The 121,896-nt window shown below is 50.6% G+C and overlaps 2 protein-coding genes across 3 annotated transcripts; both read right to left on the bottom strand.

The window, feature by feature from the left end:
* Positions 1 to 1,540: 1,540 nt before the first annotated feature.
* PADI3 (peptidyl arginine deiminase 3) lies at positions 1,541 to 39,524 on the bottom strand. 2 transcript variants are annotated; one of them, XM_010373029.2, is made up of 16 exons: positions 39,399 to 39,524; positions 29,164 to 29,344; positions 26,632 to 26,704; positions 23,146 to 23,207; positions 22,030 to 22,147; positions 20,906 to 21,031; positions 18,411 to 18,589; positions 17,841 to 17,944; positions 17,645 to 17,756; positions 14,868 to 14,975; positions 13,523 to 13,674; positions 11,705 to 11,849; positions 11,492 to 11,594; positions 7,974 to 8,053; positions 4,975 to 5,100; positions 1,541 to 2,921 (listed from the first exon to the last, which is right to left on the bottom strand). In XM_010373029.2, the coding sequence occupies exons 1-16, from the start codon at positions 39,488 to 39,490 to the stop codon at positions 2,688 to 2,690; spliced, it is 1,995 nt and encodes a 664-aa protein (XP_010371331.1). In that variant the 5' UTR covers positions 39,491 to 39,524; the 3' UTR covers positions 1,541 to 2,687. The 2 variants fall into 2 exon arrangements, with proteins under 2 accessions (XP_010371331.1, XP_030768790.1); XM_030912930.1 differs by having other exon boundaries at positions 11,705 to 11,797; positions 13,597 to 13,674.
* A 2,776-nt stretch (positions 39,525 to 42,300) lies between these two features.
* PADI1 (peptidyl arginine deiminase 1) lies at positions 42,301 to 74,212 on the bottom strand. Its single transcript, XM_010373028.1, has 16 exons — positions 74,035 to 74,212; positions 66,065 to 66,245; positions 64,911 to 64,983; positions 64,171 to 64,232; positions 62,683 to 62,800; positions 62,452 to 62,577; positions 59,255 to 59,427; positions 59,002 to 59,105; positions 57,837 to 57,960; positions 57,342 to 57,449; positions 55,207 to 55,358; positions 50,414 to 50,558; positions 49,157 to 49,250; positions 48,096 to 48,175; positions 47,083 to 47,208; positions 42,301 to 44,317 (listed from the first exon to the last, which is right to left on the bottom strand). The coding sequence occupies exons 1-16, from the start codon at positions 74,124 to 74,126 to the stop codon at positions 44,084 to 44,086; spliced, it is 1,992 nt and encodes a 663-aa protein (XP_010371330.1). The 5' UTR covers positions 74,127 to 74,212; the 3' UTR covers positions 42,301 to 44,083.
* Positions 74,213 to 121,896: the final 47,684 nt, after the last annotated feature.

The following is a 121,896-nucleotide window of genomic DNA, read 5'->3' as shown; positions in this document are numbered from 1 at the left end:
CCTGGCTAATTTTTGTATTTTTAGTAGAGACGGGGTTTCACCATCTTGGCCAGGCTGGTCTCGAACTCCTGACCTCGTGATCCACCCGCCTTGGCCTCCCAAACTGCTGGGATTATAGGCGTGAGTCACTGTGCCTGGCCAACTGCATGCTTTTTACAAGCAGAGGTGGTTCTCCTGTCCAGCCCACCACCACTGGATTGCCCTGTACATAAGTCCCCTCAATAAACTTTGTCTTGGTCACTGGCTCCAGGTCTCTTCTTTGGTCTCTCAAACATGGTGCCATCCCTATCTTTTTTTTTTTTTTTGAGATAGAGTCTCACTCTGTCACTCAGGTTGGAGTGCAGTGGTGTGATTTTCGCTCACTGTAACCTCAAACTCCTAGTCGCAAGCAATTTTCCTTCCTCAACCTCCCGAATAGCTAGGACTACAGGCATGTACCACCATGCCCAGCTTCTACTGAAGTCAGTAGAGGTCCAGCATGACACCGTGTCAGACTTCTGACCTCCAGAACCATAAGATGATACATTCGTGTTGTTTTAAGCCACTTCGTTTATGGTAATTTGTTATAGCAGCCTTCGAAAAGTAATGCACTGACCCTGTCCTTTGCTGTGCGGACAGGTGGATGCTGTGTTCAACTGTTTTGCTTCTCGTCCGCCTTTGGGTTAGGTTTTTCACTGCTCAGTTGCCCCACCCACACCAACCTAGAGCACAGGCAGCAACTTTGAGAGGCAAGAAGTTTCCAGGGCTTTATGCTGGGTTCATCCAGAGTCCTGTGTCTAGTCTTGGGGGTAAGAAAAGCCTGTTGGAAACTCATCCCTCTTCTCCGAATTTTAGGCATTTGCCTTCTGGAGAGTCACATTTCCCTCCCCAAACCCTTTTGGAAAATAAGATGTTCTCAGCCTCTTCATCTGTCTCAGCTTCCCCTGCTGGGGGAAATGGGGGAGGGAGCTTATTTTGTCAAAATCCGGGCATGTGAGGGGACACCGGGAATCTGTTCAGAGAACCTAAGTAATCTATGGCAAGGAGGCAGCACTGGAGAAACGTACACAGCTCTAGCCACCCAGCCCGGGGTGAGCTTGAGTGTGTTTCTGTGTTTTGCACCTTGAGGGAGAATAAGGGGGTTGGGAGGGTGGAGGGCAGAGGGACAGTGCCCGAGTGCTCTGAAGTAAGGCTTCCTGCAGCCTCTTGCAGGCGGAAGGAGGATGCTGCTAAGGACACGCAAAAGGCTTCCACATGCTCCCCACTGCCCCTCCTTCCACAGTGCAACCTCCGGCCACAGCCCGGCCACGCTCACTCGTCCTGGTAGCCTAGCATTTTACCCCCAGGCTTGCTTTTATGTGTCCATATCATCACAACTGTCCATGGCAGCCCTAACCCATCTTCTGGCCAAGACAAGGCAATCTTGAGTCTTATCAAAATTTGGGATGTCAGCCCCAAATTCTTGGGGGTCAAGAAAGCAAATGCTCCAGCTGCAAGAAAGTCCTCTTTCTTTGCTGTCTCATTCTAAGCTCAAAGAAGGGTCAACATGAGAGCCAAGCCATTTGTGTTTCTGTTGATTTATTAGCGAGTGATGGAAACGCAGCTGGACCCATACAGAATACACGTGTAGCTGGCACACATCTCGAGAACCGCCCCCCCAACCGCCATCCCCTGAATTCAGTGGTTCATTCCCAGTTTTCCCGCTGTGAGCTGTCTTGGTGGATCCAGCCCCTTTAGCCCCCTCTTCTGCAGCTATGTGGAAACGCTGACCAAAGGCCAATAGAGAGCCTGGGACCATTCCAGAGGAGAGGCAGGGGTCTCTCCTCCTGCAGAGAGAGGTCCCAGGGCCAATGAAACATCCTTCTCCAGACACCTAATATTAACCATCACAAGGTGGATCACCATAGTCAACCATGTGTATTATGGGAGATATTTTTCACCCTTGTACCCAGTCTTCCCAGTACCCAACAATCCCCCAGATAATTTCATCTCCAAGAAATTCCAGGAGGATTCTGGACAAAGCTGGATTTCTGCATGTCAGATGACGGGGAGTTTATAAGGCTAAGGGACAATTCTCATTGCTTCCACACGCATCTAGAAGCTCATACTATGTGACAGCTCATGCTGGGTGAGGGTCAACATCTGGGCAGGAACTTGGCAGGGTGAAAGATGGTCCCGCCCTGATCTAAGTGGATCCACAGCTCCCTTTTTATGGGGGAGGCTTTAGGAAGAATCTCTCCTGCCTGTCCTGTGTGGAGTGATCTGGTTTTAGGGTTGTTCCTCTGCAGAGAGGAAGCAATTGGACCAAAGCAGAATCATGGATCCTTCCTCTGTTAGGATAAACAGGACAAGATGGCTGATGAGATACATGGATGTTTCTAGACCCCAATGTGGATTTGTCCCCAAATGGATGATTTCAGAGTGAGGAGGGGACATCTCCATGGGTTGTGTTGAATCACAGGAGAGGCTGTAAGAAATGAGGTACTTCTTTTTGTGGGGCCAAGAAGATTCAAGTCTGAGAACCACATGGGTTACAGGTGAGGCATGGACACTTCCAGGGAAAAGGCTTCTGAGAGGGACGGTCACCCTCAGTGTTCCATCTGGAGCCTTGGGGTCTCTTGGTGCTTATCGTTCAGGGGCCTGTCTCTGTCTCCACCACCTGGGCCAGTGCCCGCCCCAGGGGGACAGGATGGTGAGTGGGAGCTGTCTCAGGGCACCATGTTCCACCACTTGAAGGAGAAGGGCTTTCTGCGCACATTGGTGCCACAGTGCACCTCCCCATGCAGCATGTGGTATGGAGTGAAGTCATCAATGAAGGTGCAGTGGAGGCCTAGCGGCTCCAGCAGGGATCGCACCTGCTCCTCCAGGCAGCAGCGGCCGTTAATGATGGGCCCGAAGGGCTTGGGGATGCCCAGGTGCTTCCCCAGCACCAGCATATTCACCTGCAGTCCGAAGGGGAGACAGAACTTCATCACTGGGCTCCCACCTCACACCTCTACTCTATCTGCAGGACCTGGATTTGTGTTTTAGCCAGTCTTATCAATAGCTGCTCACCCTTTCCTGTGCAATGAGAGGGTAACTGGCTAAAGGGGCTGGGAAGAACACTTTAGCCAGGTACCTTTGGGAGCATCTACAGAGCTCACTCTGGCAACGTCCTCTGCCCTAATGTGAATTTGGAATTGTGGATTGTGGCAGCTGCCATGTTTGTGCTACAGAATCCCAACCTTCTAGGCCATAGCTGATTGGGCCAGGGAAGACAGCTGGTCCAAGATGGACCAATCAGAGTCCCTCTCCCAGGAATTTGAAACTGACAATGGGAGAGTTTAGTCATCTCTGCCCGTGTCAGTGTTTCTGTGCATGGCCATACTCATCTTTGTCCCCAGGAACAGAGAAGCAAAGGAAGCCAAGCTGGAAGAAGAGGGAGGGGAAGTAGGAGGTGGAGAGGGTGAGAGAAAAAGAGAGAATGAATGATGTAGACACAGAAACAGAGAGGATTCCAGGCTCTGCTGCAGCTATCCTGCCCTCAGGTTTCTGGTGTCCTTATATTAAGACTCCCTCTGGCTGAAGCTGGCTTGAGTAGGACTCTCTCTTGTGAACACAAGAACCTGAATCATTGCACAAGCTTCTTGGGGCACATATATAATTACAAGATAACCTCGAACAGGAAGGAAGGGGAGTGGCAAGAGGCTTTGCGAGTGGAGGGCAAAAAGTTGCCTGAAAAGAGGAAGGAAAAAGGGGGGCATGAAGCAACAGTGGTGTGGACAGGTTCCCCACAAGGCTCTGACAATGGGCAAATTGAGTTCTTCTAGGGGATGGAGGTGGGGAGGCGTGCGGAGGGGAGCTGGGTGGCCTATAGCAGTGCTGCTCAAACTGTGTTCCTCTAAAACGCAGCATCAGCACCATCTGGGTGCTTGTTAGTGAGGCAGCAGTGCCAGGCCCAGCTCCCTGCCTTAGACCTGCTGAATCAGGACCATGGGGTGGGGCCCCACCTGTCCAGGTGTTTCAAATGCAACCTCAAGATTTAGAAGCAGGCCGGGCACGGTGGCTCCTGCCTGTAATCCCAGCACGTTGGGAGGCTGAGGCGGGTGGGTCATTGGAGGTCAGGAGTTCAAGACCAGCCTGGCCAACATGGCAAAACCCCATCTCTAATAAAAATGCAGAAATTAGCCAGGTGTGGTGGTGCACACCTGTAATCCCAGCTACTCAGGAGGCTGAGGTAGGAGAATTGCTTGAACCCTGGAGGCGGAGGTTGCAGTGAGCAAGATCGCGCCATTGCACTCCAGCCTGAGCGACAGAGCAAGACTCCAGCTCAAAAAAAAAAAAAAAAAAAAAAAAAAAAAGATTTAGAAGCATCAGAGGCAAAGCATCAGAGGCAAAACCCTCCAGGCTCAGTCAAAGGCCACTTCTTCCATGAAGCCTCTTGGATCTCCAGTTCTACCTCTTAGGCTGGAAGTGCTTTGTCTAACCTCCAAACTGCCACATCGCCTTATCCTACAAAACAGATCACTGGGACATGTCCTCAGAGAGGGGGAGAATTTCCCTCTCAACAGATTAGACTGAAAGTCCCTTGAGAGCAGGGGGCATTCTTAATCATCTCTGCATCTGCCACAGGAAACCCTAAATACATGTGGGATGGATGAACAGCTGCAAGCTGGGAGGAAGAGAGCAGAATGAGCATCGGGGTTCCCAGCTGATGCCATGTGCTTTGCACACGCGACCTCATGCAATCATTCATTCACTCCACAAATGTCAAGTGGTCCCCTTCCCTGATGCCCCTTGGGCCAGGGCTTGGCCAGCAAGCATTCCACAGGGACCATGGTGGTCAGCCAGCTAGAAGCCCTTCTGAGGAGCACCATAGGACCCCTGATTCTCCCTGCCATCCCCACTGGCCACCACAATCCTAAATATGACTGTGACCAAACAATTTTCCCCTCTAGGGCTTAGAGGCTTGCAGCCTGATTTGACATAGTCTGGAGTCATGGGTGGTGGCCTCACCAAGTCAGGGAAGAAGGCCATTGCTTTTTTCCTCTCGGTCTTGAAGAGCTGCGGGATGTCGATGATGTCACACTCTGCCAGGCCCAGCTCCCTCTTCAGCACCTCACGGTTCCAGTCGATGCAGCTCTGGGGGCAGGGGAGGGCTAGAGTTGGGGACACCTTGCCAGTGTGTTTTGGGGGCACTCAAGGCATCATGTCTAGTTGAGGAGAGGCAGGATACCCAAGTGCCCATAGGTCAATTGTCCACACAGACCTTATCTGCATGCCCCTTTGTCAAAATATACCTATCCCGTGTCCACCCCTCACAGTCCTACCCCATAAGGTTAAAAATGAGTGTTTCAGAGTGCTCCGTCCTTGGCCCTCTTCTTCAAATCCCTCATGCCTTAGAGGATCTCACTCTGTCTCATGTTTTGTTGTTGTTGTTGTTGTTTGTTTGTTTGTTTTGAGATGGAGTCTTGCTCTGTCTCCCAGGCTGGAGTGCAGTGGTGTGATCTCGGCTCACTGCAACCTCCACCTCTTGGGTTCAAGCAATTCTCCTGCCTCAGACTCCCAAGTAGCTGGGATTACAGGTGCCCACCATAACACACCCAGCTAATTTTTGTATTTTTAGTAGAGACAGGCTTTCACCACATTGGCCAGGTTGGTCTCAAACTCCTGGCCTCAGGTGATCTGCCTGTCTCAGCCTCCTAAAGTGCTAGGATTAGAGGCATGTGCCACAGCCCCCAGCCTGTCTCATGGTTTAAAACACCTCTATACAGTGACAACTCCCAAATGTGCATCTCCCCACCTCTTTGTTTTTTGAGACAGGGTCTCGCTCTGTCATCCAGGCCAGAGTGCACTGGCACAATCTTGGCTCACTGCAACCTCTGCCTCCTGGGCTCAAGTGATTCTCCTGCCTCAGCCTCCTGAGTAGCTGGGATTACAGGCACCCAGCACCATGCCCAGCTAATCCCAACCTCTTTAGAAAGCCCATCTCTTTCCTAAGCTCAGACATGTGAGTGTAGCTGCCTACTTAGCATCTTCACGTGGGTGTCTAACAGGCTTATCAAGTATGATGCGTCCAAAGAGAAATGCTTAATTTCTACCCCACTACCCTGCTTCTTCCCCCAGGGTTCTTCAGCTTAGTACGTGTCACCGCTGTTCACCCAGCTGTTAGGGCCACAAGTCTTGCTGTTATTCTTGATGTCTCCTGTCCCCTCCTCCAAATCCAATTCATCAGCAAGTCCTGTGGGTGCTACCTTTGCCATCTGTTCCCAATCTGCCCCCTTCCCACCTGGTCTGAAGGCCACCCACTCCAGCCTGGTGGACCGCGATGGCTTCCTATGGGGTCTCTGCCCTTGCCCCACGTGGCAGCCATGATAACTCCTCTTGCACACCTCCAACTTGGGAGTGTAACTGACCAAGGGTGCTTGCTGCTCAGCTCTGAAGCCCTTCCTGGGTTTAAGGTCACACCTCACTGACTGCTCCTAACTAATGGCTGAGAGTGATAGTGCACTCAGACAGACCCATTTCTGAGAGATGAGGGACTCCTCTGGTGGGCGACTGTGGCTGGTGGGATCCCCCACGGCTTTGCTGAAGGTTCCCCAGGCTGTATGCAGTATAGGGTGCGTGCACCTCACCTTCCTTCTCTCTTTCACTCGGGGTCTCCCAGTCTTCTCTGGCTCCCAGTCTATTTCCTCACACAGGCATTTTCACTAATAAAACCCTGACATGTTTAACCCCATCTTGACATTCCTGGAGGATTTCGACTCATGCAATCCCTATGTGAGAAATTCTGTTTGCCCTTCAGGAACACTGTACGCCCATCTCTGCTCTGTGCATGGGGAGGCTGATCCCTAGGAATCAAGGACTCCAGTGCCCTCTGGCTCCTGATTGGGCTGAGCCAACGGGGGCAAAGAAGGAGGAGAATACAGCTGAGGTATTTGTCCCTGCAGCTCCCTCCCTCCAGTTCACTGTGGGTTGGCTGTCACATCTGTCTCGCAGCCTCTTATCCTGGTGGCCTCTCCAGGTTCCAGGAACAGTTCCCTTCCCTCATTCCTTCAGGTGTAGGGGTGGTAACACTTCCCGCTCATCCTAGCCTGGGATACTGAACAGTCCTTTGCTAGTTTCCTTGAGCCTGCCTGTACCTTTGTAAATATGTCCTTTATCAACCTCTTCTGCAGTTATACAGCCCCAGGTGCCATGTATTTCCCGTTGGAATCTACTGTCACCCCTTACCTCCACAGAATATATGTTTTCAACACAGCAACAGAGAGATTTTTTTTTTTTCCGAGATGGAGTCTTGCTCTGTTGCCCAGGCTGGAGTGCAGTGGCGCAATCTTGGCTCACTGCAGCCTCTGCCTCCCAGGTTCAAGTAATTCTCCTGCCTTAACCTCCTGAGTAGCTAGGATTACAAGCGCATGCCACCACACCTGGCTAATTTTCGCAGTTTTAGTAAAGAAGGGGTTTCACCATGTTGACCAGGCTGGTCTCAAACTGGCTGGTCTCAAACTCCTGACCTTGTGATCTGCCTGCCTCGGCCTCCCAAAGTGCTGACATTACAGGCATGAGCCACCACGCCCGGCCAAGGGATCTTTTAAAGCATAAGTCAGACTGGTCTGTCCTCTGCTCATATCCCCTAATGGCCTCAAATCTCACTCAGAGTCACAGCCAAAGTTCCAGCGATGCCCTACGAGGCCTCACGTGATGTGACCTGGCCTCTTCTGGCTCCACATCAGCCTCCTGGCTTGTCCTAAAATACTCCAGGCCTGTTCGTTCCACCTCAGGGCCATCGCCTGTGCTGTTCCCTCTGCCTGGAACGCCTGTCTTCTTCCCATATACATGCCTCGCTCCCCTCATTTCTCCTGGGTCAAAGGAGGGTGTGGGGACCCCTCTATCTGGGCCTGTTCTAACCTGAGCTTTCACTGAACGGTGAGCCTTAGGTGTCCCGTATCCCATCCTTGCCTCCAGGCCGGCCTGCTCCCAAATCACAGCCCACAGGTACACCACAGCCCTTATACCTGAACAAACTTATTGTAGTTGATGAGGTCTTTATTGGAGAGCACCTGGTTGATGGAGATGGTCTTGACCCGCTCATCATCTGTGAAGGAGAGAGATGAAAGGGAAGGACAGGGACAGCACCAACATGAGGACCCCCTGTTTAGGGAAGCGGACAGGCAGGAGCCAAGTTCACAGCTACTGGTCTTACCAAGTCAGCAGTCTCTGACTTTCCCGGGTCTTGGGTGGGCACCACCTATCTGAGCTTGTCTTGGCCACTGTGCACATCTGGGTGTGTAAGGAGTGGGAGGGTCTGGTTCCCATAGCGGGATGAACTTTAGACCTTTATTTGAGTTCACCGGAAGTGGTAACGCCTTTCACTGGAAATTTACCACCGCCCGAGGGCACTGCATGAGGACTCCTCTTGCTTTGGCTTAGCTGGGAGCTGGGTCAGTGGCTGCCCACCCACCCACCATCAGAAAGTCAGGTTTTATAGTTTCACTGAGCAGCGAACCAGCCAGTCCCGGGATTTGGACACCATCAGGCCCCAACCCTGCCCTCCAGGAGTGACTGCATGAAATGGGGACCTCCCAGGGGCCCAGATTTTCTCAGCCTGATGGGGTGCCCATGCAGATGAGACTGGACAGGGAAGGGGAGGCTAGAGTCAATGGCACACAATCCTCATGGCTGCCACTCAGTAAGCGCTTACCATGAGCAGGCCCCGAGGGCAGTGCCCACGTTCAGCATCTCATTTAACCCTCATGGTGACCCCCACAAGGTATGCATTATGATGTCCACTTTACAGATGAGAAAACTGAGGCTCAGAGAGGTCAGAAGACTTGCCCAGGGTCACACAGGTAGGATATGTGGGGCCTTGTGATTCAAACCCAAGCCCAAGGTTCGCACAGGGCCTCAAGCCTTGACCAAGGGAAAGGAGAGGGTTGCCCGGACCCATCTGCAGGCCCAACACCCGCTTCACCCCAGTTTAAGGCAGGCAGCTGGGGTCCAGTCCCAGCTCCACTGCAATCTTGCTGAGACCTCTGAGCCAATGACGTCCCCTCTCTGAGCCTCACATTCTTGGGTATAAAGGTGGGTGATGATCATCCCACAGGCTCTCGTGAGATCAAATGAGATAACACGTGTGATGCACGCAGTGTGAGGCCTGGCGCACTGAGGTGCCTAATAAGCGCTCTGGCCTCTGTGTCTGTATAATTAGTCACCACAGTCACTGCCTGAGTGTCGGCCCTCGAGGGTGGGGTGGCTGCTTGTGGCCTGCCATCTGTGACTTCTCCCACCCTCCCTCCCAGCTGGGCAGGTTGGAATAACTTTGTTCAACCCATTCCTGGGTCTTGCTCACCATAAACATGGTTCTCCCAGGAAAGATGGAAGGTGGCATTTCTCCCTGCCTGGTACATAATTTGGATTTAAGGATTTCTAAGACTTACTCTAGGTTCACCAGAGCCTAGTCAGGGTCCCTTTGGCAGCAACAGGATCAAGAAAGACTATTTCTCTTCCATTTGATTGCTAGGTCTCCAGGGTTGTGTTGGAAGAAGTTAACGCTAGCAAACAGAGAGCGAGGGGACTTTGGAAGTTATTATATCTGGGAGCATCTAAGTTCTAAAGGAGTTTTTTTTCTCTCTGAGCTGTGTTTGGTCTAGGATGCTATACACCTCCCCTGAGGCCATGGGACCAAGAAAACCTACGATTCTGCCTGCCAAAGGGTCTTTGCCCTGTGACCTCTGGGGTCACTGAGAAAGGGAGGATCCTCTGGGATTCCTGCAGTCTCATTGGGCCTGGAAAGGGAGTGAATTTGAGAACCGTTCCAGCAAGTTTGCCAGATGATGACTCCAGTCCAGCCATCTCTCTCTCTCAAAATTCCTCCAGTGCACAAAAAAAAAAAAAGTGGGCCCTCACCAGACACAATGGTTCACACCTGTAATCCTGCACTTTGGGAGGCCAAGACAGACAGATCACTTGAGCTCAGGAGTTCAAGACCAGCCTGGGCAACATGGTGAGACTCCATCTCTACAAAAAATACAAAAAGTTAGCCAGGCATGGTGGTGCATGCCTGTGGTCCCAGCTACTCGTGAGACTGCGGTGGGAGAATCGCTTAAGTCTGGGAAGTTGAGGCTGCAGTGAGCTGAGATCATGTCACTGCACTCCAGCCTGGCTGATAGACCCTGTCTCAAAAAAGAAAAAGAAAATGCCAGCTCCTTGCTTAAAGAGCAGAGAAAAGAGTACCATTAAAGGTACTATCGTATAAAGCGCTTTCTTTCTCCCCGAATCTCTCTCCTGACTTCTCAGGTGGTTTTTATTTGCTATTTCACATTGCTGGGGACACGCCTGGGGCTGGGCAGACCCTTGCTGGTGTCAGGGCCTGGCCTGTGGGCCTCATAGTGGAGGCCTAGCTCCCAGTGGGCTGTGCCTGGGCATGCCTCTGCTGTGAGACCCACATACTGTGCCCTGGAATGGGGCCAGCAGGTCCAGCCTGGCATCTCTCCTTCCCACAGGCCCGCCACCCCAAGCCAAGGCAAATGGGCGACCTCCAGAGTATTGTGGCCTCTGGGTATGTGCTGGGTACCTGAGCAAGGCTGGGAGGGACACTTACCCCTCCCAAGTTGCCCACCAAATGCCCTTACAGGGCAGGGACAACTGATACCATGAAGATGCTGAGTGGCACATGTGCCATGCCCAGGCTCCTGCTGGGGGCACAGTGCTGCAGCATCTCAGGACAGTGACAGAGATGGGGAGGCCTGGCACTGGGGCTCCAGGGAGCACAGGAGTAGGCAGCAGATAATCTGTGCCAGGGAGGCAGGGAGGCTAGGAGACAGGAATGTGCCTGAGCAGAGGCTGCAAGCCCCATAGACGCTCCATTGATCCATCAGACCTCACAAAACAGAATTAAGATTTCAGGACAGCCAGGTGCGGTGGCTCACGCCTGTAATCCCAGCACTTTGGGAGGCCGAGGCAGGCAGATCACCTGAGGTCAGGAGTTCAAGACCAGCCTGACCAACATGAAGAAACCCCATCTCTACTAAAAACACAAAACTAGCCGGGCGTGGTGGCGCATGCCTGTAATCCCAGCTACTCAGGAGGCTGAGGGAGGAGAATCACTTGAACTCGGGAGGCAGGGGTTACGGTGAGTGGAGATCACACCATTGCATTCCAGCCTGGGCAACAAGAGCGAAAATCCGTCTCAAAAAGAAAAAAACAAAAAGAAATAAAAGGGGATTTCAGGACAGTGACTGCAGAACATTAAAGCTCCACAGCATGACTGCATTGGTCGCCTGCCTGGGAAGCCACTATATCCCTGCTCAGTCCATGCCCACCTTCTATCACCCCGCTCCCCGCCTCAGCTTGGCCCCAGCCGTGGGCAGTGGTATCTGGTGAAGCAAAGTGTGCTGGGGCAGGAGTGAGAAGCCCTGATTTTGGGGACACACCCCTGCTTTAAAACTTGCCCTCCCCATCTCAAGCCATAATGTGTCTTAATTTGGGTGAGGGGCAGGCAAGCTGCAAGGAGGGACATGGCGCTGTTACCCACCAACAACCCCCTGGAACAGGAGGGCCCTCCCGTGGCCACACTTCCGCTTTTCCTGGAAGAGCTTGAAGCAGGCCCCAGGGCTGGCCAGGAGCATCCGGAAGCCCTGTGTGCAGAGAACAGATTCGGCTGAGCCTCCTGCCTTGGTGTGGTGCCCTGGAGCTCAGTTCTTGCCCCAGATGCCAGGGAGAGACACGTCATGCACCACGTTCTTACCTTCCCATCGGGGGCAGGGACGAAGCTCAGAAACTCATCCACGTGGCCCACTGCCAACCAGTCCACAAAGAGCTCCACGGGGGGCTGCACCTTCTGGGCATGGAGGAAGTCCCGCACCACCTGGGTGACCCTGCGGCCACTTGACCTGGGACCCACGAGGTTAAAAAAAAGTTGCTTAACTAAAAAGACTCCATGCAGAAATAAAATGACAAGAATTTAGCCTTCCTGCAATATCTGATTTTTTTAAAAACAAAAAATATGCATTACTTTTATAAATAGGAAAGATAATAAATATGTATATTTTATTTTATATATATATTTATTTATTTTTGAGATGGAAACTCACTCTGTCACCTAGGCTGGAGTGCAGTGGCACCATCTTGCCTCACTGCAACTTCCGCCTCCCAGGTTCAAGGGGTTCTCCTGCCTCAGCCTCCCACGCAACTGGGATTACAGGAGTGCACCACTAGGCCAGGCTAATTTTTCTGTATTTTTACTAGAGATGGAGTTTCACCATGTTAGCTGGCTGGTCTTCAACTCCTGACCTCAAGTGATCTGGTCGCCTCGGCCTCCCAAAGTGCTGGGATTACAGGCATGAGCCACTGTGCCCAGTCAGATATGTATATTTTAAAATTCCACTCAGGGTGAGTTCTGCATGAGGCAGACTCAGGACAGGTCGCTCATACCAGGGCAATGACCCACCAGGTCCCACCATCCAGGAAAATCTTCAGAACCACCCTCACACCAGGTTCTCATTCTCCAAGAGACAGATTTCACCCCCATGTTCAATCTTTAGGAAAATGTATCTAAGGGCATGGTCCAGCTTCCTCTTTTAATGGGATTATGTATTTGAGGGCAGTGAGTCCCCTGCAAAGCTTGACTCTGGATTCATTCGTTATTTGATCCCAAGTCTGTTCTAACAGCTTTGTTGCGTTTGGTTAGCTCAATGTCTTGGTCTAGGGCACAGCAAGTAACCAATATGATAGGATTCCTTTTCCATCAGCACCCCTGTGTCACTACTGAACAACATATCATTTGTTTTGGTAAAAAATGATATTGCCATTTACATGGTAGTATGAACAAGCTTTGACCTAAAGGTATGTTCTCCCAGGACTGTTGGGAATGGAAACTTTTTCTTTTGTTACTTTTTTTCTTTTTGAGACAGAGTCTCCTTCTCTCGCCCATGCTGGAGTGCAGTGGTATGATCTCGGCTCACTGCAAGCTCCACCTCCCAGGTTCACGCCATTCTCCTGCCTCAGTCTCCCAAGTAGCTGGGACTACAGGTGCCCGCCACGACACTCAACTTTTTTTTTTTTTTTTTTTTGTATTTTTAGTAGAGATGAGGTTTCACTGTGTTAGCCAGGATGGTCTCGATCTCCTGACCTCGTGATCCGCCCACCTCGGCCTCCCAAAGTGCTGGTATTACAGGCATGAGCCACTATGCCTGGTCTTCTTCTGTTACTATTAATTGACTATTACTAGTATCATCTATTTATTTTCAGAATCAGAAAACCTGAGTCTAGTTATAACTTTGCTTTCTATGTGACTCACTTACCCTCTCTGGGCCCACTTGTAAAATAAAAGTGTTGGACCGAATGATCTCTTAGGTCTCTGCTCTCTCTGGTTTCAAAGTCCCTGAGGTAAGTGTGGACCGTGTCTGGTGAACACCCACCACCCTCATCACATCCAGGAGTATAATTTCATCACTCCTTGCTTCTGGTTCTCTTCAAGGAGTGGAATGGCCCCTGCTCCAACATCATCACCACCCCCAACCCTCAGCCTCCACCCCAGGAACTCTACTCCCTGTCACTCTCTCACCCAGGCAGGTTGCCCCCAATGAGGATCCTCCCCAGGGGGTACTCTTTCCCATTGGCCACCACTGGGGGGCTGACCTCCAGGTTCCCGAAGGAGTCCAGGCCACTCACAGACCTGTCGCGTGGTTCCCGAGTCACGTAACCAAAATCTGGACCCTGGAGAGGGAAACCAAGTTAGGCGGGGGTGGAGGGTACCAGGAAGAGCCTGAATCAACTTGCTGGGCTCTGAGCTCCTTCAAGACAGGGTGGGAAAGGCCATCCATTCTTCAGATGGAAATACAGAGTAATTGGCGGTGGGTGGGGGATCTGAGCCAGCCAAAATTTCATGCACGCATAGCAGGCAAAGTTGGGAAGTGCTCGGACTCTCTGGCCTTGCTGCCTTATCACGGCAAGACAGCAGGGGGCCCTCTGGTCGCTCCACCACTCCGCATCAGACGTGCAGCCTGAGGCTATGGCCACCCCACCCCCTTACCTACACAGCCTTCCTGCCAAGTTCAGACCAAGGGCAAGTGGCAGCCCAAGTGGCCAGTTGTGGGAACCAAGAGGCTGCTGATGGCCCTCTGGGCCTCTGTCTTTGAACTCTACAGAAGGGGAGACCTCCCCAGGGTCATCTCTCAGAAGGAACTTCGACAACATCAAGGGTCAGGAGAGCGAGCTCCTAGCATCTGTGTAATCAGTGAGGGGGTTGGAGGGGTCTTCTGTTCTTTATGGCACCAAGCAAGTCACTCCTCTTTTCTCAGGAGGTCCTAGTTAGCAACCATCGCCTTCCCTGTTATCCTTTTTAATTACAATAATGATACCAGCTAACAGTGGTGTGTGCGCACACACACTCCCTCCATGCAGGTACTGTGATGATGAGACGCTTCACAAACACCTGTGAGGCCAGGGCCTAAATATCATTGTTACTGATGAGGAAAATAAGGCTCAGAGAGTGGTAGTAACTCACGCAACATCACACAGCATGTAAGTAATGGAGCAGGGTTGTTCTGACTCTAAAGTTTGTGTTCTGAACATGTGCACCATCCTGCTTCCCCTATTTAGTGCTACCAGATTTAGTAAATAAAAATACAGGATGTCCAATTAACTTTGAATTTTAGATAAACAACAACTTTTTTTAGTGTAAGTATATCCCATGCAATATTTGGGACATACTTACACCAAAAAGTTAACCTGTTGCTGGTCTGAAATTCACATTTGACTGGGCATCTCCTGCATTTTATCTGGCAACCCTACCCTCATCCCTAAAGAGCACAGTTCCCACTGCTGCCCTCTGTACCCCACACCCCAGTGTGGCCCTTGGGGTAAGGCCTCTCAGCTCTCAGGGTGGGCTGCAGCCGGGGACCACTCACCAGGATTCTTTTGTAAGGGAAATCCTGCAGTTCCCCATTCCTCGGGGAGTCAAAGACCACCGGGAAGGTCTTGTGTGGTGCCTGAACGTAGCCCAGCTCCATCTCATCCTGCAAGTGAGGAGAGGCGAGAGACGCACAGCTGTGACAGTCAACAGCTGCCCCTGCTGGCTCGGCTCTGAGCCCTGTGTGCAGACTGCTCACCAAGACCCCTGTCCCAAGCATGTTTTGCGCTTAGACATGGAGAGGACCGAAGTCAGGGTGCCTGCTGACTGGAGGAGGGGCTGGAGGCTCAAAGAGGGGGTGGACTTGTCTAAGGTCACACAGCAAGACAGAGGCCGGAGGTGAACAAGAACATGGACATGACCTTGGGGGTGTCCCCATGAGTGCTGGGCCAGGGCAGGTGAACACAGAGAAGCTCCCATGGTGGCCTGAGTTGGACAGGGCTGAGGGGCCCTGTGGGGATACAAATATGCCTCCTTCTCAGACCCATAAATGTGCCCAGGTCAGTCCTGATCCCTCAGATTCTGGAGGAAAAGATGGCCCAGTGTGAATGAACTACACATCCAGGTCCTGCCCTAAACTCTTTATAAACATTAACTCCATTCATCCTCATGACACGCTTGATGTGGGTGCCATAATTACCCCATGTGACAGATGAGGAAAATGAGGAACTAAGAGGTCTAATTATTTATCCAGTCCGGGTGTGGTGGCTCACATCTATAATCCCAGCACTTTGGGAGGATGAGGTAGAGGATTGCTTGAGGCCCGGAGTTTGAGACAACCCTGGGCAACATGGCAAGACCCCATCCCTACAAAAAATTAGCTGAGCCTGATGGCTGCACCTGTAGTCTCAGCTACTCAGGAGACTGAGGCAGGAGGATCACTTGAACCCGGGACTTCGAGGCTGCCAGTGAGCTGTGATCACGCCATGGCACTCCAGTCAGGGTGACAGAGAGACACTGTCTCCAAAAAGAAAAATAAATTTAAAATATATTAATTAAAAAAATAAAAATTAAAAAATATTTGTCCCAAAGCTCACAGCTAGTCAGTTGGTGGCACAGCCAGGCTCTAAACCCAGCCCATCTTGCCCCAGAGTCCTGCCCCAAACCCTCTCACTGGACTGACCTCCAGCCAAGAGGAAAGCTCCTTAACTTGGCGTTCAAGGTCTCCCACCTCAACCCTTGCCTTTCTCAGAACCAGTGCCCTGACAGAGGAGAACACACAGCGTTCTCTCTCCTGCCAGGATGGTCTCGATCTCCTGACCTCGTGATCCGCCCACCTCGGCCTCCCAAAGTGCTGGTATTACAGGCATGAGCCACTATGCCTGGTCTTCTTCTTCTTCTTCCCACCCCGGGCCTTTGCACATGCTTGGTTTCTGCCAGGATCACCACCCTGTACAGCCTGGTACTTGGCAGCCTGAGTCCCAGCACTGCCTGTACCAGCTCTGTGGCCCAGTCATGCTCCCCTAAGAGCTCCTGAATTATGGTGGACTTATAGGAGGTTATCAAGAAATGATGCTATGCCTGGCCTGCAGAAAATGCTGTGTAAATGGCAGAAGTCATGTGCACCCATCTGCCAAGTCTGGTCCAGCTCAGACGCTCTCCTTCCCAGAGGTCTTCACTGATTCCCTGGGCAGAGGTGATGCTGCATCCCCCAAACCCTGCTGGTGCCTTGCTGGTACAGCCTCTGCACCCTGGATCTTTTTTTTTTTTTTTCCTTCCTTCCTTCCTTCCTTCCCTCCCTCTTCCTTTCCTTTCCTTTCCATTCTGTTCCTTTCCTTTTCCTTTCTTTTCTTTCTTTTTTTTTTTTTTTTTTTTGAGACGGAGTCTCGCTCTATTGCCCGGGCTGGAGCGCAGTGGCCAGTTCTCAGCTCACTGCAAGCTCCGCCTCCCGGGTTCCCGCCATTCTCCTGCCTCAGCCTCCCGAGTAGCTGGGACTACAGGCGCCCACCACTGCGCCCGGCTAATTTTTTGTATTTTTTTAGTAGAGACGGGGTTTCACCGTGTTAGCCAGGATGGTCTTGATCTCCTGACCTCGTGATCCGCCCGTCTCGGCCTCCCAAAGTGCTGGGATTACAGGCTTGAGCCACCGCGCCCGGCCTCCTTTCTTTTCTTTTCTTTTTTGAGACAAGGTCTCATTCTATTGCCGAGACTGGAGTACAGTGGCACAACCACAGCTCACTGCAGCCTTGACCTTCCTAAACTCAGGTGCTCCTCTGACCTCAGCCTCCAGAGTAGCTGGGACTACAGACACACGCCACCATGCCGTGCTAATTTTTTAACTTTCTTGTAGAGACAGGGTTTCACCATGTTGCCCGAGCTACACCCTAGATGGTAGGAGTAGGTATTTTTGTAGCCATCATTCTGCACACCAGGGTTTCTCAGCTTCGATGCTACTGATGCGTGGGACTGGATGATGTTATTGTGGGGGCTTGTCCTGCGCGCTGTCTGCAGGTACTGCCAAACGTCTCCTGGGGACAAATCGCCTCTTGATGAGAACCACTGGCCTCAGCTGTTGAGGGCAGGGAGTGTGTGTCTCACACCTGTGCCACCCCTATGGGCCTAGCCCAGTGTCTAGCCCAGATCCGGTGGGTGAATGGGTGTGTCTGGGTCTCCAGAAAGTTCTGGAGAGAGGCCTCTAGGTCTCACATTAGAAAGGGCAGCAAGTTCCCTGGGGAGCACCCAGGTCCTCCTGGATGTTTCTCAGTGGCCTCCAGATGAAGGCCTCTCCCTCCAGGATGGTGTCCTGGCCGGGCCCTGCCCAGCGGGCGTGGTTACCTGGATCCAGCGGTCGTTGCGGTTCTCGGCCTGTGGGCAGATGGTCAGCTTGCAGCCGGCCTTCCTGGCCAGCTCTGCCACCGCATCCACAAAACACGTGTTGTTCCTCACACTACGGAGAAGCCCAGGGAGGAGGGGCTCAGGATGGAGCTGGGGCCTGGGGGCCAGAGGGGCTACCCACTGCCCCAAGACTCACCGGCACACGTACACCTCTAGGGGCGGCAGGGTGCTGGGTGTCATGATCCAGGGTGCCACTCGGAACACCACAGTGTCAGTGAAGATAGGGGATGCCGAGAAATCCTGCAGGGGCAGACCAGGGGAGAAAGAGCACTGGACTTGGAGTCCAGAGGCCTAGGGGGACTCTGAGTCCACCACTGTGGTCTGTAAGAAAGCCCCTTGCTTCTCTGCAAGACGGAAATGAACCAGAGCGGGGACCAAGAAGTCTGGGGTCTTTCACACCAGTGGTGCCTGGTAGACTTACTAGGAATGCAGCCCTCCCCACCACCCTTTATTATTATTATTTTTTGGAGACAGGGTCTTACTTTGTTGCCCAGGCTATAGAGCGCAGTGAGGTAATCATGGCTCACTGCAACCTCAACACCCCTGGGTTCAGGTGATCCTCCTACCTCAGCCTCCCAAGTAGCTGGTACTCTAGGTGCACACCAGCATGCCTTGCTAATTTTTTTTTTTTTGTAAAGATGGGGTTTCACCATGTTGCCCACGCTGGTCCTGAGTGGACCCCCTCTTGAACCCCCTCTGTCCCTACCTCGTTGGAGTCGTCCAGCAGAGTGACATGGAAGGAGATGAGTCCTGTGAAGTCGGCATCAGGGAAGGACAGGCCTTCCACGAAGAAGCGCTCCTCGTCCCCATGGAAGCGGGGTACCTCATAGGACACCTTGTCTTGGCCCAGCACATGCCTATAGGCCTCACACACATCCTCAGGACCTGGAAGGGGAGAGAAGGGGTGGCTGTGACTCCCTGTGGGCCCAGGGAACATGAGTATGAGGGACACAGGAAGAGGTCTGCAGTTTCACCAAAAATTCCAAGTCCTTCCAAGAACTCCATCCTTTCACCTCCTCTAGCAAAGGAGAGGACAGGTAATAGACAGTGGGGGCGCGGCTGGGGGAAAGGATCTTCCTTTCTAAGACTGGCGCTCATGTCTTTTTGCAGTGCAATTTGGCAGCATCCAACAAAGTAATGTTTACCCTAGCCCAGCAATTTCACTACTAGGTATCTTTCCTACAAAAATACATCTACAGGCTGGGCACGGTGGCTGATGACTATAATCACAGCACTTTGGGAGGCCGAGGGTGGTGGATCACCTGAAGTTAGGAGTTCAAGACCAGCCTGGCTAACATGGTGAAACCTTGTCTCTACTAAAAATACAAAAATTAGCCGGGCGGTGGTGGTGCACACCTATAATCCCAGCTACTCAGGAGGCTTAGGCAGGAGGATCACTCGAACCCGGGGGCGGAGGTTGCAGTGAGCCGAGATCACACCACTGCACTCCAGCCTGGGCACGGAGCGAGACTCCATCTAAAAAAAAAACAAAAAACAAAACAAACAAACAATAAAAGGTACAAATTCACATAATATTTCTGTACAAGAGTGCTCGATATTCATTAATTCATCAAATATTTACTGTGCAACTACAGTGCACCCATGGGGCATGGTTCTGGCCTTGAACAAAGCCCCTGACCTCAAGCAACCTGCACTGTTATAAAATCAAAACACTGCAAACCACTATGATGTTCAGAGAACTGTCACAGCACCTCTATGCTTAGGAATATTATACAGCAGTGGAAAAGAATGAAGTGGAGCTCAATAAATACCAGGAAAGACATGTGGGATTATTACTCAGTGAAAGAAGCCGGTTGGAAAGCAGCATATGGACACATGCTGGAGAGCATGTATGATAAAGTGGGGAAGTGCACAACCCAACTCGTTAACAGTGAGAGTCAGATTTAGGCCAGGTGTGGCATCTCACGCCTATAATCCTAGCACTTTGGGAGGCCAAAGCGGGTGGACTACTTGAGCCCAGGAGTTCAGGACCAGCCTAGGCAGCAAGGTGAAACCTTGTCTTTACAAAAAAAAAAAAAATACAAAAATTAGCAGGGTGTGGTGGTACATGCCTGTAGTCCCAGCTAGTTGGGAGGCTAAGGTGGAAGGACTGCTTGAGCCTGAAAGGTGAAGGCTGCAGTGAGCTGAGATCACTGCACTCCAGCCTGGGCAACAGAGCAAGACCTTGACTCAAAAATAAATAAATAAATAAATAAATAAATAAATAAATAAAATAAAAAAGTCAGATTTAGAGACGGGGTAGAGAACTCTCAGGTTTCATTTTCTATACTTCCATATTGTCTTTATTTTAAAAATTGTCATTAGTTTAAAAATGTCATTGTCATTATTTAAAAAATAAGCGGCTGGGCGTGGTCGCTCACGCCTGTAATGCCAGCACTTTGGGAGGCTAAGGCAGGTGGATCACGAGGTCAGGAGATAGAGACCATCCTGGCTAAGACAATGAAACCCCGTCTCTACTAAAAATACAAAAATTTAGCTGGGGGTGGTGGCACATGCCTGTAGTCACAGCCACTTGGGAGGCTGAGGCAGGAAAATCACCTGAACCTGGGAGGTGGAGGTTGCAGTGAGCCAAGATCACACCACTGCACTCCAGCCAGAGCGACAGAGCGAGACTCTGTCAAAAAAAAAAACAAAAAAAAACCATCTTATTACTTGTATACAGTTTTACTTTCTCAAAGGCATTTAGATTCTTACTTTATTTCTTGTGATTTGGCACTGTGACTATGTAAAACAGCAGCCATCTATATCTGGGGGGAATACAAACTGAATTAATTAGGGGTGAAATTTACGGTGTTTGGGGTTGGTTTTACAATACTTCAGCGAGACAGACAAAACAGTGATAATTGTTTAATCTGAGTGACAGGCGTGTGGGAATTCATCAGCCTGCTTTTTGTGTATGTTTGACATTTTTGATAAGAATTTCTACATATGCTTAAAATGTATTTGAAAAGTTCATTCATCCAATAAAATGACATCAGGCCAGGTGCTGTGCTGGGGGCACCAGTTCGTCAGTTCCAAAGCCCCCACTTCTGACTAGTCTTACTGCGACCCGCCACCCACCAAGGCATCTCCCAGAGTGTGAGCAGGACCTGCCCATGGCCCAAGGCAGGAAGACGAGGTTCCCTGGCAGGCAACCTGGCAACAGGGCACAGACAGCAAGGGGGAGTGGCACAAACTCACCGCAGACATGGAAGACCTGTGCCCGTTCGGCACCATAGCTGGAGGTGTGGAGGACAAGTTTGTGGTCGTCAAAGAGGGCTGCAGGGCCCTGCGTCCGCAGGACCATGACAGACATGTCTTCCAGGTCTGTGAAGCCAGACAGAGTGGTAGTGACTCAGGGGAGTCCTGGCCACTGGCCCCTTCCTCTGCTGCCTGGCTCCCTCCCCTGGTCAGTGGGTATCAAGACCTGGGTCTCCCAGCCCCAGCTTTGTGAAAACCCTGGAAGCTATCAAAAACAAACCACAAAGACATCTGTGCTCTCCTAGACTCATGTTTCCTCAATTGCCCAGAGAAACATGAAGTGTGGCATAGCTATCCGGTGTCTGACACACAACAGGGGCTCCAGAGAAGCGAGGAGGGTAAGGCCGTGGGGGCATTTCGCAGGTGAGGGTTCTGGTTTCCGTCCCAGCATCCCTCCCTGTGACACCGTACAAGCCCCTCCCTTCTGGAGCCTGAGCATCCCCATCTCCAACGGTGCCCACTTCAGAAGGCAGCCATGGGCTTCTTCCATGGACAGCACCTAGCACACCCTGGAATATTGCAGCTCATTCTCCATGGGGCTGGAATTTAGGACAGATGGACTTAGCAAGAGGTGGGGTGTCACAGAAATGCAGGCCAGAGGTGCAGAAGGAGGAGGCCCAGATTTGGGTTTGAGAGGGGAGGCCCTGGATCAGACACCGTCTTCAGGGAGTCTCCTGGCTCTGAGTCTCAGCATCCTCATCTCTAAATTGGGGTGATGATACCGTCCCACTTGGATGATTCAACGAGAATTTGGGGAAAGGGCCTGGCACACAGTGGGTGCTCAAACAATGCTAGCATCCTCTGCTCCTCTGGAGGAAGAGAATAGCTAAGTGGCTCATTTCCAGAGCTTCTGCCCTGGCATGTGAGTGCCTGCTGACACTAGAGACACTAGGGAGGGGCAGCTGCCAGCCTGTGATGGGTTTTGAGGAGCACTGAGGAGTTTCTGGAGGCTGGCGCTCTCCCCTGGACTCTGGCCTCAGAGTCCCACAGGTGGGTTGGAACTCCCAAGGGGTAACTGAGCAGTGACCCTGGACACCCAGGGACTCAGGCTGCCCCGGCCTCACCTTGCAGGCAGTGCACGTGCTTGTCACAGTTGTCCTGGACACCACAGCTTGGATCATCACGGTCACAGTTCACCAGCAAGATGCCACCATACCCACTGGGCCCCCAGACCCACTGCCGCTGTCAATGGCAAAACATAGCCAGTGATGAGGGCTCAGATGAGACCTGTGCCTCCCTGCCCAGGAACCCCAGCCTGGCCTATAACCACCCCACCCTGTGAGGCTAGGTCCATGTTCTCGAAACACCTTCTCAAGACATGGCAATGGCAATGGCTCTCTGTTGCCCACACTATCCAGTCCAAAGCGCAGAGCTGTCTTTCATGGCTGTCTGTGATGGGCCTTCAGCCAACACCCTCTTTCTCAATAGGCAACCTCCTGATTATAGGACCACATGCCTTATCTGTGCTCATTCCTCCATTAAACCCTCCTTAGTTTTGCTCCTGCCGTTCCCTGCACCTGGAATGCCATCCCTCCTGCATCCCTTCAGAGCCCAGCTCAAGGGTACGTCCCTCCAGGAAGCCTCCCTCTCCTGCCCAGCCCACCTCGACTTTCTCCTTTAACTCCCAGGGCACCAAGTTCCAACACAATTGAGTCCCAAGTTCTTCAACAGTTTCATATTTGGTTTTTCTTCTCGCCTAGGTCAGGATCAGCACATTATGAACTGTGGGCCAAATCAGGCCCACTGCCTGTTTGTATAAATAAAGTTTTATTGGCACACAGTCACATCTGTTTGTGTATTAACTGTGACTGCTTTCGCACTATCATGGCAGAATTGAGACCATATGGCCCACAAAGCCTAAAATACTTGCTATGTGACTTTTCATGGAAAAAGTTTGCCCACTCCTGACCTAGATTATGAGTCCAGAAGGTCTTGATCCCACAAACCAAGGCCTAGCTCAGGGCTGGGTACCTCCATGCCTGATAATTCCTGGTGATGATTTTTCTTCTGGTGAAAGAAGATCCCCAGCCAGCCATGCCTGCTTTCTGTTTTTGGCTCCCTTGGCCTCAGCATCATCTGGGAGGCAGGGGGATACCTGTAATGGCCTCACCCTTCTTAACCCAACCTAGAGCAAGCTCCAAATGCACTCCTGCTTCCTGGGCCCAGGCACAGATGCTTACCTTGTCTACAAAGGTCCTGTCCTGCCTTCCCTCACAGTTCAGGTCGCAATCCAGAGAGATGTCTGTAAGAGGAAGCAGAGGGCAAGTCACTACAAGGTTCCCAGGAGCCCAGGGCAGGTCTTGATCTCAGGGCTTGTCTGGGGCTGGGCAAAGGCAAGTCATTTCCAAGGAGACACCATCCAAGAGGTGAGGGCATCTGCACCCTCTGGGCTGGGGAAAGGGGCCTGAGGCAAGAAGCAGGGTCACAGCAAAAGCCCAGGACAAATGGTGCCCCCTCTAGGAAGCCTTCCCTGACCACTTCCTATCTGCATCCTTGCAGCCCTTGCAGTCCCAGGCACGCCCTGAACTGAGCCCAGGTGTCCAGGATCATTCTTGTCTATATAAAGCCGCCTCATCTCCTTGGAATGGGGTGTCATTCCAACCTGGACTTCGGTGTCAAACAGATGTGAACACGAACCCAGGTTCTGCCACCTACTGACTGTGTGTCCTCTCTGAGCCACTCACTAGTCCCCAAATCCCACCCCCATCCCACCTTAACATTTATCCCTAGACACTGGGGGAGATTTCACAACGCAAATGGAGCATTCAAGAGGTCAGATCAATCTTCCTGCTCTGAAAAAAAAGTAGTCTTCTTAGTTCTTAAAGAAGAAGCAGTCAGGAGCACAGAGGGAGAGAAGAAAGAATAAATTGGATAGGATTTTTTTTTTTTTTTTTTTTTTTTTGAGACAAGACAGGGTCTCTGTTGCCCAGGCTGGAGTGCAGTGGCATGATCATGGCTCACTGCAACCTCTGCCTCCTGGGTTCAAGTAATCCTCCCACTTCAGCCTCCTGAGTGCTGGGACTACTGGCGCATGCTACCATGCCCAACTAATTTTTGTATCTTTCATACAGACAGGATTTCACCATGTTGCCTAGGCTGGTCTTGAACTCCTGGGCTCAAGTGATCCACCCACTCCAGCCTCCCAAAGTGCTGGGATTACAAGCATGAGTCACCACGCGTGGCCTGAAATGATTTTTAAACTTGTGAAAAGATACTCAACCACCATGCAACAAGTGGATAAATCTCACAAACATAACATGGGGCAAAAGATGCCCAACACAAAAGAATATACATGATATGACTGCATCCATAGAAAATCAGATGGTAAAATGAGACCATGTTATTCGGGTATGCATATTCAGGAGATAAAACCATAAGGAAAAGCAAGAAAATACTTATCACAAGATAGTAGTTGCCTGTAGGGGAAGGAGGGAGTTATGATCAGAGAGGGACATTGAGGGGGACTTTGGGGTGCTGGTAGTGTTTTATTTCTTGGGCTACTCTTGGGTTTATTTCCTGGGCTATTCTTCAGTTTGCTTTGCAATTATTCGTGTGTGTGTGTACATATGTTTTATACACATATGTATGTAAAATAAAGCTTTATGTACTTTTCTGTCTATGTTATTTTCCAATGATCACGTGTGTATGTATTTGGGCTGCAGATGGGGAATGCCCAACTTCACTCCTAACTAAAGAAAGGCAAAGTAAAACAACAGTGAGATGCCAACTGATTGGCAAAAAGGGAAAAAGTTGATAATGCAGTATTGGCAAAGCATATATGCAGTTGGCAGACATGTATACAGTGTTTTTGGAGAGCAATTTGGCAATATCTATCAAGTTAAAAATTATAGATTCTCTATAACCTAGAAGTTTGGCTTCTAAAAAATGCCTCCTACAGATAAAGCATTTTCAACTTCTTTGCTAATTGCTTCTCAAGTGTGTGAGCCAAAGCAAACTCCCACCCACTCCTTTGTAAGGAGTTTCCCAGCGTCACCACCTTGGCAGTGCTCAGTTAGGCATCTTTTAATTTGGATTTTGATCACTGGGGCTTTCTCTTCTGTGAATTGCTTATTCACGTTTTTGCCCATTTCTATTATTTTCGTCCTTTTCTTATTTATTGGAGTTCTTCATATTCTATATGCACTAAGTCAGCATTGAAGATTTCTTCTCCTAGTTCATAGTTTGGCTTTTTACTTGTCGTCTGTTGCATATAAATTTTTAATTTTAATGCAGTCTAATTTAGCAATCTTTCCCCTTATGGTCTTTGCACTTTTGTTTTGCCTTGTTAAAGAAAATCTTTACTATCTTGAGGGTACAAAGATATTCTTTTCTAAAAGCTTTACAATTTTGATTTTCACCTTAAGATTTTTAACTGACTTGAAATTTATTTTTGAGCATGGTGTGAGGTAGGGCTCCAAGTTCATTTATTGCCACACAAGCATGGGTCTGTCTCTGGGTTCTCTATTTGTTCCATTGCTCTATACCAATTTCACAATGCCTCAAGTACTATAGCTTGAAAAAAAAGTCTTGATATTTGGAATTGTGAATCCCTCCACCTTGTTCTTCATCAAAATCATCTTATTATTATCTATTCTTGACCTTTGCTCTTCCATACAAGTTTTAGGATCAGCTCTGTAAAGTTAAAGTAAAAAGCCATGTTGGGGCTGGGCACAGTGGCTCACGCCTGTAATCCCAGCACTTGGGAGGCCTAGGCAGGCAGATCACCTGAGGTCAAGAGTTCAAGACCAGCCTGGCCAACACAGTGAAACCCTGTCTCTACTAAAAATACAAAAGTAGCTGGGCATGAAGGCATGCATCTGTAATCACAGTTACTCAGGAGGCTGAGGTAGGAGAATTGTTTGAACCTGGGAGCCGGAGGTTGCGGTGAGCTGGTATTGTGCCATTGCACTCCAGCCTGCGCAACAAGAGTGAAACTCCATCAAAAAAAAAAAAAAAAAAAAAAAAAAAAAAGCCATGTTGGAATTTCTATGGGAATTGCATTGAATTTAGACTGTTTGATACTGTCACAGAGCTCTTAGATCTCTTATGTTTTTTCATTTGTTTGTTTTATTCTTTTTTCTCTTTGGGTTTCAGTTTGGGTAACTTTTATTCACTTATCTTCAAGTTCACTGATTCTTAGCTGTGTCAGGTCTACTGGTGAAACCTTCAAAAGCATTTTTTAAATCTCCATTATTATGGTTTTATTTCTAGCATTTCTATTTGACTCTTTCTTAACAATTTTCTTCTCTGTTGGAATTCCCCATCTGTTCATGCATGTTGTCCACCTTTACTACTAGAACTCTTAACATATTAATCACAATTACTTTGCATGCCCTGTCTGATAACTCTAACATCTGAGTCATCTTGCATGGAGTTTATGTATTCATTTGTGGAGGCTTAGCAGAAAAACTTTCAGCTGGCAAAAGCAAGGTCCAGTTTCATGTCTATAGTATGCTTCAATTTGCTTACAAAATAGTGGGGATATACAGGTATGTATGTGCCTTCATATATAAGCACAGCAGATCTCTAGGAAAATGCTGGGTTTGGGGAACTAGAAGTCTTGAGTTGGAGGGAAGGAGGTTTAATTTTCAATGTATACTCTTTTGTACTGCTTGAATTTTTAAAATGTGCCCTTGGCCACACCATCAACATGGCCCCCAACTTACCAACACAGGTGAGGTAGAGCACTGCGTAGGCCAGGGGCAGAGGCTTGTGGCTGGAGTGGTAGGAAATCTGAACCTGTGGAGAGTTGGGCACAGAGTGATACCAGCAGAAGCCAAGAGCTCCTGCCCCAAAAGATAGTTCTTGGGGATCCGGTAAGGAGGGGAAGGTGGGGATCCAGTAAGGAGGGGAAGGTGGGGATCCGGTAAGGAGGGGAAGGGCCCCAGGAACCCTGCTCTTTCTTTAACCCCCTCTGTGCCATTTATTTTTCTGTGTCTTGGTTGGCACATCTGTAAAATGGGAGCTACTTGTAAGAGCTTCTCTAGAGACCTGGGTCCCAGTCTCTCCAATAACCTACTCCGTGATTTTTGACAAGCTCTTGCTCCCCTTTGGGTCTCAGTTTTGTCATTTGTAAAATAAAGGGTTTGGACTGGGCAGGGTTTAGGGACACTCTCCAAGCCAACATTCTTGTCTGTGGGACTCAGGCCTGGGCTTGAGCCTGGAACCTCTGGGCACTCTATGACCTTGGCCAAGGCCTCTCACCTCTCTGAGCCACCTCAGTTTTCTCATCTGCAAAATGGGAAAAGGTCTCTACCTCTACAGGTCTCTACCTCAGAGGCTTGCAGTGCAGCTTGGAAATGATAAATGTAAAAGACTGAGTCCATAGGAAGTGCCCAAGAAATACCAGCTACTGTTATCAGTGGGCAGATGGCATCTGGTAGGGTGGGGGGTGGTTAAATGCAGGGCTCTGGGGTCAGATGGCCTGGGCCCAGATTCTGGATCCTCCACTTTTGAATATCCCAGGAAAAGTTACTGATCTTCTCTGAGCCTCAATTTCCTCAACTGTAAAGTGGGGATAATAATAGTTCCTACCCCTTAGGACTAATTAGAGGCTGTGAAGATGAAAGGAGTCATGCATGGGGCATGTGCAGCTTGATGCCCGGCCCACAGTGAGCACCCAAGAACTGTTACAGGGTAAGGATGAAGATGGCGAGGATGATATTTGGTTGGAGGCAGACGAATCCAAGGCATCCAAGTTCCCTTTAAAGCATAACCCTCCTGTTGGGGTGTTCCCTCCTGATGTGGGTCTCTCAACTCTCTGCTTCTGATGTTTGAATTTCAGCCAGAGGGGAGGATCTTGCAGGGGCCACTCACCTCCTTAGTCCTGGGAGCCCCTAAATCCTGCAATTACTGACCCCCACGTGTCAATCACCAGCAGTAATGCTTGCCTCAAACATACAGTTACTAGGATCCTGGCCAAAGGCTGGATTGGGAGCAGGGGCATGTGGCGGGCAGGGGGAAGAGTGGGAGAGACTCTGAACTTCCTCCATCCCACCAGCCATCATGGCCAAGGAATTCAAGGCGGTGGGTACCCACACCATCCCCAGTTCAACCGGCACTAAGGTGAGGCCCCTCACAGGCTGGCCGGTCCTCTTGCACTGCCCCTGGGACTCTGTCCTGACTCTCACCAACTCTGCCACTCGCTAGATCATGTGACTTCAGGAAAGCCACGCCCCTTCTCCATCTTAGTTTTCTTGCCTGTTAAATGGGTTCATTGGGTCCTGCACCATGTGCCTCACGGAGCTCAGTGGAGAGGCTCAATTCAGATGCATAGCTGGGAACAGAGGTGGGGGTGGTGGAGGGAGACTGCCCCCAGGGGTCAGGCAGGTCTGCACTGAATTCTAGCTCTCCTGACCATTAGTATGTGGTCCAGGGACAGTTACTCTGAACCTCAGTTGTCAGTTGTCCCATCTGTGAAATGGGCATCAGTTCCCTGCCTCTCTGGGCTGCTGTGAGGGCCGGATGCAGTCATGGCTACCCAGTGCCTGGCACGTGGTCAGTGCTCCTTAAAGGGTCAGTTTCTGAAACATCGCTTCTGACATGGAGTAGATCCCACTACTCCCACCCTCCAAGTCCTGGTCCCCATCAGCCCTTGAAGTGAACATCACTTGTGCCAAGTTTAAAGGCCACCCATTTCTCCCATGTGTTAAATGTCCCCTACTCTGCAAAAAGGGTCAGGAAGAGAGTGGCTTAAGGACAGCAAGGCACCTTGGGGAAATGTCACGTAGGAAGGGGGTCTCCCCAGGCGCCAGTGTCCCTCTCCTGTCCCTGCCTTCTTCATTTCATTCAAAGTGGCAGAGATCCCCTAATCAACCCTCAGCCTACATATGGGGAAACTGAGACCCAACTCCACAGAACTGAGACAACTCCTTCTCCACGGGGTCTTGGGAAGCACGAGAAGGAGCAACACTGGCTCCTGTGGCACTCCGCAGCAATGATAGGACGCAGGGGTTCTGATTACTCCATTTTACAGATGGCAGACAGAGGCCCAGAGGGGTGATACGGCTTTCCAAGGACACATGGTATGTGTCTGTAACTTGCAGAGCTGGGATTCAAAACCAGCAGCATGGCTCCAAGGCCAGGCACTTACCCACTGTGCTGCCCTGCGCTCTAGAGAAAGAGAATGTTGGGCCCTCCTAGAGCTAGACAGCTGCCTCCCCCACAACCTCTCCCCTCCCCACCAGGGACCAGCTCACATGGCTGTCGTTGAGGTCATTGCTGGGGGAATTCATGACCACGATGATCTCCAAAGTCGCATCAAAGCGCCATCGCCTGGTGTCTGCACGCTCCCGGCCCCTCTCCATGTTGGGAGAGATGTAGATGTCCACTCCAGGCGTCCCATAGACCTCGAACATCTCTGTGCCCTCAGGCACTGACCTGGGCAGGACAGACAGCCATGGGCGGTGCTGAAGGAGGTGTGTTTTGCTCAGATGTTTGAACTCTGGCTCAAGCCCTGCTTCCTCTAGGAAGCCTTCCTTGGCCACCCAGGGCCCTCAGATCCTCACAGCAAGTTCCCAGGAGTCAAGCCTGGACCCCACACAAACATATACACAGTCGGCCAGGTGTGGTGACTCACTCCTTTAATCCTAGCACTTTGGGAAGCTGAGGCGGATAGATCACTTGAGGTCAGGCACTTTGGGAAGCCAAGGCAGGCAGATCACTTGAGGTCGAGACCAGCCTGGCCAACATGGTAAAACCCCGTCTCTACTAAAAATACAAAAAATTATCCGGGTGTAGTGGCATGTGCCTGTAATCCCAGCTACTGGGGAGGCTGAGGTAGGAGAATCGCTTGAACCCAGGAAGCAGAGGTTGCAGTGAGCCAAGATTGCACCACTGTACTCCAGCCTGGGGAACAGAGCAAGACCCTGTTTCAAAACAAAACAAAAAACATACACACAGTCTGACGTTCTAAGCCCCTGTGTTAATGTCATTAACATTTCCCTTGTGAGTTTCTTTACCACCCACCAGAATGGTGAGCTCCTCAGAAGTCAGAACCCAGCCGTGAGCTGGATAAATCCCCAGGGCAGGGCTGGGCACGAAGAGCTCGGTGAACACCAGCCAGTGGTGGGTGGAGCCCCTTACAGTTCTGAGAGCTTTAAAAAGAGCAATTCTCACCCCAGATCCCATCACATGTCTCCTTAGTGGGTGGGAAGATATCCTTGGATTCTTCCCTGGGAAGGGAATTCAATCTGGTTGAGTGCCCGCTGCATGGCAGGCACCTGGCACACACAGCTCCCTCCACTCTTACAAGCTGTAAGGTGAGCAACATCATCCCCATTTGACATATTAGCAACTGAGGCTCAAGGAGGCCTAGTGACAAGCCTGAGGTTGCATCAAATGGCAGAGCCAGGTGTGCACCAGGTCTGACTCCGAGCCCCTGCTGTTCCACAGCTCTGCAGTGTCACCCGGGAAACTTGGCCAGATTTGGTCAGACAACGAGGCACTAATTGTAGGTTTAAAATATCTGTGATGTCACCTGGCCCTGAGATTGCATTTCCCTCGTTCCTGCTAGTCTGGGGTTCCTCGTTGGAAACCAGCCTGTGCATCCTTTGACTGTGGAGTGCCCACTGTGCACTCAGGTACTGCCTGGCTGGACCGATCCACCCACTGCTCTCCGCACTGCCTCAGAGCTGTTGATCCCGCTGGGGAGCTGAGGACCAACATTGTCCAGGGGAGCCAGATAGGGCTCAGGGCCACAGGATCACAGCTTAGTGGGAACCCATGTAGGGAGAGGCCACTGTGAGTTGGAGGGCTTCCTGGAGGAAGCAGCACACACCCCCCTGGGGGATAACAGTGACTGACACTTGTTGAGCTCATGCTCTGTGCCAGCCCATTATGCAATCCTCTCAATAACCCTAGAAGGGAGGCACCATCTATTACTGTCTCTCATTATACAGATGGGAAAGCCGAGGTTAAGTAACTTGCCCAAGGTCTGTGGTGGGGCTGGGATCCAAACCCAGCCATGTGGCTCCTCAGTCCACAGTCTTGCCCACCACCTCCCCAGGAGTAGTAATAACAACAATACAATAAGACAAAAAGCCCCCAGCCTCTGCGCCCTTACCACAGCAGGCCTGGCCAAGCCTTTTTGTACATTAGCTCATCTGATCCTCACTGCAGTCCCAGCATGAGATAATCACTCCTGTTTACACATGGGGAAACGAGGCTTGGGATACGTACAGGACTCCCCGAGTTTTCACAGCTGGCCACTCCCCCCGTTTCCCATTTTCCCTCAGAGTAAGGCAGACCTCCCCAAAAACACCCTCTTCACTCTTCCACCAGCATGATTCTGATACATCTTACAGCAGCTCTTTTATAAAAAGGGAAATAAACCAAGCCCAAGCTTCTCTCCATCAGGCGGGTCCCACTTTGGTGTCCAGGTCCCTGTCAGGTGTCCTCACCAGGTGGGAGGGACAGACACACCTGTTTCTCCTCCTAAGCGGGGCTACCAGACTTAGCAAATAAAAATACAGAATGCTCAGTTGGACTTGGATTTCAAATAAACAGTCAATCATTGTTTGGAACTCCCATGAAATATTTGGGATACACTTATACTAGAAAATTACTAATTATTTATCTGAAATTCAATTTTAACTAGACATCTTTTATTTTTTCTGGCAACCCTACTCCCAAAGGCTGTAATTTCCAGGGCTGGTGGAGCCCTCTGGCCCGTTCTGCCCTGGGCAGCGCCCCACAGGGGAAATGGCAGAACCAGGTAGAGAGGCATGAAGACACAGAGACAGAGAGATAGGGACAGAGAGACTTGGAGAGACACAGCGAGATGGAGAGTCAGAGACAGGGAGTCAGAAAGACAGACACAGGAAGACAAACCCAGGTAGGAAGAGCAGCCTCTTATACCCTCGGGAACACCCTCGGCCCCACTCCTGAGGCACCTGACTTCCACCTCCCAAGTAAGCCTTTTTTTTTTTTTTTGAGACAGAGTCTCGCTCTGTCGCCCAGGCTAGAGTGCAGTGGCCAGGCTGGAGTGCAGTGGTGCAATCTCGGCTCACTGCCACCTCCACCTCCCAGGTTCAAGCAATTCTCATGCCTTAGGCTCCCAAGCAGCTGGGACAACAGAGCCCACCTCCGTGCCAGGCTAATTTTTGTATTTTCAGTAGAGACAGGGTTTCACCATATTGCCAGACTGGTCTTGAACTCCTGACCTCAAGTGATCCGTCTGCCTCAGCCTCCCAGCTGGGATTACAGGCATGAGCCACCACGCCTGGCTGAAGCCTATAAACTTTTTATGGAACTCCCTCAACCCCAAAGCTGTTCCCTGGGCCCCGAGCGTCCATGGGCAAGGGCTGAGCACCCTTGATGGTCCTTCTGGTATGAAAATCCCACTCAGTCCCCAGGCTCCAGCCCCTGGGTGTGGGGTACTTCAGCCCAGCACCCTTGCCCCTCCATGTGCCAGGCTCTGTGTGAGATGCTGGGGGATTCCTAGTGAAGACCCTCCTGTCCAGGAGGGTCCCCAGGGCCACGGTCTGAACAAGGGCTTCGCACAGAAGGTGAACAAGCTACATCTGAGGTTGGGGAAGGGAGGGTCCACAGAAGTCGAGGGCTCAGGTGATGCTGGGACCAGAGTCAAGAATTAGGTTCAAGACCAGGCTCGTTCACACATCAGCCAGCTGAGCTTGACTAAATCACTTAGTCTCTCTGGGCCCATTAACCTCACCTATAAAGTGGGATAATGACACTTGGCCAACCTCATGGGCAATCATGAAACTCAAGTGTGATAATAGATGGGAAAGGCTTGGAACACCATTGGCCCAGGACAGGGAAGAGGTTATTAAAGTAAATGAGGGTGCAGGAAACGGGTCTGGAGGTAGGATGAGACAGTGGGCTGGGCAGCTGGGGCAGGTTCCCCAGGGAAGGCACCAAGAGGAGACACAAGTGAGGGGAAGGTGTTTTCACCATGGAACCTTAAGAGGTCTAGTTTAGACTCAGGCTATAATGAGCTTGTTTTCATTTCATCCCTATGTAATGGGGAGCCAGCGACGGCTCTTGATCAGGAGGGGCAACATGATGGAACCATGGTGAGGTACTTGAGCCTGTGGTCCCTGGGGCCAGGCAACTGGGTTCAAATCCCAGTCCCACCTCTCATTAGGTGTGTGACTTTGAGTGAGTGACTGCCTCCCTCAGCCACAGCATCTACATCTATCTGGTGGGGATGAGGAGCAGATGAAAGGAACCAGTGTGGGTAAAGCACTCAGGATGAGCAAAAGTCATGCCTTCATTTCACTGCTGGGGAAACTGAGGCCCAAAAGAGGAGCAACTAGAAGGTAGGGCTGCTGACTCCCAGTCCAGTGCTCATGCCTGTCATGAAAGCTGTGTGTTAAGAAAATGAAAGGGGCAGCTGCTGGGAGGAGATCCTGCATCAGGTACGGGAGGATCTAGCTTCCCATTTCCTAGAGAACAGGGGAAGTACATGGAGCCTCACCTGGACAAAGTTCTTCCTCTCCAGGCCACCTTGAGCTGCCAGCATGGCTGAGTCACCACATGCTGGCTTCTGGGTTTTCTAGGCAGTGCTTCTGGTCTAGCCCTGGGCTCAGGGCCTTGGGCCCTCCCCTGCTGAGGCTTCCATACACAGGCCTGTCCAGGGCTCTCCCAGCCCCACACCCTCCCAGCCAGCCCGAGAACTCAACTGCTCCCATGGCACAGCCAGCCTAAGATGGTGAGTGGGAGGGTAAAACGTGGTAGGGTGGCCGACAGCATCGGTTTGCTGGGACTAAGGCTGTCTCTGGATACAGAATTTGCTGTGCTAAAACCTGCCAGGTTCCAGACAAACAGGAACAGTTGGCCTCCCTAAAAGTAGCCAACCTCAGATCCACCTTATTGAAAATGTAGATTCTTACAGTGCTGCAGGCAGGGCCCTGGAACCTCATTTTAAGCCATTCTGATGTTCACTGACATCTGAGAATCACGGCTTAGAGTAGGTTGTCTTAGAAATGCTGGAGCCTGGTCCCTCCAGTGCGTGTAGAGTTGACTCAGTGTGAGCCCATCCCCTCGTGTATCACCCTCTTCAATGGTGAGGAGGAGGATGGGGCATTGGTGATGAAGGTATCCCCCACAGCCATATGACATGTGTGCTATTATCCCCACTTTTCAGATGAGAATACTGAGCCTTGGAGACGGCAGGTGATTTGCCCAAAGTCACACAGCTAGTAAATGACAGAGCCAGGACTCACTGCCAGCTCTGTCCCCACTCCCCTGCAAACCCAAACCCACCCTCTCCCTTCATGGACTCAGGGCCTGGACTCTTCTGGGAGAACAAAACCAGATATTTCGGGAGCTGAGAAACCGATGGGAAAGGTCCCCATGGCTGAACACAGAAAGGCTGACAAGATGACCAACAAGGTCTCCACCGAGCTGGACTGTGGGAGCAGAGGAGACCAAGACCCAGGCAGCTGGGTTTCTGGGTGGCAGTTCCAGCTGCCCCTCCCCAGTCAGCAAGGATCCCAGATCCACCGACCCTGCCGGCCTCATCAACAAAACCAGGTTCAGGAAATCACAGTCCCACTGTAATCCTGGATGGCCCTGCCCCACCCCACCCCCAGAAAGTGGCAGCCACATGCACCCTTTTTCCAAATCCCCCATATTTAAAAGGGTAGAAATGCACCAGCTCCCCCAGGGCCCAGCTCTCTGCACAGGCAGGTCAGAGCTCTCACATCAAACAAAATCCGATGTTGACAGAATGGAAGCTGCTTTGTCAAATCAGCGAGGGGATTCAGAGGCCTCCATGAGTGGAACTTGAAACCCACTGTTCTATGCCAACCCCTTCAGGGTCCATATGGAGAAACTGAGGCCCAGGGTTGAGTAGAAAGTTGCTCAAGATGACATAGTGAGTGGCGACAGAACTAGGACCAGAACCCAGGGTCCTGGCTCCATTAGGCAGCCTCTGCAGAGAGAGGGTGACATGAGCTGTTTGTCCTCCCAACGAGGGCAGCGGTTCTTAGCCCCAGATGCACATTCATCCCCAGTGGATCCTGGAAAATCTAAGGTGCTGGGACCCTTCAGAGATGAGTTGAATCAGGTTTCGCAAGGTGGGGCCTGGGCATCCATTTTTTTATGGGTCCCCAGGTGATTGAAACATGCTGCCAGGGTTGAGAACCTCTGAGCTGGAGAAAAGAGGAGCTTGATGGCTCATCACCAGGTGTGGTCCCTTAGGAGACACCTGCCTGGGGTACCTTAGTGGTGGACTCTCTGCCTTCTGTCTTTTCCATGTGCTGCTACTTGAGGTCATTCTCAGGCACGGGAGCTGTGCACCTGCTTAGGTCGAGGTGGCCCCCTCTTAGGGGTGTCTGGGCTGCCATGAGAACAGACTCAGCTGCCCTCCAGGCTGCTATGTGTGCTGGGCCCCTCTGCAGCCATGTAGATGGGACCTGACCCTTCTGGGACCTTCTGACTGTGGGGCCTACACAGATGTGCATCTGAGAATACCTGGAGCTCTGGGGTCCTTAGAGCCAAGTGTGCCAGCACAGAAGTGCCACAAGCCCCACCAGGACCTCCAATCCAGGTGAGTCTCAGCACCTCTGTGACTCAGTTTCCTCTTCACCAATAGTCAGAGATCCTTCGTTTGAACTGGGAGATCTGGTTTCTAGTTTTAGCTCTGTCCCTAACTCGCTATGTAACTCGCTATGGCCTCAGTTTCCCCAAGTGAAAAATGAAGGGGTGGGTAAGACTCCAGAGATGTCTCACTGAACCAGCCTGGGGACTGCTCTCCAAGGCCACCTGTGATGAATCCCAAAGGTGACCAGCTTCATGGGCCCCTCAGCCTCAGGCGCAGCCACAACCCAACAGACTCCAGGAAGCATCTCCACATGTTGCGGGAGAGCCCAGTGGGAGTGGGTCCAGTCCATCCTTACTACTGGAGACCAATGACAGAGGCCCTGAGGATGGCCCTCTCCACCAGAGGTTGTCCTGGGATTTTGATTTTGCCCATTAAGAAGGAAACCAGGCCAGACATGGTGGCTCTCACCTGTAATCCCAGCACTTTGGGAGGCTCAGGCAGGCGGATCACTTGAGCCCAGGGGTTCAAGACCAGCCTGGGCAACATGGCAAAACCCCATCTCTACAAAAAATACAAAAATTAGTCAGGGATGGTGGTGCACGCTTGTAGTCCCAGCTACTTGGGAGGCTGAGGCGGGAGGATCGCTTGAGCCTGGGGAGGTCCAGGCTGCAGTGAGCCAAGATTGCACCACTATGTTCTAACCTGGGCAACAGAATGAGCCCCTGTCTCCAGAAAAAGAAAGAAAGAAAGAAAGAAAGCAGCTTTCTTCCTGCACCAAGGCTTTGTGCTAAGGTTTGCGCTGATGCTTGAACCTTGAGAAAGAGCTGTGTGGAACCAAGCAAACCACCTGGGCTGTGGAACTTGATGGGATCTGGGTTCAAGCCCTACAGCCCAGTGGGATAGCACTTGTCAGACCACCATCCCTCTGAGCCTGCCTCCAGTTGCATGGAGGAGTTAATGAGCCACCAGACGCCCAGTGCATGGCTCAGTGCACCAGGGTACCCTTCCTTCCCTTTCCCCATTCTAAGACTCACTGCTCAGGAAAGAAAAGCCCCCATATCATGCCTGGGTCATCTTCAACTCATGGAAAGGCAAGAAGATAAAGTTGAATCCACTGCCACAGATAGAGAGGCCCAACAGACTTGCTTGTCCTCGTCCTTCAAGGCTTTGATTGGTGCCCCTCCTCCAGGAAGCCTGCCCTGACTCAGCTATGCTAATTTATCTTTTTTCAACTCCTTCTCCCAATATGGTCCAGAGGCTGCTCCCCAGACATCTTGCATATGGCAGGTTTGGGGATGCTTGAGGCTGTCCACAGGCCCAGGACAAAGCCTTAAACCGATGATGATGATAATGGTGACAGCTAACATAACTGAATGTTCACCACAAATCAGTATTAGTTACATGCTTTGCACACACAATCTCATTCAATCCCCCCAACTGCCCTTTGAAATAAGGCCAAACTGGGTTACATCCTGGCTCTGCCACTCACTGGCTGTGTGACCTTGGGAAAGTTGTTTAACCTCTCTGTGCCTCTGTTTTCTCATCTATAAGATGATGATGATGACAGTACCCACTTTAGAATTGTGTGAGAATTAGTTAACATATGGAAAGTGCTTAGGACCAGCACTGCTGGGGAGTGGCATTAAGTGTCATTGCTGGTATTATTATCATCCCCAGGCGACAGGTGAGGAAACAGAGACTCAGAGAAGTTAAAGGAGTTTCCCACAGTCGGAGAGCTGGGAAGTTGCAGAGCCAGGACTGAGCCACCACACCTACTGCCCTTTCTCTTGTTGGCCCGCAGGCTGAGCACCCAGGATTGTTACATCATAGCACCTCCAAGCCAGGAGGGACCTCAGAGCTAACTCAGTCCAGCTCCCTTTCCCAGAAAGGAGTCCTTTCTCCAGCACCCCTGTAAGAAGGTTGTCCGGCCTCTGCTGGCCTCTCAGAGGGGAGGGGCTGCTTCTGCACCCTTGTGTGTGTCCCCAGAGCCTGTGCTCATCCTTCAAGGCTTTGACTGGTACACACACTAGACTCAAAAGAAATACTTGAAGAATGTGTGAATGAACGAACTAGGAGCTCTCCACTCCCACCCCTGGGGGGTTCGGCCATCAGGGCCCAATAATCCCTCATTTGAAGGTATCAGAGCTTCCATCCCCCACCCTGTGACTGTCCCACCCACGGCCTTCTCTGCAAACCTCCAGTGTGGCTCAGGTGACTCCAGGAAGCTATGGCCTTTGTCTCTTATCACCCCAATCCATCCTCTATCCTCTAAGGAAGCTCTGCTGAGGAGGAGCCAGCCCCAGGCTTCCTGGGGCAGGTCAAACCGGAGACACATCTGCCCAACAGGCACGAGGTAGCAGGGGCAGGTGCGTCACCCCATGGCACGCAGCCCAGTCACCCCATGGCAGGCAGACAGTGGTGCCAAGTGGCAGCTACCCCTCCTTCCTCATTACCCCTGTGGCATAGCCTCCGTGGCTTCCCCTTCCTTCAAGAACCACTGAATTCCCTTCCTCCTCCTCACTGCCCATCCACCCACCCAATACCAGGATTTATTTCCTGGTCTGGCTCTGCTCCAGACTTGGTTCCCTCCCATGACCAGCTCCTCACCCCTCTCATCCAATGTCCTGGAACAACCCCATCGCTGCTCCCAAGTTTACCCCGATTTTTCGAGTCTTAGTCTCGGAGACTCGTTCTTAATGGGTGGGCTATTTTGCTCCCCACCCCAGGGCACATTTGGCAATGTCTGGGGACATTTTTGGTTGTCACAACTCGGGAGTGTGCTGCTGGTATCTAGCAAGGAGGCCCGGAATGCTGCTCTCCATCCTACAGTGCACAGGGTGGCCCCCATGACAAAGAGGTACCATGACAGTAGTGCTGAGGTTGAGAAACCTGGCCCGAGGAGAGGGCTGGGAGACTTGGGAGGCGGGAGCTGTCCCACAGTTCTGCACCCTCCTCTCCCAATATCCCGATTACCTCAAAGCCAGGTACCTGGAGACTCCCCAAAAGCCTAAGAAGCCAGCTCCCTGGTGGTCCCCAGAGCCCAGCTCCTAAAACCCTACCTTAACCCTCTTTTCTTCCTAAGAGAGAGAAGACAGGGCCTTACTTCCCTCCACCACGGACCTTAAATGCGTGACCTGGCACACAGTAGGGACATAATGCATGGCCATTGAGTGTCTGGAGGAAATCAGGTTGGAAATCTCTATTTTCCAAGTATCAGAGCAGCTAAAACCATAAGACTCTTGAGTAAGACCACAAGCTTGTTTAAACCTTGGCTTTGCCACTTAGTAACTGCGTGACTTGAGCAAATGGCTTGCCCTCTCTGCCTCGGTTTTCTCATTTGTCTGATGAGATGATGCTAATAATAAACTTAGTTCACAGGGTTGTTGTAAGGGTTAAATTCAAGATTAAAGTTCGAAAGTTAACTCAAGAGGCTTGTGAAGCTCTTAGAACAGTGCCCGACACATGGTAAGTGCTATGTATTAACCCCTATTTTTTAAAAATGATTCACGCTCTGTTTCTAGGCTCATAGGCTCAGGATGGGGCTGAGGATATCTGCCTGTTCCTATTCTTGCGTGCCCCAGACAGATCCTCACCCTAACCTGCAGGATCCCTTGGACACAGAAAAGTGCCATCTCTTCGTAGTACCAGCCCCCTCCAAGCCCCTGGTCTGGAGCTCAGCCACTGAAGCCTCTTCTACCCCGCTCAGCCTCCCAAACTTCAAATTCCCTGACTGAGGTCTTCAGGAAACTCAGCTGACCAAGAGGAGGACCCAGGCTTCCCTGATTGGCTGCTGTTCCGAGGCCAAGGCTGGGGAGTGGGCCCTGAAGAAGCCCTGCCTGGCCTGGAGGGAGGAAGGTCCAAGGGAGGAAGGTTCAAGGGCGTAAGCACCAAGGGCCTGCAAACCACTAGACTTCTGACTCTTACCCATAAATGTCCACGACGGTCTCCACGCCAGCCACACACACCGCGCTGGTGGGATGCTCCAGGGACACACGCACGATTCTCTGCAGCGACATGCTGGTCTTGGACTTAGTTGTGGCCGCCAACCCCAACACTGCCCCCGAGGCCCCTTAGGATGAGGTTTAAAAGCCCCTGGCCCCACCCCTCCAGCCCAGGGTGCCGATTCATTGGCTCCAGTCATGAAAGCCCAGCCCCTTCCCAAAACTGAGAGCTCAGGATAGGCTGGAAGGGACCCAGTATTTGTATATGAACCTGTTGTCCCGACCCGGGCACCCAGGAAGTTAATTTCTTGGGAAGCAAGTCCTCACAGGTACCTGGCTAGGCACCAGGAACTGTTGGGGGCAGGTGCTGTTGAAGGGGTGCAGAGATATATGATACCGGTCTCGGACGCTTCTTTCCCCCTCACCTCCATTTTCTGCATTTTCAGAGACAAGATAATTTAATGGGGAGCTTTCTTACTCTGCTGGGGAGCTGGTGAAAATGCGGATTCCCAGGTCTGTTGTCCACTCTGATCCAGCAGGTTAGGGGTGCAGCCTGGCCTCTGGATTTTTTTTTTTTTTTTTTTTTTTTTTTTTTGAGACGGAGTTTCACTCTTGTTGCCCAGGCTGGAGTGCAATGGTGCGATCTCAGCTCACCGCAACCTTCGCCTCCTGGCTTCAAGTGATTCTCCTGCCTCAGCTTCCTGAGTAGCTGGGATTACAGACGTGTGCCACCACTCTCAGCTAATTTTGTATTTTTAGTAGAGATGGGGTTTTTCCATGTTGGTCAGGCTGGTTTCGAACTCCAGACCTCAGGTGGTCCACCTGCCTCGGCCTCCCAAAGTGCTGGGATTACAGGGCATGAGCCACCGCACCCGGCCCTCTCCTCTGGAGTTTTTAATAAGCTCCCCAACGCATTTTGATGTCCTTTGAGAAACACCAGCTTTTTTTTTTTTTTGGCATGGATTTTAGAGCCAGGCCTGGGTTTCAGCCCTGCCTCAGCCACTTCCTGGATGGGTGACCTTGGGCAAGTTTCTTAATTGTTCGCGCCTCACTTCTCTCATCTGAAAAATGGTTGCTGTGAGGCCTCATGGGCAGCGTTGGTAGAGCTCTGGAATGGAGCCTGGCGTTACTGTATTACTGTTGTTGTCATTAGATCTCAAAAACCTCTGAAAGGGGTAAATGATGAGGGCGAGAACTCTCTCCAGCCAGGGAGAGCTTGACATGTCAGAGTAGGAAGGCTCAGTCGTCAGGCGGGAAAACTGAAGTCAGAGGGGGCATTTGGGCTCCTGGAAGAGCAGGAGCAAGGGCTCTGGGGAGAGAAGTCTTGGGTTCAGATGCAGACTCCACGGTGTACCCACAATAGGGCCTTGGGTGCCAGTGTCCCCCCCTCTTGGAGACTCGGTTTCCTCATCTGTAGAAAATGCAGCTAATCACTGGCGCTGGCGGAGATAATAGTGAAGACGCACCCTGCCTGGGGGAGGTTCAGGAGGTACTGAATACAGGTTTCCTCCCTTCTCCCTGGCAGTGCTGACAGCCTGAGGCAGGATGGGCTCCAGGACCCGCTCCCCAGCACCTCCAGCTGGGACATCTGCACCAGTTCGAGGACCTCAGCAGGACCCTAAGATTGTCATTTCCATATCTCAGTTTCTGGAAAGGATGTTCTTTTCAAGGAGAGCTGCTGGGCTGCTAAGAGGCAGCTTCACTGTTTTCAGCTGTGGAACGGCTTGATGGCTGTGTCAGCCCTGGGTGAGAGTTAGCGCTCAGGAGGAAGCCTTAGTCTCCCGAGCCTGCTTGTGAGCACAGATGGGGAATAGATGCAGAAAGTAGGGGCTTTCCCTGGGGTGCTGGCCCACTACCTGCCTCCTTCTCAGAGAACTGTATGTGCCTTTGGAAGGAGACTCATGCCTTCACTTCTCCCCCGTTAATACCAACTTTTAGAAACAGGTTTGTGGTTAACTCAGACTAAAGTGTCAATGACTAACAGGCAGCAACTTTTTGCCCTCTTAATCCACAACAAAAGCTAAAATAAAGTGAGTATCAAAGGGTATAATTTGAGGCAGCAGTACATGTGTAGGATGAGAGGGTGACATTTTTAGGCATCCAAAATCAGACCACTGAAGCCGGGTAACTTAGAAGCTTCGGAGGCAAAAATGGAAGGGAATTGGGCCAGGCACAGTAGCTCACACCTGTAATCCCAGCACTTTGGGAGGCCAAGATGGGAGGATAGCTTGAGCCCAGGAGTTTGAGACCAGCCTGGGTAACACAGCAAAACCCCAGCTCTGTAAAAAATAAATTAGCACTTTGCTGGGCATGGTGGCCTGTGCCTGTATTCCCAGCTACTCAGGAGGCTGAGGTGGGAGGATCACTTGAGCACAAGAATTCAAGGCTGTAATGAGCTGTGATCGCACCACTGCACTCCAGCCTGGGTGACAGAGCAAGACTCAACCTCAAACAAAACAAAACTAAACAAAAACCAGAAAGGGAACTGTAGTGGCCTGTGGCCCTGGGAACTAGCCCTGCTGGGGAACTCTCACCTCTATTAATAGGACCCAGGCTGCCTCCCCGACCTGTCCTCCCTGAGAGATGGAGGAGATGCTGAAGGAAGAGAGGAGAGAGGAAGAGGCAGGACCCATCCCTCCCCCGATCTGATCTCCATCTCAGCAGGGCCATCAGCCCCAGAGCAAGAGGCATGTGCCAGTCATCCTGCTGAATCAGCCTGCCTGGCACTGGCCATGGCACTGTGAGGCTCTCCCAGCTGAGCAGGGTCTGCCTGTGGCAGCAGAAGTTGAGCCAAGCAGCTGCATAGTGGGTGGAACTGGAAGCAGGCTTCTCCGCTTTCCTCCCCTCCTCCCCAACCCAACAAACAGGCTGGGGAGACAGCCCTGTAAGAAATGCATGTCGACATTTTTATTGATCAGAAAGGAGATGACTGGTTACCCAGAACATTCTCAGAGCCAACACCAGGGCCCCTCGATGGCCCAGCAGCAACTCCAGAGCTTCTCATACCCAGGGTGGCCCTGACCCCCAGCCCTATCTCTGCAATGCCCACTCCCCTCCTACCCACAGCTCTTTCTTGGGGGAATCCCAACCCCAGCTCACACCCCCGGCCCGTTCAGAGCCTCCTTCTCCTTCTTGACTCAGTGCAGCCTGGGGTATGATCCTGAGCAGAGGGTGCTCAGGTTAAAGCAGGAGCTTGCAAATGCGGTTCTGTAGAACCTTCCAGAAGGGGATTTTCAGGTTCCTGCTCATCCACTTAACCATAGCACTGCTTAACCATAGCAGTTCCAGGCTAGCTTTTGTTGCTTAAAAGAGTGACAGTAGTTGGCTCAGTGTGAGGTCTCCCCAGGGGCCACCAGAAACCTAGATGGGCAGAGGCTCTAGGGCTGACTGCCCTGCAATGACCACACTGGGGGTGGGGGAAGAGGGTAGGCTGGCTTTCTCCTGCCCGTGCCCTGCAGCCCAGCTGAACCAGACTGCCTGTGCCTGTCTCAGTGACCGCACTCAGGCCTATGAACCTCCCGTGGCAGCTGTCTTCCCTACTGTGGGAGGGAACACGGGCCTCCCACAGCGGTTTATTCAGGGGTGAAACCCATGCTATGTGCAGGGTCCCTGGGTTGCCGAGAGAGACCGGGTAAGCCTTCCCCTCCCACTGCCTGCAGAATGAAGGGGAATAATTAAAGACTATTAAAGGAAATTAAACTCCACCTTCAGAGAGAACCTAATTTCCTCCCAACACACACACCCTCTTCTAACATCTGGGCCCCCACCCCTGCTACATCTGGAAGCGCCAGCTCCCTTCAAATCCAGAGTTCAAAATCCCAGCCCAGGAGCCATGGACACCTCTAGGCCCCCAAATCCATCATCACACACTCTGCCATCCTGACCTCGTCCCCTCCTGCCCCATCTTCCTTCGTGTGTCCTCAGGCCTCACATTGGCCTCTCAGCATTTCTGAGGAGGGAGAAGTCGGCTCTGGTAATTAAAGTCTTTCCAGAAAGGTAACAATCACTCTTCTGAGGTTGGAGGCAGTTATTAAAATTTTGTTGTCTTTTTTTTTTTTCTATTGAAATCGGCCCTTGGACACTGGGTTTTTCTGTCCTTGTTTGTCCACACACAGCTGAAGAGTGCTGGATGGGGGTGGAGGTAAGTGTCACAGCCTTGGACCCCCTTTGGGAGAAGAAATCTGGATGGGGCAGAGGATGTTTCTGATCTCCTTTCCTAGCTTTCCAAGAGCAGAGGCAGCCTGGTGCCTGGCACACCAGACCCCGGGTCCTCTGGGCCCCATTCCTGGTGCAGACACAAAGTTATTGTCCTTGTTCCCCAGGGAGGCATCAGAATGAAGGGGGAGCAATTCAAAGTGGGGCCCATCTCCCTAGGCCACCCACAGCCATTCTCGAACATGCTAACATTGTTGGTCCGGAGCCTCTGGGGGCTGTGGGTGGGGAAGAGGCGAGGGAAGAATGATGTACGTTCTTCTCGGGTTGGGTAGGCCAGTCCAGAGGCGAGGGTGGGTGGTATCCATCCCTGTGTCATGGTGCCCACGGGGGCCAGGATGTTTGCAAAGTGCCAAGGCTCCCCCAAGAGAATGGAGGCCAGGTGGTTGTTCCTTGCCCTCACCCTGGCGGGGTTCCCCAGCAAGAGGGCAGAGAGAATGGCGGGTGGGGGCAGGCTCAGGGCACCATGTTCCACCATTTGAAGGGAGAGGGTTTCCTGCGCACGTTGGTGCCACAGTGGATCTCGCCCTGCAGCTCGTGGTAGGACGAGTAGTCATCAATGAAGATGCAGTGCAGGCCCAGAGGCTCCAGCAGGGACTGCACCTTCTCCTCCAGGCAGCAGCGGCCATTGATGATGGGCCCGTAGGGCTTGGGGATGCCCAGGTACTTGTCTAAGACCACCATGTTAACCTGCAAGAGAGAAAAGGCAAGAGGGAGGCTGTCTGGCTGCAAGCACTGTGCTTCTGGCACCCCTTCCTTGCCAGAATAAGACAGGCCCTGCGGAATGGGTTGGCCTTCGCTAGAGCCCACAAAGGGCTCTAGGACTGGGGTTTGCTCAAGAGTTAGGGTCTATGAAAGCAGAGGAGAAACAGATTCAGGGTTGGAAATAAGGTTGAACAACAGCCAGGGCTACCAGCAATTTTGTACATTAAAAAAAAAAAAAAAAGAACCACTTCTCCAACACTTTCTTCCATCTATGAGAAAACTGTCATATTATAGCAACTTTGTTAGAACAAGAGATTTTCGTGTCATCTGCCAGAAACTTGTACAACAAATATACACATCTAGAAGGTCTGTGGTGTGAATGTCTTCCAAAGTGTGGTGTGCTTTTGCAGTATACAGCTTGCTTAACTGTCTGTCTTGGCAGCCCTGATCATTGTTAGCATTTATTGAGCATTTTCTATGTGCCAGGTATATTATCACTAAATCTCACAGCCTGCCTCTGAAGCTGTGGCTCAGACAGGTTAAGTCACATAATCATACAGCCAGAGAATGATGAGACTGACATTTGGACTTGGATCTGACCGATGCCAAAACCCATGCTCTTTGTATCTGGCCACCTGCGGGACTGAGGAGTTGGGGGAAGAGGCTGAAAGCCTTTGGGGAGACTTGAGTTTAACTCTGGGGGCACCCCTCCTTCCCTTGGTTGTGGACCTGGCTTGGGGCCCTAATCCTAGGGATGGGAATTCTCCCCCATGCAGTGGTATGGGGGTTTCTTAGAGGAAATATCTGCCCAGGTTGATGGCAAGAGGTCAAAAAGGGCAACCCTTGGTGTTCAAAGGGGACTCCGGACCTTCTCTCTAGAGGGCAGCTCTGGGCTGTCTTGGGTTCTTGGTGAGCCTGTCCTGGACTCTGCCCTCAAATTCTCCATGCTCTGCCCCCAACCCTCAAGTCCGCCCCACCCTCATCCATGTCAGGGACCAACATAAAGCTGGAAGGTCCCATGAGGTCAGTCCCCTGGCCTTGACCCTGAACTACCTCTTTGCCTACTAATGGGCCAGAACATGCTGGGGTGGGAGTGGGGGTGGGGCATGTAGGGGGCAAAAGGCAGAAAGAGGAGAAAAGAGCCAGGACCAGGACCAGGACCAGGGCCAGGGTCAGAGCCAGCCGGGCATCTGCTTCCTCCTAAATGAGGAGTCATGGGATTGGGGGCTGGTCCCAACTCCGCCACTCGCTCACTGTGTGACCTCAGACACATGACCCACGCTGCTTCTAAGCCTCAGTTTCCCCATCTGACAAACCAAGGGTTTAACTGGGTGTTCCCTATGGGACTCTCCAGTGAAGACAAGCTGGGCTCCTTCAGCAGAGCCTGGAATGAAGCTAGGGAATCCCCACAGGATGGCCCACAGGCAGGGGGCTTCCAGCAGACAGAGGCCAGGCCACAGTCACACACGCTCCAGCCTAGGCCCTCCCCGCACCTTCAGCCAGAACCAGAGCTTAGTAGTCCCTTAGAGCTCTGCTGTCCACCACAGTAGCCACTGCCACATGCAGTTGTTTAAATTAAAATTAAACTTACATAAAGTTACAATTTCTGTTCTTCATCGACACTAGCCACATTTCAGGTGGTAGCTGAGTGGCTACTGGACTGTATTGTGCAGATATGGAACATTGTCATCAGCACAGAATGTTCTAACAGACAATACTGCCTGACTTCAAGCAGTGGTTCTCAATCAGGGATGATTTTGTCCACTAAGGCATTTTCGGTTGTCACAACTAGGAGAGTGCTATTGGCATCTAGTGGGTAGAGACCAGGGAGGCCACTAAACATCCTGCGAGGCACAGTACAGCATCTACAACAAAGGCTTATCCAGCCTAAAACAGCAATAGAGCTACAGAGTCGAGAAATCCTGCTTGGAGGTCTCTGCCAGGACCTACAGGCTGGAATCTTCCCAGGGGGAGTCAGGAAAGCACACGGGTCCTCCCCACCTCCCACAACCTGCATCCTGATTCCAACATCCACTTTCAACCCCCGGCTTGTCCCAAAAGAGGGATTCAAGCTAAAGACCGCAGTGTAAAGAAAGAGGGTCTATCCCCATCCTGGGGGACCATCCCTCCCAGCTGCCAACACCCCAACATCCTTTCCCAAGAGGTTAATGGGCACTCGGGCCAGGTCCATCCCGATAGCATCGCTCAGGCGAGATCACATCTCTCCCAGGTGAGATCACATCTGCCCATCTCCTTGTCAGCTGCCCGGTTAATGAGAGTCAGTGAGGCGACCGCCCGCCCCCGCCTGCCTGCCTGCGTGACACAGGACCCCCACTGGGGAGCAGCAAGTGAGGGACTGTGGTGGGAACACAGCAGGCAGTTCAGACCCAGAGAGAGAAGCCTGAAACACTTGGAACCAAACCACGTTTTCTTTTTCCGTCTGGGTGAGAAAAAAAAAAGTGCTTTGTGGCGGGGCATCCTATGCCCTGTAGGATGTTTAGTGAAATCCCTGGCTTCTACCCACCAGATGCCAGGGGCACGCACCTCCCTGTGGCAACAAAAAATCCCCTGGGGGCAAAATTGCCCCGGTTGAGAGTCACTGATGGGAATGTTCTCTATATTCACAAAAACAGACCCTGGAGAGGTCCGCAGGGCCCTCCAGCCTCTGCACCAGCCTGCCCTGGGCCAGGGAGTGCTTCTTCTGGTAGCCCTGCAGATCCCCCAGCAGGACCCTGCCCAAGGGCTCTCACCATGTCTGGGAAGAAGGCTTCTGCATAGAAGTTTTTCAGGAAGAAGAGCTGAGGAATGTCCACGATGTCACTCTCTGCCAGGCCCAGCTCCTGCTTCAGTACATTACGGTTCCAGTCAATGCATTTCTGGGGAAGGAGGCAGCTGGGTAGCCCGGGACCAGGAAGAACATCATACTAGCCAAGCACCTACTGTGTGCCAGGCCCGTGTGGAGCCCTCTGGGCCCGTTAGCTCCTTGAAGCCTCACAACAGCTTTGTGCCATAGAAACCATTGCTGTCTGGGGGAAACTGAGGCTCAAGCAACCTGCTCAAGTGCACACGGCTAGGAAGTGCCAGAGCTGGGCTCTGAACCCACACAGTTTCTGGATGCAAATATTCTTGTCAGTACAACACACTGTCTCAGCCCCAGCCACAGCGTGGCTGGTGCTGCTGTCTCTTCTCAGCGGCTTAGGAGAAAGTGCTGGGCACCACCGGGGAGGGGTAAGGGGCCTCCTCCCGTTCACTGAGCACCGACTCTGCACTAGCCCCTTCACCTTGCACAGGGCAGGCACTTTTTATCTTGGGTTGAGCCCTGCCCCTTCCTGACACCTTGCTTTACCTGTTCTCACAGAATCCCCCTGACTCTTACCCGCCCCACCTCTGGGCCCCGCAAGGTCCTCTTTCCCCGCCATGTCTCTCGTCTCGCATTTCACCAGACTTCTTGGATGAGAGGCTCAGGTTTGCCTCTGTGGAAATAGGTCATTGCCCCAGAGTGGGGCCAGGTCTCCCTCATTAGGCTGGGAGCTCCCTGAGGGCATGGCTCTGTCTCTTCCATCAGACTGTGGGTTCCTGAAGGCAGAGGCTCTATCCTACCCACAGGCCCCAGCAGCCCCCAGGACCGTCAGAGCTCCAGCGCCGAATCCCTGACAACGTCCCCCCCGCCCCCCCGCCGCCCGTCCCTGCCAGCAGTTCCTGGGGCTGCTTCTCCCTGGAAGGGAAAGGATCTCTTAGAGCAGCTGGTGGTCCTGCCTCTCACCTGTGCATGAAGATTGTCTCTCTGGAGGTGTCTGTCTGCCAGCATCTCATTAATGCTTATTTTTGCCTGGTGTTTTAACCCTGCAAGAAGAGAAAGACAATGCATAGCTCAGGGAGCACTGCCTGGAGGCCCTCTTTGGCCTGGGGCTACATAATCCAGGCCAGGATTTCTCTCCTACCTCAGTGCCAGGGTCAGAAGCCAGGATAGAGAAAGTCCAGACTGAGAACCCTGATGGGACCAGGCCCTGGCTGCAAGGATAACCTGGTGATGGATGAGGAACCTCTCAGAAAGTGACTCAGGACTCGGAGCCTAATAATTATGGCACAGGTACCATTATTGAATGTCTGCCATGCTCTGGACATCCCACTTAATGTATTATTAATATTTAAAGCAACTATAAGAGGGATTAATTATCACCTACAACTCAGAGAAGAGGAAACTGAGGCACTGAGAGGTTCAGAACACACCCTTGATACCAGAGCCAGCAAATGCCAAGACCAGGATTTAAACCCAGGACTATCTTTGTGGACAGCGGCACCACATCCATTCCAATGCTCTATTCGCCAGATGAGAACACTGAGGCTGTGACAAGGAGGGGAGGTGGGCCAAGCAAGCCCTTGGAGGGTCTGTTAGCTCCTCCAGGAAGCTCTGCAGAGGGGCCCTGACCAAGCCTGGTTTCTCCTCCTTCCTCTCTCGAGCCCCCAGCCCTGCTGCTCCCTGGCTGCACAGCCCTGGCCAAGCCACTTCTCCTCTCTGAGCCTCAGTTTCCACTTCTGTGAACAGGGATAAGGAAGAGGGAGGAGAGATCACACGGGAGCGAGAACAAGAACGTGCCTGGCATTGACTGGCACCAGGGGCACTCATGGTTTCCTGTGCCTTTCCTCTGCTGGGGTGTGGCCCAGGAACTTCCTCACCCATCAGAGGACCTGGAGGCCCAAGACATGGAGAGTGGGTGTTGGGTTCTGAGCCCAGCTGAGAGCCCTGCAGGTGCAGGGACTGTAACCAAGGATGGTGAGGAAAGGGCAGGGCTCCCCAGGGGTGGCCGGGTCATTGGCACTCACCATCAAACTGGGCCGCCTCGCCATAGCCCTCTTCTTTCTTCTCTTGGAAGAGTTTGAGGCAAGCGCTAGGGCTAGCCAGGAGCAGCCGGAAGCCCTGGCACAGAGGGAGGGAGAATGACTCAGTGGACAGGGTCCCCCTAGACACAGGAGACCCCAGACTCAGGAGGGGCCTGACAGTGCTTGGGACTCCCCTCTCCCGCTCAGTCTGCACCCCAGCCACAAAGCACTGTCTGCAGCTCTCCCGGTCCTCCAAGCAGGACCGGGGACCAAGCAGGTTCCCACCTCCAGAACTTTGTCTGTGCCGTTCTCCCTCCCTGGAAGCCCTTTGCATTTTGCCCACCACGGCATTCTGACTTCTTCCTTCAAGGCCCAATTCAGGGCTGGGCGTGGTGGCTCACGCCTGTCATCCCAGCACTTTGGGAGGCCAAGGTGGGCGGATCACCTGCAGTCAGGAGTTTGAGACCAGCCTGGCCAACAGGGTGAAACCCCATCTCTACTAAAGAGACAAAAACTTAGCTGGACATGGTGGCGTAATCCCAGCTACTTGGGAGGCTGAGGCAAGAGAATCACTTGAACCCAGCAGGTGGAGTTGTCGTGAGCCGAGATCGCGCTATTTCTCTCCAGCCTGGGCGACAGAGCAAGACTCTGTCTCAAAAACAAACAAACAACAAAAACAAAATACCCAATTCAAATGTCTCCTCCCTCACTGTCAGAGCTGTCCCTAGCAGAGCTGTAACCACTGGTCACTGGTAAGCCTCTTCTCCCAGGCTGCTGGCTCCCTGGCCATGCCTTCCCCAGCCACCTCTGCAAGGCTTACCGTAGAGGCCCAGAACCAGGATTTGAATCATATCCTGACACCTGCAGGCTGGGTGAGCTGGGATGGGTTAATGGCCCTTCTGAGCCTCAATTTCCTCACTTGTAAAATGGGGCAATAATAATTGCACCCACCTGATGGGCTTGTTGGAGGATTAAATGAATTAAAACATGTGAGTATTTGGCACATAGTAGGTGCTCAGTAAATATTACCAATTATTATCAATATCATTCCTGACCGTTGGCTAAGGGATTTGAGTTCAAGCACAAATACCCAGGAAGTGTGAGGATGAGCGTGTCGGGGTGCCCTGACCCAGAGAATGCCCCAGTCCAGAGCTTACTCGGGGCACAGGGTTGAGCTGGTTCTAGATGGCTTTGCCCTAACTTATCCCATCAGGTCAGACAGGGGCAGAGGTGGCTCAAGCAGGGAGGGAGGGGACGCACCTTTTGGTCAGAGGTAGGCACAAAGGTCAGGAACTCGTCCACATGGCCCACAGAGAGCCAGTCCGAGTAGAGCTCCACGGGTGCCTGCACCTGCTGGGCCTTCAGGAAGTTCCGCACCACCCTGGCCATCTGCCGCCCGCCGGACCTGGCCAGGAGGGAGAGGGCGGGCAGTCAGTCACCTTGTGCCTGGGAGGCATCAGGTCTTGCCTCTGAGTCATCATCAGATCTGCCACCAGGGGGCGGGATTGCTCAAAGAACGCTTTAAATGTGGGGCGTAGAGGGTGGAGGGGCCAAGACAACAGAAAATGGACTGTGGATTTGTGTGGGCATGTGAGCACCTACTGTGTGCTGTCCTTAGGGTACTCTCACTAAGTGTCTTGTTTAATCCTCCTGATGACCCTATGATACACATACAAATACCAACTCAAAGTTACATCTGAAGCATGTTCGGCCAAGCTGTCTGGCCTCACTCCCCACTGCGCACCTCTTTGGTCACTTGGCTCCAGGTCCACTGGCCTCCCTGCTGGTCTGCTGTCTCCAGCCTGCTCCTGCCTCAGGGCCTTTGGATGGCTGTTTCTACACCCTGGAATATTCTCCTAAGTAGCCACATCTTTAACTGCCTCTTCTTTCTTTCTTTCCTTCTTTTCTCTTTCTTCGTTTTTCTTTGCCTTCTCCCTCCTTCCTTCCTTTCATTCTTTCTTTCTCTTTCTTTCTTTCTTTCTTTCTTTCTTTCTTTCTTTCTTTCTTTCTTTCTTTCTTTCTTTCTTTCTTTCTTTTTTCTCTTCTTTCTTCTTTCTTTCTCTCTCTCCTTTTTTTTTTTTTTTTTGAGACAGGGTCTCACTCACTCTGTCACCCATGCTGGAGTGCAGTGTTGTGATCATGGCTCACTGCAGCCTCAACTTCCTATGCTCAAGCGATCCTCCCACCTCAGCCTCCCAAGTAGCTTGGACTACAGGTATGTGCCACCACGCAGGGCTAATTTTTGTATTTTTTGTGGAGGTGGAGTTTCACCATGCCACCCAGGCTAGTCTTAAACCCCTGGATTCAAGCGAGCCCCCCACCTCGGCCTCCCACAGCACTGGGACTGCAAGTGAGGGCCACTGTGTCTGGCCTAACTGCCTCTTTTCCTTCAAGGCTTTATTTAAACATCAGACTCTCAGCAAACCTGAGACAAACATTTACTGACATGTGCCACACACATGCTTTACCCAGGCTACCTCATTTAATCCTTATGACAGCCCTGTGGGGTGGGGACCATTACTGTCCCCATTTTACAGATGAGGAAGCTGAGGCCCAGAAAATTAAAGTTATGTGCATTTCTTCATGCATTCATACTATATTCATACATATGATCGGAGGTACTTATTTGTTTTGTTCACTTATTGTCTGTTTCTCGCTGCCGGAATGTTTGGTTGTCTGTTTTGTCCACTGCTAAGGTCAGAAACCAAGGCAGGGTCACTGGACAGCAGCCTGAGGTGCTAAATTTGAGTCTGGGGCCCAGGTAGAAGGAGACCTGGGTTCTGACCGTACTGCTAACTTGCGGTGTGGTCCTAAGTACGTAGCCAACCCTTTTCAAACCTCAGGTCCCATCTGTCCACCAAAGGCCTGATTCCTGGTTTTCAATGCAACAGCCAATGGAATGGGGACACGTCCACACTGGAGACCCCTCACTTTTCCATGTGGGGTCCTTGCTCTGTGCCTGGGAATTCCCAGAACAGACCCCTGCACCCTTGAGAGAAGGCTCCTGGCTTGGTTCGCTGGCTCGTGAGGCTTGTGGGAGCAGACAGGTAAGGATGCCCATTTGTTGCAGCATGATACAGAGACTGGGGCAGGAGCCTGGGACAGAGAAGCAAGCAAAGTCCTTGGAGAACACCAAGGAGCCCCTCCCCTTCCTGAGCCTGCATCCTCTGAGCTCGGCCCCTGAGCCCAGGTCCCAGGGATCCCGGAGGAGAGAACCGCCCTGTGAGGCATCTGAACAGAACGATTTCTCCCCGAACTCTGTCCCCAGCTGGACCTGCAGAGCCCCCTCCTGCCTGAGGTCCTACCAGTCCATCCCCGCTCATCTGCATGCCACCCATACCGAGTTCTTTCCACTTTTCCTTGGAGCTGTACCTTCTCTGGCTTCCAGGCTTCTGCCTGTACTCTTCCCTCTGCCTGCAACACTGGTCCACTCCACGCTACTTGCCTGCCTGCCTGCCTTCCTTCCTTCCTTCCTTCCTTCCTTCCTTCCTTCCTTCCTTCCTTCCTTCCTTCCTTCCCTTCCTGAGATGGAGTCTTGCTCTGTTGCCCAGGCTGGAGTGCAGTGGCATGATCTCGGCTCAACGCAACCTCCATCTCCTGGGTTCAAGCAATTCTCCTGCTTCAGCCTCTCAAGTAGCTGGGACCATGGGTGTGCACCACCACACCCAGCTAATTTTAGTATTTTTAGTAGAGATGAGGTTTCATCATGTTGGCCACGCTGGTCTCGAACTCTTGGCCTCAGGTGACCCACCCACCTCGGCCTCCCAAAGTGCATGAGCCACTGCGCCCAGCCTACTTTGCTTCTTTCCTTACCTGCCTGAAGTCTGCTTACCCTTTATGATTATGCGTCAATATTGTTGGCTGCCCCTAGGAAGCCTTCTGGGACACCGCACGTGGGATGATATGTGATGCCCTCTCTGATCCATTGTTTCACTGTCTCCCTCATTAGACTCTAAATCTCAAGGGCAAGCTCCTCAGCCATTTCTGTATCCCTGGCATTCAACCTTGGGCTTGGCCTATAGGAAGTCTCCATAAATATTTACTGAATTGGTAAATGAACGTATGAAAGAATGCACGTAACTTAACTTTTCCAAGCCTCAGCTTCCGTATCTGTAAAATGGGGATGATGATGCTCTCAGCCTCACAGGGTTGTTGTAGAAATTCAATGAGGTAGGCCGGGCGCGGTGGCTCAAGCCTGTAATCCCAGCACTTTGGGAGGCCGAGACGGGTGGATCACGAGGTCAGGAGATCGAGACCATCCTGGCCTACACGGTGAAACCCCGTCTCTATTTAAAAAAATACAAAAAACTAGCCGGGCGAGATGGCGGGCGCCTGTAGTCCCAGCTACTCGGGAGGCTGAGGCAGGAGAATGGCGTAAACCCGGGAGGCGGAGCTTGCAGTGAGCCGAGATCGCGCCACTGCACTTCAGCCTGGGCGACAGAGCGAGACTCCGTCTCAAAAAAAAAAAAAAAAGAAAGAAAAAAAAAAGAAATTCAATGAGGTAGCCTCGGAGAAGCACTATGGGTGTGACACGTAGTGGGTAGTAGGTGGTCAATACATTTTGTCCAATTAGTTCCACCTGCTGTGAAGCAGCTCCACTACTGGGGCCAACTGAAAAATACCTAAGCATTCAAGAGGTGGATGACACGAATTCTTTATCCCCAGTAATGCTGATTCTATAGCTGGGACTGGGATTTTCATCAGGCCCATTTTAAAGATAAGGAAACTGAGGCATGGAGTATAAAATAATTTGCTCATTTAAAATGCATCTCTTTTGTTCACTGATGTATCCCCAGTACCTTTAACTGTGCCTGGCACACAATAAATATTTTTAAATGAATTAATTGAGTACCTATTGTGTGCCAGGCACTATGGTAAACACTGGTTTGGGGGACACATCCCAAATCATGTGGCCGGCAAGTGGCAGGGCCAGGACTCAAACCCAAGTCCATCTGATTCCAAAGCCTGTGCTCCTTCCTCACAGCTTCCTCCCTGAGTTAGAGAAAGACCGTCCTGAGGCCTCAAGGCCTGTCTGCCCCCAAGGGTGTGGGCAGAACAGCACACACAGTAGTGTCTGGGCATGAGTCACATGCCTCTCGCCTGGCCAGTCTCAGCCCTAGGCACCCTGCCTGGGCACCCAGTTACGTGCCTGGGTGGGTGCCAGGAAGCCTTACCTCATCCGATCCAGAGCTCTGAGACTGCCAGATTCACCAGGTAAGGCTGTGACCTTCTCAGCACTGCCTGACTCCTCTGGGATGGAGACCAGCTGGTCAGCCAGGGCTTGGGGGGCAAGTGGGGGCACCCCTGCCGTGCAAAAACCCCACAAATAGGAAGGTGAACTCCAGGGCTTGCAGTGGGTGTCATCTCCAGGGAGGAAACAGAGGAACCCACCAGGACCCTGCATTGCACACCCCATTGTTTGATTACCTGCAGGGAGGGTGTGTACCCATTCAGCAGGACCTAACAGACATCGCCACCTGTTTGAGCGTTAAAACCTAACTACCTTGTTTCCTGCTGCATCACATCTGTCCAGGGTGAGATCCACTGACTCACCTCTGTCATCAGGGTATCCTGGCCAGTCACTTGCTTACCTGCAGCCACCTGCTCTGGGAACTTCATGACCTCAGGGCCCTTTTAAGCCATGGTTAGGACAGAAGCTAGTCTGACTTCCTAATGGGAGAAGTCAATGAGTCTATTCCTCCGTCTCTGTGCCAGACTATATCTCACCTCCCCAGCTTCTCCAGTTTTTCATGAGAAGCCAGAAACCTGGCTTTTTATGGGAGGCCCCCTGATATCTCTTTAATGTTGATGACTCATTAAGCCCATAAAATGAGGTAGATCAAAAGATCACAGGCCACAAGCATGTGAGTTTTCTCCTAAGATTCTGTGATCTTTTGAGATCCTAGGCTGCCGAGTCTTTGATTCCAGGATTCCACACAGGAAGTTAAGACCACTTATCAGACTGGGGAATTGTGTTTGTGATGGGGGCACAGGGAGGGTGGATGCTGCGGTCAACCCCTTGTGCCGCCCCACCTCCCACCCCAGCCCCTCACTTGGGGAAGCTGCTCCCGATGAGGATCCGGCCAAGAGGGTACTCCATGCTGCCCACCGTGACAGGCGGACTGACGTCCAGGTTGCCAAAGGAGTCAAGGCTGGAGGGACCAGAGAGTGGGATCTCCCGGGTCACATATCCAAAGTCAGGACCCTATGGAAGGACCAGCGAGACCCCCGCCCCAAGAAGGAGAGGTCAGTGAGGACAGGACGAGGCACTTCTTGGAGCAAAGGGAAGATGCTGGGCGCCTCCCACTCCATGGCTCCTGGTGCTTGAAAAACGATCTCTGTCCACTTTTTACAAATCCCCCCGGGCTCTGAGAACCATGCAGTTAAAGTCAAATCAATAACCAAAAGATAACTAGAAATTCCCCCAAATGTTTGGAAATTAAGCAATACACATCTAAGGTATCCATAGATCAAAGAAGAAATCAAAGAGGGAATTAGACAAGATTTTGAAGTGAAAGTTCATAAAAATCTGCTGTCTTTTGATAGCACATTAAAACTCATGGGATGTTGGTGAGGCAGCACTGCTAGGGAGTTGCCAGAGCTCTAGACATGTATATTTAAACCGAGCATGGTGAGGCATGCCTGAGTTCCTGGCTCCTCAGGAGGCTGAAGTGGGAGGATGGCTTGAGCCTAGGAGGTGGAGGCTGCAGTGAGCTAGGACTGCACCACTGCACTCCAGCCTGGGTGACAGAGCAAGACCCTGTCTCATAAAACAAAGTAGGCCAGGCAAGGTGGCTCATGCCGGTAATCCTAGCACTTTGGGAGACCAAGGTGGGTGGATCACGAGGTCAGGAGTTCGAGATCAGCCTGGACAACATGGTGAAACCCCATCTCTACTAAAAATACAAAAAATTAACCTGGCATGGTGGTGGGGGAAGGGGGCGCCTGTAATCCCAGCTACTTGGGAAGCTGAGGCAGGAGAGTCGCTCGAACCCGGGAGGCAGAGGTTGCGGTGAGCTGAGATTGCGCCATTGCACTCCAGCCCAGGCAACAGTGCGAGACGCCGTTTCAAAATAAATAAATAAATAATAAAACACGTGTGTTTTTTAGGAAAAGGCTGAATCATCTTAGATTCCATTTGAAGCTAGAAAAAGAACAGCAAACTAAACACGAAGAAAGTGGAAAATGAAAGTGATAAAGAGGAGAGCAGAAATCAGTGAAAAAATCCCCTGGCCCCTATAGGCCAAGCCCGGGGCAGGTCAGGTGGGTCTCTCTCCAGCACACTGGCCCCGGCAGGTGCACTCACCTGCTGGCTTCATTGTCACCCGATCCCTCAGGCTGGGATGAATGTCCCTGCTCTGTGTGCCCACAGACTGCATCCCATCACAGCTCCTACCTGGACTGGGACTGTCCCAGCAGTGGGGGAGTGGGAGCCGGGAAACAGGCAGAGACCATGGGCTCACCTGGAGGGGTAGTGCACTTGAGGCTGAGTGCAGGGCTGTGGGGACAGCCCCTCTAGCTTTGCATCTTGGTGCCACTATTAACTTGCTACATGGCCTTGGGCAAGTTACTTAACCTCCCTGAGCCTTGGTTTCCTCATCCATAAAGAGGAAATAATGATAGCACTTATGTATAGGCGTGCCCCATGGAATTCATGAGGTAAGCCATGGAAAGCTAGGAGACAGTGCCTGGAACTCAATACGTAATGGTGGGTGCTGCTGTTGCCATCTTGTGCACAGGAGGTAGCACAGTGCCTGGCACATGGTAGGTGTTCAGAAAACATTTGACACCTAAAGAGAGGACCTAGCTGTGAAGAACAAGAGCCATGCAGGCTCACTAAGGGTACATTCCCTCCAAAAGGCAGCTTGGTCTCCCCAAAGCTGACCATGTTGCCAATTCCCTCTTGGTGACCAGTCAGTCCCTTCTCCAGAAGAGCTCTGCTGACCTGCCCCTCTCAACACAGGAATAATCAGGCTGCTGCCTATTTGCATGTGATTTGCATATCATTTCCATCTCTTGCCCAAACTCCCCACTGGCTCCCCAGTTTGCTGCTGTCCCACCTCCTGTATACTTCTGCCCCCTTTTCCTGTTCTCCGAGCCTTATAGGACCAAGCCCAGAAGAGACTCCACCAGTGCCCCTCCAGGAGGACCCAGCCAGGGTTTCCGCACTCTGCCTGTCGCCACATACCAGGATCCTCTTATAGGGGAAATCCTTCAGGCCTCTGTTCCGGGGGGAGTCAAAGACCACGGGGAAGGATTTGTGAGGGGCCTCGATGTAGCCAAACTCCATCTCGTCCTGGGAGGGGAGAGATGAAAAAGCCATGGTGACCTTTTTAGGGTGGGTTACAGAACAGGATGGTCCCCACCGGGCCTGGGGCAGGGCAGGGCAGCAGATCTTCCCTAAGATCTGGTGAGGGGCAGAGGTAGAAGTGAGACCTCTCAGGACCTCAGCCAGGAGAGGACTCTCGTCTGGGACCAGAGCGTTTGGAGGGCAGCAGTGGAGGCTGCGGCTGATGCAGGCAGCGGAAAAGCCCTCGCCCCAGAAGCCTGGCCCAGGCTGCCGTGGCTTCTCTAGCGACACGGAGGTCCATCAGGCACCTGTGCGGCTTCCCTTTCCCCAAGCCAGGCTGCAGGCTTCCCAGGCTGCCCCCAGCTCTCTTCTGGAGCCGGCTTCGGCTCCCACCTGGATCCAGCGGTCATTTCGATTTTCAACTCGAGGGCAGATGATCAGCTTGCAGTTGGCTTTCAACGTCAGGTAAGACATGTCCTCCAAGAATTTCTCATTGGAGCCGTGAGTGTCCGTCACACTGTAAAAGGCAGGGAGAGGGGAGCATGCTAATGACCTCTGACTGTGGCTGAGGTGTGAGTGGCCTTGATTCAGTTTGTGCTGGGCCCTGTGCAGCCTCTGGGATACAGGGGTTCCAGTTCATGACTTTGAGAGGCTCATAGGCCCATGGGGAAGATGGATAAAGTCTCCAGATCATATCAGGTGACAGGAGCAAGGTGAGGCATAAGCGCAGGCTGTGGAGCCCAGAGGCAGGGCACCTAACCTAGCACAGGGAGTCAGGGAAGTCGCCACAGAGGTGACCTGGGGCTGAATCTCTTGGGTTAAAATAGCAGTGAGGGGCAGGTGGCCCCGTCTACTCCTGTTCCACACAACTGGCCTAAGCAAAGGGGTCAGGGTGGGGTTAGCAAGCAGGAGAAGAGTCTCTTTTTAATACCTACACACACCTAGACCCAGGGAAGCAGAGCAAACCTGTTTGGCCACACCTTTCCCAGCCTTTTAACTTATGTCCAGCTCAACTGTGGCTTTTTCCAGTGGTCTGACCTCTGGCACGGAGGCCTGGCAGGGCTTTGCCAGTCGAGGCTGGTCCTTCCCTCAAGGGCATGGTGAGGATTCTGAGAGGCGGCAGAAGGACCAGCGAGCTGGGTGAGATCGGGCTTGCAGTGAGACCAGAGGACTGGGTTCCCACATCCTTAGCAGGCATGGGATTGTACCCATGTCACAGTGAGGGTAGGTCTCCGATGGTCACCAGCAGCCTGTGCAGAGCCTGGTCCCACTGCCCAGACTAAATCTGAGATATTCTGGAGCTGCAGCCACAGGACAGGATGGGCAGGAAAACCAGAGCTTGAGCCAGTGACCTGGGAGGGGCCTTAGCTGCACAAGGCAGGGTGGGTCAGGGTTGGGCAGGGTGGGGCCCCAGCCCACCTGCTGCTGTCCTACCACCAGCTGAATTGGTGCCCACAATGAATCCGTTAGTCTGAGTGAGGCGCGCAGCCCGAAGGCAGCTTCTGTCTCTACCTCTGCACTCCAGACCTGGGGGAGGGCTGGAGGGAAGGAGCCTCACCTGCACACATACAGCTCCTCAGGAGGCTGAGTGTTGGGCGTCATGATCCAGGGGGCCATGCGGAAGCCCACAGTGTCTGTGAAGAGGGTCACCTCAGGCAGGCTCTGAGGGGAAAATAAGGACTTGGTGGGCCCTGCAGGGACCCCTAGCCTGCCTCAAGCCCCCCAGCCCCCAGCCTGCCCAGCCCTGGAGCCTCCAAACTAGGTCCCCAAACCCCTCAGCCTCCATGCCCACCCCCCAGTGCTGTACACACCCCCGTGTCCACCAGGCTGACACTGAGGGAAACCAGCCCCAGGAAATCGGCATCGGGGAAGGTCAGCCCCTCCACATAGAACCTGATCTCCTGCTCCCCCGACTGCCGCTCAACTTCGTAGGACAGACGCTGGGGCCCCAGCACCTGCTTGTAGTCTGAGAGAGAATTCCCACCTAGGAAGAACAAGAGTCAGGGACTAGCATGGGGACAGGGGTGAGGGGCTGCAAGCCCAGGAATCCAGGACAGAGCCCCCTTTTTGGTTAGAGCTGCTTGGGTTTCTCTCTGGCTCTGCCACGTGCAAGCTGTGTGGCCTTGGCTCAATGACTTAACCTCTCTGAGCCTCAGTTTCTTATCTGTAAAATGGTTAACATTTTCTCATGAGGCCAATATAAACTTTAAGCTAAATAAAGAGATAGAAGCACCTGGCACAAAAGGTGAAAACTACCCATGGATAAATACATATGCAAAATATGATGTAGTCATAAGATGGAGTGCTATTAATTCATAAAAAGTAATGACCAGACAGGTGTGGTGGCTCATGTCTGTAATCCCAGCACTTTGGGAGGCAAAGGCGGGAAGATTGCTTGAGACCAGCCTGGGCGACAGAGTGAGACCACATCTCTACAAAAAAAAAAATTTTTTTTTTTTTTTTTTCTGTGTGAGACAGTCTCGCTCTGTTGCCCAGGCTGGAGAGCAATGGTGTGATCTCGGCTCATTGCAAGCTCCACCTCCCGGGTTCATGCCAGTCTCCTGCCTCAGCCTCCCGAGTAGCTGGGACTACAGGTGCCCACCACCACACCCGGCTAATTTATTTTTATTTTTATTTTTAGTAGAGATGGGGTTTGACCGTGTTAGCCAGGATGGTCTCGATCTTCTGACCTCGTGATCCACCCGTCTCAGTCTCCCAAAGTGTTGGGATTACAGGCGTGAGCCACCGCGCCAGGCCCCCAAAATTTTTTAAAATAGCCAGGCATGGTGGCACATGTCTGTAGTCCCAGCTACTCGGGAGGCTGAGGTGGGAGTATCACTTGAGCCCGGGAGTTCAAGGTCACAGTGAGCCGTGGTAGTATCACTGCACGCCAGGCTGGACAACAGAGTGAGACCCTGTCTCTAAAACATAAGACAAGTAATGAAGCACTGATTCAGGCTACACCATGGATGAAACTTGAAGACATTATGCTAACTGAAATAAGCCTACTGTATGGTTCCATTGATATGAAATATCCAGATAGGGAATTCCAGAGATACAGAAAGCACATCAGTGGCCGCACACCGCAGGAGAGGCTGTCCATTCACTTGTCGAGACTTTGCTTATGCCCTGGTGTCACATTAAGTGCTTTCAAGCTGAGTCCTCTGCCTAAACGTCCACCACTGGTGCATGGGAGGGAACATTCTGGCCCCTGCCAGGCTCATTTAGCTGGAACAATAAGTTCTGAGTCAGTATGAACAGAGGAGGGTGAAGGGGAATCAGGAAGGGCTAGAAGCCTGTTGTTGTTTGTAAAAACAAGTAAGAGCACTCCAGGGTTAAGGAGTGGTACATTTTTTATTTAATTTAATTAATTTATTTATTTGAGACAGGGTCTCACTCTGTCTCCCAGGCTGGAGTACAGTGGCATGAACACGGCTCCCTGCAGCCTTGACTTGCTGGGCTTAAGTGATCTCCCACTTCAGCCTCTAGAGTAGCTGGGACTACAGGCTAATTTTTTTGTATGTTTTGTAGAGACGAGGTTTTGCCATGTTGCCCAGGCTGGTCTCAAACTCCTGGGCTCAAGTGATCCTCCCACCTTGGCCTCCCAAAGTGCTGGAATTACAGGCATGAGCCACTGCACCCAGCCAATATTTTTTTTTTTTTTTCTTTGAGACGAAGTCTCGCTCTGTCACCTAGGCTGCAGTGCAGTGGCATGATCTTGGTTCACTGAAACCTCTGCCTCCTGGGTTCGAGTGATTCTCCTGCCTCAGCCTCCCGAGTAGCTGGGACTACAGGCATGAGTCACCACACCCAGCTAATTTTTTTTTTTTTTTTTTTTTTTTTGAGATGCAGTCTTGCATTGTCGCCCAGGCTAGAGTGCAGCGGCACGATCTCAGCTCACTGCAACCTCCACCTCCCGGGTTCATGCCATTCTCCTGCCTTAGCCTCCCGAGTAGCTGGGACTACAGACACCCGCCAACACGCCCGGCTAATTTTTTTGTATTTTTTAGTAGAAACAGGTTTTCACCATGTTATCCAGGATGGTCTCGATCTCCTGACCTTGTGATCCATCCGCCTCGGCCTCCCAAAGTGCTGGGAGTACAGGTGTGAGCCACCACACCTGGCCTAATTTTTTTTTTTTTTTGAGACGGAGTCTCGCTCTGCCGCCCAGGCTGGAGTGCAGTGGCCGGATCTCAGCTCACTGCAAGCTCCGCCTCCCGGGGTTTACGCCATTCTCCTGCCTCAGCCTCCAGAGTAGCTGGGACTACAGGCGCCCGCCACGTCGCCCGGCTAGTTTTTTGTATTTTTTAGTAGAGACGGGGTTTCACCGTGTTAGCCAGGATGGTCTCGATCTCCTGACCTCGTGATCCGCCTGCCTCCGCCTCCCAAAGTGCTGGGATTAATTTTGTATTTTAAAAAGAGACAGGGTTTCACTGTGTTGGCCAGGCTGCTCTCGAACTTCTGACCTCAGGTAATCCGCCTCCCAAAGTACTGGGATTACAGACGTGAGGCATTGCGCCCAGCCTTGGCCATGTTTTTTAAAGCCACAGGCTGATTAATAAAAACTCTGGTGAAAAAGTTGGGTTCTGGGGCCTGGGGCAGGGCCTGGGCCTCAGCCTCGCTGGTTCTCATGCCCTCCCTGCCTGGACAGTGCTTGGCATGCAGTTCAGTCCACACTGATTGACCAGAGGAGGGAACGGGAGTGGGGCAATGGTAAAAGGAGGAACTTTGGTGCACCCAAGACACCTGGGTTGGAATGCCTGCTCCACCCCAGATGGTTGTGCCACAGTGAATTCCTGCATCTGAGCCTCAGTTTTCCTCTCCATAAAATGGAACGCGTTGCTGAACCTCCTCTTTGAGGACTATATTTGGTATTGATGGAGTGGTTGTTTGTAAGCTGTAATGAGAGTTACAAAAAGGTGATGGAAAAAAAAAAAGAGAGAGAAATGGGGAGGAGAGGATAGACATGGATGGAGCTGGGAGGACAAGGCCCCGTCAGGCCACTCACCCCGAGCACAGAAGACCCTCATTCTTTTGGAATCAGAGACGGGCATGTTCAAGACAAGCTTGTGGCTGTCGAAGAGCTCGTCGGGGCCATTGCAGCTCAGCACCATCGGGGACATGTCCTGCAAGTCTGGAGAGAGTGGCCCCCTTGAGATCACCCTTTCTCCACCCCCACCAACAGGATCCCCTCCCATCCCTGCACCCCACTCCCCAGACAACACCTTGTGTCACTCACCAGCCAGCGACATCAACCAGCTGTGGGTGAGGTCAGGCTCTGTGGACCTGTGATTGTCCCGGTCACAGTTCACCAGCAAGATAGCCCCATAGCCCTCAGGGCCCCAGCGCCAGGTTTTCTGTGGCAAAATAAGATGCCTTGGGATCAGTGGGACCCAGGAGGCTCCAGGAAGGGGTTCTAGACATGGCCAGGGCGGGCTGCTTTGTTAGATTGTATACTTTCATATTCTTGGTTTGCTTAAGGATTTTAAAAAGGATTATTTGGGGAATGGAGTTACAGATAAGGCTCTGGACCCACCTCATCCTTGTGCAGTGAACAATCTGCACAACCATACACAATGGCTCCACCCAGCCATCACACTGGAGAAGCAAAAGTGTTACCATACCCAGAAATGGCCCTCAAAAGCTGGCTAAGCTTTAGCTCTGCCTGGGGGGGCAGAGGCTGCCCACGATGACCTTGATGAGGGTTGGGATCTAGAGAATCTTTGGGAGACCCTCCTCATCCCAGCACTCTCCTGGGACCCGTCCCATAGATATCTCTGGCATCTGCCTGCAGTCCTGCAGGATCTGCAAACTGAGGTCTGAGCCAAGGCGGGAAAGATGGCTGGAGCGCTCCCTGCCTCTGTGGTTGCCGCTGTCCCCAACACACCTCCCCACCAGACCCACAAGGCAGGGCTCACTTTCCCCATTTCACAGAAGGGGGCGGGGAGGTTCTGGGAGGTGAGTCCCAAGCTGCATAGCTGGCCTTCAGACCCAGGTCCTTGGGATTGCCCAGAGCTACTGTTAGCCTTTACGGCACTCTTGCCCACACCTCTGGGTAGACGCCACCCTGCAGTAGGGTCCCAGACATGATTTGTATTATAGTTGCCACCATGCCCAAGCACTCTTGTGCAGTGAACTACCCGCGCTGCCATCCATGGCAGCCCTGCCCACCTTGTCCTCAAAGCCTTGTGATCCAGGCTGCCTCTCTGGAGTCTTTCTCTTCAAATTGTACCTTCTAGCCCTCCCAGGAAAGCTTCTAGATACTTCCTGTAGGGGGAGGCCCTGAGCCCACTCTGTCCTCCTCCTTACTCTTCAGGCTTTACCTGGGGCTGGCCACTATAGCCTCCTCTACCGGAAGGCTTGTCTTCTCCTTGCCTTCGGTCACTCAACAACCTTTTAGGAAGCACTCCCACATGTGTAGGGGTCCAAATATCACCCTCAAAATAAAAAAGGCAGCAAGCAAAAGAACCAATCCCAATTTCAAAGTGGCACAAGAGAGACCCAGAGAGGGTAAGCTATTTTCCAGCAGTCACAGCCTGTTGGCTATAGGGTGTAGGTTAATATCCATTCATGCCAACTTGGCTGTCCCAGATGGGTTTCCTACATGGTTGGATACTACAGACCCTGGGAATCCATCATTCTTCCATAGGGAGGGCACAATCCACCCGGGACCACCCCAAGTTTGCCCTTCAACCCTGCAGTCTTGGAGTGCCCACGAGGGTCTCACCTTGTCCCCCTGGCTTCTCTTCACCTTGCCTGTGCGGCCTGTGTCGACCTCAAGGGAAATATCTGCAAAGAGATGGAGAGGGGCTGCCAGGGCTCATCCAGCCCCATCTTCACACCCCTAAAGTCCAGGCTGGGCAAACTCTGACCCCGCCCCAAACCCGTGAGGACCAGGATGCCCTGCCTGGGGGTCAGACCCCACACTTGGGAGGCCCTTGTGGCTTGCCCTGTGGTTCTGGGAGTTGGAGGGACCCAAGCCTTTGGTTCTTGAATGACTTGCTTGCCTGTGCATGTCCACCTGCTAGCTCTTGCTGGCTTTGGGGTTCTAAATCACATGCTGGTGACCCCAAAACTCTGGCAACTGGGGACATGGCCTGAGGTTGCAGGGGCTGGGTTCTGCCATTCCATCGCCCTGGGCCCTGGCTGAAGGGGGCACGTTCCGTGCTGGGTCTTGGAGGTCTAATGAGGGTATACATGGGACTCTGGATGAAGGAGGCTTATTGTGGGTCTAGCTGTTGTTCACTGGGCAGTGAAGTTTCTAGATCCTTGTAGTCCTAAGGACTGCTGGGTCTCAATCTCTGTGGTTCCAGAGTGGACAGAAGGTCCCTGAGGAATCCAAGCCCCTCAGTGATGGAGGAAGCTGGCCATAGGTCTTCCACTCCAAAGAATTCACTAAGTCCCTCAAACAGGCAACCTGGAGTGGCGAAGAGGGGATAGATGGGCAGCCAGGGAGCTGCTACTTACCAACGCCAGTGAGGTACAGCATGCTGTGGCCCAGGGCTTGGTCTTCCTGCTCCCCATAGTAGGAGACCCTCACCTGCGGAACACAGCCCTAAGCCTGCACGGCCACCACCTTCAGAGATGGCAGGGGCAGAGGAGATGGGGGACACACCCTGACAGCCCTACTTAGAGGCACAGGAGGCATGGAGACCCTCCCAGTCTCTGAAATCCCAAGACTCAAGGGCTCCCGGCTGGGATTCAGAGCTACCTCTCCAGCAAGCAGTTGTGGAGCCCACCCTGGCTCCCAGGGCAGGTGCGAGGAGCAAGGAGGGTGGGGGCAGGGTGGAGGGATGGGAAAGGCAGGGCAGCGCCCAGCAGGTGCAGCTGGCAGATGAGGAAGAAACAGCCAACTCCATCGACCTAGACAAGTCTCTCAGCTCCTCTAAGCCTCAGGTACTTCCTCTATAAAATGGGAATGAGAACCTCCACTCCATCATCACAGTAAGCCCCTGGGATGGCCCCAATCAACAGGAGACTGTCCCAGTCCTGCCTGCAGTCCCAGCAGTCCCTCAGCTAGCAAGCAGAGGAGGTGGGGTCTGAGCCCACGGTGGGCTCCTGAACCCCTCTCTCAACAGCTCCTTCATCCCTGCCCTTTCGGGGAGAAAAGGTTATGTCTAGGATTTGGTGGGTCACTGTGTGCCATGGGTGCCCAGGGCTGGGGCGAGTGAGGAGGGAATCGTCTGAGCTTCGGGCAGGTGATCAGAGAGAAGGTTGGCTTAGGCGCGGGAGATCTGTGCACACAAAGGTGTGGACGTGTGTGTGTGCACCTGCACGGGTTGTTGCTGTATGGTCGTGTGGGGCTTCTTGCTGGGTCTGTGTGTGGGCTGAATACAGGGATTAATGTGAAGTTGTCCATGAATCTGAGGGGGTGACTAGGAGAGCGTGTGTTTTGTGGGAGTACTCATGTGTTCATGTGTGAGACTGGAGTGGTGGTGGAGGTTTGCATGTTTGGGGCATCTGTGGCGTTGTGTCAGGATACGTTCTGTGTGTGTACTGTGATCAGCTTTGTGAGGTTTGGTTAAGTGGGGAGTTTGGAATGGGAATTGCCATGGTGGGGCTCTTACCTTGGATGGGGGTGGGGAGATCCAACCCTTTTCTGTGAGAAAGTGGCCTCTTACCTTGAAGTCCCTTAATTCCTTACTGGCTGTGCCCACAGATACAACCATGTCTGCATCAGTGTCCAGTGGCCAACGGGCCTTGCCTATGGGCTTTGTCACGTGTGTGCGGTTGTAGACCATGAAGATCTCCACCCCGGAGCTTCCAGAGACCCTGAAGCTGTTGGCACCCTTGGGCACATCACTGGCAGAGAAGGGAGATGGGAAGAGACCCAGTGCTCAGAGAAAGGGCCACAGTGGGGTGGGGGCCTGGGGCTTCCTGGCCGTTCAAATGGCACCCCTCAACAGCCAGGCCAGGGAGGCACAGGGCAGTGCCACTGGCCAGGAGACCAACCTGGGCTGGGCTTCGGGACGCCAGAGCATAGATGGCAGACCCTTGGACACCCCCAGCCCACACCCAAGTCTCTTCCAGATCTGACACTTCCAAACTCTCCAGCTCAACAGGAAATCCACTAACCCACCACCTCTCACCACCTCCACTGACATCCCTGCTCCTACCGGCCTGGCTCCTTTTCCCTAGTGAAGACTCCGCATTACTGTCCCCACTTCACAGATGAAGAAATCTCAGAGAGGTTAAGTAACTTTCTCAGGTCACACAGATGGCAAAGTGAGGAGCTGTCCTGGCTGGTATTAAAATGAGTGCATGTGTCCCCTGAGCATGCCCCTGTTGGGGACTGGAAGGAGGAGACTATTGGGAATGTCGGAAGGAAACAGGAATGTGTTGAGAGTGTGCAATGTGAGCTCCTCTGCATGGCTCTTTGGCAGCAGGCCAGGGAGGCCTAGGGAGGGTGGCACCAAAGCAGGAAAGCCACAGCCCCCTGGCCCCACCATGCATCTACATACAAGGGCAAGGGCAGGTGGGTGGTGCCTGTGATCTTCTTGTCCTTGTCTGCCCTAAAATGACAGAAGACACCAAGGAGCATCTTGCATAGGGTAGGCCTTAGGTCAGAGGCGGGCCTCGGAGGTCATCCTGGCCAGCCCCTGCCCGCTCCCCAAGACAGACAGCTCACTATCTCCACCCCTCTCTGCTTTGACAGCTCAGGTAATTAGAAAGCTTTTCCTTTTGCGTGGCTGCAACTTGCTTCCCAGAAGCCTCGGCCCACTGGGGCTCCACAGGCCAAACTTTATGTCAACAGCTCAGAAATGTACCACCTGGTCTCTAGGGAGAAGAGAAATACAGCAGTCGCAGAGAAGTGCTTCTCTGCCAACTGTCCTACCCTGCAGTTTGGACATGGCCAGATCCTGGGGACAGAAACCAAGTGGGTGGGGGTGGGGGCCAGTGTGCTCTTGGGGGTCATCTGGGGCACTGCGCTGGGTGAGTGGTGGGGGCAGGAGAGGGAGAATCAGGCAGAATCGGATGAAAAGGCTGAAGAGCAGCCACTGCTGGCTGAGCCTGTGGCTCCCCTGTATACCTGGCCAGGATCCTGCCTGCCAGAAGCCCTACAGGTACCAGCCGCTAGGTGTCCTGGAATGAAGCCACAAGAAATGCCATAGGGTCAGCCAGCAGGGTCCAGCAAATCCCCTGGGGTGACCAGCTCCGTGGGCGATTCTGCTTGGAGCCAGGGATCTGCCTGGAGACTGACAGTCCCGGGGTACTGGCCGCCACCCCGTGAGCTCCAGCGCTAAAGGCCAGCAGCTCCCCTGGGGCACACAGGGCTCCCATTAGTGCTGCCAGTGACTCTGCCTCAACGTACCTTCCTGGGTATCTACTATACATCAGGTTCCACGCTGGGCACCAGGAAAGCAGAGACAAATCATCCTCGGCTTTGCCCTTGTGGGGTCCACAAGGGGCAGGTCCATCAGAGTCTACGGAGGGTTTTTACTCCATTCTCTGATTCCATCCCCATGGCCCCCGCCTGCTAATAGGGGAGTGATTATTCTTCTCCCCATTTTACAGAAAATGAGCTGAAATGCAGAGAGGTCACACAGAGGGTGATGGGGCACAGCTGTGCTTGGCCCCTGCCTGGATCTGACAACAAAGCTCATCTGCTGCCCTGCCCTCACTTCACCCCTCACTTACCCAGCAACATAGAAGAGTCCCAGAGCCTGGGCAGTCGCAGGGTTGGGCTCACAGAATTTAGAACCAGGTGGACCTGGGTCCAAATCCCAGCTCTGACATTTGTGGGCTGTGTGGCTTCAGAAAAGTCTCTCAACCTCTCTGTGTCTCCATGTGTCTGCAAATGGGGATTATAGTAGTCCCCATCTCACAGGCTTGTTGTGAGGTTTAATTGAGATAGTGCAGTGAGCACTTAAAACAGGGCTGCCGGCCGGGCGCGGTGGCTTACACCTGTAATCCCAGCACTTTGGGAGGCTGAGGCGGGCAGATCATGAGGTCAGGAGTTCAAGACCAGCCTGGCCAACATGGTGAAACCCTGTCTCTACTAAAAATACAAAAAATTATTTGGGCATGGTGGAGGCAGAGGAATCGCTTCAATCCGGGAGGCGGAGGTTGCAGTGAGCTGAGATCGTGCCACTGCACTCCAGCCTGGATGACAGAGCAAGACTCCATCTCAAAACAAAAACAAACAAACAAACAAAAACCAGGGCTGCCCTCATGATCATTACTGCCACAGAGGGCATCTGAAAGGCATGGAGGAGTGGGCAGACCTGGGCAAAAGAGGACACAGGGCCCTGTGGTCAAGAGGACCCTGGCACCTCCCTTCACTCTCCTACCTGACCAAGAAAATGGGTCAGGTGTGCAATCATTGAAACCCACATCCTGAAATTTGTTTAACTCCCCAACTAAGATGGATGCTCCTCACATGTGGCCATGGGCCGTATCATTACCGAGTGCCAGAGCCCAACACAGCGCAGGTGCCCAGGAGCAGACTGCCCTGGGGAAAAGACCACAGGAGGTTCTTTCAGATGTGAGGTGTGGGCGCCAGACAGTGGGAGGGGCAGCTCCAACCCCTAGTCCCCTGGCTTGCAACCCTGGCTTTAGCTTTCCCCTGGGTCCTCTCCCGGGGGCTGGCTGGGGCTGATGGAGGTTGAGGGAGGGCAATGGCTGATATCCCAGACCCTTCCACATGCTCAGGCATTTTCTCAGGAGTCAGGAATTACACATGATGTGGCTGTGCCCTGTCCTCTCCCTCATTCACAGAAATCACACTAGTGGGTGCCTTATGCTCTGTCTTTGCTTGGGGAGGGGCACGCCCAGAGAGTCCAGGCTGAGGGCGCAGGCTGAACCAGCCTTCTCCCAAGTGGAGCTCTACCCAGCCAGGAATGGAGGCTGGAGAAGAGGGACAACTTTCACTCACTAGTCTTCCCAGAAGAGGTAAACAGGGGCTGGGGACCAGAATGTCCCTGAGAGATAGGGCCCTGAATTTAGAGTCCAAGAAGTGAGTCACCTCTCCTCTCCCCAAAGCATGTCCGTGTTCTTTGGATTGTGGAATTCCTCAATGCAAAATGGAAAAAATAGGTGGGGTGCAGTGGCTCAAGTCTGTAATCCCAGCTACTTGGGAGGCTAAGGCAGAGGATCACTTGAGCCCACGAGTTTGAGGTTGCAGTGAGCCATGGTCACACCACTGCACTCTAGCCTGGGTGACAGAGCGAGACCATGTCTAAAAAAAAAAAAAGATAAAAACTGATGCCGGATGAGACGGCTCACACCTGTAATCCCAACACTTTGGGAGGCCGAGGAGGGCAGATCACCTGAGGTCAGGAGTTCGAGACTAGCCTGGACAACATGGCAAAACCTTGTCTCCATTAAAAACATGGGGTGGTGCATAACTGTAGTCCCAGCTACTTGGGGAGCTGAGGAGTGCAGGAGAATCACTTGAACCTGGGAGGCGGAAGTTGCAGTGAGCCGATGTCACTGCACTCCAGCCTGGGCAACAGAGCGAGACTCCATCTGAAAAATAAAAATAAAATGAAATGGAAAAAATAAGGGTGGCAGCTTCGCAGGTACAAACAATAAGGGATGTCACTCCTATTGGGAGTGACGTGGAAGAAAACAGGCTCAGAGATGCTAAGTGACTGGCCCAAGATCACACAGCCTGCAAAGACCAGCTGGGGGTAAAAGGAATGGGAGTTAAGAAGGGAAGAGGAGAAGGCTTGGAGTGAGGAGATATTCCAAGACTAGGATCCAGGAAATGCCAGGAAGGGGTAAGGAGGCGGAAAGCAGAGGGCCTGGGGGCCAGAGGGAGGGGGAGAGATTCCCAGCCAGTCCCAAAATGGCAAGTGGCAGCTAGGACACAGGGGAGCAGGGAGTTCCACAGAATTAAGAGGTGGCTGACCTCTGAGGCCCTTCCTGATGTCAATATTTTATGTTTCAAGAATGCCACCCTCCACCATTCTGAGTCCAGTTTCTGCAACCCCCGGACCCATCAGGGTCCCTTGGAACTTGCGGAGGACCCCAGCTTCATATTCTCCAAGGACCCTGAAACTTGAACTTTTAATGTTTCTTCTGGTGAAGAGTGTCCTTCCTACCATAGTGACACAGTGACAGGATGGAGCAGAGAATGTGTCCAGCCAGCTGCCGGCAGCCTGTCGCTCGCTGGAAATTAGTGTCAGAGTCAATCCTATAATTTTCCCCTGAGGAGTACAATTATGCCTCATTGTTCTTTTGTACAAGTTAAAAGCATTAATTTACTCGATGTACACATTACATGTACCACAAGCTTTCAAACTCTGTTTTGGCATTTTCATTTTCTGAAATATAGAGATTTCCAGAAAATGCATCTGAGAGGCCTGCAGAGTCCCTTCTCCCTGTGCCCCTCCAATTCTACCACTGTCTGATCCCCAGTCAGTTTTGCATTGCTGCTTTTGCAGGGGTAGGGAAGGCTTGGGGGAAAGTGCAGGAGAATGTCCCTGTCGCCTACAAGGCCAGCCTTCGGCATCCCAAAGAATAAAAGTTCTTTATGGCCTCCAGCTTGGGGCTCTGGTTCTGGCCTCTGGGCAGTCAAGGAGGGCCATGCAGGACTGCAGATGGATTCCTCACACTACCCACCCCTGTCTTTATTGGCATGAGCCACCTGAACTCCTTAGGCAAGGACAAGGACAGCCAGGGCAGTCTGGCCAGATCCAGGGAGTCAGAGTGGTGAGCTAGCCCACTGGGGTGTGGGGGTCAGGGTGGTGAGCTAGCCCACTGGAGTGTGGGGCATCAGGAGGGTGAGCTAGCCCTCTGGGGTAGGGGGTGGACAGGATGGTGAGCTAACCCACTGGGGTCGGGGGTGGACAGGGTGGTGGGCTAGCCCACTGGGGTGTGGGGTTGGACCTGTAGCACATGCTGAGTGGAGGATTCCTAAGGGTTTCCTAAGCTGGGACACCCTGGGGCACACAATTACCCTAAACACAAATGTTTCTCCAAATAACCAGTTCACACAGCCCCTGGGGGAATGAATCACTTCCTATGATGTCATCCCCACACACCCATCTCCTGGAGGGCTCAGACTCCCAGCGGCTCAGGTGACTGGCAACACCTCCTCTTCTGGGGGCTTCCCCCCTCCCACCAGTAAGACCAACTAGAAACTCCATAGTCACCACCAACACCCAGGTGAAGGTTCCTGAAGGGCTCTTGGGTGAAGGTGCCCCGTGTGCTCACTCAGGATCCCAGAGCAACCTCTGCCTCCCAGAGTCAACCAGAGCACAACAGCTATGAATAGCCCAGGCAACTTCCTGTTGCCCCTTCTCTGGGCCAGGGCCTGCATTTGAGGATGCTAAGGAGCTTTATAGACACCCTATGCTCCTAGCACATGCAGTCTGAGATGTCCTTGTCTCCTCCCACCCTCTCAGGTGTGAGGGAAAGAACAGATGCTGGAGCAAAGGGAACTTACAGAGCTACCAGAGCTGTGAGCGCTGCCAGGGCACCCACGGTGCAAGGGGCCTTATACATGCACGGCCTCATTTATCTTCCCCTGAACCCATTATAACTGGCGTTATTGTTTCTTCATTTTCGGATGTGGAAACTGAGGCTCAGAAGTACAGCAGCTTGCCCAGGGTCACACAGCCACGCCTGGAGCCAGCCTGAGAATGGAGCGTGTTCGACTCCGGGGTCTGGGTACTTCACCTCCACAGTGAATTGCAGAGCGGACTTGGCTATCTCACGGGGGCTCAGATGAGGAAATGAAACCCAGAGAGGACTAATAACTTGGCCCGCATCAGGCAGGAAGTCAGTGGCAGAGCTAAGACCAGGTCTCCTGGCTCCCCATGAAATGCTTTTGGCCTTAGCAGCACTGTGTAGAGCCAGAGGTTCTGAAATCACCTTCTAGAAACAGTCATGCCCTCAGATGAGAGCAGAAGCCTGAAATAAGAAGAAGGGGGCCTGCAAGGGACCCTTTTTACTCTTGCTGTGAAAGTAGATTCCCAGATACAATGTGGGATGCCTAGTTAGATTTCAGCTCCAGCGGCCAGGCACGGTGGCTCATGCCGGTAATCCCAGCACTTTGGGAGGCCGAGGTGGGTTGATCACTTGAGGTCAGGAGTTTGAGACCAGCCTGGCCAACATGGTGAAATCCCATCTCTACTAAAAATATAAACATTAGCAGGGTGATGGTGGGGGCCTGTAATCCCAGCTATTTGGGAGGCTGAGGCAGGGAATTGCTTGAACCCAGGAGGCGGAGGTTGCAGTGAGCCGAGGTTGTGCCATTGCACTCCAGCCTAGGTGACAGAGTGAGACTCCATCTCAAAAAAAAAAAAAAGATTTCAGCTTCAGCCAAACAGCAGATTTTTTTAGTAGAAATATCTCCCATGCAATATACTAAAAAAGCTTTTTGTTATTTATCTGAAATTCAGACTCAACTAGGCATCCTATATTTTTATTTGCTAAATCTGGCAAGCCTATGTTAACAGGGCAGGAGACAATGGGGTCTCTGCTGGCCACCTAGACCCGAGAGACCCAGCCCCCCACACCAGGGCTCCCAGCAGCAACTTAAAGTCAAAGTTTGGTTTCCATGGCTCCTGGTTCTCCTCCCTAGCCCTGCCACTGGGGTCACAGACCACTGGCCAACAGAGAAGCAGGAAGGGCTTCTCGGGCAGAGGATCACTGGAGGCCAGGTGGGCAGCTGGGTCTTGCATACCTTAGCCAGACCAGCAGGTACAGGGGCTGAGTCCCAAGAGGGAGATAGGAGCTCAGATCCCACCCAGTAACAGACCCCAGCCCCCAGCCCCTCTTTGAGGGAGACTCCCACCATGAGCCCCCTATCTGCAAGGGGTTCAACCCCACCTGGTCCAGCAGGGATGGAATCCATAGACAGCCTGTCAGAGTTGGAAGTGCCACCAGAGATCACCAAATCCAATTCCCTTAGTGGTCAGGTAGGGAAACTAGTCTCTGAGCCCCCATCTGGGCACAGCCAGCACAGGAAAGATTTGGGTCAACAGGAGAAGCAAATGCTACTGCTGCCTCCTCAGATGTCATCATTGCCACCATCACTGCCATCATCGCCATCACCACTGTTCATTACCATAATCACTGTGATCACCATCACGTCACAGCAAACACGATCCCCAGCCTTCTTGCTCCAGGTTCTCTCCTCATATTAATTCACCGAATATTTCCTAACCACTCCTAACTATCTAGTTACCCCTGGCTGACCTCCAAGGATCAAGCTACCACACATGTCCCTTCGCCTCAGAGAGATGGGGGCTTGGCAAGAAGTTGAGGGATGGGGGGACCGGTTCTCTTCCCCGTCTTGAGCCATCTGATGTTCCACACAAATTCTACCTAGGTGTCAGAATTCAGGGCCCAGATCCCAAATCCTGACCCCAGGGCTCAGAGTTAGAATTCTAAGGCCGGACTCTTATCCAGGGGCTTGAGGCCAATGTCCTGAGCCCAGTGCCCAGAAGCTGGGGCCCCAAGGAGGACCTGACCAGACCCTAGTTCCTTCCTTCCAGGCTCCATAGCCAACTCCACCTTCTCTGCTATCTCCTGCCAGCATCCTCTCCAACGTGCCTGACTTGTCTATCAGGCACCCACCGCATTGACTTCCATTCTAAATCAGCTCTCTGCAGCCAGGTTAGTGCCTCCCAGCTCTTACCTGCGAACGTCCACGTGTGCCGCGACTCCCACCACACACACAGCGTGGGTAGGCATCTTCAGGGACAGTTGCGCAGCTCTCTTTGAGGCCATCCTGTCACCTGGCTCCCAGCCTCCTAAAACAGCTCCGGCTCCCCAGCTCCTGTCCTGGGCGCTTCTTTGCCAGGAAGAAGTGTGAGTTCTGACGGGTTGGTGCCTCCTCCTCCCTTTTAATTTCACCCTGTGACCTGATTAGCTTGCCTGAGCCTAGTCCCCACCTCCTGGCTCCACACCCTCCTCATTCAGGGCTGTCAATCCAGGAGGTCAGGGTGCCCATGGCCTCTCTGGGAGATGGGGAAGGGGAGCTTCAGCTGGCGACCCCGGGTGGAGCAGGGCTCAGCTGCCAACAGGAGACCCTCCAGAGCTCCCCAGCACCCCCATCCTCCCCTCCAAAGACTCCTTGTGCCTGAACTGCTATTGCAATGATGTCAGTGTTTCTGAGGACTGACTATGTGCGGGCTCTGCCTCTAACCACCTGTGATCCTTATCAAATCTTTTAACCTCTCGGTGACTCAGCTGCCTCATGTGTAAGTTGGCAGCTCTAACAGTAGTACCTGTCCCACTGTGTTGATGTGGGAAAGACATGAGTTATACGTAAGAAGATTAGCATAGCTCCTGGCTCTTGGTGTTCACTAAAATGCTAACAACTATGACTTGTATCCTCATTTTGCAGGTAAGAGAATCATGGCCACAGGCCTCACTGCTAGTAAGTGGTAGAGTTAGAACTTCCACGCAGGTTCACCCATCTCACCACACAATACCACCCCCACCAGGTGAGGGAAGGCCCTTGTGCCCAGACTGCACAGACAGCAGAAGCCACCCCAGGCAAGTTTGGGGAGCCAGAGAGGAGGGAACTTGAAAAAGAGCTCAGAGCAATGACCTGGGAGCATGGACTCATTTCTGAAAATCCCTCTTCTTTCAGCTCAGCACAGCAAGCTCCAGCCTGTTCTGAGGCTCTTTGCAGAACTTCATTTGTTAATTTGACAAGTGTTTGTTAGTCGTCTTTTATGTGTTAGGCACTCATTTAGGTGGTGAGGATACAACTACGAACAAAAGAGACCATGATTCCTGCTCTGATGACATTTATATTCTGGGGGAGACAGACCGTAGGTGAAGTCAAATGAGTAAAGTGTGTATGACATTAGATGGTGCACACTGAGGTTCTTCCCATTATTCAAGTGAGGGATGGCGTGACTTGGTCCCAGGGTAACAGGGAAGGTGGTGGGAAGTGGTTGGATCCCGAATGTATCTTGAAGGTAGAGCCGATGAGGTTTGCTGATGAGTTGGATGTGGGTGTGTGAGAGAGAGAGTGGTCAAGGATCACTGGAGTATGTGGGACCTGAGCAACTAGAAGGATGGAGTTGTCATCAGAGAGATGGGGAAGGCTGCAGGAAGGAAAGCTGGGCAGGGAGCTTGGCCATTCTCTGTTGGACTCATTCAACACGAGAGTCTGTTAGAGCCTGGGGTAGCGGTGGTGAATTGCAGGTGACATGTTCCCTTCATATCGGGCATCAGGGGTGATGAGAAAAGCCGTTCCCTCTGGAATCACAGGACACCCCTCCTCAGTAATGTGGTCCTCTCCTTCTAGGGGGCTGTTATACAGAGTGGAAAAGGGGGCACACAAACCAGAACTCTGGTGTCCACAGGGCTGGGGTGGGAGGGCAGCGAAGAGCAAGAAAGAGAGAGACAGAGGAGAAACAGCCTTGCCTGAAGAGTTATCCGTCTGATGGAAGATGTGGGGGACACACAGTCCCTGCCTGCAGGAACCCCAGCCTGATTAGGGAGACAGGAAATGTTAAAATGGCATAAACATTTTTTGGTTACTTTTGATTTTGAAGATCTTTTTGAAATAATCTTTCTTATTGCAAATATTATTGATCTGCAAATTCATTACACCTAAAGGCACCAAGACAAAGTCTAATTTTACCCCATGGATACAGAACTCAGGGAAACAGGTGTTCAGGGATGGTTTTCCATCACCCAAACCCCAAACCCCAATTCACCAGGACCTCAGTCATTTTGTTTAACAGCATTTATTGACATAGTCGTGTTCATTTCATATGGAATGGAATGCGGAGTGGAAAAAGCAGGTTCCTGCAGAACACATGGGTGTGTTCCCATTAGAGAAGATTAAACAGATGGATGGATGGATGGATGGATGGATGGATGGATGGATGGATGGATGGATGTGTGGGTGGATGGATGGACAGACAGATGGATAGGTGAACGATAGGAAAAAGGGAGGGAGGAAGAAAGGCAGGCTGGTGCATAAAGAGCTGTCTAAAAAGATGATGATGATGGTGATGATGACAACAATAACGATGATGCAAACACATCTATGGCCCTCACCATGTGCCACTGTTTTAAGACCTTTCTATGTATTCATTTACCTAATCCTCACAATAATACTGGGTGGCAGGTATCAATCAAGCCTGGAATCCCAAGTTCAAACAGACCACATGGATGTGCAGGATGTGCCCTTGGCCAGTTGTGGGCAGGGCAAGGCCCCAGGTAGGTCATGGTGTCTTAAAAGAATGTTCTTTGGGCCGGGGGCAGTGGTTCATGCCTGTAATCCCAGCACTTTGGGAGGCCGAGGCGGGTAGATCATGAGTCAAGAGTTTGAGACCAGCCTGGCCAACATGGTGAAACCCCGTCTTTACTAAGAATACAAAAATTAGCCGGATGTGGTAGCGGGCACCTGTAATCCCAGCTACTTGGGAGGCTGAGGCAGGAGAATTGCTTGAACCTGGGAGGTGGAGGTTACAGTGAGCCAAGATTGCACCATTGCACTCCAGCCTGGGCAACAGAGCAAGACTCTGTCTCAGAAAAAAAAAAAAAAAGAATGTTCTTTGAGATAGAAGAAAGAGAAAGGGAGCAAGGAGGGAAGAGCAGAGGGTAGGCAGGGAGGAGGACAGGAGGACTGGCACATCTCTATTTTACAGCAAAAGAAACTGAGGCACAGAGAAGTTGAGGACCCTCGCAAGTCAACGGTTGGAAGTTGGTCCCATCGGGATTTGAGCCCAGGCCATCTGACCCTGGTGGGCTGATTGTTGACTAGATCCCTGGGAGGCAGAATATCAGGTCATTTCTTCCCCATGCTTTTGTGTATTGTTTGAATCACTTTTATGAGCAAACAACATTTTTACTGTTGGAAAAAAAAATGAAGTCACCCTCATTATTCTCTCTTCAAGGAAAAATAAGATGCGTTTCCTCCTTTTGGCTTCTCTCCCCACCCTCTGCTATTCCTTCCCCCCCTCCCTTTTTCATTCTTCCAGCTCAAAGAACATTCTTTTAAGACACCATGGCCCGCCTGGGTCCCTGCCCTGCCTACAGCCCACAAACGCCACAACCTGCACACCCATGCTGTGGTCGCTTTGAACTTGGGATTTCAGCCTTGATCAGGTCAGACTGGGGAGGAGCGAGGGTGGCAGACCTCTGTGACATCACTGCCCCCTTCTCCTCTGGAGGAGGACATGAAGCTGGGAGGCCGGCCCCACTTGGCCTGAAACAGGGCCCCATGCAGGGTAGAGGCCTGCCAGCTGCCCAATGACTAGGGAACTCTAAGATGACCCCAGGAAGCCCCTGGAACAACCCAAGAAACCGCTATAGGGAAGGTGTCTGGTGCTGGGGCTACAATGGCCAGGGCCTCATTTTCCCTCTTCTTCAACAATTTTATTTTTTGAGCACCCCAAATGTGCCAGACATTAGTCTGGCCCTGGGGATACCACAGTGAATAAAATAGACCAAGCCCCTGTCCTCATGGGGCATCCTGGAGGGCAGGCCGGTAGAAAGCTGGTGGGATAGAAACTGTGATATCAGGAAGTGATTCAGACAAATAAAATAGAAGAGAGGAGGGGATGGGGTGCTGTTTTAAGTCAAGTGATCAGAGAAGGCCAATCTGAAGAAATGATATTGGAGCAGAGATCTGGAAATGAGACCTTAGTGATAATGACATAAACATTTATTTGGTTACTATTGATTTTGAGGGCCTTTTTTGAAATAATCTTTCCTATTGCAAACGTTATTGATCTGCAAAGTACATTACACCTAAAGGCACCAAGGCAAGTTCTAAGTTTGTTCCACGGATACAGAGCCCAGGAAAACAGGTGTCTACAGACTAAGATTCCATGAACCTAGTGTGGCAAGCCGGGTTTCCATTAGCAGCCAGAGCAGCCACTCTCTCTCTCACACACAGAGAGAGAGCTCTTTCCTCTCATTCTGATGAATGTATAAGTTAAACATTAAAGAACTGAAGAAAATGGTGTCCAAGTATGAGGGCTGGAATGTGAAAACAAACCCGTTAAGACTGCGCCTGGGTTTTCTCAGACCCAAAAGTCTGATGAAACAATGAAAGTATTCTTACACATACACCTCATACCAGGGCCCATTTAGGATTAAGAAACTTTCTGCTGGGTGCAGTGGCTCATGCCTGTAATCCCAGCACTTTGGGAGGCTGAGGTGCATGGATCACTTGAAGCTAGGAGTTCCAGACCAGCCTGGGCAACATGGCGAAACCCCATCTCTACTAAAAAAATAAACTAAGCCAGATGTGGTGGTGTGCACCTGTAGTCCCAGCTACTCAGGAGGCTGAGACATGAGAATTGGTGGAAGCTAGGGACAGAGGTAGCAGTCAGCTGAGATCATGTCACTGTACTCCAGCCTGGGCAACAGAGTGAGGCTCTGTCTCAAAAAAAGATTAAGAGACTTTCCAAGGCTCTAGAAAAAGCTTCCCAGACCCTAGACACTAAAGATTAGATAAAGATGGAATGAAACAGACCTACTCGCTGGTAAGGTGTACTCCCACACGTAGGCATACAGCTTAGAATGTATACAACACTGGAGAAAAACGTACTTTCAAGTTGGTCTGGTGACTTACTCTGACCTTCTCCCTGTAACCGGTTGCAGAAATAAACTCCCTTCTTTCTCAATCTGTCTGCATCTCCTTATTGGCCCACAAGAGCAAGCAGCCCGACCTCATTCATCCAGAAACACTAGGATCACCCCCCACAACTCCCCAGTCTCCCTATCTACAAAATGGGTTGTTAAGCTAGATCAGAGTTTCCAAATTCAGACACCTTCCGGGGGCAGGCAGATAATATAAATGTGTGACGTTGACAGCTGGGAAACAATAGGGAGGGGTGGTCACTGCTGCAGAGGTTCCAGAGCCTGCTGGGTTAATGAGAAACATTAAGTCAGTGTTTCTCAGGAACAGAATACTGAGGTCAAACAAAACCCATCGGTAGGCCAGACCCAGCCCTTGGGCCATGAGTTTGGGCCCCTAGCATTGGTTATTGTGTGTTGGTGGGTAAGGAGAGGGGTGGAGGGAATAACTCTGGCTGGGGAAGTCATTTGATACCCTTGAGGGTAAGCAATGTGGGCCCCAGGGAGCCTTGGCACCATCAGGGCATGGAAATTGCCTGCCTCAGACCTTGGGACCAATCAGGGTAGGTTCTGGGGCTACTCTTGTGTTGCTAACACTAGCTGTGGGCTCTTCTGGTCTGGGAGACCTCTCCCTAAGACACACACACACACACACACACACACACACACACGCTGCCTGCTGTGCCTGAGTTTACCTAGGACTCCATGGAGGAAGGTAGGGAGGATCAGCAGAGCCCAGTTCTTGTAACCCCCTGTCTGAGGCCATTCTCCCCTCCCAGCACCCCCAGGGTACCACAGGGACAGTTCCACTTGTTCTCCAGGATCCTCCAGCTTCAAGCTGGAAGGGTCCCTGAAACTATCAATCCAGTCCCTTCACTTCCAGCTGGGTAAACCATAGCACGGAGAGAAGCAGTGACTCACCCAGGGTGACACAGTAAAGTCACAAGAAGCCAGATTTGGATCCAAAGTCTTCATTCATTCAACAAACATCTATGAGGCACTTTTTATATGCAGATGCCGTTCCGGAAGTCAGAGTCCTGGACATCTGCTGAGTCTGCTCAGCTCCCTATGTTGACCCAGCCCCTTCCTGTGCTCCTGGCACCCAGGGCAGGATCCCGGACCTTCTGGTGAATGGGGGAGAAACCTTGGGGGTTCTGACTTGGCCATTGTGAGAAAATAGGGTACCCACTGATTCCTACAAGGCCAGAGGGTGGACCGGAGGCTCTAATGGCAGGAAGTGGTGAGGACCATAAGTCACCCAACTCAATTCACACTGCCCCTCAGCACCCAAAATCCAGACCAGGCTCTGCTGGGCACCGCGGACCTGTAGGAATTACCAACTCCCTCCTCGGGTCCAGGGACATCCCTGGCTCCGTGCGCCAGCATCAGCAAGCAGTGTTAATGACACCATTCATGGGGCAGGGCGGGACATGGCACAGCTCCAGCTGAGCAGGCTTGTGTCCTCTGCCCTCGGGGGGCTGTGACCAGGCGAGTCATCCCCACAGGTGGCCAACTCAGCAGCCTCCAAGCACATCAGCCCCTTCCCTGCCCCCAGCTGACTTTTCCCATCTCAGCAAATGGTGCCACCTCCACCCTAGTCGCCCAAGCCAGCCCAGGCAACCTCTCCCTCCCCCTCCCTCACACCTCCTAACAGTCAGCTCTACCTCCCAAACATCTCTTGACCCTTCCCTTCCTCTTTGCCCCCATCCTCACCTCCACCATCACCATCCTGGTTCCAGCCACCATCTCTCAGCTGAGACCTCAGCAGCTCCTGGTCTTCCTGGCCCCAGGCTTACTGCATTCCTTGCCACAAGCCGTCATGTTCCCTCTGACACGTGTATCCGATTGCATCATTTCCCTGCTGAAAAGCCTTCCCTGGATCCCCCCAAGATAGAGAAGGACTAAGGGGCCCTACCATCTAGGGTTCCAATCTGGGCACAGCTGCTTCTCCAATTTCAGGGCTCTGGGCAAGTGATTTAACTTCTCCGAGGCTCAGTCTCCTAAATGGTAAAATTTGAATTTATTTATCTATCTATCTATTTATTTATTTATTTATTATTTTGAGATGGAGTCTCACTTTGTAGTCCAGGCTGGAGTGCAGTGGCACAATCTCGGCTCACTACAACCTCTGCCACTCATATTCAAGCAATCCTCCTGCCTCAGCCTTCCATGTAGCTAGGATTACAAGCACGTACCACCACGCCCAGGCAATTTTTGTATTTTTAGTAGAAACAGGGTTTCGCTGTGTTAGCCAGGCTGGTCTGGAACTCCTGACCTCAGGTGATCCGCCTGCCTGGGCCTCCCAAAGTGCTGAGATTACAGGTGTGAGCCACTGCGCCCGGCTTAAAATCTGGAATAATTTAGAAGTAAGAAATAACAGATGTAAAAGGTGCCTGGCGTATGCTTGATGCTCAAGACATAGACACTTTGTGTGGCATTCAAGTCCCCTGAGACCAGCCTCTGAGGGACCTCTTTTCACTCAGTGCCCAACCTCTGTCCTGATCAAAATTCCTCTGGGCGTTCCTGCTGCCCCCACTGGGGGACTGCTACCTGATCTGGGAGTCTCTGTGAATCTCTGCCCATCACCAACCTTCCTGCCCTCCCCTTCCCTCCCCTAACTCCACCTTTTCCCCTCCAGCACCTACTCCACAGGAAGACTCAGCATTTTCACTTCTTTTATAGATTTACATCCCACATCCTAATAAAAAAAAAAATTAAGACTGCCCATAAAGTATACCCTGAATAAGGTGAGTTTTTTTGTTTTTTGTTTTTTGTTTTTCAAGTGAGGAAATTAAGTCAAATAATGAGGAAAGAAAGAAAAAGACAGGTCTGGACATCCTCTCCGGTTGGTAGATTTCACCGTGAGTTCCCTGGTGGCCCAGGAGAAAAAGAAAATATAACTGGTTTTAGGAATCATGGTGTTCACAAAGTAAAACTCAACCAGTTGAGGGAAAAAAGCCCTGCTCTTCTAGGCCCTGAGAACTGAGGGAAATCCATCCCTTCCCACCCTGGGTGGAGTTTAATGGATGGGGAAAGTGTGGAATATTGAGCCATCTGGTTCACAGCATCCTTATACTTGGGTCTGGTTTGATCCATGGGTTTATTTTGGGATGGGATGTCTATAGAAATAGGGGTTTTGGGCCGGGCGCAGTGGCTCATGCCTGTAATCCCAGCACTTTGGGAGGCCGAGGCGGGCCAATCATGAGGTCGAGACTATCCTGGCTAACACGGTGAAACCCCGTCTCTACTAAAAATACAAAAAATTAGCCAGGTGTGGTGGCGGGCACCTGTAGTCCCAGCTACTCAGGAAGCTGAGGCAGGAGAATGGCATGAACTGGGGAGGTGGAGCTTGCAGTGAGCTGAGATGGTGCCACTGCACTCCAGCCTGGGCGACAGAGCAAGACCCCGTCTCAAAACAAAACAAAAAAAGAAGTATGTGTTTTGGGTCCTTCAGACTCTTCTCCATGAGAATTCTTTGTTTTAACCAAACCTTTGTTTGAATAGTCCCAGGGAATGTGGGGTTTCCCTCCGGGACATTGGCTCATCCTTTCAGCTGCCAGAGCAGGGCCCAAAGTCATCTAAAGTCAGCCAACCTGGGGCTAGAGTTGAAGTCCCACTGTGAGAATCAGCTCAGGTCCAGCACCTTCTACTGATTCACTAAGAGCTGGGGGACACTCATATCTGGAAAGGGGGTGGGGGACAGCACCTCTGTAGGGTATCCCCAGTGCAGGGCTCACATATCGGCAGCCTCTTTGGTGAAGTCCCCTTGGACCGGCTGCCTCCTTGAACACGTGGAGACAGAGGCAGAGAGTGACTTGCCATAAACCACACAGCCAGGGAGAGGCAAACTGCGGTAAAAGACAGAAAACCGGCCCCAGAGTTAGAAACTTAGATTCTTGGGCCCCTTGCCACGCTTTCTTGAAAAACTCTTCTTTTTCTTTCACAGGGGCAGCTCTGCCCAGTGGAGACTCTCCATCTAGATCCGGCCCATCCGCTGTGGTTCTCACAATCCAGGTTGCTGGCGAGACACTGTCTCACAAGACCTTCACGGGACAGAAGGGCCCAGCACCTTTCCCAAAATCACTCGTTTATTCAGCAGACATTTCTTGGGCCCCTAGCATGGGCCAGGTAATGAACAGATGAAGAGGAGCTGGTCGCAGCCTGCTTTATAGCTGAGAGTGGTTGATGGGGAGTGTGGGAGTGTGAACACGTTGTTACCAGGGAGTTGGTTATTCCACCATGATAAAGGGAGGGAAGGGATACTAACGATGGGAGCCAGCATTTATTGAGCACTTACGGTATGCCGGCTCTGACTAAGCACTTTGCAGACACCATCCTTAATCCTTGCAACAGACCCGGGAGGGGAGCACTGCTATTGTCCGTGCTTTGCAGAGGGGGAAAATCTAGTGTCAGAGTTTAAGCAATGTGGCCAAGGTCTCTTGCTAATTAGGATGGAAGCAGAGAGGCAACCCGAATCCATGGAACTTCAGAGCTTGTATTTTAGTTGCCGCATCCAACTGGCTCCTAGGAGGATGAGGCCAGAGGGTGCCTGTGTCCCTTCGTGGGTTGCTGGTGCTTATAGGCTGCAGGGACTGCCAGCCTCAGCCCCTCCCATTGTGTCACACACCCCAACTGCAGCCCTGCCAAAGATGTCATTGTCTGGTGTCTGGTCCCTTGGCCCCCAGCAGCCCTCCTGGACAGAGGCCTGGTGGCAACAGGGTTCAGGAAACACCCAGTTTCCAGCTGTCCCCACACCATTAAGGTCCTCTGAGCACTGGCCACCCAACTCCATCATTCCAGCACCCCTTAGAGCCTGGAGCCTCCCAGGGCATGAGCGCAGAACTTCCAGTTCCTGCTGGCCTTGGAAAGGGCCAGGGTTGGGGTCTAGCCCAGAGCTAGGAAAGAGGCCCATCTCAGAAAGGGCCCTGATGGCTGGGGTGAGGGAATGGGGGTACACACACTCCCAGAAAGTCAGGAAAGGAGAAAGCTTAGAGATAACTCACAAGTCCCACGGGCTTTGCATTTAACGCAGATGAAATAGTAGACACTCAGGACAAAGCAAGCAGGTGTCAAAGCCTATCTGCTCATCTATTCCCCTCCAGAAGACCTTGTAACCCTGGTGCAGCAGCCTGAGGTTGTATAGATCCTCTAAGAAAATCACCAGTCTGTTTGTCACCAGTAAGAAGGCCCAGAGAGGGTAAGCAATTGGCCCAAGGCCACACAGCACATGTTCTTTCCCCTACAACCAGGGAGAGAGGAAGTGGCACCGGGGGTGGAGGGGAAGAAACAATGGTTACAAGTGGAGCAAGCCACACCAGTAGTGGACAGAGCATGGGGACAGTGGCAGGCCCCACCCAAGGCTACCACTCACTATCTGGGTGACCATGGTAGATGCTTCACCACTCTGGGCCTTTACAATACATGCCCCTTGACACCTCCCAGGGAGGTGGCTGTGCTTATCTCCCAATCTGCTGATATTTATAAAGCACCACCAGGCACTCAGTACATATTAGTCCCCATCCTGATCCCTCGTGATCTACCTCCTCCAGGAAGCCCTCCCAGATGGCTCTGGCTCCCAGGGAATGTGCTGTTCTCTAAGCAGCCCCCACAGGCTCCTGGGCTGGGAAATTACCTGTTTCAACTCTATTCCCCTTGTCACTCTGGTAAGTAGGACTGCACATTCCAAAAGGACACAGAAAGGGACCTGCTAGGCCTTTGGCTCAGGGGGACCAGGAAGCTGATGTCAGTGAAAAACATCTAGATTTGCAGTGGTATGAGAGCTCTCAGCCGCCCATCCCACAGCTGGCCAGTAGCCCCCACATTCCCTGGGAAAAGGATTCAGCTGCCCCTCAGCAGAGCTCTTAGTGTGGCCCCCATGGCCCTGACTGGGGCACTCAGCGTCATCTGACAGAAGAGCTCCTGCTTCTTCACACCCCAGCCTGGGCCTGTGGCTCAGTGAAGCCAGAGGGGCCCCTGGAGAGGACAGCATGGGAGGAGAACGGGAGTGCAGGGGACAAAGACATACAGAGAAATGAACAGAAACAGAAAGAAGCAGACTGAAAACAGAGAGACAGAGACAGAGAAAGCCCAAAACAGGGACAAAAGAGAGAGAGAGAGAGAACCCGGCAAAGGAAGAAAGATGCAGAGAAAGGCAGAGACAGTGAGCACAATGGCTCATGCCTGTAATCCCAGCACTTTGGGAGGCCAAGGCGGGTGGATTGCTTGGAGTTTGAGACCAGCCTGAGCAACATGGCGAAACCCCATCTCTACAAAAAACAAAAAAAAATTACCCAGGCATGGTGGTGCATACTTATAATCCCAGCTACTTGGGAGGCTGAGGTGTAAGGATAACGTGAGCCTGGAAGGTCATGGATGCAGTGAGCCGTGTTCACGTCACTGAACAGCAGCTTGGGCAACAGAGTGAGACCCTGTCTCCAAAAAAAAAGGAAGAAGAAGAGGAAGACAAAGGAGGAAGAGGAGGAGAGGAAGAAGAAGAAGAAAAAGAAGAAGAAGAGGAAGAAGAAGAAACAAGAAGAAGAAAGAAGAAGAGGAAGAGGAAGAGGAAGAGGAAGAGAAGAAGAAGAAGAAGAAGAAGAAGAAGAAGAAGAAGAAGAAGAAGAAGAAGAAGAAGAAGAAGAAGAAGAAGAAGAAGAAGAGGAAGAAGAAGAAGAAGAGGAAGAAGTAGAAGTAGTAGTTTGTAAGGCGGTTCCTCTATCTGATCAGAGCTATAGTGGTCTGGGTTGTAAATCCAAGTCAGGAAGGATGAGATGATTTGCCTGACAGCTCTTATTATTGGGAGTTTAGCAAGGGTGTGGTTATTTTTGAGATGGAGTCTCACTCACTCTGTTACCCAGGCTGGAGTACAGTGGCGCAATCTTGGCTCACTGCAAACTCCACCTCCCAGGTTCAAGCAATTCTCCTGCCTCAGCCTCCCGAGCAGCTGGGATGACAGGCGTGCACCACCACCACCCAGCTAATTTTTGTATTTTCAGTAAAGACGGGCTGGTCTCGAACTCCTGACCGCGAGTGATCTGCCCGCCTTAGTCTCCCAAAGTGCTAGGATTACAGGCATGAGCCATCACGCCCAGCCCGGTGTGGTTATTCTTGCAGTGGTAGGAATTTAGGGAGTTGCCATGCCAACCAGGCCTTGAACCTTCTGCCTGTAGGTAACTTTTATTTCTTAACCTTGGGGTCCATCTTAGTTGATAAAGGGGCATCTATTTTGGTGTCTCAGATGATGAACATAGAGAAGCGCCCCCCCCCCCCCCTCAGGACTATGGGCTCTGGGTCCAGCCGTGGTCAGGACCCTTCCTGGGAGGTGACAGTGGAGCAGCAGAGTGAAGAAGGGACTGGGTGTCAGGCCTCTGTGTCCAGCACACCCCTTGTTTCCCTGTGGTCACTCTGGGCCAGTCCCACCCCCTACCTGCTCCCAGGTGTTCACAGTACCTCCTTCCTAGATAAGCTACAGACAATGTAAGAGCTGTTGGGCCCTTAATGACACATGGGCCACTAGAGCAGAGAACTGAGAAGGAAGCTGGGTGATACCGGGTGAGCTAGGAACAGGGCCCAGGTTAGAATGCAGGGCTTGTGCCCTGCCCGGTGCCCTGTGCACTGCCGTTTTGTGCCTGTTCTCAGACTCCAGGACACGATGCCCCCGAGCCTGCCAAGGTGCCCCCCATCATTCATGCACTGATTGGCCGTGGGCTTCTTTCATGTCCTGGGCCTGGCTTTCATGATGCCCACCCCCTGTGGCCTCAGTGTGGCCCCTTCACTCCAATGTGTTGGCCTCTGTCCCCATGCCACTCACAGCCCCCCTGAGTCCCCATCAGGGCTGGCAGCCTGAGGAGTGGGAGGGGAAGTCTGGCTGTGCCTGACATGGCAAGTTTTCTCAGGAGAGGTGACAATTTCTAAACTGGCCCCAGCTTTCCAGAGCATTCACCAGCCTGGCCCCACCCCAACTCCCCACCAAAGCCTCTGCCCTCCTGGCTGGATCTGACTTACCTGCACTGAGCACCAGGAACTGGATTCCAGGGCCAAGAATTTGACCACATCCTGGTGAGTCCAGCCTGACATTCCCCAAAACAGGGTGGAAACCAAGGGAGGGATCAGCAGATGAGCACGCATTCAGCTGATGGAGTCAAGGAATCTTCTAAAAGCAGCATTCACTACAAGGGATTTAAAAACCCAGCCCAGAAAATAAGCATAAGGAAACTCTTGCTTTTTCACTTTACCTGGGTTCTGAAGAAATCTTAAGAAAATTTTTGTAAGTAAATCAAAAGTTACTTTGGTGAGGGGAGCTGACCCCTTCATAGCCACCTTTATTTCTTGCTCATTCTAAATGCCTGTCTCCTCCAGCACGGTCGAGCTGTCTTCAAGAATGAGGGCCACATCATACTCTTTCTGATAACCCGGCACCCAGCACAGGGCCTGGCTCATTCATTATTGGTGCTCTTGGAATGAGCTGATGAATAAGCAAGTTAAATTTGCTAATAGAGGAGGTAACTCACAATCCTATATCTGACAAAGAGCTCACATCCAGAATTTATAAGAACAGCTACAAGTAAATACGAAAAAGGCAAACCTCCTGAATTTTTTAATGAGCAAAAAAAATTTGCCAGGCGTGGTGGCTCACGTCTGTAATCTCAGCACTTTGGGAGGCCAAGGTGGGCGGATCACCTGAAGTCAGGAGCTTGAGACTAGCCTGGCCAACATGGCAAAACCCCATCTCTACTAAAAATACAAAAATTAGCCAGATGTGGTGGTGCATGCCTATAGTCCCAGCTACTCAGGAGGCTGAGGCAGGAGAATGGCTTGTACCCAGGAGGCGGAGGTTGCAGTAAGTCAAGATTGCGCCACTGCACTCCAGCCTGGGTGACAAAGTGAGACTCTATTCCCCCAAAAACGAAAAAAAAATTGAACAGGTACTTCACTTAAAAACAGTAAAAGAAACCAAGAGGCCAATAAACATAGGAAAAGATGCTTGACTTCTTTAGTCACCAGGGAAATGCAAATGAAAACTAAAAGGAGACTGTACCACACTACCACCAGGATGGCCAAAGTTAAAAAGTCTCACAATACCAAGTGTTGGCAATGTGGATGTGGAAAAAATAGAACTCTCAGACACTCCCTGTGAGAAAGGAAATTGGTAGGATCACATTGGAAAACTTTTGGCAGTATCTGTTAGAGTTGGAGCACAACACATACTTTCCCTGTGATATGTGTCCCTGCCCAAATCTCATATCAAATCATGATCCCCACGTGTCAAGGGAAGAATCTGGTGGGAGGTGACTGGAGCATGGGGGAGCATGGTTTCCCCCATAGTCTTCTCATGATAGTGAGGGAGTTCTCACAAGATCTGATGGTTTAGAAGTGGCAGTTTCCCCTGTACTCTCTCTGTCTCTTTCCTGCTGACTTGTGAAGAAGGTGCTTACTTCCTCTTCCACCATGATTACAAGTTTCTTGAGGCCTCCACAGCCATGCAGAGCTGTGAGTCAACTAAACCTCTTTCCTTTATAAATTACCCAGTCTCAGGTAGTTCTTTATAGCAGTGTGAAAACGGACTAACACACCTATTATCCAGCAATTCCTACTCCTAGACACTGTAGAAGAATGAGACCATTTCCCACCAAAAGATATGTATAAGGACATTCATAGCAACTTTACTTTAAATAACCACAAATTGGAAATAACCCAAATGTCCATCAATAGAAAGAGGGATACACACTTTACAGTACCTTCATTGAATGAAATACTATACAACAAAGAAAAAGAACATACCACAGTTCCATGCAACAACCAGAATAAATCTCACAGACATATTGATGTGCAGGAGAATCCAGACACAAAAGACTAAATACTGCATGTTTCCATTTATTCAAGAACAGGCAAAACTAACCTATGGTGATGGAGGTCAGAAAAGTAATTACATTTAGAGGAGGCAGCATTGACTAGCAGCAGGCATGAAGAAGCCTTCTGGGGTGCTGGAAATGTTCTGTATCTTGATCGGAGTGGTGATTACACTGCTGTAATTATATGTAAACATACATTGAGCTATACACTTAAAATGTATGTACTTTATGTATGGGAACTTCAATAAGCAATTAAACTTTTTTTTCCATATAGTGAAAACACGCCCAAACCAGGATAGAAACCAGAAAAGGTTTTGTCAAGTAACCACATGTACAGCTGGTAGGCTTAGAGTCAAAAGCATTCCAGAAACAACATTCACTACAAGATTTTTATCTTATTTTATTTTATTTTTTATTTTATTTTATTTATGAGACAAGGTCTGGCTCTATTGCCCATGCTGGAGCTCAGTGGCATGATCTCAGCTCACTGCAACCTCCACCTCCCAGGCTCAAGCTATCCTCCCAACCTCAGCTTCCCAAGTAGCTAGGACTACAGGCATGCACCACCACACCTGGCTAATTTTTGTATTTTTAGTAGAGACGGGATTTCTCTATGTTGCCCAGGCTGGTCTTGAACTCATGAGCTCAAGTTAATTACCTACTTCAGGCTGGGTACAGTGGCTCAAGCCTGCAATCCCAGCACTTTGGGAGGCTGAGATGGGCGGATCACGAGGTCAGGAGATCGAGACCATCCTGGCTAACACAGTGAAACCCCATCTCTACTAAAAAAATACAAAAAACTAGCCGGGCGAGGTGGTGGGCGCCTGTAGTCCCAGCTACTTGGGAGGCTGAGGCAGGAGAATGGCGTAAACCCGGGAGGCGGAGCTTGCAGTGAGCTGAGATCCGGCCACTGCACTCCAGCCCAGGCGACAGAGTGAGACTCCGTCTCAAAAAAAAAAAAAAAGAAAAGAGAAATTACCTACTTCAGCCTCCCAAAGTGCTGTGATTACAGGCGTGAGCCACCATGCCTGGCCTGCTACAAGATATTTAAAAGCCCAAATTTTAATTTACAGATAAAGCCAACCCATCGTCTTCATGTACCACAGCAGGAGGTTGTGATCTGGGGTCAATTTGAGCTTCTCAGGCCGTGATCTAGATCCACAAAGCCCCCTGAGAAACATGGCCCAGCTCCCTGCAGCAGCATCAATTTACCCAACAATTTGCGAGAAAAAAAGTATTTGAAAATGTTAAGACAAATCTGGCCATGTCATGGCGGGGCCTCTGCTGGCCCTTAAGGCATCTTTGTGCAAAGTAAAAAAAAGCATGCCCCTTCTTTGGGATAGATGAGCCCCACACCAGGCACAAAGCTTGGCAAGAGGCACTTGGGTGGGAAGTCAGCCCCGACTCCTCCTCTGTATGCAGAGAACAACCTGTCCAACCACCCACAGCAGCCGTGTATTGTGGAGTGGAACTCAGTTCACATGCGCACAGATATTAAGCAGGAAACTTCAAGGAGATTCTCTGCTCACAGCCAACCTGTGTAGCTGCAACCTCTGGTTGCATGAATCTACTTGTGTCTTTACCGGGGGGTCAGTTTTGAAAAGTCTTATGTAAAGCGACCCTTTATAAGAGACTTTCAGAGGAATGGGCTTGCAAAGCCAGAGGAGAGTAATAAAAGGGAAGGAGGAGGAATGATGCCGGAAGAAAGGATGGGGGTGGTTAGGAAGGCTCCCAGAAAGACCCCTGCCCGCCGCCTGGGTTAGCTGGACTCAGTGCTAACAAGTAGGTGGAAGTGGAGGTTCTCTCTTTCCCACTCATATGGGAGGGGCCTCTCTAACAACACAAGCTGTGTCACCAGCTTGGAAGGAGTACTGGGCCAGGAGTCAGGATCCCTAGGTCCCTGTCCTAAGACCCTGGAGACCAGCTGTGCAACCTTCTGCCTCCTCTCCAAGGAGGGACTTGGGTAGCTGATGCTCAGGGGCCTGTCCAGTTCTGACTCAGTGAGACCAGGTGAGGCTTACATCTCCTGAGTCCCCTCCCCTGCCTTCTCCCCTATAGCATCTCAGTGCCCCCAGCCTCCATGTCCCCACAAGGATCCCCCCAGGTAACCCATAGTGAGTCCAGCCAGGGTTGGGCTGAGTCTGAGAAGCAACCAGCTCCAACCTAGGTGTGAATCACCTAGGTTGATTGCCCTGGCCCTCTGCCCTGGGAGCACGAGGTGCCAGCACAGCCTGGCAGGGTGGACACCTGGTTCTGAGCCACCTTTCTGCCTTAATACACGCTTCCTGCCCCACTTCCCCTCAGTTCACGTGCATCCTCCTTTCTCCCAGACACCCAGCACAGGCCTCCCAGTTGCTGGCTCTGAAGGGAGACACGTGCGGCCCACAGTCTGAAGAGGAGGCTCAGGTCATGCTCAGTGAGACCCCAGACAGCATGGAGACAAAATGCCTGTCCTTCAGGAGCCTCCTTGCTAATCAGGGAGGAACAGCCCCTGCGCTTGGAAGCTTCCAATCTGATGGGGAGGCACAGCCCTTGAACACACAGATCATCTAGTCTGATAGGGGAAACACAGCTCCGGTCATATAAGAGTTAAGGGGTAGGCAATGCCCCTCTCTCTTTTGAGAACCTTCAAATCTAATGGGGAAGACCCAGCCCTGCACTGGAGTCTTTTGATGGAGGAGGCCTCAGGACGCTCTTCCCGCAGGTGGAAAGGACCCACTGCTGCCTTCAAGACCCACCTCTGTCTGAGGGTGGAGACGAAGCTGCTGCTGTCCTCATGGGTCCTGGTCTGATGGATGAGATGCAGCTCTGGTCCTCAGGAAGCCTCTGCTCTGATTCCTTGTCTGATGGGGGAGGCGGCACAACCAGCAGAGGCAGCCAGCAACCAAGTCACAAGGCCTCTTCTGTCCATGTGCACAGAGCTCCCTCTGGGCATGTGGTTCTGGGCCAGGGTGGGAGGCCAGAGCTAAGACGAGAGGTCTGGGCTGGGGGGTATGGGGAGGGTCACCCAGGGGCCAAGAGCCACTCTTCACCAGCACACTGCTCACTCCTGGCAACGCACTGTCACACGCTGCTTCCCTACCAGCACGCTGCTCACTCCTGGCAAGGCCTGTCACACACTGCCTCTCTTAGGACTCTTCACAGTCCAGGAGTGCGGCCAGCCAGGGATGGGCCTCCCTGTTTGACAGATAGGGAAACTGAGGCCCAGAAGGAGATGTGACAGGACCAAGGCCACACAGGAGGCAGGACTGGTGCCCTGGTTTATCTCCAGAGGGCAAGGGGGAGGGAGGGAGGCACCAAGAAGAGGCAGATGACAGAGGGAAGTGGCCCGGGAAGGCTCAGCCAGCCGGGCACTCTCTGCCCCAGTGCCCCCGAGCTGGCCTTTCTCAATCCTGTTTGGAAAATGACTTTTATGTGAAGGAGATCAGCTGCCCTGCCAGGCGTTTATGAGCCTGGCTTATTGGTCTGGACTAGGGAGCCTGGGGCACAGCTTCTGCGTGAGCCAAGGGAAACACTTGCCAAGGGGCAGCCCTGGCCAGCCCATAGCTTCTCTGAAAGTCAAGCCTGGGAGGGGGCTGGGAATTCCCAAAGGTCAGAGCCAGAAGGGACCTGGGGGATGACTTGGTCCAACCCCTGCCTTTTACAGGCGGGAATGGTGAGGAGCAGAGAAGGGTGGCAACCTGCCCAAGGTCACCAACACTGGCTCCCAATCCCGGGCCAGGGCTCTCTGCAACACTGGAGCCATGTGGAGCGGCACTTCCCCTCCAGCTGTTCTTGTGGGGACAGGTTAGGATGTCGGAAAGGTCTTCCGTATTCGGGTTTCTTGGGGGGCTGCCCTTTGTTTTTGTTTTGTTTTGTTTTTTGAGATGGAGTCTCTGGCTCCAGTCAGCAACCAAGTCCCAAGGCCTCCCATGCTGGAGTGCAGTGACATGATCTCAGCTCACTGCAAACTCCACGTCCCAGGTTCAAGTGATTCTTGTGCCTTAGCCTCCCAAGTAGCTGGAATTACAGGCATCCACCACCACGCCCGGCTAATTTTTTGTATTTTTAGTAGAGATGGGGTTTTACCATGTTGGCCAGGTTGGTCTCAAACTCCTGACCTCAGGTGATCTGCCCGCCTTGGCCTCCCAAAGTGCTGGGATTACAGATGTGAGCCGCGGCGCCTGGCCTAGGTGGCTGCCCTTTGTGGAGCTGTTCTCCTGGCTCTGTATCCATCCCTATAGCATCCCCTGAGAAGGCTAACCCAGTACCTGGCCATGGCATCTGGCCCAGAGCTCTACACTTAAAACATATGCACTCTGTAGAGGTTTGTACCACCCCTCCTCCCTGTCCCCACCCCCACCAGCCACCAGGATCCCGAAGCAGGGGAAAGGGCTCTGCTGAGACAGCTGAGCTGCTCCCACTGGGAAAGGAGTGAAACTTACTGTTTATGGGCCACCAACCGTGTGCCAGCCCAGAGCAGAGCACTTGAACATAACATTACCTCATTCAAGTCTCAAAGGTTGTAAGACCAGGCATCTTTACGAAGAAAAAAAGGAGATTCCAGATGTTGAGACACTTTGCCTGAGGTCACGCAGCACCTACGTGGGAAGCTGGGATGCCAGCCTGGCTCGGTCTGCTTCCAAAGTGCATGCTTGATTTCCCCACTGTATTAGCAGCCTCCAGAAAGGCCTCAGGAGATGCCCGCCTCCTCCAGGGAGCGCCCAGAGCATCCTGTCCCCTCAACTCCTGACCTGCAGGGGCTAGGCTCTGCCCATGGTTCAGAGCTGGCCGTGCCCCCAGTTGTAGCCCTGGCTGTGGGCTCCCTGAACTCTCTGGGGATAAGCGATGGGACAGGCATAGGCAAACCCGGCCTTGGAACACATTCAAGCCCATTGAGATCCCCAGTTCTATTTTTTTCACCAATTCCCACTTTTACATTGATCTTTCCTTTTGGGGGGTTAATGTCATTATTTTTCTAAATTCTCCAGTTTGGCGCTTAGTTCATTCACTTTCTGCCGTTCTTCGTCCCTATTGTAAACATTCAAGACGATACATTTCTTTCTAAGAACCATTTTTGTTGAGTTCGTGAGTTTTCATATGTGACCTTTCTACTGTTCAGTTCAGAATTGCCATCGCAATGTCTCCTTTAATCAATGAGTTGTTTAAATGACTGGTTTTTAAAATTTCCAAATGAATAGGGTTTTGTTTTGTTTTTTTGTTTTGTTTTTTGTTTTTTTTTTTTTGAGACGGAGTGCCGCCCAGGCTGGAGTGCAGTGGCCGGATCTCAGCTCACTGCAAGCTCCGCCTCCTGGGTTTACACCATTCTCCTGCCTCAGCCTCCCGAGTAGCTGGGGCTACAGGCGCCCGCCACCTCGCCCGGCTAGTTTTTTGTATTTTTTAGTAGAGACGGGGTTTCACCATGTTAGCCAGGATGGTCTCGATCTCCTGACCTCGTGATCCGCCCGTCTCGGCCTCCCAAAGTGCTGGGATTACAGGCTTCAGCCACCGCGCCCGGCCATGGGTTTTCTTATTATCCTTGCTGAGTTCTAAGTTAATTGCATTAGAGTCAGAGGATGTGGTCTGGATGATACACTTTATTTCGATTTTGTTGAGACTTGCTTTTGCCAATACCCACATAAGTCAGATTTCATGTGTGTTTTATGTGCTTGAGAAAAATGTGTAATGGCCCATGCAGGGTCACCTATACATTGATTGGATGGAGCTTTATTTGTGTTCATGAGATCTCCTATTGACTACTAATTTTTTGTCTGCTTTATTTATCAATTATTGAGACATGTTAAAATCTCCCACTATATTAGTAAATTTGTCCAGTTCTTGGAGTTCCGTCAATTTAAGCTTCATGTCTTTTGATGTCAGGGTAATACTAGTTTGGTAAAATAAATTAAGAAATGACCTCTCCTCTTCTGTTTTCTGGAAAGATTGTGTAGAATTGGTGTAAATTCTTTAAATATTTGGTAGGACTCTAGTGAAACAATCTGGGCCAGGAGATTTCTTTTCAGTAGTTTTTAAATTACTAATTCTTCTGGGTAGATACCCAGTATCGGAATTGCTGGATCAAAAGGTAATTCTACTTTCAATTCTTTAAAGAATCTCCACACTGTTTTCCGTAGTGGTTGTACTAGTTTACATTCCCACCAGCAGTGTAAAAGTGTTCCCTTTTCACCACATCTCTACCAACATCTGCTTTTATTTTTTTATTTTTTACTATGGCCATTCTTGCAGGAGTAAGGTGACATCACATTGTGGTTTTGATTTCCGTTTCCCTGATCATTAGTGATGCCGAGAATTTTTTCACCTGTTTGTTGGTCATTTGTATATTTTCTTTTGAGAATTATCTATTCATGTCCTTAACCCATTTTCTGATGGGATTGTTTGTTTTTTTCTTGCCCATTTTTTGATGGGATTGTTTGTTTTTTTCATTGTAAATTCTGGATATTAGTCCTTTGTTGGATGTATAGATTGTGAAGATTTTCTCCCACTCTGTGGATTGTCTGTTTACTCTGCTGTTTTTTTCTATGCAGAAAATTTTTAGTTTAATTAATTCTCACCTGTATATCATTGTTTTTGTTGCATTTGCTTTTGGGTTCTTGGTCATGAAGTCTTTGCCTAAGCCAATGTCTAGAAAGGTTTTTCTGATGTTATCTTCTGGAATTTTTATGGTTTTAGGTCTTAGATTTAATTCCCTGAGGAAAAGATATTTGTACACTCATGTTTATAGCAGCACAATTCACAATTGCAAAAATATGGACCCAGCCTGAATGCCCGTCAATCAATGAGTAGATAAAGAAATTGTGGTATATATATATATATATATATATACACACACACACACCATGGAATACTATTCAGCCATAAAGAGGGATGAAATAATGGCATTCACAGCAACCTGGATGGAACTGGAGACGGTTATTCTAAGTGAAGTAACTCAGGAATGGAAAACCAAACTTACATGTTCTCACTCATAAGTGGGAGCTGAGCTATGAGGATGCAAAGGCATAAGAATGATACAATGGACTTTGGGGATTTAAGGGAAAGGGTGAGAGTGTGGTGAGGGATAAAGGACTACAAATTGGGTACAGTGTATACTGCTAAGGTGATGGGTGCACCGAAATCTCACTAACCACCACTAAAGAACTTCTTTATGTAACCGAACACCACCTGTTCCCCCAAAAATCTATGGAAATAAAAAAATAAAAATAAAATAGAGGAAAACATGAAAAAAATAAAATTACTAGTTCAATTTCTTTAATAGCTATATGGCTATTGAAATTACCTATTTCACATTGGGTGAATTTTGTCTGTACTTTTTGAGAAAGTAGTCCATTTTATCTAAGTTGTCAAATTTATGCTTGTAAAGTTGTTTTTAGTGTTCCATTATTATTGTTTTGATGTCTGCATGGTCTGCCTTGATGTTCCCATTTTATTCCTGAGATTGGTAATTTGTGTCTTCTCTTTTTTTTTCTTTGTTGATCTTGTAGGCATTTGTCAATTGTATTTATCTTTTCAAAGAACCAGATTTTGTTTCACTGATTTTCCCTATTGCTTTTCTATTTTTATTTTCTTGGGTTTCTGCTCTTGTCTTTATTATTTTCTTCCTTCTGGCTGCTTTTGGTTTCTTCAACTCTTCTTTTTCTAATTACTTAAGGTGGGAGCCTAGAGTATCAATTTGAAGCTTTTTCTTTTTTCTAATGTAAGTATTTAGTGATTTAGATTTCCTTCTCAGCACTTGCTGTGTTCCATAAATTTGGGTATGTTGTATTTTTATTTTCCGTGAGACTTCTTCTTTGATCTATGTATTATTTAGAAGTGTGCTGTTTAGTTTTTAAGCATTTGGAAATTTTCCCATTACTGATTTTTATTTTAATCCCATTGTGGTCAGAGATCACACTCTACAATGCCAATTCTTTTACATTTTTTGAGATTTGTTATATGACCAAGGATGTGGTCTATTTTGGTTTATGTCCCACAGGTTCTTGAAAAACAATGTGTGTTCTACCTTGGTTGGGTGAGCTGATACAAAATGTTGAGTAGATACTGTTGGTTGATAGTGTTTGTTGAGTTCTATAACTTTGCTGGTTTCTGTCTAATTGTTCTATCAATTGTTGAAAGAGTATTAAAGGCTTCAACTATGATTGCGAATGTGTTTATTTCTCTTTTCAGTTTTATCAGGTTTTACTTCATATATTTTGTAGACCCCTTGTTTGGTGCATACACATTTAAGATTTCTATATTTTCTTGGTGAATTGACTCTTATCATATGTAACGACTCTCTCTATCCCTGGTAATTTCTTTGCTCTAAAGTCTATGTTATCTGATATTAATATAGCCACTCCTGCTGTTTTTCAATTAATGTTGACATGGTATATCTTTTGCCATCCTTTTGTGTTAAACTTACTTATATCATTATAGTTGAAGTGAGTTTCTTGTAGACAGCATATAGTTAGTGTAGTATTATTTATCCACTCTACCAATTTCCATCTTCTAATTAGTCTATATAGACCATTTACATTTAATGTAATCATTTATATGTTAGGGTTTAGACCTGCCATTTTACTTTGTTCCTCTGTTTTCTTTTTCCTACCTTCTTGTGGGTTTCTTGAACTATTTTTTATAATTTTTTAATCGTCTATAGTGTTTTTTAGTGTATCTGTCTGTATAAATTTTTTTAGTGGTTGCTCTAGGTACTACATTCTATACACACAACTAATCACAATCTACTGGTATTATCATCTTAACAGTTTGAGTGAAGTATGGAAAACTTGTCTCTCTTCACATTGTTTTTTTCCTCCTTTACAATTGCCTTAAATATTTCATCGACATACATTCAAAATCACATCAGACAGTGTTACGATTTTTGCTTCAACCATCAAACATAATTTAGACAGCTTAGGAGAAGAAAGTTTATTGTGTTTATCATAATTTTGCTCTTTCTATTGTCTTTCTTCCATTCCTAATGTTTCAAATTTTCTTCTTTTATCATTTCCTTTCTCCTTAAACGAAATGATAGGGTAGGTTTATGGTGACAAAATCTCCTAATTTTCTCTCATCTGAGTGTATCTGTATTCCTGAAATATATTTTTGCTGACGGTAGAATTCTAGGTTAATGTTTCTTTTCTTTGATTATTTGAAAAGTGTTGTGCCACATTCTTCTGTCTTCCACGGTTTCTGATGACAAATCTTTGGTCTATCAAATTGTTTTCTCCATAAGCAAGATGTTATTTCTCCCTACTTTCAAGATTTTATTTGGCTTTACTTTTCAGAAATTTGACTATAATTTGTCTTGGAATAGATTTGTTTGGGCTTATCTTGTTTGGAGTGACTCAGTCCTTAAATCTGTATGTTCATGTCTTTTGCCAAATTTGGGAAATTTTTCCATTATTTCTTTGAGTGCTTTTTCAGCCCCACCCTCTTTCTCCTCTACTTCTGCAACTCCAGTGGCTGAATGTTGGGTCATTTTATTATTACTTTTTTCCTTGACATGAGTTTATATATATAACAAACCTGAGGTCATTTTATTATTAACCACAGGTCACTGAAGTTCTGTTCACTTTTTTTCCAGTCTATTTTTTGTCTGTTGTTCATATTGGGTAATTACATTGTTTTATTTTCAAGTTGCTGATTAATTCTTGTGTTGTCTTCATTCTGTTGTTGAGCCCATCCATTAAGTTTTAATTTTAGTTATTGTATTTTAAATTCTAAAATTTCCATTTGGTTCTTCTTTGAGTCTTCTATTCTTTGCCAAGCTTTTCTACCTTTTCATTTATTTCAAGAGTGCTTACAATTGCTCTTTGAAGCATTTTTATGATAGCTGTTTGAAAACCCTTGTCAGATAATTCTAATATCCTAACATCTGTGTCATCTCAATGTTGATGTCTATTGATTATCTTTTTTCATTCAGCTTGAGATTTTCCTAGTTCTTGGTATGACATGATTTTCTATTGAAGCTTGGACATTTGGGTGTTATGTTATAAAACTCTGGATCTTATTGAAACCCTATGTTATAGCAGGCCTTCTCTGACACTGCTGTAGTAGGAAAAGAGAGGCACCATCTCATTCTTGCCAGGAGGAAGTAGCAGTTCAGGTTCCCCATTCAGCTTCTGTTGACATCTAGTGGAGAGGGCTTTCTGATTACTGTTGAGTGAAAGTGAGAGCTCAGGCTCCCCACCAGGCTTAGAGGGACAGGGGTGTTTTGTTGCTGCTCCCCATATGGCTGCTACTGTTGGCATGGAAGTGGAGATTGTCCTCATTACCACTGGATGGTAGTGAAAGCCTTGATGCAATTCTAGGGCTCCTCTGCTACCACCACAGTCAGCTCCTCATTGCTGCAGTGTAGAGGTGGACGATCAGGCCCCACTGTATGGTCTACTGATATTACAGAGTTATGAAGGTACTCATTATCACCTAGTGAGACTCAAAGTCCAGCTCCTTGGCCTTGTCTGACATCACCACAGCTGAAAAGTTGAGGCATCTGTTTGTAGTCTGGAAAAGGTGGAAGTCAAAGTTCCCCGCTCAGCTTTCCCTGGAAGGGTAAGGCTGAGGTCACAGTTCTTTCTGCAGTGTTTGGCTGGAGTAGAGCAGTTATCATCTGAAAGTTTGTCTTTCTCAGTTGCTTCTTCCTGGTCCTTTGGCTAGAAAGAGACAGCTTTTCTTGGGGTTTACTTGTCTGCATCCCTTGATGTTTTTGGGTTGCTGCTTCTCTGGTTTGGGATATGTGAGGCAAAAAGAAAACCCAGGAAACCCAGCTTTATATATTCTGAACTTATGTTATTAGATCATACAAATTCATAATTGTTGCAGTATTCCAATGCATTAAACCATTTAACATTATATGGTAACTCCCTTGTTTCCTCACAACGTTTTTGCTTTAAAGCCTGACTTTTCTACGTTTATTAAAGCTGAACCTACTTCCTTTGGGCTGGCTTTTTTTTTTTTTTTTTTTTTTTTGGTGTGTCTCTCCCTATTCTTTTGCTTCTCTACTTCCTATGATTGTATATTTGCATATGTATATATGTATATGTGTGTGTGTGTGTGTGTGTATATATATATATATATATATATATATATATATTTTTTTTTTTTTTTTTTTTTTTTTTTTTTTGAGACAGGGTTTCACTCTGTCACCCAGGCTGGAGTGCCGTGGTGCAATCTTGGCTCAGTGTAACCTCTGCCTCCCAGGTTCAAGCAATTCTCCTATCTCAGCCTCCTGAGTAGCTGGGATTGCAGGCACGTGCCACTATGCCCAGCTAATTTTTGTATTTTTTAAGTAGAGATGGGGTTTCACCATGATGGCCAGGCTGGTCTCAAACTCCTGACCTCAAGCCTCTCAAAGTGCTGGGATTACAGGCATGAGCCACCACACCCGGCCTGATTTTATATTTTACCCTAGTACAAAGTTGCTTTTCCATCCATTCTCACAATATATGTTTTCAACTAGATAATTTATTCCATTCCATTTCCAATTATTGTCATTGCTGGCTCATTAATTTTGCTCATCCAAATATTTAAGTGCCTACTGTGTGCCAGGCTCTGTTTTAGGTGCTAAAATATGGCAGTGAATCACAGAGTCAAAAATACCTTTGGCATTAGAGTCTGGTTGGGGGAAACAGACAATAAACAAATGGCTAAGCAAACAAAAGTATGACTAAAACATATATTGTCCATGGAGAAGAATAATTTATGTAGATATACTGAGGAGAATATGGACAGGTGGGGTGGGGGAGTAACTTTAGCTGTGTCAATGTCCTAGGGCTGTCATAACCAGATATCACAACTGAGTCACTTAACAGAAATTTGTTTCCAAATTTCTCACTGCTTTGAAGGCTGAAAGTTCAAAATCAAGGTGTTGGTAGGGTTGGTTTCTTCTGAGGGCTGTGAAAGAAGGAGCTTGTATTAGTCCATTTTCATACAGCAATAAAGAACTGCCCAAGACTGGGTAATTTGTAAGGGAAAGAGGTTTAATTGACTCACAGTTCAGCATGGCCAGGGAGGCCTCAGGAAACTTACAATCATGGCGGAAGGCTAAGGGGAAGAAAGGCCCCTTCTTCACAAGGTGACAGGAAGGAGAAGTGAAGGGGGAAGAGCCCCTTATAAAATCATCAGCTCTCATGAGCACTCACTCACTGTCACAAGAACAGCATGGGAGAAACTGTCCCCACGACTTAATTACCTCCACCTGGTCTCTCCCTTGACATGAGGAGATTATGGGGATTGTGGGGATTACAATTCAAGATGAGATTTGAGTGGGGACACAAAACCTAATCATACCAGAGCTATTCCAGGCTTCTCTCCTTGGCTTATAGATGACCTTCTTCATGTTCACACAGTGTCTCCCTGTGTGCGTGTCTCTCCAGATTTCCCCTTTTTTATTAGGACACCAGTCACACTGGATTAGTGCCCACCTTCACAACCTCATTTTAACATGATTACTTCCGTAAAGACCCTGTCTCCGGATAAGGTCACATTCTGAGGTATTAGGGGTTAGGATTTCAGTCTACTTCACTTAGGTGAGTAGAGGGGACACAATTCAACACATAACAAGTGAGAACTGATGAACGCTACCTCAGCCAGGTGATCAAGGTTTGCCTTGGTGATGATGAGCACCCAGAGCAGGGCAAGGGCACTGATTTCTATAGGGGTCGGGAAGCCTCTCTAGCAAAACAAACTATGAGTGACCTGAAGGATGCAAGGACACAGCCATGGGGACACCTGGAGAATCTGAGATCCAGAAGAGGGAGCAGCAAGTGAAGGACCTTGGTTGACTCATTCAAAGAACCACTGGGAGGCTAGTGTGGCCCAGGGGTGGGGAGGAGAAGGGACAGGTTATGTATTAGTCTGTTTTCATGCCGCTGATAAAGACATATCAGAGACTGGGTAATTTAATAAAAAAAAAAAAAAAGAGCGATTTAATGGACTCACAGTTCTACATGGCTGGGGAGGCCTCACGATCATGGAGGAAGGTAAATGGCACATCTTACATGGCAACAGGCAAGAGAGAGAATGAGAACCAAGCCAAAGGGAAAATCCTTTATAAAATCATCGATCTTGTGAGATTTATTCACCACCACGAGAACAGTATGGGGGAAACCACCCTCACAATTCAATTATCTCCCACTGGGCCCCTCCCACAACATGTGGGAATTATGGGAGCTACAATTCAAAATGAGATTTGGGTGAGGGCACTGCCAAAGCATACCAGGGTACTAGGGGATGAAATCAGAGAGATGAAAGGCAGAATCATGTTGACCTTATAGGCCAAAGGAAAGGTCCACTTCCTCTGAGTGAGACCAGGAGTTGCCAGAAGGGTTTGAGCAGAGGAGAAGCATAACTTGTCAGAATCCCTCTGGCTGCTTTGCTGACCACAGATTATAGGGAGGTAAGGGTAGAAAGTAGAGAGACCAGTCAGAGAAGCAGTCGTAATCCTGGTGAGAAGCAATGGTGGCTTGGACCAGGGAGGAAGTAGTGGAGCAGGTAACAAACAGTCAGAGATGATTTTTTTGGAGGCTGATCCGACAGGGTTCACTGATGGATCAACTGTGGGGTGTGAGAGGAAGAGAGGAGTGGATGACTCCACGGTTTTGGCACAAGCACCCAGAAGCATGGGGAAGTGTCAGGGAGGGGTGAGTTTGCAGGGCTGAACATCAGGAGGATGGTTTTGCAGGTGTGAGGTCGAGGTGCCTATTAGACCTCCAAGGGGCGACACAGGGGAGGGGACTGGTTAATCTCACTGGACTCCAAAGTCAGAGGTCTGGGCTGGACATAGGATTGTGGGAGTGGGCAGACAATTTCAAAGCCAGAGATCTCCTAGGAAGTGAGTGTAGGTAGGAGAGAGATGGGGCCCAAGGACGGAGCCCTGAGCCCTCCAACGTTTAGAGTTTGGGGAGAACAAAGGAGCCAGGGAGGTAGGAGGAAACCCAAGACAGAGTGGGGTGTCCCAGAAGAGAGAGGGTCTCAAGAAGGAGCATGATCACCAGAAGTGGTGGCAGGAGGATTGTTTGAAATCTGGAGTTCAAGAGCAGCCTGAGCAACATAGTGGAACCGCGTGCCACAAACCCTCTCTAAAAATTTTTTTTCTTTATAAGCTATATGTGGTGGCACACACTTGTGGTCCTAGTTACTTGAGAGGTTGAGGTGGGAAGATCACTTGAGGCCAGAGTTCTAGGCTACAGTGAGCCAAGATCTTGCCCCTGCATTCCAGCCTGGGTCACAGAGCAAGACCCTGTTTCTAAAAGAAATAAAAATAATAAATAAATAAATAGATAAGGTGCATGATCAGCATGTGAAAGAAAAAGGTCTGAAAAGTGACCCCAGCTAGGCCTCCCATCCTGATAAATGCCTTTTTAGTTTTAAAATTAACTTTAGGGCCGGGCGCAGTGGCTCACACCTGTAATCCCAGCACTTTGGGAGGCTGAGGTGGGTGGATCACTTGAGGTCAGGAGTTCAAGACTGGCCTGGTCAACAGGGTGAAACCCCGTCTCTACTAAAAATACAAAAATTGTCTGGGTGTGGTGGCGCACACCTGTAATCCCAGCTACTTGGGAGGCTGAGGCAGGAGAATTACTTGAACCCAGGAGGCAGAGGCTGCAGTGAACTGAGATCATGTCACTGCACTCCAGCCTGGGCGACAGAGACTCTGTCTCAAATAAATAAATAAATAAAATTAACTTTACTGAAGTGTAATTTACATGTGTATATAATTTACATACAGTAAAAGCATTCATTTTAAGTGTATGGTTTGCCAAGTTTTGACAAATGTATAAATTCACATAATCACCGCCCCCAATCAAGAGCTACAACATTTTCACTAGCCCCAAAAGGTCCCTTTTCCTTTTGCAGTCAATCCCTTTCTCAACCCTTGTCCCCAAGCAACCACTCACATGCATTCTGTGGTTATAGACGAGATTTTTGCCTGTCTTGCAAATAATTATACATGAAATCATAGACTTGGTATTCTTTTGCATCTTGTTTCTTTCTCTCTGCAAAATGTTTTTTAGACTCATGTTTTTGAACGTATCTGACACTTGATCTCACAAGTCACCCACTTGGCTCTCTTCCAAGGATACCTAAAAAAAAAAAAAGAGGCCGGGCGCAGTGACTCACACCTGTAATCCCAGCACTTTGGGAGGCCGAGGCGGGTGGATCACCAGATCAGGAGATCAAGACCATCCTGGCTAACACGGTGAAACTCCGTCTCTACTAAAAATACAAAAAATTACCCGGGCATGGTGGCAGGTGCCTGTAGTCCCAGCTACTCAGGAGGCTGAGGCAGGAGAATGGCGTGAACCCGGGAGGCGGAGCTTGCAGTGAGCCGAGATCGCACCACTGCACTCCAGCTTGGGCGACAGAGCATGACTCTGTCTCAAAAAAAAAAAAAAAAAAAAAAGAGAAAAAGAAAACAAAAGGAAGTATCCACAGCTCATTGCTTGTTATTGCTAAGTAGTATCCATTATAAATTACGATTCGCTTATCTGCTCGCTGTTGATGGACATTCATGTTGTTTTCAGTGTTTGGGCTATTATAAACTTTTATGAACTTTCATATACAAATCTTCTCATGATCATGTTTTCATTTCTCTTTGGCAAATACTTAGGTATTACTGACTCATATGGTAAATGTACATTTAATTTTTATAAGAAACTAAGTCTGGTCCTTTTTAATAGTCTCTTGTTGTGTGCTTATGCTTTAGGCTTCTTTTTTTGTTTTTGTTCGTTTGTTTTTGTTTTTATTTTTGTTTTTTTTTACAGACAGGATCTCGCTTTGTCACCCAGGCTGGAGTGCAATGGCACGATCATAGCTCACTGCAGCTTCAAACTTCGGGACTCCAGCGATCCTCCCACCTCAGCCTCCCAAGTAGCTGGGACTATAGGCTCACACTGCCACACCCAGCCAATTTTTGAAAAATATTTTGTGGAGATGGGGGCGTCTCACTATGTTGCCCAGGGTGGTCTTGAACTCCTGGCCTAAAGTGACCTTCTCAAAGTGCTGGGCTTACAGGTGTCAGCTACTGTGCCCAGTGGGATGCTGTTATTTAAGTTATGTAGCACCCTTATTACCCAATACTCTAATTCCAACACCTGAAGTGTTTACAGGTCTGATTCCTCTGTTTGTGGTTTCTTTGCATGTTTTTAAATGTTTTCATTGTGAGCTCATGATCATTAGGACTCTAACTGTAGGAACTTTATAAGGTCTGGTTTGATACATATTTCTCTAGAAGGGATTTTAGTTTGCTTTTGCTGGAGACCTGGGAGTTCTATTCACCAGGGACTCCTTGAAACTAGGTTCTCAGCCTGGTGTTTCTGGAACAAGCAAGAAGTGGGAATTTGGGCCCTGATCTCACCTGAAGGCTGGCTCAGGGGAGAGTTTATTTCCATCTTTATTCTGAGTGAAAGCCAAGACCACCCCTTTTCTTGCCATATCCCGTTAGAAGGAAGATCTTTTTCCAGTTTGCCCTTTCACTAAGGATATTGCCTGCAGAAGCTCTGACTTCGTGTGGGATCTCAGACCCCACTTTCTACTCAGTCAGACCTTGGGCTACGTCTTCTATCTCCCCTGCATCTCTTAAAAGCAAAGCTCTACATTGTAGTGGGAGAGGGGGTACCAAATTGCACAGCCCCTTTGAAAAACAGTTTGGCAGTTTCTTATGAAGTCAAACAAACCCTGACCATACAATCCTGCAATCTCACTCCCAGCTACTTACCCAAGTGAAGTGAAAAAACTACATTTATACCATAATCTATGCATGAATGTTTGTAACAGCTTTACTCATAATAACCAAAAGCAGGCCAGGTGCAGTGGCTCATACCTGTAATCCCAGCACTTTGGGAAACTGAAGTGGGAGGATTGCTTGAGCTCAGGAGTTTGAGACCAGCCTTGGCAACATTGTGAGACTCTGCCTCTATAAAAAATAAAGAAATAATTAGCAGGGCCTGTTGGTACACGCCTGTAGTCCCAGCTACTCAGGAGGCTGAAATAGGAGGATTGCTTGAGCTCAAGAGTTTGAGGCTGCAGTGCCATGATTGTACCACTGCACTCCAGCCTGAGCAGCAGAGCAAGATCCTGTCTTAAAAATCAATAAATGAGGCCGGGCCCAGTGACTCACCCTGTAATCCTGTAATTTGGGAGGCTGAGCAGGGCGGATCATTTGAGGACAGGAGTTTGAGACTAGTTTGGCCAACAAGGTGAAACCTTGTCTCTACTAAAAATACAAAAATTAGCTGGGCATGGTGGCACACACTTGTAATCCCAGTTACTCGGGAGGTTGAGGTACCAGAATCGCTGGAACCTGGGAGGTGGAGGTTGCGGTGAGCCAAGATCATGCCATTGCACTCCAGCCTGGGAGACAGAGAGAGACTGTCTAAATAAATAAATAAATAAATAAATAAATAAAATACATAATAAGCAAAAGCTGAAGATAGCTCAGATGTTCTTCAGCAAGTGAGTGATCAACAGACTGTGGCACATCTGCACAATACTAACACACTTAGAAACACAACACAGATGAATCTCAATTGCCTTATGCTAAGTGAAAGACAGACTCAAAAGACAGCATGTTGCTGGATGATTCCACTTTTGTGACATCCTGGAAAAGGCAAAAATATAGGAAGAGAAGACAGATCAGTGCTTGCCAGGAGGCAGAGATGAGAACAGGGATTGACTTCCGAAGGACTCAGGGACATTGACGACAGATGAAATTTCTATACCTTGATTGTGAAGGTGGGGTACACAACTGCGTTTGTCAACACTCAAAGAACTTTATACTAAAAAGAGTGAATTTTAGTCTACGTAAAGTTGACCACAACCTAAAAAACAACAAAGCTCTAGTTTACAGGAATCTTTTAGGCCAGTTGCCAGTCGAGGGCTCACCCCCTATTGATTTGTGTACACATTCTTTTTTTTTCTTTTCTTTTCTTTTTTTTTTTGGCTTTTGAGTGCTTCCTCTACATTCTTGCCAGCTCAGTCATGCCCTTTAAAAGATTCTTTTAGAATTTTTGTCCAGGACACTAGCCTAATGGGGGACACCATCTTTAACCTCAAAGGGTCCTAGTCCAATGGAAGACAGAACAGGCAGGCACGGGAGAGCCTCCTCTCAAACATCCATGGATGACAGCTCCCCCAGGGGCCTTGGGGCCTTCCCGGACCTGCTTGAGATCACATAACTTTTTCATAATGACAGTAATGGCTGTAATTAACTGGCATAAAAATGTGAGGCACAAAAGCAGCTGGCCGGGCTCACAGCCAGGGAGGTGGAACCAGGTGACTCACAGCCCTGCTAGGGGTAACATCAGGGCAGGCTCTGAGGGGCGTGAAGCCTGACCAGGTTCAGAGAGAGACCCACATATCTGCAGACGTCACTCCGTGCAGGCAGCCTCAAGGTTGGGACTCCAGTGAGGATGGGCCTGACTCAGTCCTAGTTAGCGTCCGGGGCACTGGGGCTGTCCCTCGGAGGGAAACAAATGCCTGCAGCATGAGTTTCACTGGCGACCCTTGTGCTGAGAGTTCACCAGACATGGAACCAAGCTCTTCACCAGTATGACCAACCGCATGGAGCCCTCTCCGGGCCTCTGATTCATAGTACCTGTCTCACTGGCAGCAGTGAGGATTCAGTTAGCTGATATGTGTAAAGCACTTAGCACCATGTGGGAACATCCATAAATGCTGACCATTATCATCACCAACTCATTTAATAGATGAGGTCACTGAGACCCAGTGTTGTTAAGGGACTTGTACAGTCATGCAGCTACCACGTTGCAGAATTGGGTATACCTGGCTCTGGAATTTTACAGGACAGCTTGCCTGAAGCAAGGTCACACCTAGACAGAAGTTCTCGGGGCTCAGGTAGGACTAAAAATATTCCAGGGAGGGTAAAGGGGCTCCCCTGGGCCCATTCCACCTATCTCTGAGCACCTCAACCCTGTTCTCACTGTTGACCACCCATCTTCTCTGCATTTTCTTCCCATTTCTAAACACCTCCTCCAGGGAGCCTTCCTTGATTCTCCTTCCTCATGTCAAAGCACAGAATTCCATTTCACTCAAAGGCCTATTTAGATGCCAGGCACTGCCTGGAGCTCTGGGGATGTAGGAACAAAGAGCCAGACAGAGCTTTGTCCTCATGAAGCTGACATATTGGTGGAGAGAAGAGATAATAAGTTTTAAAACAGTGCACTTAATTGTAAATCGTGATTAGGTCTGTAAAGGAAGAAAATAAAGAGGTCTGAGAAAGCCTCCTGGGCAAGGCAACATTTAAACTGAAACCTTGGATGAGAAGGCCCCAGACACTGTCAGGAACAGAGCGTTCCAGGTCGGGGGGCGGGGGCGGTGGGGGGAGTTGGTGGGAAGTTTATGCAAAGGCCCTGGGCTGGAAAATTGTCTCCAGGGTTTAGGGAGCTGCAAGAAGACCTCTGTGGCCAGGAAGGGAGGGAGGGAAGAGGGTGGGATGGAAGACAGACGCAGCAGGCAGGGCCTGGGATGCAGAGCCTTGTCCTCCAGCTGCGCCCTTTGGCTTTGACTCCAAGCGAGGTGGGAGTCACTGCAAGGTTCTGAGCCCAGGATGCTGTGCAGGGAGTGGACGCTAAGGAGACAGGGCAGGAAAGAGGGAGATGCAGCGGGCTAGATGGGGCTGATGAGAGCTGGGACCAGAGAAGGGGCATCAGGTGGCAAGAGGTGGACAGGTTGGGCTCCTGAGGACCCAGAGCTCATTCTTCTCAACTTCATGTTGTCCACTGGTGCCGCTCATCCCTTCTGTCGATTTATATCCTAGCTCCAAGCACCTCTTCCAGGAAGCCCTCCCTAATTCTCCCATCCTGTGAGCTTGCATCCCAGGCTCTCCCTTCCCCCATCCATATCTCAGGCTGTTGAGAAGATCCTCCTGGAGGTGTGCACAACCTTGTCACCCAGCGCCCCACCTCCTACAATAGAATCAACAGCTATGACTAAGGGTGGAGTCCAAGGCTGCGGACTGTCCCTGAGACCAGAGGCTTAGGGAGAGCTGACTTCAGAGGGGATCTGTTTTTTCCCAAATCCCTTTTAATACTCACCTGCTCCAATAGAGGCTAGATCCAAAGGGTTTTGAAGTTGCTTTGCAGAGGATGGAGTCCCCTAGTATGGGCAGCTTCCAGGTTAGCACCAGCCTGGAGTTTTCTCCCTACCACCCCCACCCCTAGCCATGGGGCTCCGGTCCTGACAGCTCTCCCTCCTAAACCTCACTCACACTTTTCCCTTCGTTAGCAGCTTCCAAGCCAGGGCCCTGCTTCCTTCATTTGCCCAAGAAAAGTGTACCAAGCACCCACTACATGCCTGATTCTGAGCATCCCACTGAGATCAGAGATGGCCAAAGCACAGCCATGCCTTAGGGGTTCACAGTGTGGAGGAGGCAAGTGGGCAAACTGATAGTGGGGATGGTGGTGGGATGATAGGGGTGATGGTGGGATGGTGGTGGTCATGGTGGTGGAGATGAAGGGAATGGTAGTGGGAATGGTGAGGATGGTGGTGGGGATAGTGGGGATAGTGGGGATGGTGGTGGGGATGGTGGGATATTGGTGGGGATGGTGATGGGGATGGTGGGATGTTGGTGGGGATGGTGAGGATGGTGAGGATGTTGGTGGGGATGGTGGTGGGGATGGTGTGATGTTGTTGGGGATGGTGGTGGGGATGGTGGGATGTTGTTGAGGATGGTGGTGGGGATGGTGGGATGTTGGTGGGATGTTGTTGGGGATGGTGGTGGGGATTGTGGTGGGGATGGTGGGATGTTGGTGGGGATGGTGAGGATGTTGGTGGGGATGGTGGTGGGAATGGTGGGATGTTGGTGAGGATGGTGGAATGTTGGTGGGGGTGGTGGTGGGGATGGTGGGATGGTGATGGGGATGTTGGTGGGGATGGTGGGATGGTGGTGGGGATGGTGGGAATGGTGGGGATGTTGAGGATGGTGGTGGGGACAGTTGTGGGGATGGTGGGATGTAGGTGGGGATGATGGTGGGGATGGTGGGATGTTGCTGGGAATGGTGGTAGGGATGGTGGGGATAGTGGTGAGGTTGGTGGGGATTGGGGTGGAAATGATGGGGGGTGGGGATGGTGGAGATGATAATGAGATAATAGGGATTGGGGGGAGATCGTGGGGGTGGGGATGGTGACAGTCATGGTGGGAATGATGGGGACAGTGGTGGGGATGGTGAGGATGGTAGTGGAAATTGTGATGGGGTTGGTGGTGTGGACAATGGGGATGTTGGTGGGGATGGTGGTGGGGATAATGGTGGAGATGGTTGTGGGGATAGTAGGAATGGTGGGGATGTTGGTGGGGATGGTGGGGATGGTGAAGATGGTGAGGATGTTGGTGGGGATGGTGAGGGGTGGGGGGTGGGAATGATGGTAGAGATGGTGGGGATGGTGGTGGGGATGGTGGGAATGGTGGTGGAGAAGTGGTGGGGGGTGGAAATGATGATAGTGATGGTGGGGATGGTGGGGTGGTGGTGGGGATGGTGGTGGGGATGGTGAGGATGGTGGCATGGATGGTGGGAATGGTGGAAATGGTGGTGGGGATGGTAATGGAGATGCTCGTGAGGATATTGGGGATGATGGTGGGGATGGTATTGGAGATGGTGGGAATGGTGGAAATGGTGGTGGAGATGGTAATGAGGACGGTGTTGAGGATGATGGTGGGGAGGGTGGTGAGGATGGTAGGGATGGTGGAAATGGTGGGGACAGTGGTGATGACGGATAATGGTAGAGATGGTTGTGGGGATTGTAGGGATGGTGGGGAGGGTGGTGAGGATGGTAGGGATGGTGGGAATGGTGATGGGGATGGTCGGAATGGTGGGAATGGTGGTGGGGATATTGGGGATGATGGATAATGGTAGGGATGGTGGTGAGGATTGTAGGGATGGTGGGAATGGTGGTGGGGATGGTAGGGATGGTGGGAATGGTGGTGGGGATATTGGGAATGACGGATAATGGTAGAGATGGTGGTGGGGATTGTAGGGATGGTGGGAATGGTGGTGGAGATGGTAGGGATGGTGGGAATGGTGGTAAGGATGGTAGGGATGGTGGGAATGGTGGTGGAGATGGTGCGGATGATGATGGGGTTAGTGGGGGTGATGGTGACCATGGTGGGAATGGTAGAAATGGTGGTGGGGATGGTAATGGGGATGGTAGTGGGGATGATAATGGGGATGGTGGTGGGGATGACAGGGATGGTGGGAATGGTGCAGATGATGACAGCAATGGTGGGGGTGATGATGACCATGGTGGGAATGGTGGAAATGGTGGGGATGGTAATGGAGATGATGGTGGGGATGTTGGGGATGGTGGTAGGGATGATGGAAATGGCAGTGGGGATGGTAAGGATGGTATTGGGGATGGTGAGGATCATGGCAGGGATGAGGGGGACAATGAAGACGGTGGGGATGATAGCTCTCATTCCTTAGGGCTCACTATGTTCCAAGCATGATACAAGCACTTAACTTCTAATCCTCATAACAGCCCTATGAGTAAGAATAATTATTTTAATAATGGGTAACATTTACTATTTATTAAGCACCAGGCACTCTTCTGAAGTCTTTACAAGTGCTAGCCAACCAAGGCAGCTACAGTTATTGCCCCTATTTTGCAGATTAGGAAACTGAGGCACAGAGGAGTTTATTTACTTGTCCAAGGTCACACAGCCAGTTATCATGAGAGCAAAATGAATTGGCTATGAAGTCTGTGGATAGCAAGTGCTATGGGATACAGAGGAGGGTGTCCTGCCACCATCCTCCTGGGCAGCTCAAGGCAGATATCATGGAGGAGGTCATGTTAACCCAAGTCTTAAGGGGTTAGTAGGGGTCTGCCAGGTGGTTATGAGGGAAGGCGTTCCAAGCAGAAGGATCCATGGAGCAGTGGCTCAGAGGCACACTCAGGGAACTGGGTGTGCCACAACATGGCTAGAGGATTGGAGTGTGGATGCTCAGGCTGGAGAGGTGAGAAGAAGCCCAATTCCAAAGGTCCCTGCAGGCCAGGTTGAGGGCTTGGACTTTATCCTGAAGGTGATACGAGGCTGTAGCCCCCCACCCTCATCTCTCCCCTGAACTGCCAAGACCCATTTTCAACTCTACTGGGTGCTGAAGAAATAAACCTTCCTTAAACCGGGCCAACTCAGTAACCTTCACCTGCACCCCCACCAGAAGACTGTGGGCCCTGCCTCCCACCCCATTCTTGTTACACCCCAGATTGTCCTTGAGAGTCTACAGGTCACCCCACTGCCTCCCATTAACACTGTACCTAGGTTCAGTGTATGGATCCTATCCCACCACCACGGCTCCCACACCCTGTCCCCCTGCCCACACACCCTCTGTTCTCCCATCCACCTGTCCACAGCCTGTTCCTCCTTTGGGCTCAGCTCAGGGGCCACCTCCTCCAGAAAGCCCTCCCTGATCACTCTAATCTAGATGAGCTTCTGTCTCAGCTCTTCCCAGTTGCATGTCACATGGGATCCATGCCATGGTGGGATTCATGAACTACCAGCTTTCTTCTCTCCAATTCCATCTCCCTCGCTGGAATGTAAGAGAGATACTTAGGGTCAAGACCGTATCCTAGAACTAAGTGTAAAAGGTAGGTGCTGTTTTCTTAAAGCTCCAGCATACGAGGCTGCGCTCCATTCTCCAACGGGCATCACTTAGTCATCTGGCCACATGAGGAAACTGAGGCTCAGAGGGGTGAAGGAATTTCTCCATGGTCACCAGTTAGGGTTTGACTTCAAGTCTGCCTGACACCAAACTCCACACTTCGCACAGCTTTCCCGGAGCCCACCCCTCCCCAGGCAAGGCACACCGCAGGTGTTCAGCAGAAACTCAGGGACTGATCCAAAGCCCGGCACAGCCCAGGAGTCACCCTCCACGTGAAGTCCTGCCTCGGCCTTGTTTTTCAGATGGAGTCCTCTAAAGACTGCTGGTTGCCCTTCCAGTTACTGCTGAGGGCATGGCCGACAACTTCAGGGTCTGGACGGCCCCACAAGTCCTCGGGAGCTGGAGGCTGAGATTTCAGAAGTTCTGAGCTCCTCTGACAGATGCTGGCCTGGACCCATCCAAAAGGCCATGGGCAGGAATCTGAATCAAGGTCCGAAGGAACCCAGGGCAACAGGTGCAAGCTCACATCACTCAGCCCTGTCAAACTGCAGCCAGGTGTCACAACCACTGTCGGCCCACACCAGGCCCTGACTATGCGTCTGGCACCGTGCTGGGCCCTCACAGGCTTTTCTCCTTTCTCTTGCCGACAGTATCATGCAACCTCTTTGTGCAGATAACATGTGATGCATTTCTTCCACCAGTCAGTCACCCATTGAGTCTAAAAATATGTACTGAACACCTATGTGCCAGACCTGGAAGACAGAACTGGGCTACAAAAATGTGCAAGATACACACAGTCCCAACTCTTTAGAGCATAGCATCTGAAGGGTACCTGGCTTTGGGTCCCAGACCAAAACTCCCTTGGGTAGGGTAATACAAAGGCCTCGCTAATGTTGATGAGGAAGGGGACAATCACTCCGCACGTCCACAGTAGGGCATGGGGAACTGCGGCGAGCATCTTCCTAATTTATCCTGCCAGGTGGTACTGGGGACACCCCCGTGGGAAAGCCCCACTGGACATGAGCCCTGGAAGTCACTGTTATAGAGGGGCCCTCTTGCTGAGCGTCCCCCACCCTATGCACCCTGCCAACATGGGGTGGGGGTGCGGGGGTGACAGATAGCAGGAGGGTGCAGCAGGAGGAGAACCGGGACCGTGTCATGCCATCCGGCCCGGGGATGCGCAGATCATGAAGTCAAAGTCACTGTGCAGGCAAGGACTCTCCTTTAGCTGTGGTGGCAAAGGCATCTTCCAAAGGGACTCTCTGGGGGCCATGGGGCTGAGAAGGTGTGAGGAACGGAGCCAGCCAGGACAGCAACCAGAGGCAGGAGGTCTTCAGGACCAGGTTTCCCAGATAGAGGGCTCCTGGTGGGTCTGTGGCCTGAGGTGACCGAGCCACACAGGGAGAGAGGCTGTCCAGGGCCATTTCCCCATGTGCAGATGGAGAAACTGAGGCCTGTGAAGGAGGAGTGGCCTGGGGCTACATAGCAAGGGGCAGGCACAGCCCAGGCAGACAGTGGAGCTGGCCCAGGGCACAAGCCGCCTGGAGAGCCCCTGAATCAGCAGGTCCTCCTCACCAGGCCCTGCGTGGCTTCCTCATGGCGCCCCATCACGTCCTCATGACTGGCTGTGCCGCCACCAGGCAGTTACTCACAGGCTTGGTACAGAGGCCTCGGGCAGATGGGGGAAGGTGAGGTAGGAGAGATGAGCCTCTGGCCAGAGCCCTGCCCAGCTTCCTCCTTCCTCAGCCCCTTCTCATCCCTGCTTCTTCTTTCCTGGGGCATCTGCTGGCATCCAGAGTCCCCGTCAGCAGGGAGCAAGGGCAGAGGCTAAGCCTCCCTCATTAGACAATTAGGCAGAACCTGTGCCTCTCCTGCCGCACCAGGAGGTCCCGCAGGGGTACCCCTTGGACCAGTGCCTCTGCCTGGGCAGAAACTGAGCCTCCCCCTCAAACTGGGGGCCTCCCCAGAGCCTGTGCCTCTCCCGCCACACCAGGAGCTCTCCTAGGGGTACCCCTTGGACCAGTGGCTCTGCCTGGGCAGAAGCTGAGCCTCCCCGTCAAACCAGGGGCTTTCCCAGGGTGGATCTCTGTATCCTCCATCCCCTAGGAACTCCCTGGACCTCCTTGCTCTGGGAGACTGGCCAGCCCCTGAAAACGAGTCCCCGTCCACTTAGAGTCAGTGCAGTGGAACCTGAGAAGTGGCTGTTTGAGGGCAGCTGCGTAGCAGGAACAACATCCTTCCACAGGCCCCAAGGTGAGGGATGCCCTCCAGCCTCACTCCAACCTGGGCTCATGTCTCACGTCGCCACCTCCCAGCCCTGGGACCTAAGGCAATTGACCCAACCTCCCGGAGCCTCTATAGCCTCACAGTGACAGCCGCCCGCCTCGTGGGGTTGGTGAGAAGTAAATGACATAATGTTTGCCAAGTGTTTAATGTAGGGCCTGGCACATGGTAAGTGCCCCACAAATGGGCCTAATTATCATTGTTATAAAAAGAATCACGAGAGATGACCACACCTCGGTGGTGGCCAGTACTCTACAGTTTACAAAGCACTTCCATCTGTGGTCGCATGGGAGCCTCGAAGAGCCCATGAGGTGACAGGGTTGGAGGTTCCCGGCAGCGGCGTCCGAGGCCCAGGCTCCTTTCCCGCATCACCATCCTCCTGGCTCTGGCCTTGTAATCCTGACACATTGGTTGACAGGTGTCTGTGCTGCATCAGAGTAATTACAAACCGGGCAGCTGGAGTGTAGTACTTAACCTCTCTGAGCCTCGGCTTCCTCATCTGTAAAATGGGAATGATAGTACCACCCTCATAGGCTGGCTGCGAAGAGTGAATGATGTTACGCATGAAAAGGGCTTAGAACACCATCTGGAAGAGGCAGTGCTAGGAGTGTTTGCCAGTTTCATTATTTATTCAGCGCCTACTCAATGGAAGTGTTTCATTTTAAAATATCACATCTAATCCTTACAACCATGTTGTTTCCATTTTACAGTGCATTTTAGGCAGTGTGCTCTGGGAAACTGGCTCTGGGAAGGAGATTGGAACACTGAATTGGCAGATGCTTTCAGGACCAATACCTAGGGTGGGTGCGGGCAGGCCAAGGGAAATGGATTGGGTGGAGAGAGCAGCTGGGCTGTGGTGGACTCCAACAGAGATCTCAGCCAAGCCCACAGGAAGCTCCAGAGCTGGATGGAGATGTGCTCTCCAGAGATGAGAGATGTGCTTCAGAGATGTGCTTCACTGGGGCACAAAACTACCCAGCTAAAGACTTCATTGCCCAGTATTCCTTGCAGCTGGTGTGACCACGTGACCAGGATATGTCCAAGACATGTGAGAGGAAGTGATACGTGCAACATTCAATTGTGTCTTTAAGAAAAAACAATAAAGAAACCTGCCTTCCCTTTCCCTTGTCTCCCTTCTCATTAGATGGAATGCAGATGTGATGGAGGGGCCTGGACAGCCAGACTAGATCATGAGGTGGAAGCCAAGTGTTAGAGAGAGTAGAGCAATGAGGCAGAAAGAGCCTGGTCCCACATGTCAGTCAGCTCTTTCAGTTTTCCTGGACCATATCCATTTCATCCTTTCCTTTCCTCCCTTATTAAAGCCACTGCTTTCTGATCTTTGTGACACTAGCCAAATCTGTGGGATAACTGATACAAACCAAGGTAGCTCCATCAAGAGAGAATCTGTTATCATTTGGCATTTCTCCTTTGATTCTTTTTTCTAGACGTATTGTATATCAATATAAACATGAATGTTCATCTATTTATGGGGGCATGTGTATTTGAATGTATAGGAGGTGTGGATTTCCCAGTACACGAACTCAGGTACGCAAATGGAAACCAAAAATAAAATTCTAAGCCCCCAACCAACTGAATGGACTCCTCCTCTTGGCCAAGGGCATTCTAAAGTACATTTCACGTGTCCGTATGGAGAGACCACCAAACAGGCTTTGTGTGAGCAACATGGCTGTTTATTTCACCCAGGTGCAGGGGGGCTGAGTCCAAAAAGAGAGTCAGCAAAGGGTGCTGGGATTATCATTGGTTCTTATAGGTTTTGGGATAGGCGGTGAAGTTAAGAGCAATGTTTTGGGGGCAGGGGGTGAAGCTCACCAAGTACATTCTCAAGGGTGGGGAGAATTACAAAGAAACTTTTTAAGGGTAGGGGAGATTATAAAGTACCTTCTTAAGGATAGGGGAGATTACAAAGTACATCGATCAGTTAGGGTGGGGCAGAAACAAATCACAATGGTGGAATGTCATGAGTTAAGCTATTTTCACTTCGGTGGATCTTCAGTTGTTTCAGGCCATCTGGATGTCTACGTGCAGGTCACAAGGGATATAATGGCTTAGCTTGGGCTCAGAGGCCTGACACAGTAAACCTGAAACACTAGTTCAGGCCATGATGGGAGTGGGTAGTTGGACATGTCTCATCATACCTTTCTCCCTGGGGAGAAAGGCACAGCTAACCAGCATTAACATTAAAGCAGAGACCTTAAGACAGAACAGACTCTTTAAGTCTGATAAGAAACATTTACAATCTATTCTCTCTGAAGCCTGCTATCTGAAGACTTCATCTGCATAATAAAAACCTTGGTCTCCACAACCACTTATTTTAACCCAGACACTCCCTTCTATTGAGTCCAGGTCTTTAAATAAACTCTTGCAACCAATTGCTAATCAGAAAATCTTTGAATCCACCTGCCACCTGGAACCTCTCGCTCCCCGTTTCAAGTTGTCCCTCCTTTCCAGACTGAGCCAATGCACATCTTACATGTATTGATTGATGCCTTGTGTCTCCCTAAAATGTATAAAACCAAGCTGTAGCCCAACCACCATGGCCACATGTCATCAGGACCTCCTGAGGCTGTGCCATTGACATGTCCTTAACCTTGGCAAAATAAACTTCTAAATTGATTGAGACTTGTCTCTGATACCTTTTGGTTTACAGAAGAAACACAATTTATTTTTTCTGCAACCAAAAGTAGTCTGTGTCTCAAGCTCCCCATTCCCTGGTGGTGGAAACCTAAACCAGCCCATGAACAGCCCTGGTCATTTCAGATTAATTTCAGTTAGTCAGGATTTGTGTGCCTTTGAGAAAATCAAGGTGAGTTCCATCAATGTAGGGCTTTTTCTACCTGGCACCTGCCCCTTCTTCCTTTCCCAGTAGTATTTGAGTTTTAGTTAATGACTTAAATATAGTTCATAATCTCACTGACAGGAGCTGGGGCCATCTGGCATGCAGGTAGATTAAGAGATAGACATGGCATGTGGTTTGTGACCCATCCTTTGAGGAATCTGTATCCCTGCCTAGTTCCCAGGCTTGAGGTCTCAGCTACCTTGGCCCAGTGTCACTTGTCATGATTCCACAGTGCCACATACACCTTCCTTGGAAGTTTGAGCTGCTCTGCACCCACATCTCAGGTCAGAAAAATCAGGGCAAGGCCAATTAGTGGCCTTTTTTTCTTTATTTATGGTACATAAAATATTGGTATCTGATAATTGATGGAATCTTAGATTTGATCAATTTGGGTAACTTCTCATATTCTCCCTATTTTGCAAATGAGGAACTGAGGCCCAGAGAGGTGAAGCTGAGGTAAATGGGGGAACTGGGACTTGAATAGGGGCCGTCTAGACTCTAACCATGAGGTCGTTCTGCCTCTGTGAATGTTCTGCCTTTTTCAGTTTCTTCCTCCTGGTCTTCTTTGATGTTCGCAGACTTCTCATGAGGAAGGCAAGGAATGAGGCAAGGATTACCCCTATTTTACAGTGAAGAAAATGCAGGCCCACAGGGGAGGGATGATTTGGCCTTAGTGACCCAGCTAGAGAATGGTGGAACAAGGTCTAGATCCCGGGTTCCTTTGGGGAGAGTCCTGACCTTTTCCAGCAATAGTCCCAACACTTAAAAACACACACATACACACACAAACACACACACACACACACACACACACAGCCTGCCTGCCCAAATGTGCATATGCACTCAGGCATATGTACCCACAGAGCGGAGCAGCCCTGACCTCCTCCCAGTGGCCTCATCCCAAAACACAAAAATCATTACCTGGTGTTCTCACTCCAACTCCCTCTCTGGGCAGCAGTGCAGGGCTACTGGCAGGGAAAGGGCAAGCACAAAGCCATGATTAATTCTGCACTCCAATTATCAATAGGAAGGTCCTGTCTGCTCCTGAAGCCAGGAAGAGCAACATCAAATGCAATTCCTAAGTGCACCAGAGGGAAGTCTGACCTGTTAACCAAAGGGTAGCTACTGTGTGGGGAAGGGAGAGGCCATGGGAAGCAACAGAGAGAGCCAGGAGATTCTGGATTTGAGTCCCAGCTCCACCACCATGTGGCCCAAGGCACATCTGTCTTATCCATTTTGTGTTGCTAGAAAGGAATACCTGAGGCTGAGTAATTTATAAAGAAAAGAGGTTTATTTGGCTCATGGTTCTGCAGGCTGGAAGGTCCAGGAGGCATCTGGTGAGGGCCTCAGGCTGCTTCCACTCATGGAGGAAGGTGAAAGGGAGCTGGCATGTGCAGAGATCACATGGCAAGAGAAGAAGCAAGAGAGCAAGCAGGAGGTGCCAGGCTCTTTTAACAACCAGCTCTCACAGGAGCCAGTAGATGAGAAACTTACTCACCTCCAAGGGAGGGCATTCATCTATTCATGAGGAATCCACTCCCATGACCCAAACACTTCCCATTAGGCCTCACCTCAAACACTGGAATCAAATTTCAACATGAGGTTTTGGGGTACAGACATCCAAAGTGTAGCACCATCCATGACTTGTTGGAGATCCCCCTCTGGCATTAGCATCTTTTAATAACAATAAAAATAATTTCTTGTACTTGGAAAGTTCCGTTCCCTTTGGGCCAGGGATCATGTCTGTGTTACCCATCATTAGATCCCCAGCACAGAGCCTGGCACATAGTAGGCACTTTTAATGAATGATTGTTGAATGATAGAGTGGCCACTCCTTTCTATTTACACAAACTTTTTTTTTTTTTTTGAGATGGAGTCTTGCTCTGTTGCCCAGGCTGGAGTGCAGTGGTGTGCCTCGGCTCACTGCAAGCTCTGCCTCCCGAGTTCACGCCATTCTCCTGCCTCAGCCTCCCCAGTAGCTGGGACTACAGGCACCCACCACCTCGCCAGGCTAATTTTTTGTATTTTTAGTAGAAATGGGGTTTCACCGTGTTAGCCAGGATGGTCTCGATCTCCTGACCTCATGATCCGCCCGCCTCGGCCTCCCGAAGTGCTGGGATTATAGGCATGAGCCACTGCGCCTGGCCTACGCAAACATTTTTTTAGACTAGTCAAGTGAAGCAGCAGGAATGGAGGAGAACAAAAAAATCTGTAACTGGTTGTGTTTACACAAACTTTTACAGACCTCCTCTCATTTAATTTCATGATGTTGGGATTAATAGTCTCATTTTATAGATGAGGAAACTAAGGCTAAGAGAGACCAGGACAAAGAACAAGTTTGTGACATTAATTTCTATGTGCTAATTCTCCCCGGCTTTATCTTACTTGACCTTCATTTTCTCTCCTCCCTAATTTATTTATCATTTGAATCCACCCCACCCCACTCCATAATCACCCACTCCCCCAACACACACATATACATATATATAAGAGTCATGAGATCCATAGGTACAAACATACCCATTGCTCAGAAAGAGTAAAGTTGTGTGTTCTCACAAGGGGAACATGATGATAAATGGAAGAACAATGACTACGGACTCTGGTCTCCCTTTTTAACAAGGACTCCCAATTTGCCAACTTGGAGCTTTGGGAGAAATTGACCTACTCTCAACTTCAGAGGTAGGCACCAACTGATTCAAGCCAATCAGCGTATCCCATGCTTCTGGCCACAGCTATTGATTGGAAAATGGACAGATGACCCAAGGCAGGCCAATTGGAGCCAATAAGATCCCATATACGAACTATTTTGAGTCACCAGAGGGGTACATTTTTCTTTTCTACTGCATTTGAATCTAAAAACATAGCGTTCCAGAAACTTCTTGCAGCCATCTTTGGAACACAAAAGGAGAGTACGACTGAGAATAGACCTAATACTGAGACTATGCAAATGAGCATATATGAGCTGCTGGATCATGTTGTACCTGAAGGCCAACCTACCTATAACTTCAGTTCCATGGGCCAATAAATTCCATTTTTAGCTGAACTGGGTTTTCTACAACTTGTAGCTGCTGAAAAGTATCTGATACAGCCCAAATTGTAATCCCCAGTATCAGAGATGGGACCTGGTGGGAGGTGGTTTCTCATGAATGGCTTAACATCATCTCCCTGTACTGTCCTCACAATAGTGACTTCTTGCAAGAGCTGGCTGGTTTTTTTGTTTTTGTTTTTTTGAGATGGAGTCTCACTCTGTCACCAGGCTGGAGTGCAGTGGCACAATCTCGGCTCACTGCAACCTCTGCCTCCTGGGTTCAAGCGATTCTCCTGCCTCAGCCTCCCAAGTAACTGGAACTACAGGCATGTGCCAACATACCCAGCTAATTTTTGTATTTTTAGTAGAGACAGGGTTTCACCATGTTGGCCAGGGTGGCCTCAATCTCTTGACCTCATGATCCACCCACCTCAGCCTCCCGAGGTGCTGGCATTACAGGCTTGAGCCACTACGCCCAGCCAAGAGCTGGTTGTTGAAACGTGTGCGACACCTAACTCTCTCTCCCTCTTGCTCCCACTCTTGCCACGTGATGCACCTGCTCCCCCCTTTGCCTTCTGCCATGATTGAAAGCTTCCTGGGGCCTCCCCAGAAGCAGAGACCACTATGCTTCCTAGAAAGCCTGCAGAACTATAAGCCAATTAAACCTCTTTTCTTCATAATTTACTCAGTCTCAGGTATTTCTTTATAGCAATGCAAGAATGGCCTAATACAGTATCCTGACAAATACAAACAGTTTCAACAATATTCCCATAAGAAATCCAGTGACTGTTTTTATAAAGGTCTCATAACCCTACTGTTACCATTGGAGGGTGTCTAGGATCTTGGTGTTTTGAACAAAATGCACAAACAAAGCACGGAAAGAATAAAGAAACAAAAGTAGAGATTTATTGAAAATGAAAGTGTACTCCAGTATGGAAGCAGCCTGAGCAGGGGAAAGCAACCAATCAGAGGTTAAAGTGAAGTTACAAAGTTGCACTTCTATGCAAACGAAGACTTGGCCAGCAATCAGTCTGACTGGTTGTGGACAGCAACCAATCAGAGGCTGAAGTGAAGTTACAAAAATTACACTCCTATGCAAACATATGATTGGTTGAAGAAAGCAACCAATCAGAGATACTTTCAATTTGCCATTTCCAGGCAGAAAAGAGTATTGGTTTGCAGAGGGAGTAGTCTTTGGTCTTCTTGTTACTTAGGCATGTAAAGTTGAGGTTTTCCTTTTGATTTAGTTCTAGCAAGTCAGTGTACATTGGCCTTAGGTTCCGTGCCTCCAGACTGTATTCTCCTGCCTCACTACTTGTGAGGTGGGAAATTAAAG

Source organism: Rhinopithecus roxellana, chromosome 12 (genome assembly GCF_007565055.1).
Source record: "Rhinopithecus roxellana isolate Shanxi Qingling chromosome 12, ASM756505v1, whole genome shotgun sequence".
Classification (NCBI taxonomy): domain Eukaryota; kingdom Metazoa; phylum Chordata; class Mammalia; order Primates; family Cercopithecidae; genus Rhinopithecus; species Rhinopithecus roxellana.
Note: the sequence above shows the minus strand (reverse complement) of the source record. Positions and strands in the feature narration are given on the sequence as shown.

What these genes read in the sequence shown, in the direction of transcription:
- PADI3 (XM_010373029.2), bottom strand. Translation starts at nt 39,490, where the DNA reads ATGTCGCTGCAGAGAATCGTGCGTGTGTCCCTGGAGCATCCCACCAGC. An exon ending in GCTCTACCTCACCTGTGTTG is followed by an intron (nt 23,208 to 26,631) that starts GTAAGTTGGGGG and finishes TTCCTCTTACAG; the next exon opens with ACATCTCTCTGGATTGCGAC. An exon ending in ACTACAATAAGTTTGTTCAG is followed by an intron (nt 5,101 to 7,973) that starts GTATAAGGGCTG and finishes CCCTGCCCCCAG; the next exon opens with AGCTGCATCGACTGGAACCG.
- PADI1 (XM_010373028.1), bottom strand. Translation starts at nt 74,126, where the DNA reads ATGGCCTCAAAGAGAGCTGCGCAACTGTCCCTGAAGATGCCTACCCAC. An exon ending in GCACACGTGGACGTTCGCAG is followed by an intron (nt 66,246 to 74,034) that starts GTAAGAGCTGGG and finishes CTTCTCTGCCAG; the next exon opens with TGATGTGCCCAAGGGTGCCA. An exon ending in GAGGGTCTTCTGTGCTCGGG is followed by an intron (nt 59,428 to 62,451) that starts GTGAGTGGCCTG and finishes TGTTCTTCCTAG; the next exon opens with GTGGGAATTCTCTCTCAGAC.